Genomic DNA, 143,763 nt, shown 5'->3' with positions numbered 1-143,763 from the left:
ATATTAATTTTGACTCTTATTTAATGCATAGACTGAAGCTTTAAGACCTTAATTGGCTTACACCTGACCCATCCAAACTGGACTGAATGTATTAAACAAATAGGAAAGAATATAGATGCGTGGAGGAACCTGAGGGAGAAGCATGAAGTTGTTTTGCACGATCATTGCAGCTACCAAGTAATGCAGGAGGCAAACCTTCTTCTTTTTCAACTACCCGATCCTCCTCTTCAATTGCCTCAAACACACTTGCTCTGAGTTCGGCCTAGCAAAAATCCAACAACATGAATCAATTAGCGAAAGTTTTAACATTGATGGAATCGTTCAATTCCTCTTGGTAATAAAGCATAAAACTCAACCCAACTAATCCTCAATCCCAATTCATTGGAGTCACTTCACTAATTCTTCATCAACTGTAATCAGGGTCATTTATATTTATTATGTTTCGCAAAATCTACCCATCAAAGGTCATAATTTTCACCTCCCGGTTTTATTCACAATACCCAAATCAACATGTGAATCAAAAAAAAAAAAAAAATACACGCCATAGATAACAAAAACAACAAATATAACCAAGCCTTAGTCTCAAAATTTTGGGCACTCTTTTCCACCATTCTATCCTAAGCCATACTCTCCGTTTCTTCCTTAATTGACATGTCCTTTTTTAGTTCTTATACTAAAGCTATTTTATGGACTTTTGTTCGCCCTTCAAATCGAACCCCAATCTTTAAAAAAAAGCATTACTTTATAAGAAAAAACCAAGAAAGTTTCAACTGGTAGACAGACTAATACATATAAAAGCACACCGGGACAGATCAAACATCTTCCTTGATCTTTTTTAATACTGGAAAGTCACACACACCTGCGGGTCTTGGTGCCAGTTGAGCTAGAGCTTTATTAATCAACTGCTCGTGAAACTAAAATTCATAATCAAAACCTAATTTTTTTTTAAAAAAAAAACTAACATTCTCAAAAACCCAGTTCAGCTCCAAACTAAACACCATAAAAAACCCTAATAATTTTACACCAAAAATAAGCACATTTCCTAGAACCTAAATAAACGGAGGATCTTCCAATCCAAAAACCCAATCAACATCAACTAAGTGTTATCATTATCACACAATTAGCTCAAAAAAAGAAGAAGACAAATTTCGGTGCAAAATTACCAATTAGAAAAACGAACACGGAAATTGAACGAAAAAGTGAGAGAGAGAGAGAGAAAGAGGTTAAAGTGGGAAATTAAACCCGGATCTTGGCGAGGACGCCCTTCTTCTCGAGAGTCCGAGTGACGAGGGTCTTGAGGTCCATCATCTCCCTCGTATAGTCATCCATTTTTTTAGGGTTTCGCTTCTTTTTCTCTTTGGTTGGTTGTTTTGTTTTGCTCACTCGCTCTCACAGATTTGCTTTCAGGTGTGAGAGAGAGAGAGAGAGAGAGAGAGAGAGGTGAATGGAGGGAGAGAGATGAATCATGAATGGAGAGCGTGGGGGTTGGGTGTCATGATGGGTTTATTTTTGGTTAATGTGGGCTCTACACCTCCAATGCAAAGGTGGTGGGTGTAGCTGGATCTGGGCCCAGTCAGTGATTCTTAAGAGCCCAATGCTAATAAGGACTTTGACTGTTTGGCCCAATTAGATTACATATGTTTCAAACCATAGAGTTCTTTTTTTGAGAGTGGAACCCATTATATATATATATATATATATATACACACTATTATTTAAGGGGCTTTCCCTATTTGAATTTCTCATTTTTTTAGTTCAAAAATATCTCTACACCCTTATGTTTAAGTAGAGACAAAACTAAAGGATAATCTGATAAAAGTGCAACTCTAACTCCCACTAAAATATTGCCTAAAAAATATGACCACTTTCCTATTAATTTTCAAATTGATTTATTCACTTATAAATTAGATTTTCAAAATAAAAATTATATATAAAAAAAATAAAATAAAAACATAGTTTTCTTTAAATACAAAATAGGGCCATTAAAAAAAAAAAAACCTCATCACATGTGCGAAGCACGTGTGATGAGGCTAGTATATATATAACGTCACTGTGACATCATTGAATTAACGCATATAATATTTAATTTGAGTAATGATATTTTGTTTTTTGATAATTCGTTGGTTGGCTGAGGGAGGTTTGAATCTAGACGTTTTTGTTGTGTAGAGGATGAGGTGTCAACTGAGATATAAGACTCTTAACTTTTTTTTTTATTTTTTTTTTATTGAGAAAGAAGATAGTTAACTTTATATCGAGAAAGAGGCTAAATCAGTCTGAACAAAAGAGAAAACTAATGGTGGAACATTCTTCATTCATATTACACTATCTGAAAAATTAGCAACTAAGGGCATATCTAGCAGCTTCTTCAAATTTTTGTACTGTTTGAAGAATGAACAGTGAAATTTAGTTTTTACATACCCCTTTTTCAAATACACTTTCCAACAGATTCTTTATCTCATTCTCTATATCATTTAAATATTATTTATTCATTCATTATTTATTCTTTTTTTAATCATCATTTTTTTTTTTAGCAATTATATTTTTCAATGAGAAATGTTATGTTCACAACATTTTACGTAATACTTTCACAACAAAATTTATGTGAAAAGTTGTTACTAGTTCTAATTTGAACTCACCATTGAAATTATTTTTTTTACTCGTCAATATTAACTAATAACAATCTGTTATTTAAAATTTATTGTGAAAATATTATGGTAGTATTTTTCAATTATAATTTTTTATTTTTATATTATTTTTCTTTCTTTCATTTCATTTTCTTTCTTTCTTTTACATACCCCTTTTTCAAATGCATTTTCCAACAGTTTCTCTATCACATTCTCTGTCTCATTTAAATATTATTTCTTCATTCATTGATTATTCTTTTTTTAATCATCATTTTTTTTTAAACAATTATATTTTTCAATGAGAAGTGTTATGTTCACAACATTTTACGTAATACTTTCACAACAAAATTTATGTGAAAAGTTGTTATTAGTTCTAATTTGAACTCACCATTGAAATTATTTTTTTACTCGTCAATATTAACTAATAACAATCTGTTATTTAAAATTTATTGTAAAAATATTATAGTAGTATTTTTCAATTAAAATTTTTTATTTTTTATATTTGTGGGGCCCGATAGTTTATAGGCCAGGCCCACTTGCTCGTGGGGAGCCCGCAAGCCCAAACTGAAAAAAGTTATGGCCCAAGCTTAAAAGTATAAGACCAAGGATGGTCCAGATTTGCAGCCGAGGACGATTTAGTCCTCGGCAAGCCTAAAGCTCCCTTGACAAAAGGGGTAAAAGAGAACTATAAGAACAAATCCATAAGAAGATCTAAAATATCTCAGGAAAGTTGTCCTTAATACCCTTTACTGATAAGACTTTACACCTAACAGAACCTGATTTTTATGCTTTATTAACCATCCCCAACAATTCTGGGATTAGATTGACGGGACAAATATCAGTCTTGGAAAAACTGACCCTACACGTGGACGAGGGACAACAAACGTATGCTAGTATAAAAGGAAAGGTAAACTAATTAGGAAGGGATCCAGCTCATTTCCTGGGGAAAAACTCCAGGGATGAGAATGCCCGGATAATATATGTACACCACCATGAAAAACCCACCGCCGGGTAACCGGAGAAAAACATTAAGTGCTCCTCGGACCTGATCCGAGGAGTCCAATCCATCAAGTTATAAAGCTGTGGGGCTTGGAAATTCAGGCTGAAGCCTTTCCTTATCTAAGTTCCATAAAATCCGGTTTGGACCAACGCCCTGAGACCAAACGCTAGCCTTTCAAGCCCACTCTCTACAAATTTTATTATAAGGGATCCTTCACGCGCGAGCCCAACGTCATCGTTGGGCCGTTTGAGAATCGTGTCCCTACAATATTATTTTTCTTTCTATTAGCTAAACAATGCACAATTTTTTTACCTTCTCTCTTAGCACGTAGAGTAGGATAATTCATCAGGAAAAAAAAAAAAAGGGCGCATCTGTAATAAGTAGACCGTACAACGACAAACCTGTATCTTTAAGTCTTCAAGGCTTAGCAATTTAAATATTGAAATTGACCACTTTTTTCAAATGGTGATTTTATTTTTCTTGCTCCTTTTGGTTTTCATGGCTTATGGTGATGGAAGGTTCTCCTTCATTGTTATTTGTTATTACGCAATTAAGGGGTGTTATTATGTGTCATGACTCATGATGCATGCTCCCCGTTAATAATTAGGGAATTATGACCAAAGACCAAACATACCAATCAAGTCTATCAATGTAATGGATTAGTTCTTGAATAAAGAAAACGGTATTCAGCAAAAGTAAAAATAAAAAGAAACGTTGCATGCGATGTTCTTTTGAAAAACGAATCATGAGAGTATTCATACAATAATGATGGCAAGAAGAACACGGGAACCAAAGTTCCAAGGGTAGGAGAAAATGTAATTCCAACAAATTAATGAAGAAAACAATGATTTAAAGGTGGAATTTTTTCTTTTTCTTTATTAAAGAATAAAATCTTAAGGGAATTTTATAGAATGCGGAATGAAATGTATTTCTTTATTTATATTTTGTTATGAACAAATTAATTTTCTTATGATAGATGTAAAAATGTGATTGGAACATTTGTGTGCGTGAATAATGAGAATTTTATCAAAGAAGGTACGTTGGTAAAATTTGGAATCCAATACCTTAAAGTGGGAAGCAAGCGCTTTTTTTGTTTCTTTTGTAAAAGTGAGCAGTGGGACTGAGATATTCTCAAACTCGAGAGCTTTTACTTTGATACAATGTTAAATTTTCGATTATCCCAAAAGATTAAGTTATTAAGATATAATAAATTTAATTATTTAACCACATAATTCTAATAATATTGATACATAAGCAAATAATATTCAACACAACAATGATACAAAAAACAAATTTCACAATTTTATTCTGATAAAAAAACAAATTTCACAGTTTTGTTTATAACTTATTGATGTGATAAAATAAAAATAATGAAATATTAAATTTACTTGACACCTCAACTTATATCGCTTTTATTACATGATAATACCTACCAGTCACAGTCATCACCTCACCGTAACATTCTCTCCTTTTTGTTTTATTGTTTTTCCTTAAAAATAATACAATAAGTTGATCGGACCCTACTTTAATAGCTCAAGTGAGTAGTAAACTTCTAATAGAATATTAGAATAGATTTAATAGCTTAAGTGAGTAGTAAACTTTAGAATAGATACCACGCATGCCTGTAGATCCTCCATGGTGGGACTTTATTAGTGGAATGCACACTTATCAGTTATTATTCTTCCTACAAATCTTCTTTGTTGAAAAGAGAGTGAAAAAAGGTAGCCAAAAATAGCACTAATAAAACCCCTCCAGCTACTCTATCTCACTACTCACAAAAAGGTGGGAAAAAATACACACTGCCACACTCTCTCTCGCCAAACAAGATTAATACTGTAGGGTCTTGATTTACAGTCCAAGCCCAAAATGTATGGGATACTGACCCAATGAACCCAATACAATAAATTTGTAGAGAGTGGATCGAAGAATTAGGCCCTAATAAGTTGAACAACGACTAGTACTAAATTGAGTGGCAATCAAATATGAAATAAGAGATTCTGATATCAATAGACTTTCAGTCTGAGGAGGTCACACTTGTATATATTGATCTCAATTGAATACAAAGACAATTTAGATTGTTACAGTCTTGTTTTTCCCTTTGTCCCCTCTCTTTCTCTTTCCTTTTTAAGGAGAGTCTCTCCCATTATATAGCTCCTTTTGGAACATCTTGATTTTACACTTGTTGATCATTTGAGCCTCCACTTGAGTACCTGTCTCATCAGACACCCTCTCTGGCTTTCTGTGAGTTGTAGTAGACAAGGTAACACTGTTCAGAAGTTTTCTCCACATAAATGCGGCCAGAAAAGTAGCTGTCATGCATTTAATACAGTGACAACAGCTTTCTCCTATATATTTTTGGGCTTCCCTCATTCTCGTATGTTCATGAAGCATGTTTCTATCATTGCAGCTTCTTAGAGAGTCATTCTACTTGCTGGAATACATATTTGAGCTGCACACGCCACATTTGAGGAGTAATTCATCCTCAGACTACCTTTTATTCATTCCTTACTCATGAGACTTTAAATTAAGACTCTAAATGACTATTTGCCCCTCCTCGGACCATTCAGCTTCCTCGGACAAAAGCTCAAGGCCCAACATATTATCCTGGGCCTTTATCCCTACAAATACTATGATTTTTTTTTTTAATAGCAAGACAACTTATTTATGATATGATTGATGCATAATAAGTTCAAGTTCATGTAATATTGTACCAATCGGACCTTCTCATATAAATTACTAACAATAAAAAAGTAAACAAAAAAGAAATTATTACACTAAAGTGATAAATTATAACTAGTACATGATAATAAATCAATATAATTTAAAATATATATTTTGTTTTTCACAATATTATGATCTATTCATAATAAAAACAACGTCAATAATAGAATCAGGTTGAAATAATGCTTGTGGGGACTGGGTTTGAGCACTATTCCTAAGGGATAAGTGAATTCAAGGCCAGCAAGTCTAATACAATAAATTTGTAGAGAGTGGATAGAAGAACTGGACTTTAATGAGTGTAACAACAGTTGAAGATGATTTAAAGAATGAATAAGTAAAACAAATATGGACTTGAGCAAGCAATTCAATCCTTGACACTAGTTCGAGGAGCTTTAACTTATTATTTCTTGAGTGACAGTGACAATGGTTACAAAATTAGTTCAGATTGCTACAGTGTTTTCTCTGGTAAAATCTCTCCCCCCTCCTTTTTCTCAGCACTCCTTCATCCTTATATACTACTTTCTTCCTTCATCTCCACCATACACGTGCAGGTCAGATTTGCTGTTGTTGGTCTTTGTCACATCAACTTCCTCTCAAAGTTTTTAGGTAGTAGCTGTGAGTCTGAAAAGCCACTGCTCAGGTATCATTTCCACATTAATACGGTCAGAGTGTTAGTTGTGGAGCATTTAATGTGGAGGCAGTAGCTTTTCCTGGAATTGCTCTACCGTCATGCTCTAGTGTGCTTACTTGTTGTACTTATCTTTTTCCTTGGAGTGCTTTGGAAGATTGTCTTTGTCAGTAAATCACTTTTCTTCTACCTCGACTTTGGCTATCCAAGGACAGAGTTGTCCTCGGCACGGTTTCCTAGGTTGCCATGATCACCACTGTCTTCTTCATATGCAATTATGGGTTTCGTCATAGGCCTCGGGCCTAGTACAAAAGGTGGATGTATATCGCTGGGCTCTATGACCCCACAATGCTATTTTTGTTGCAATTTAGTCCTTGTAATAAGTTGTAAAATATAGGACTTGCTACCACGATTAAAAAGGCCATTTTTATGGGTAAAATTTTGTTCTTTAAGGAAGATAAACTTGTTCCATAAATTAATGCAAAAAAAGTAATATGTCATATGATATTAATTTTAAGGAAACAAAAAGTAGACAAAAAATTAGACGATTGTAGATGTAATAGATTGTTAATAGTAATTGTCGTTGAAAGATTGTGAAATTTGTTGTTTTATTTTATTTTTTATAACAAACGTGTCCAAATCTCTTAAATAATTAACCATTCTTTTAGTTATGTGCAATTCCTTCTACCCACACACGTCCGAGGTGAACTCTGATGATGTGATTTTCTAGGAACAAAATTTTGTGGATGTTGTTTTGGATATGGGAGGTGGATTATTGTTGTTTTGGAGATCGACTATTAATGTAATTGTGGAGGATTCTGGCACAAATTATATCGATACAATGTTTCAAGAAGAAGATAGGGCAGAGATTGGAGTGATCATTTGAGAATGCCAAGGAAAAGGCTTGGCACACATGGTCGGAATCATCCCTCTCCCCCTAACTGTCATAGAGCTTGAAACTTTGGCTATATCGAAGGCTTTACAGTTTGATGCTGATCTGAGTTTGGAAGATGTCACCCCAGAGTGAGTTTCAGAGATTGCAATGAACGCTTTGAATGCAGATTCGCAGTCTTTGGAATCCTTTGGTTTACTTAGTAGTGATGTTAAATGTTTTGTAGGTTTATTTCATTGTATTAAGTTTTCACATATTCCCAGAGAAGGATTGTTGTATTCTCACATTAAGAGAAACGACAATGGGGTTGCTCATAGTCTGACTAAAAATGCATTATGCATACCAGATTTTCAAGTATGGATGGAAGATGTCCCATCTCATATTGGTTATGTGGGTACCTAAGGCATGCTTGGCAACGTCCTAGGCATGCTTGCAACGTCCTCGGCCGTCCTCGGCATGCTTTGCAACGTCCTCGGCATGCTTGGCAACGTCTTTGGCCGACCTTGGCATGCTTACAACCTAGGCGTCCACATTTGATCAAAGGTTTGGTGGTACACTACTCCCTTTGCGGCCCTTTTATTGTGGGTACCTAGGGCATGCTTAGGCATGCTTGCAACGTCCTCGGCCGTCCTCGGCATGCTTACAACCTAGGCGTCCCACATCGAAGGAAACCCCCCCCCCCACTTTTAGCCTTATAAGCTGTGAAGCAAAGGGAATAGTGTACCACCAAACCTCTGAGCATGCCAAGGTCGGCTAAGGACGTTGCCAAGCATGCCGAGGACGTTGCAAAGTATGCCGAGGACGGCCGAGGACGTTGCCAAGCATGCCTTAAGTACCCACAGGTTCAATTTTACAATTAAATATAGTTGAATTTTATTAATAAAATCTATCAATTTTTTTCTTATAAAAAAAAAAAAAAAAAAAAACGTGGAGGTAATTACAAAAAGAAATCTCTTGAAACCTCAGCCTTAAAATCCACTGAGTCAACCCTTATTTTTTTTTTTTTTTCGTGAGAAAAACAACACTTGATGTTGTGAACCTCTCCAAAAGACTAAACCAACCCCACGGCATTAATGTCACGAGTGAAAATACAGTCATAGCTCATAGCTCATTTTCTCGAACTCCGCTTCAGTATTGACTCCACAAATCTTTCCTCTTCAGTCTTCAAATCTAAAACACAAACACACACACTCTCTCTCTCTCTCTCTCTCAAACCCAAAAAAATGGCACCCATAGACCCACACTCGTTCACGGACTCGACCCACCCTGTAACAACCCACATCTCCCTCTCTCTCTACCTCGACTTCCCATCCTCCACCATCCACGCCACCGCTCTCCTCTCTCTCTCCAACCCCCACACCGGCCCACTCTCTCTCGACACGCGCTCTCTCACCATCCACTCCGTCCTCGACCCACAGTCCCAAGCTCCCATCCCCTTCTCTCTCTCCTCCGACGAGGACCCAATCAGAGGCCGCCAACTCACCCTCTCCCTCTCCAACCACTCCTCCTTCCTCGTCGTCTACTCCACCTCGCCTTCCTCCTCCGCCCTCCAGTGGCTCTCTCCGCCTCAGACCTTCAACAAGACCCTGCCTTTCGTCTACACGCAATGCCAGTCCATCCACGCGCGCTCCGTTTTCCCCTGCCAGGACACCCCCGCCGCGCGCGTCACCTACACTTGCCTCCTCAACGTCCCCTCCTCGCTCTCCGCCGTCATGTCCGCCCGCCACGTCACTCGCCGGTCTCCCAACGAGTCTTCTCCGTCTCACGCGCCGCCGCCGCCTCACGCTACGTGGGGCGCGGAGGGGAGGGCGGTGGAGGAGTTCGTGATGGACCAGCCTATTCCGACGTACCTGTTCGCGTTCGCCGTCGGGGAGCTGGGGTTCAGGGAGGTGGGGCCCAGGACTAGGGTCTATGCGGAGGCGGCGGGGCCGGTGCTGGACGAGGCGGCGAGGGAGTTCGCCGGCACGGAGGAGATGGTGCTGCAAGGTGAGAGGCTGTTTGGACCGTACGATTGGGAGAGGTTCGATTTGTTGGTGTTGCCGCCGAGCTTTCCGTACGGTGGCATGGAGAATCCGAGGATGGTGTTCTTGACGCCGACGGTGATTAAAGGCGATGCTAGTGGAGCCCAGGTGGTGGCTCATGAGCTTGCTCATAGTTGGACTGGGAATTTGATCACTAACAAGACCAATGACCATTTTTGGTTGAATGAGGTATGGCTTGTAAATTGTGTTTTTGGAGTAATTGGATTTGTTCAAGTTTATCTTTTTGAGCAAATGCTAGAGATGTGGTGATGGAATGTCACTCTCATATAGCCAGCCACACCACTGTTTTTTATTTTTTTTAATAATTTTTTTACTACAAAATGCAAGCTTACAAATTGATGTTGTGCCCACAACGATAGTCCCGGTTCCGGTGGTATACGTGGTATTATTTTTACTGTCAAGTGGCGTGGGGTCGATGAGTACACATGGTTTACCTATTTTTTTAATTATTCCAAAAAAAAAAATGCTTATAAATTGATGTAACAATGTGATTGGCGAGACATGAGTGTGTATAGTGTCCTAGATTTCACTATTGTTTGTGGGTTGTTGGGGTTATTGACCCAATTGAGTGACAAATTGTCTATTGGTTTGCTATGTTCTGTTAGGGATGAGTAAATTCATATCTGACTTGGGTGATCCTTTTGTACATATGTATATTTTCTATGTATGATGTGTCTTGCTATGAGAATTGTTTACCCTGTTATTGGCTGTTTGGAAGTATGAGGCAATAAGAGGAAAATTGTTGAAAATGTTTGAAATGCTTAGCTGCTTAAGAAAACAGGTCACTTGAGTGTCTCTTTCTTTTTTGTCGACTTTGTTGATAGCCAAAGAGCAGTTTAAAGGTTTGGTTTTGTTTTTCTGTTGTTGTGGGGATCTGATTTCAACTAGAAGAAAAAAGATTTTGGGGCATTGAATATGAAATATACGGTAAAATCATAGATGATGAATAACTGGTTTACTGGGTTGAGATATATCATTATTACGTGTGTTTTGTTGCCTTTTGTTCTCTGCAAATGGGATTAGTTTTCTTATTTCTTGTCATAGGGTTTTACAACTTATGCGGAGAGAAGGATTGTTGAAGCCGTACAAGGGGAGGACAGAGCTGCATTGAATATTGGAATTGGTTGGAAGGGGTTAAATGAGGAAATGGAGCGTTTCAAGGACAACATGGAGTTCACAAAACTCAAAACCAATCAGGAAGGAGTGGACCCAGATGATGTATATTCTCAAGTTCCATATGAGAAAGGTTTCCAGTTTCTGTGGCGTATTGAACGTCAGGTGTGTTGAATCACTTTTTTACTGCATCTTAGTGTGTCTTTTATGCATGTGTTTCTTTTCCCCCTCCTGGAAACATATTAATATTGTCATATTGTTAGTGTCTTTACCAAATTAAAGTTGTTATCTGTGTGATGTAAATTTGTAATAGTTATAGGAGTCTTACCCATGAAGCAAAGAATCCCGAGAGTCTATATGAATTAATGTCCGCTAATACTTGAGTAACTGGGTGTTGTTTGTGTAAAGAATATCCTAACCAATTTTGTTTATCCTCTGGTATGTGTAGATTGGAAGGCCTGCATTTGATGAATTCCTCAAGAAGTATATTAACACCTTTAAATTCAAATCAATTGATACGGAGACATTTCTGGACTTCTTGAAAGCCAATGTCCCTGGAATAGAGAAAGACATTGATCTAGAATTATGGACTGAGGGCACTGGTATCCCTCCAGATGCTTATGAACCAGTTTCCAATATATACACGAAGATTGTATCTCTTGCCAATGAGTTTAAGCTTGGGCGGATGCCAAGGGAGGATGAAGTTGCAGATTGGCAAGGGCAGGAATGGGAACTTTACTTGGAGAACCTGCCCAAAGCTGTTGAAGCTTCACAGGTGGTGGTTCTGATCTTGTTAGAGTTTCCAAATTGTTTTTATTTCAGTTTATCTACTCTTTTCTTATCCTTTGAATATAGTAATTTTACCATCCAATACATCATTTTAAGGATGTCTTTGACTGGAAGAAATGGATTTTGAGTGATGTTGAGGCAATTTGTGTATGCTGGTTTAAGACTAGTGCTTTAGTAGTGTTTTTATGGAAAATTATCACTATTTTACTTGGTGTGATAGAACTAGCTGAATAATGCCTTATATTTCTTCTGAGAGGGGGAAAAAACAAAGAAAAAGGGGTTTTATTAGACTAGAAATAAACTTTGAAGATGAAATTTCTAGGCACCCTCCCCACATCAAGAGTTCTTGTTGGTGTTCAAAGGCGGTATCCATTTAACCTCCTACATGGAAGTAGCTAGATCCACTGGGTCACTATGCAAGCAGTGCACAGTTTCTTGTATTTTTTTTATTTATAAATATCTCGAATGTGTGCTATATTTATATTAAAAAAAAAAAAGTATCATCTGTTTTTTCAAGAATCAAAGATCCATTATTGCCAATTGTTGCTTGTAATGCTTTGGTTGATTTGTGCCCATATATTTCAAGCTTTTTGATGTATTTCTTATTGTTCCATATTTAATCCCATGGACCCAAAAATATCCAGGGTCAGAAAGTAAGCTGATGTTTTCTTACAGTTATCATTTATTGCATTTGACATGCAGATCTTGGCCTTGGATGAGCGCTATAGGCTGTCAGAATCGAAGGATTATGAAGTAAAGGTTGCCTTTCTCCAACTGGCCATTTCGGCTAAGTGCAGAGATTATTATGGTGAGGTGGAGAAAACACTGAAGTCAGTTGGAAGGATGAAGTACCTTCGCCCACTCTACACTGCTCTTGTACAAGGCACTGGAAAGGAAGAGGAGAAGATTTTGGCTAAAAGAGTGTTTGCAGAGGCTCGGGACTGTTATCATCCTATAGCTCAAGGTGTTGTCGAATCAATCTTTGCCAAGCACCTCTAGAGTGGTATTAACAATAATGTTTATATGAACTGAATTCCTGAAGCAAATCCTTGATGTATCTAAATCTGTAGGCTCATAACAACTGATTTTATTGAATATATGCATCTTGGATGATGCTGTATAGGCTTTATCAACTAACATTATGGAAATTTCATGAGATCAAGGATTAACTGCTTGTTCTAAACCTTTCGGACATAACTGCGTTGATTTTATAACCATTTTGCTTTTGTTGTCTTAGTCAACTAGAGTGAATAGTTTTTCACATTTCATCATTTAATTCTACACTGTTTATTCTAAACGAGCAATTCAGCTACCAAAAAGTAAAGCGACTCAACTCTCAAGACCATCTCTTTTTGGCATAGCATTATGAGAGCATCAGTATCCCGAAATTCCAATTCTATTCTGTTTTACCATCCAAAAAGCCACTTTATTATTATATCATGTCATTTTACAATACCTTCAGTATCTCAAACTTTTATTTTCCTATTCTACTCATTAAAATAATACATCTACATAATAATATATATATATATATATATTTTTTTTTTTCCAATTTTCTCCAACCTTCCCTCAACCTCTATCACCGTGCCTCCATTGCCCAGTCACCACCACTGTGCCTCCACCATGCCCACCACGCCACCATTGCCCACTGCCCACCAAAATCCCACCGAAACAAAAACCCATATTAAAAAAAAAAAAAAAAAACCCACGTCGACCAAAATGCAGAACCCAAACCTCGCCAACCAAGCACGACCCAGACCTCGCCGACCAAGCACGACACAGCAACCCATGGTCAAACACAACAACCCACCCTCTCCGATTCAAACCTTTGTCAAACCCATCGGAGCCATCTCCAGCAAACCCAACCCACCGACCCATGCCGATCCAAACTCACCATCAATTGATCCCAACCCACCACCATGCCTAGATCAAACCACGAACCCAACCCAACTCCGATGCAAGCCTTGAATGAGAAAGAGAGATGTGAGATGAGAGAAAGAGGGACTTTGCACGGAGTGGGAGACGGAGAGTGGGAGTGAGGGAGAGAGGACTGAAGGAGAGAGAACTGATGGAATAAAAAATTAATATTTAGTTTGGAATTGTGTTACAGTGCAATTCTACCTTTAGAATTGCACTGTAGCAGTATTGCAAAAAAATTTGCAATACTTGGGTTTAGCATTCCTTGATGCAGAGCATTTGAGGGCTTGAAATGCCAAATTTCCCTTACATTTGGCATTAGCATTTCCCTGTGCTGATGCTCTGAGAACCTAGCGTTAATTTAGCCTAAACTACCTTCCCGGTGATGTGCTCAGTATGTAAGTTCCATTCCCAATCTAGCCCAAATGCCAGCCACGTGGCCGTACACACATACTGATATACATCTTTCCAGTGTTGAGTGTAGGTCTCTCAAAAGCAATTCCATATCCAACGCAATCTTATGTTGAAAAGATTAATGCATTCAAAATATAACAAACACAATAAGTTAATAACCTCTCACTTGATCTAGGGGATTCATAAAAGGAAATCGTTCAGTACAAAATTTCGTTGCCAAATACTCAGTTTATAATATGTCAGAGAGTCTGATTTCGAGTTGTAGCACACAATTCCTCGAAGAACATTTAGTGAAGTTATCATCTGTTCTGCACTTCAGTTATGAAATGTTGCAGGACACTTTTGCTTCAATGTGTTTCAGCATGGAATGGAAGCAATTGAGATTGGTCTTGCTTGCTACAGAGAGCCCAGGGTGTTCTAACTTCTGCATATGCTTCTATTTATTTCATTTTCCTTTTTCCCTCTTTGTGGACACAGTGAATGCAGCTTTATCCAAAGTTCTGCATATTCCACACCCCCCCCCCCCCCCCTCCCCCTTCACTTTTCCATTTCTGAATTCTTCTCAAATCAAGAAAAACATGGAGACTCTGTCTCAAGCATCAGTTTTACAAAACACAAAGCACCTCCAACGTACTAGCTACTAAATGTTTATCCTATTGCCATCCTCTTGGGAAAAGCCCCTAGGCATTTCCTCCTCACACAATTAAGCCTTTTCCATATTCATAGTTGCACTCACTTTCAACTGAAAGAGTTAACTTACTAATTGAGATTTTAAGGACACCAACTACTTTATTGATTCTATTTTATCAGTTGAAACAAAATGTAGTATCACTATCAGTTATCACCCAAGAAAGGAACACAGTCAGAGTCTGCACTGATGTATAGTTTCAGTTTTCAAAAAGTGTACAAAGTGTCTCTATAAATAACAGTTTAATACCGATCCCATATTGATTCTTTATTCCTTGTACATGATGTGAACAAGTTGCACATATACCCTAGTAAATGTTCCTTGGCTATGAGAGCATCCCGCTAACACCTGACCTAAAGAACATCACTATACAACCCCAATTCAGTGACTCATTCCAAACTTAACTCTACTCTCTCACCAGAACTGATGACAGTATGCTCTCTCATGCCCCTATGGCTATGGTACCCATAAAACAAACTGCTATAGATATATCAGAACCTGCAGTCCTCTCCTCTCCCTCCCCGTCTTTCTCCCTTAAAGGCCTACTTTATGAATCCCAAGTCATAAACCATTTCCACAGATGGATGCCCCCAACTACACAGCTAAATATCATTCTATTGGTAGGAGAAAAAAAGTTGTACTAAGTGCGGTTCGGAAACACCTTAACAAATGGGCACTTTGTCTCTATGGCTACAATCACAATTTACAACAAAAACCATAGTTTAAATCTATTCCTCAAGTTGGTTCTGATAATTTACATATTAGGAGCCAGCAACAGGACCAATATAACCATAGTGCAACACATTCACTAATCAGTTTCGAAACAAACTAAGTTAACCTCCAATTTGACACAACTCTACAACTTGCATTCTTTTCAATTCAATTGCTCCCCCAATTTCAACCATAACAGCAACATTGCTACAAGTAAAAAAGAAAAACAAAAAAAGAGGAAGAGCTGTTTCCAAAATACACTTACAATTACAAGAATAGCAGAAACTCAAAAGTGCTGCTCCTTTTCTCCTCAGCCACTATTGCCCACCACCACCTTCCTCTTCCAACTTCTTCACATACGCCTGCAAAACCATCACCAACTCCCTCGCTGGCGCCTGTATTGTCCCGACTAAGCTCGAAGCGGGACTCTTTATAGACCCCAACATCTTAGCATAAATCTCAGCTCTCGTAGGCATATTCTCGAGCGTCTTAAAGTCACCAGGCGCATAAAACTTTCCCTCAAAAACTGCACCACTAAAGTCATTCTCTTCAAGCTTCTTCTCCTTCTGAAAATCCCTATAAGGCTTAAGTGCAGCTGGGATTTCCTCACTGTGAACAAAGAGCCAAGCATTCATCCCCGTCATACAAGGCTTAAGAGCCTCCCATGGAGTACCCTCAATGGCTTTGTAAACAAGGGTGTTTTTCGCAACTACAAGTGTTGTGGTTTCGGGTAAAGATCTCCGGAGATCTTGGAACTGTTTGACAGTGAAGCCTTTGTACTTTATTGCGGCGAGGAGCTGACAGTCGTCGAGCTGGGTTTTCACAGTCTCAACTGTTTCTTCTTTCTTGTTGCGGGAAATGGCGGAGCGGATTGAGAGCTTGCTGGGTCTTTTGGATTTGGAAGAGAGGAATGGAGGTGGGTTTGAAAGGAAATGGGTTTGAGTTTTGGTTTGGGTGAGAGAATGAGAGGGAAAGCTGAGCAGAGTGGCTTCCATTATTGGTGGATGACGGTGGTGAAGGAAAAGAGAGGATGTGAGTGTGTCTCTGTGTGTTTTGTTGGGCTTATCTTTTACATTTGAGGATATGGGTTTTGACTTTTGTCACTCCCTTAGCGACGTTGCATTCTCGTCGTTTTTTGTTCTTTTAGCAATCCACATGTCGTTTTCTCTTTTAGGTTTTAAGATGTTGCTTAATTCCATGTCACAAACATGGAGTCAAAATAGGTTTTAAAATTGATGCATTTGAGATTAGTTAAAAATTTGTTAAGCTGTTGATTGAAGATTTCAAGTTAACTATCTCGACAAAAAATTCACGAAACACTAGCTCAAGTGATAGTGTGAAATTTGCTAAACCTTAATGTACTTATATTAAACATTTCAATCAGAAGAGTATTTGTACAAAGTATATCTAATATCTTTCTCCTTGAACCTTAAAATTTTTTTTAAAAAAAAATCCATTTTTGTGATTAGGTGTCTAATCAAAACCAATTGTGACCTATTCACCTTAAGCTTAAATCATTCTTGAAGCCATATAGTTTATGTTGTTGTTGGGTTCTGGGTTACTAATGAGATTCATTCATGAGGGAAGTTTATCTAGAAAGATTCCAAAGATTTTGACTTTTGAAGCCACTGTACTGGGAAGGCAAGCAAAGCGTTTGCTAAGGTTACAATAGTCTAATTTGCCCGCAAAGGTTTTGCAAGTAAACTGTTATAATTATTTTTTTTAGTGAATTATATGGGATTGGGTTCTAATAGCGGCTTTTCCTTTGATTTTTTTACTTTGTTTCCAAATTTGTGTGACTTTCAATGGTTGACATATTTACTTTAGATTTGGTGATTGTTTAGTGTGGTTGAAATAATTGTTTGTGCTATCTATTTGGAAAAGGGATTTGACTTTTGAGTCAAAGCATCACAATTTTTACACTTCTAAACAATCTGATATTGGTAACAGTCAAAATATATATCCAAAATATAAGACCATATATTTTGGAGTCAGCAATTGCTGAATAACGTTTCTCAAAAAAAAAAGAAAAAAAAGAAAAAAAGAAGCAATTGCTGAATAACATGAGATTTTTTTTTTAAAGGGACAAAATTGACTTCATTGAGTTCCAAGAACTTGATTTAAAAAACTTGCCAAGCTTTCTGGATGTATTAAACTTTCTTTCTGCCATACAATGGTGCGAGAGACGAGAAACAGAGAGCAATACAAAAAGGGTTCCACTTTGCCTGGGACCTAAGAAGTACTCTCCTCTTTCAGAATATAGTCCACTGCCTCTTCAACTGTATCAACGACCTGCACAAGAATCAAGAAGAAAACATAGTAAAGTATTACAAAAACACATTTCAGATTCACAAAAATCCCCCATCTCTACAACACTTTTACCATGACAATAGTAGAAAATTATAGTTTTGCAAGCATAACCACTGACATGCATCTTAAAATTTCAGCATTGAACTTACCAGATCGGCTGGAAATTCTGCATGATTATCTTTTCCCCTGAAAACACCAGTCCTAGTCAAAATAGAAAACCAAGGATGTCCTGCCTGAGAATCAAAAGGTGTCCCCATAAATAAAATAACAATTGATTCATTTAATGATAATAATAATCTAGCATTCTTATGCAAAAAAACTGGATTTCAAAACATGTAGTAAGACAAACCTGTCGTGCACCCTTGATATCAACTAAAGGGTTATCACCAATCATATAAATAGTTTTGAAAGGATTTGATTCAACGTCTCCATTATCTATGGCATTATCATTACAGGATGACTGAAGTTGTCTTAATATGGCTTCAGCATTCTTGAATACAAATGGATTTGGTTTCCCAAAAGAAACATATTCCAGAGCATTACAGTGAATTCTGCAAACCAAAGCCAATCATAAGAATTCACATACTATTGGGAGTTGATGATGATCACAATTTATGTTTTTCCATATGGTGCTCTTGTAATGTGTTTCCCAATGCATAATAAAAATATTATTTTTCTGCGCTCTTGAAGGATGAGTCTTTCTCTCTTCCTCTATCTGCTAGCCTTGAACCTTTGACACTGCGTTTGGTCACAACTCACGGGAAGACACAACCACCAAGTCTACAAGGATGGCTAAATTTGAGGGGTGATTGATAACCCATAGATTATTCATATATAGGTGATGCTCAAGGCATATAATAATTTCACTGCACCATCAAGGAGTTGTTTCCTCCAAATAGGTTCTAAAAGCAACAAAGAAAAAGGATATTGTGTCTTGGATTTTAAAAATGTAGAGACTTTGATTTCTCTGATTATGACTTATGAGTTGTTATAGACATGTAAACCAAGAGGTGTGTCAATGAGTAAACATTCAATCTGATGTACATCTATTTGATGGAAACTGAGGACCTAATCAACCTGAGACACTAACGTTACCTATTGAAGACACTTTCTAGAGCAATTCTGAAAGCACCCATTCCAAGACGCTCAAAAGGAAAAGCAGCCTGTAGTGAGTAGGGAAACCAATCAATAACATTCTTAAGTTTTCTTCAAATATTAAGGTAAAATATACAAGTAAATAAATAAGCAATAGAATCAGGCTCTGCTTTCCATAGATAGACAAAAACAGCTGGAGCAAAAGCGCATCTAGAATCCAGGCCAACGAATTCGGCATATTGATGGGTTCCAACAAGTGAAGCCCATATTGAGTGCTGACTCCTATGTATGGTATGGACTTGACTCAGCAAGGCTATATAAGATCTGCCTGATGAGTTTTTGCTCTTATACTCCCTTTCAACCATTTGAGCTGACCAGTATCTATGTTTCTTGCTCTACTCAATACTGATGACAAAATTCCTCTTTCCAAAGCCTTCAAATTGGGGATTGATCAGAACATTTACGAGTTTTGTGTAGAAATGTTACATAATTAGCGAATTGCTCTTGGTTAAGTCATGAAATTGGATTCTAATGCAATTCTGGAGATCCTATTTCAAGTCTAAATGAAAATAATTTATGAATTACGCCCAAATTAACATTTTCTGAATCAGCTTAATAACCAACCTGATATTCAAGATCATCTGCAGCAAAATACAAAGGTGGTTGCTGTGTGTTCTTGTGTCCAGGAAGGCCTCCCGATCTTAAAATGTCACAGAGAACCTAATGCAAAATCAACAACTTCAGCGATTCTTCAGGGGTACAGATATTCAAAAGTATCTGGAATAAGATGATGACAAATACAGTGACAACTTATGTGCATTTTAATTAAAAGATCCACTACATAGAACTTCGACGGTATATTTTTGTTCTTGGGAACTCATGTAAAAACCAAGGCTGCTACTGCCAATCAAAAGCAAAATATATCCAAAATTTGATTGCATTCAAATTCGCCACCCTCCATTGCAGCAGTATTCTAAACCTTTCTCCCTATTTACTACATATATCTACATAGATTAGAATTTGCATGCCATTTGCCCAGTCAAATACAATACAATGCACCAACTGACTCATTGTGATTTCCAAACACTAAAGTTGGGATTACCTGAATGTCCCTGCCCCAATCTACAGGATCACTGACAACAAAAGCTGCCTTGACTCTGTCAGAGGTAGCATTATATTTTGGAACCAATTTCTTACGGTCACTCCCATTACCCGATTCTTGTTTAGTTGTCCACATCTTATATTGTGAAACAGGATCAATGTTCTCAAAGTAGGAAGCATACTCATCTAAAGAAAGGACTTTTCTGCCACCACAAACAATATGTGAATCTTACAAAACCTAGAAACCTCTGGCCTTCAAATCAGGAAATACTATGACCAAGGTATAAGGTGAGTGTCTTACTTGAAACCATATTCAGACATTACAACAGCAGGTTCCCCTTTTCCAGTGGCAATTATGAGCTCATTCTCAAATCTGAAGAGGGAACCAATAAACTTTGCATAAGATGATGAAGAAAACTAAGTATATTATTGCGAGAGACAATTTTTTAAGCTAGAAAAAAATTATACACATTGAAAATACATTGGCAATCATTGTAGAACAATTTGATATAAAAAGACAAATAACTTTGAGCTTTGAAAGGATATTTTAACGAACATTAGAAACAAAAACAAAAACAAAACAGAAACATTCTAAATATCCTCTTAGGTAACAGTAGTTCTAGACTTGTTTGACACTCTTTTAAGATGAGTCCCTTTCTTATGACAAGAAGTTCATAAACAAAATGCTGTGAGATCTATCCAAGCTCAGCTTTTGCACTTAATTCAGGGAATAGAAATAAGACTAGTACACAATTTATAATAGACAAGTAACTGGATGCATCCCCTAAAGATGCAGTCTTTTCTGATCGCAGACCATGCATTTGCTCAACCAGCTACAAAATCTCATATTACGGCATCATTTCCAAATCCAATGCAAGATTTCTCACAATTTCACTCCTGGCCAAGCAGGAGACTTATCAATGACATCAGTAATAATTACTCAATTGTAAGGTGTGGTCTCTTCGTTAACATAATGCCTAGTTGACAACAACAGCATTGGAAAAGAATATGATACGTTAATGTTGAAAAGATTCACACCGAACTGATACATATACCTTTTCAACAAAGTTTTGAAAGGTGAGTGACCCTGTACAACCTGCAGTAGGATACCATAAAAAGAACAGCTATGCTAAAGATTCCACCAGTCAAATGACAGCCACAACAATCATGAATAGATAAAATTCAATCTCCTATTTATACTAAAAAATAAAAATAAATAAAAGACAGCAAAAACAACAAAACCCTACCTGAGAAGGTAAAATGTGCACTCCCAAAAGTTCACTTAACTCAGTGGCACGTCTAGATTCAGGGACGCCACCTCCTATTCAAATCAAATAATAGTATTGTTCATTTTATTGCTGTATTGTATACATTACTCTTGAGAGGTAAAGACAATAAATAAAAATATAACATTTTCTTGCACAAAAATCATGTTGATAATTATGGAGCACAATGTTTTAGGCATATCTATTTTTGGTATCAAATAATTCAAAGAAATATCAACAGAAGGACGGACTAAAGAGTTTTTTACAATAAAAAAGAAACAAGCCTCAAATGTTCTAAGGTTCAATATACAGCATCGCATGTTTGTCAATATCAACCTCACAAACCATAACTAATAACCCCATAATCACATATATCTTTACAATAAGCCCATCATCCTCTTAGTAGCACCTAAAATTTCTATTAATGAACCACAAACTGAATCACTTAAATGACTTACCATTTGTCAAGAACAGAAAGGGAAGCTTCAAAGCACCTGCGGCGGAAATCAATCGAGTCAGATACAAAAACAGAATAAAAAGAAACATTATTCATTAAGACTGGCAACCATAATAGCATAATTACCATTCCCAAAACCAGAAACTAAAACATTCTTTGTATAACCATCCTTCCTTACTCTTTCACAGTTCTCATTTCACAACAATTTCAGCATAGTTAAGATGAATTTCCCAAATTTTCCAAATATAAAACACACATACACACACGCAAAACACTAAACACGTGTCATGAATTCTATTTTGCCCTCCTTCTCTACTCAATTTTCCCAGCAACCAAACAAAGTTAGTTGTACAGAAAATTCACAATTCGCTAAAACACACACATACAGAGAAATGAATAGGTTGTGACGTACCAGAATCTCCATACAATCTTCTCAAAGCTTGAGGAGAGCCTCCAATGGGAGCACGACCGCGAAGAACCACGCCATCTATGTCAAACGCAATTCCAAAAGAAGGCCTAAAAATTCACAAAAAATCAACTACTAGTAATCAAAATTTTGAGCTATTTCTCGCTTCTTTATGCTATGATAAGATTAAAAAAGTTTGAATCAAGATTCAAAATCACGGTATCTTTACAGTTTCGCAAAAAGTAAAGGCTTAGTCAAAATGATAGTTCACACAACATGAATAGAGAATAGAGAAGCGATACGAACCGTTGGGGGTTTAATGGAAGCTGAGAGAAGGAGCGCGAAGCTTGAGGTTGAAGCAGCAATGGCGCTCTGTTCCTGCTCTCGCAAACCCTAAATGCCGCGCGAAATCTCATCTCTCTCTCTCTTTTCTAAATTTGTGAATATAATCAACGGTAATTTTTATAAAATGAAAATAAAAAAGAAACATATATAGGTTTCCTATGATATTCTTTAGTCTTTAATTATTTTTCTAGCTCTCAAAAATTTTTTTTATTTTTTTCTCAAAATAGGCATGAAATCAATATTTTATATTCATAAATAGTTTTTTTTTTTCATGAGTCATAAATAGTTAAGATTAGGGATTGCAAAGTTTGACATGACCTCCGAATTGTGAGGATATGGGTTTTGTGTCATTACATGAAGGATATTGCATTCTCGTCGTCTGTTCTTTTAGTATTCTACATGTCGTTTACTCTTTTAGGTTTTTGAAAAATTACACTTTACCATTTTAAATTTTTCGAATGCACGTTCTGCACTCTAAATTATGACATTTATTACACTTTATACCTCATGTTAAGTATTCTGTTAAGTTGGATGGAAATTCAAATATTAGGGTACAAAGTGTAATCAAGAGTGTAGTCTAAAGTTGTAAGGTGTAATTAGGAGTATAATTTAGGGTGCTAATTCCATGTGACAAACATAGAGTCAAAAAGGTTTAAAATTGGAGAATGAAATGTTTGAGAAAGTGTAATAATAAGTTAAGAAAAATAGTTAAAAGAGAGAAAGAGAGAGTTGGAAGTAAGTAGATGATTTGCCCAGTTAAATACAATACAATGCAGTAATGCACCTACTGACTCAATGTGATTTTCAAAATAATATAGTTGGGATTACCTAAATGTTGCTGCCCAACCTATAGGATCACTGACAACAATATAAAGATAAGTGGATAAAATCAGGTGATGTGGAGGTACCACACCCCTCAAGTGGCCTATTTAAGAGGGGCAACTAAGGGGGTATGTCACCTCCTCAACCCCTAAACTTGTATAAATACCCCCTCGCTCCCTTTAGAAAATTTAAGTACAAAAATTCCCTTCTCTTTTTTTTTTTTTTTTAGGCTTTTCTCTAGATCTATTTTCTCTCTCTTTCCCCTTTTCCTCCATTTTTCCACCATCGAGAGCCCATAGGTGAGCTTCTAAAGCCCTTTTGTAAAAGTGAGATGGTGTAGCTTCTTTCATAGCTACACCATCCTCATTTTTATGTTGTAAACCAATACTTAAAGAATAGCTACCAATATAACTCATTGATGGAAGGAGTGTTAAAAAAAATCTAAAATTTAAATTGAAGGGTTCCTAGTCTAGCCTAAAAGAAGGTTAGGTTCTCCTTCAAAGGGTTTTCTATAACGAAACAAGAAATATTGTTATCCATGTTTGCGTTATAGCTCAAAAGAACTATTCCAGTCACAATATAAGAGCTTTTTATAGTTGTATATGAGGCCATACAACAATGGGATACTTGGTTGGCTTTGATACCATTAGTAACAACTCAAGAAAAGTACTAGCCAAATTTGCACTTACACCCATAAAAGATCTAGTCAATTTGCATTCCTTATAGTTATTTATAAAGTCAAGATCAACCCAATATATGCTTAAGTTGGATCTCATCATACACTCAACTAATTTAATATCAATCTTTGATAGATGTTGTTAGCGATTTTCCTTGAATTGTTACCTTATTAATGATAATATCCACTATTAATTTGAAAAAAATTAGAAAAAAATTATCAATTTATTTTAGCTTAGCGAACTTGCTGTGACAGGGAGGCCTATATGGTATAATAATTTTCCCTAATTAAGTAAGAGCTATACCTATGTTGGAATCAATTAAATGTCAAAGTGGTTCTCTGAGGCTAATGGTATTGAACTACAAGCCATGGGATAGGGTCTATCGGTGTGATGAAAAATAGGGCTCCAAAATTAAAGGTGATAATTGATGGTAATTATTGCAGGGTGCGTGCAATAGCCCTAACCATATTGATCCAATCCCTAAATCAAAACCTACCTTAGCAGTTTTCTCATAGTTTTTGTCAAGTTAGGGACAAGGCAGAGATTTAAGTTTTAGGCTAAAATAAAATCTTGTATAAATATATTAAAAAAAGAAAAAAAGAAAAACTTAACAAGAACTAGTATCAAATCAACTTGATGTGAAAATACTAAACCTCCCCTATGCTACTTCTCAAGCGATTGCAAAGCTGGCAGACTTGCTTGCTACTGTGAGCAAGCACAATACATAGGCTTCAGTTCTTCTAGAGCTTTTGGAGAGAATGAAAAAGAATTCTAATCCACTAGAAATATATGATATAAAAATTCCAATCATATTTAATTAAAACCAAACGCAAATGCCAGCACCATTAATCTAACAAATAAAGCCACCGCCATCATTCAAACAACAAACATAAAAGCTAAAAGAAATAACAAGAACAAAATAGTGGAAGCTGCAGAGCCTGCCATCTTCATTCAAATGGTCAACTGAATGCCGTTTTCGTTTGCAAATATCACTATCCTATCTATCTTGGTCTACTCCGCAAAGATTTTCACCCTTCCGTACCAGCCATACTCTTCACGGAGGAAGATCACAGCCTTAACATCCTTCCTGCTAGTCACCACCAATTTCCTCTTCTCCTTAAAAAACCGGGCAGCCTTGTTGAAATCTTCTCTTGCGGTGCCAATTACTGCAGGACGTAGGGGATCATCACTACAACAAAAAATGTTTATTACAACAAAAAAATTCGTTGCAATAACATCGAAGTCATTGCAATAGTTTATGTGAAGTGTTGCAATAAAATTTGAGGTAATAAGTTTGTGCTACAAAAAAACTTTGTTGCAATAAATTTTAAATATTTTAATGAAAATTTTGATGTAATAAAATATTTGCTATTGCAATAAACAATTTATTACTTCAAATATCTTGTAGCAATAGGCTATTATTTCATGAATTTTATTACAATAGATTGTAAAGAATTGACAAAAATAATTTTGTTTCAAATTATTGCAACGGTATATTTATTGTAATAGTTAAATTTTTCATTTTTTTTCTTACAGTAGATTGTAAAATAATTGGAATTAAATCATTGTAATAATATATTCATTGCAGCTTCATGTTTGTCATTGCAATAGATTGTAAAATAATTGATATTTTAGTTATTGCAATGTCAAATTTGTTGCAATAAGCCATCTCTTTGAAATTTTGATCTATTATAATATATCGCAAAATATATACTTGGTATCAAGTTATTACAATGGTTTCTTCAATTTAAGTTATTAAAAAAAATTGATTTCTTCAATTTAAGTTATTGCAAAAAAATTTCTAAATTCAATTTAGTATTAAAATCTCTATTGCAATTGAAAATTATAAATTATTACAACTAATTATTATTAATGTAATAATTTACTATTTTTAAGTTACTATTGCAACGACTTTTAATTTTTAGATGTGATATTATATCTAATACCACTATACTAATTTTGTTGTATTAACATTTGATGTAATAGACTTATTTTGGTGTAGTGCATTGACATCTAGTTCGTGCCCATTATCCCACCGAGCCTTGATTTCCGTAATGGATTGCAGTTTCGTGACGCATTCCATATCTTGTGGATTCATCTCTCTTCTTCTTCTCTTCTTTTCTCTGTATCGCTTCTTTCTTCTTCTTTTCCTTTCTCTCTCTGTGTTGCTTCTTTCTTTTTCTTTTTCTTTTGGTTTTCTCACTGGCATGCATGAAATAAGGCTTCTGTGATCGCAAGTCATTTTCCATCAAGTCACTTTCCAGATCCGTTGCAAGCAATAGCAGAGTGCCATTTCAGCTTGCAATCGGATCCCAATTAATGATGATATGCAAGGGGAAATTCTTACCTGGAAGGTGACCTTGTAGTCCCAACCAATAAGAACAACACAAGTCAGATAAAAATGTTGACATCATTTAAATTATGCAGCTCAGCAACCATAGCTAAATGACGTTAGTGTGCTGGTCTTCCATTAACATTAGGCGTTAGCAAAGCTGTTTTCAAAAATTTTCAGGACCACTTACTGGATAATACCAGAAATCCAACATTTTCTAATATATAAATTAACTAATGCCAAGAGGTTCCAATATACTACTGACTAAGAGCATAGTATTAGAAAAGAGAGAGAGAGACGAATGTGGAATTGATAAAATTCTGTATCTTTTTATTGAATTTGATGATGCCGTAATATCACCAGTGAGCAGCACAATCCACGCTCGCTCCAGCTAATAACCTGCAAGAAGAAAGAAGTGATCTCGCCGTGGGCACCGGTGTGGTGTTGACCAAATACCCTCCGACGGTCAAGTTAGAATTGTTCTCAACTCTAGAGTGCTAGAGAGGGTAAATTATGCGTACCTTGATTCGCGAGAGTATTGTAGCTTTTATAGTAGAAGAAAGTCGGCTTCTCTTCCTTGGACTAGAAGTCTTTTCCTTATGGGAATCCCCTTGAGTAATCCTAAACGTGATGGACAAGATATTTCCTTGTAGAGGGGATCAGCGCGCGTATTTTTCGGAATGTTCCTTGCGCTAGGTTTCTAGTTTCCTTGGAGACCACACGTGCGCACCCAGAGTATGGAACTGCTCTAGGCTACTGGGCTCCACCGTTGCCGGCCCATGGGCTCGAATCCGTCAGGCCCAATGTCGTGAAAGTCCATTGAGCTAAATTTTGCCCCTTCAGCTGCCCCCTTCACCCTATGGGTCCGTCAACTCTTATGTAGACGAACCCTTAGGGTGACAGTTAGATATTGTTTGGATTTCACGGACAGAGAAAATTTAGGACGGTGCCATATGATTACTAAAGTTGACGGTTTTCTAGGAGAAGACGGATTGCGACTATTTTTAAGGCAGATAGCCAAGCATTTATGAGCATGCCACGTGTCGCATTTTGATTGGGTTTTCTATCGGATCGAAGCGTCGCTTCGTCTTTCGTGCATTCCAGGTATATATATTACACCTCTCAATCCTCATTTCTTCATTTCATAGACAAAACACATTGTCAGAGCGCAACCGTCATCTTTGTCAGAACAGTCTGTCGCCCATACAAAACAGTTGATCATACAACCGTCAACTTCCAGTTACTTCAAAGAACGGTGAGTATTGCTATTATTATATGCAAGTTTTTTAATTTGGCAATTATATTTAGACAGACCTATACAACCGTCAATACTCTTAGATCCGTCAGTCTTAGGTTTTGCCGTCATTTGTAGGGAATGTCTAGTGCGTCAAGTAACCAGTCAATGGTTCGTGACGGGACGGAATACGAGGAAGTATACCCGTCCGGTCATAAAGACCAAGAGAGTCCTGGCGAAGAGAGGAGTCCGTCCGCCTCTTCCTCGTCCTCAATAAATGAGGATATGGAGATGGTCGAAGTAGAAGAATCGTCTGATGACGGCGAGGATCTACCATCGGAACCCGTCGTCTGTGCTGATGGACTTAGGGAGTTCATCATGCTACCAGAGTGGACGGTGCACAAATTTACTTCCGTCATTAAGGAAAAACACTTCAACACATTTAGGGTCAACTTTCAAATTCCGGACTACATTCCAATCCGTCTGCCCTACGTATCAGAAAAATGCCATTACGACGGGGCTTAGATTTCCGCTAAGTAGACTGCATAGAGAGCTTTTAAAGTATCTGGGTCTGTCCGTCAACCAGATATCCCCAAATGCTTGGAGGGTCTTCATTGCCATGGAGATACTCTATGGTGCAATGACTGACGATGCACGGAGGCTGACGATGCGTGAATTCCTTCATTGCAACCGTCCAGACGAGATTGACAAGTCAAGGGGAATTTATAGTTTTGCCAGTAGGAGCCCGTTGCTGAAGGTCATATTTGAAACACCAGAATCAAATAGAGACTGGAAGAGTCGCTATTTCTTCATGGAGGGTGACGGATGGATGAGCCATCCAGGGGAGACGGAGTATATGCCCGTCGACACAACTTGGGGTGTTTTACATTCATCTCGTACGAATCCGTCACATTTTGCTTGATATATTGCATTCGTCAGCTTTGGCTGTTTTATCTAACCGTCTACTTCATCTGCAAGTAGACGGCGCCCTCAAGTCAGCGTTGAAGAGTTTGGCTTCCTAGAAAGAATTTTCCAGAAGACGAAGCCGGAAGAACGGACTTGGGCAAAGTTGGTGAATCCGAAAACAATCCATTGGTATTGTGACGGTCCCGAACCTACCCGTGAAGCCATTAGATACGACGAAAGAGTCCACAGACGTAAGTCCGTCAACTTTTACATTTCGTAAGTAGCTTTTAATTTATGTAGATGGCTTCACCCGTCCTGTATTACAGAAATAGACGACGCAAAGAGGAGGGCACTGATAAAATCACAAGCCGTCAAACAAAAACAGACGGGTGATGTTGTGGTTCCCAAGGGGACGGTGTCGTCGGCGAAGAGGAAGCAGTCGTCCAAGTCTGACCGTCCACATAAGCAGCAGAAGGTTCCTCTGGAACCCGTTGTAGGCTTGATGGCTCAGGGAGCGAAGACCGTCACCCTAGCAAAACATGGGTCCGGCAAGGGCTTAATGAAGGCCCCGTCCACCAGCCAGGAGAAACCTCCTCCTCTTCTCCGTGATGACTCCAAATTTGCCTTGGAGAAACTTTCGTCAATAATTTCCACGGAGGATTACGAGGACCTAGGCAATCATTTGACGGAGGCAATGGGGGAGACATGTCTGTTTACTGTTGCCCAGGTAACTTTTATCTGTCGATGAAGGGCTTAACTTTTATCATAACATTTAGTGTCCGTCAACTTTTCTTAGCCTTCTGTTTAACACCCTTTTAACTTGTTTATTTCAGTCCTTGGTTATGATGAAGGGCCTAATGGACCGGTGCCTAAACCGTGAGGCGGCTCTGGAACGTGTACGGGCCAAAGCAGAGCAAACGGAGGTTGAACTCGGTCAACTTCATAAGTGGAAGTCTACAATGGAGAAGAAGTTCGACCTGTCAGAGAAGACGAGAAAAGAGCTTGAGCAGAGGACGGAGGAAGCTGGGAAGGCCTTGGAAGTCAAAGACGGGGAAATAAAGGACTTGAAGGAAAAGCCCCGTCAAGCCAAGGAGGATGCTGTCAGTGAATACCGAGAATCTGAGGCTTTGTTGAGAGAGCTGGGGGGATCGTTCCTTCAAGGCTTCGACGATGCACTCCGTTAGCTTAAAAAAGCCTACCTTGACTTGGATGTATCAATGATAAACATCAATGATCAAGATCAGACGTCTGCTCTGCCCGTCGCTTCAGAGAATACGGACGACCTATTTGGTGATGATGCGGTTCAGGGTGACGGAGAATCAGTCCCGTCGAAGGATGCCCAAGTTGCCGACTCAAAAAAGTAGACTGATATTACTTGTCTTTTTGTAATTTACTTTGAGAACAATCCATCCGTCCTTTTTTTGTATTAAACAGTTGCCCCCTGGGCTTTTTATCTGTTTATTAATGCTATACTTTATTTTATGCTTTCTATTACTGTTTGGAACTTTTTTAAAAGTCCATCCTCCTTATGAAGGAGAGATTAAGAAAATACTCGTCTATCCGAGTGTATTTCTAGCCAACGTTCAATCCGTCCACAGTGTGGAGTTCTATTATTTTTTGTATTGATTGGGGACAGGTATGACATCCCCTGGGTGGTCCGTAAACTTTGCACTATCTTGGTAATCCGTCCACTTTTGGACTTGTAATTTTGTTCACCGTTTTGATGATCCGTCCACTTTGTGGACAGTTTTTTCATCAACTTAGTGATCCGTCCACTTTGAGGACAGTTTTTCATCACCTTAGGGATCCGTCCACTTTGTGGACTTGTAATTTCACCGTTTTGGTGATCCGTCCACTTTGTGGACAGTTTTTTCATCACATTAGTGATCCGTCCACTTTGAGGACAGTTTTTCATCACCTTAGGGATCCGTCCACTTTGTGGACTTGTAATTTCACTGTTTTGGTAATCCGTCCACTTTGTGCACAATTTTTTCAACACATTAGTGATCCGTCCACTTTGAGGACAGTTTTTCATCACCTTAGTGATCCGTCCACTTTGAGGACAGTTTTTTATCACCTTAGTGATCCGTCCACTTTGTGGACTTGTAAATTAATTCACCATTTTGGTGATCTGTCCACTTTGTGGACAGTTTATTCACGGTATCTTTACAGTTTCGCAAAAAGTAAAGGTTTAGTCAAAATGATAGTTCACACAACATGAATAGAGAATAGAGAAGCGATACGAACCGTTGGGGGTTTAATGGAAGCTGAGAGAATGAGCGCGAAGCTTGAGGTTGAAGCAGCAATGGCGCTCTGTTCCTGCTCTCGCAAACCCTAAATGCCGCGCGAAATCTCATCTCTCTCTCTCTCTCTCTCTCTCTCTCTCTCTCTCTGTATTCTAAATTTGTGAATATAATCAACGGTAACTTTCGCACTACTTTTTTGGAGTTGGAAGAAATAATAGAATGCGGTGCAACGGAAATTTTTATAAAATGAAAATAAAAAAAGAAACATATATATAGGTTTTCTATGATATTCTTTAGTCTTTAATTATTTTTCTAGCTCTAAAAAAAAAAAACATATTTTTCTCAAAATAGGCATGAAATCAATATTTTATATTCATAAATAGTTAAGATTAGGGATTGCAATGTTTGACATGACCTCCGAATTTTGAGGATATAGGTTTTGTGTCACTATGTTAACCACGTTGCATTTTCATCGTTTGTTCTTTTAGTATTTTACATGTCGTTTACTCTTTTAGGTTTTTGAGAAATTACATTTTACCACCTTAAATTTTTTGAATACATGTTTTGCGCTTTAAACTATGACATTTGTTATATTTTACACATCAATGTTAAGTTTTCTGTTAACTTAGATAGCAATTCAAAAATCAAGGAGCAAATTGTAATCAAGAGTATATTTTAAGATGGTAAGATCTAATCATGAGTATAATTTAGGATGCTAATTCCATGTGACAAACATAGAGTCAAAAAAGTTTAAAATGGAGGATGAAACATTTGAGAAAGTGTAACAATAAGTTAAGAAAATTAATAAGAAAAAAAAAAGTTAAAAGAGAGAAAGATAGAGTTGGAAGTAAGTAGATGATTTGCCCAGTTAAATACAATACAATGCAGTAATGTACCAACTAACTCAATGTGATTTTCAAAATAATAAAGTTGGGATTACCTGAATGTCCCTGCCCCAATTTACAGGATCAGTGACAACAATAGAAAGACAAGTGGATAAGATCAAGTGACGTGGACGTACCACACCCCTCAAGCTGCCTATTTGCGAGGGGTAGCTAAGGGAGTATGTCACCTCCTCACACCCCCCCCCCCCCAAAAACTTGTATAAATACCCCCATTCCCTTTGGAAAATTCAAGTACAAAAATTCTTAAAAATTCCCTTCCCTTTTTTTAGGTTGTAGATCCTCTCTCTCTCTCTCTCTCTCTCTCTCTCTCTCTCTCTCTCTCTCTCTCTCTCTCTCTCTCTCTCCTTTACAAAACCCCTTTAAAACTGAAACTCCAACCCCTTTTCCTCCATTTTTCCACTATCAAGAGCCCGTAGGTGAGCTTTTAAAGCCCTTAGTAAATGTGAGATGGTGTAACTTCTTTCATAGCTACACCATCCTCCTTTTTATGTTGTACATGAATACTTAAACAATAGCTACCAATAAAACTCATTGATAGAAGGAGTGTTGAAAAAAAAAATCTAAAATTTAAATTGAAGGGGTCCCTAGTCTAGCCTAAAAGAAGGTTGGGTTCTCCTTCAAAGAGTTTTCTATAACAAAACAAGAAATATTGTTATCCATGTTTGCATTATAGCCCAAAAGAACTATTCCAATCACAATATAAGCTTTTTATAGTTGTCTATGAGGCCATACAAGAATGGGATACTTGGTTAGCTTTGATACCATTTGTAACAACTCGAGAAAAGTACTAGCCCAATTTGCGCTTACACCCTGTGAGGGTGCCTTTTTCGGGATACTCAGGCCCAAGGATCCCGGGCTTGAATGAAAAGGAAGGCTTTGGTGGACCGGGCCTTGACTCACCGCAGCTAACAAGCTGTTTAAGAATCAAGTGAATGCAGAGAATACTTCTGACAATATACAGAAAAAATGACAAACAAGGATATCGAAGAGTGCCAAAAATTAACAACGTAAGTTCAGAAGGAAAGAAAAACAGGATTAGCAAGACGATAAAAAAAAGAAGTGCTGTGGGGATCCTGGGAATTATGAAACAGTATTTCATTAATACATTATTTGTTTGATTACAGAAAGCTCACTAGGACGTGATACAAGGTCCAATCAAGCTCAAAAATTGCAGTCTTGAATGGCTATTTCAGCCTTCAAAACTTGCAAAGTTTGATTCTCGTTGAATCCGAGTATGTGCAATAGTGGCCTTTACAGGATATCGGGAAGCAGTATTTGTTTTTCTCTTAGTATTTTTCTTTCTGCACAGATTTTTCTGATAGTTTTTCCTAGAGAATTTCTTCTTTCTTGCGTTTCTTTCTTTTTTTCTCGCTGCCTTCTTCACAACCCATCCCCTCCTTTTATAATGGAGTTTTCTGGGCGTCCTGGGGAACCGTTGGTTCCCCTGTTTTGTTCTTTTGCAAACAGAGCATGTTCTGTCCCCATCGTCTCGGTAAGTCCCTTTTCCGTTTTCTCTCATTCTTTCTTTCTCTTGGTTCTGATTCCTTCGAAAGCTTCTGGTTGGCCATCCTCTTTGGAACGTGCTGAGGTATGCCCTTCTCGGCATCCCCACTTCTGGCGCCTTCTACTTTTCCGTTTCTTTCCTATTTGGGCGGAATCCTGTTCTGCCTTTTTAAAATCGTTTTGTTATCATTCTTCTTCCCTGTCTTGGTTCCCCGATGCCTCTTCTGTTTGTGTCATGAAGGGTCGCTTGCGTTCTTTTGTTTTCTTGTTTTCTTTTTTCTGTCTTCTTTCTATCGATCTGTCCCGGTCTTCTTTTTTTTATTTGTGCTTGAAGGGATCTGCGCTTATTGAGGATCCTTGCTTCTCTATACTTTGCTGTGGTCTCTTTTTTGGATGCTTCTTTCTTTTCTGGGCTTCAGGATCCTCTGGGCCTTCCTTTTATTCCCCCATGGGTCATCCGTATCTATTGCTTTGGGCTTAGCCTGAATTTTTCCTTTTGGGCTTGACTTGTTCTTCTGTTTTGGGCTTATTTTATTATGACCTTTTTTTAGACCTCAACACACCCATAAAAGAACTAGTCAATTTGCATTGATTGAGAATCCCTATAGTTATTTATAAAGTCAAGATCAACCCAATATATGCTTGAGTTGGATCTCATCACACACACAACTAATTTGATATCAATCTTTGATAGATGTTGTTAGCGATTTTCCTTGAGTTGTTACCTTATTAATGATAATATCCACTATTAATTTGAAAAAAATTAGAAGAAAATTATCAATTTATTTTAGCTTAGCGAACTTGTTGTGAGAGGGAGGCCTATATGGTATAATAATTTTCCCTAATTAAGTAAGAGCTATACCTATGTTGGAATCAATTAAATGTCAAAGTGGTTCTCTGAGGCTAATGGTACTGAACTATAGGCCATGGGATTTGGTCTAGCGGTGTGATGAAAAATAGGGCTTGGGCCTACTGCAAATTTCTTTTAGGCTTTGTTTGGTTGGAGGAAAGGAAAAGTGGGAGGATGGAAAATTAGGAGGATAAAAAAGTTTTGATTTTCCCTCATGTGTGTTTGGTTGGAGGAGTAGAAAAGTGGGAGGGTGGAAAACTCTTTTGTTTGGTTGGAGAGAAAAGTGGGAGGATGGAAAATGTAATTTATATGAATTGACTATTATATCTTTATTATAACAAAATACCAAAGGGTCTAATAAGTGTGAAAAAATGAGGGTATTTGTGTAATTTACTACCCACATCATCTTTTCTCCTTAGTTTTCTTCCCAAATTGGGAGGACAAAATTTTGTGGGCCCGGAGGGAAAATTTTCCACACCATTTTCTTTCCCTCTTGTTTTCTCTCCTGAACCAAACAAGAGAAAATTTCATTTTCCACTCTATTCTCCTCTCTTTCTTTTCTATCCTCCCTTTTTTCACCCCAACCAAATGGGGCCTTAAACTCCGAAATTAAAGGTGATATCTGATGGTAATTATTGCGTGGTGCTTGCAATAGCCCTAACCATATTGATCCAAACCCTAAATCAAAACCTACCTTAGTAGTTTTACCATAGTTTTTGTTGAGTTAAGGGATAAGGACCGAGATTTAAGTCTTAAGTTAAAATAGAATCTTGTATAAAAAAAAAAATAAATAAATAAAAAACTTAACAGGAACTAGTATTCTAACTTAATTATAAACAAAATATATACAGAATATTAAAAAAATAAAAAATTTGAAATCAACTTCCTATGTGAATAACTCATTATATATCTTTAATTGATGGTGCTACTTCTCATGAGATTGCAAAGGAGGCAGACTTGCTTTCTGCTGTGAGTAAGCACAATACATAGGCTCTAGTTCTTCTAGAGCTTTTGGAGAGAATGAAAAAGAATTCTAGTCCACTAGCAATATATGATATAAAAATTTCAATCATATTTAATTAAAACCAAACACAAATACCAACACCGTGAGAACAAGAGCTTTAAGTCGGTTCTTGTGTCTCTGATTAGCGTACTTCGTAAAGCATTAGCAACGTTAAGAGCCTGAGCATATTTCCACCGAGCACATATCTTTGCAACAACTTCCATATCTGTCGTTGTGTCTAGCTTCTTCTTCATTGTGTCTCTCTTCTTTATTGTTTTTGTTTTTGTTTTCGGCACTATGGTCAATAGGAAGAAATTGTGCTTTTATAGTTTTATACCAAACTACTTAACTTTACATTTTTGCCCTCCATGTCATTTTACATTTTACTCCAATTGCATAACCTAAGCCCTAGGGTGTGTATGGGTTGGGCTGAGGGAATTTTTTGATTTAACCCACCATGGCGGGTTAAAGAAAATCCAACCCAACCCACATGAATCGGGTTGAGTTGGATTGAACTCATGAGTTTGATAGTTTTATTTATTTATTACTATTACTATTAAATTAAGGAAAATATATATATATATATATATTTATATATATAAATATCTATCTCATTTGACTCCTAAATTGATAAACAAAATATACATGAACTAGTATTTCAACTTAATTTATAAACAAAATATACATGACGTTAATTGGATTTACAATCGTCACAAACTAACAAGGCAAGGGTATTACTTAAAAACTAGAGTTCCCGTGATCAAGCTCATATCATGTCTCCCTGAGTTCAACAAGGGTATGGATAAAGATTATCTAATCATCTCAGGGGAGTGGCATGATGAGCTTCACTGTCCGACATGAGAAAGGACACTAGGTGGGGTATTTTAGGTCTAGATCTATTATTCTAACAACATCCTTTTGTTTACTAACATTTCTTGTATTTGTCCTTTTTTATTGTTGTTTACAACTTGTTTCTTATTCTACCTGTGTTGTTTCCTAATAATGTTTTTTATTTTTGATGAATTTGCAAATAAATATTCTGCTATCCCGAACTTGAATCTTGTCAACGAGCCTGATTTGAAAAAAATATTTAAGGCCGAGATCTTTGTCCACAAAGACGGACAATTAAGAGCAGCCCACCTCATTCTCGGCTACGAACCCATATTGTCCAGCTTCCAGGCGTCCAAGTACGTGATTAAAGTGAAAGACATCCGTCTACCCTAGATCAACATCGCCGTACTGGGTATTCTTGATGCGGGCCTTGTTCCAGAAGGCGTACAACAAGTAGAACTACCCTTTCAGCACACGGCCGAGGAAGAAGCAACTCCTTTCCAACCAGCTATTAAGGAATAAGAACAAGTGGTTGAGGTTTCAGACTCCGAGGACGACTTTGAGGTTTTCAACCTGCCTCAATCCCCAGAAGCTCTAGTTGGTGATTTTAGCTATCTTCCCCTAACTCAAGTAAGCAACCTCCAGGGAACTTCAAGTGTTCCTGACGCGATGGTGCTACAACGCAAAACTAGAACAAGTCTTCTAAAGCTCTTAGAGTCCCATGTAGGGGGCAATGTGCCTGAGGTGGCCATCCAGGCTAAACCCCCCACTCCTCCACCTTCCCAAGCTTCTCAACCTGACCCTGCCGATAAGAAGATAAAGCGGGACCAGAAGGGCAAGAAGGTTGTGGAGGAAGGAAAAGGTCTTCCTGCTAGAGAAGTCGTGCCACAGAAGGGGGCCAAAGTGGCCAGGACTGTTCAGACGAGGTCCTCAATCGAAGGATCCGTTGCTGAGAGGGGGTGTGATCATCGCACCAAGGTTTAGGCTTGGAACCCCCCTTTGGTGTTGATCGGATCTCCCCTCCCTATGGATTATTTTATTAGGGATTTTCAACAAGGCAAGGCTGGGTACGTAGCTAATGCCTTGGAGCAGCCCCTCTTGCTGCTCGATGACATGGCCAACCTCCAGACCATGAAGAAACACGAGGTGTTTCTTACCTTGAAAAGAGACCTCGCGCTAGTAAGCGTTTTTACCTACTTTTAGTTTATTATTATTAGTATCATTTTTATTGTTTTCTGTCATTACTAATACATATTTATTTTTTAAAGGCTATTCAAGCTGCGCATATGGCCGAGGAGTTGGTGAACAACTTTCACAGACAAATGAAAGAGGAGGAAGGGAGGCGGATTACTGCTGTGGAAGCCTTCTCCTTAGCTGAGAAGAGAATCCAAAAGCTGAACACGAAGCTATCTGAGGCTGACTAGGAGAGGAAGAGTGCTGAGGCTGCCTTGTATGGGGCTGAAAAGCAGGCGCAGAATCAACGTAGGCAACTTTGTCAGATTGAAGACCAGCTATCTGCAACCAGGGAACATATAGAGGTTTTAAAGAAAAAACTGGAAGAGGTGGAAAAAGCTGCGAAGAAAGCCGAGCAGGATGGTTACGATATCAAGGTGGCAAAGACTGAGAAAACCCTTAGGGTTGAGGTCTCTGGGGTTTGTGGGACCTACTGCCTCCAAGTATGGAATGAGGCCCTCAACCAAGCTAGAGTGGAGGCCTCCTCTACCTTAAGGAGAGCAGAGAATGTCTACTACCCTCCAGCCATCTGAGCGTCAGACTCCTAGGGAAATTTTTTTAAATCCTAGTCACTCTTTTATGACTTAAGGGTCTAGATTATGTCATGTCAGCAAGTATTGTTAGTGGAATGCCGACATGGCAGAATCTAGACCCTTAAATCATAAAAAAGTGGTTAGGATTAAAAAAAATCTACTAATGGAGTACCCTAGGAAATCTAGAGACTCTAAATCCGAGAAGAACAGGTAAAAAAATAAGAGTTATGCTAGCATCACTGAATTGGCCACAATTTTCTGTCACAACTCGTCATGTGGCGAATTGTGATTCACAAAGGTGTGTTAGTAGGCCATATGGGGACACAACTTTGCCAATCACAACTCGCCATGTGGCTAGTTGTGGCACAAAATTGTGCCTAATTCGATAGTCTCATCATTACTCAAAAAATAAAGTGTAAAAGTTAGATAGCAAAAAGTTGAGGGTTAAAAACAAATTTATTTAAGGATTGAGATTAAAAGTGATTTTTACGATTTTTAATCTCAACCGTTGATGTACAATTGCATGGTACAATAGCTCTAATTATTACAGCAGATCTACCTTCTTGATAAATGAACATTTATTTATGAAGTTTTGTTATATTCATCATAGTAAGTTAGCAGTTCACTAGAATTTAAAATCCCTAGTATAATTATAGTTTATTGTTTCTTATTAATATAGATTTGTATTTTTTTTTTCTAAATAACATATGGATTAGTAGTTTCGTAGCCTTGTAGATTTTTAAATACTCTGGCTTTCTCGTAAACTTATACTTTTGTAGATCTCTCAAATCCTTAATATAATTGCAACTTGCTTCTATCCATTGATGTTTCTTACTTTGCATTTTTCTCGGTGATCAACGTAGCATAACTTAGTAATCTCAGCATCGATAAATCAAAAGTCCTCTTCATTGAGGTAGAATTGAACCACATGATCACGTAATCAAATGATGCGAACATAATCTTAACAAATTTGCTTGTAATTGTTACTCTTTAAAAAAATTATAAAAAAAAATGGTAAACTACAGAGTTGGTTTCTATCATTTATATCATATGTTAATTTGATCTCTAATCATTTGATTGTGTTAATTTGATCCCCTAACATATTCAGTATTGTGTCAATTTGGTATCTTATGTTAAGTTTTGGATGAAAAATATTGATATGGCTAACAGCTCAAATAAAATATTATATTTTTGCCACGTCAACTAACACCTATACTGCCATGTCATATCACATTAATTTTTTTTTTTTTTTTTAAAAACAATATTATTCAACACGTGATGATCAAAATGAAACACACAAATTCCTTCTTTTTTCTTTATTTTTTTGAGAAGTGGTAGCTGAATTTCATTAATCAAAGGAATAAGAGAACTTTACAAAGACTCTTAAGAATAATATCAAAAATACAGGCAGTTTCTTTTATTAGGACAAAGGACATTAAAATTACATTTCGAGCTAACAAACTAATAATGAATCTTCCATCAATTTCTTGAATTCAAATGGGTAATTATAAAACAAATCCAATCTTTATCCCATTTAGAGTTTCCAAAATTTTTAAACAAAAAAGATTTCCAGATCAGCTAACAATGAAGATTTGGATGAAGAACAAAGAAGGGAGTTTTTTCTTTTCTTTTATTATTATTATTATTATTATTTTTAAAGTTTCTTTTCAAGGTCCATCTTAGCCACTCCCTAGCCACCAAAACCAACCTTAGCCTTATTCTCAAGAAATGGTATTTTACATGGTGGAGTTTGATTCGCTTCAAACTGCCATAGAACTCAACCCACCATTGGATTCAAGAAGAAATGGCTGAGGAAACCACCAACTAAAAAGAGATTGGCTTGCCTTAACGGCAGAGATCTTTGTTGGGCTTGGATGACTCAAGGGGTGTGGAGATCGACATAGACCTAGTGAAATATGAGCTAAAGGGAGAATAGAGAGAGAGGGCTGGTTTCTTTTTATCAGATTTATTTATTTTTTTTAAATTGATGAATATTTTAACCATATCTGATGTGTAATTTTAAAAAAAATATTTTTTGAAGTTTATGCTAACATTGTAGTACACGTGAAATAAAAATAATATTTTATTTTGATCAATAACCACATTAATATTTTCCATTCATTAGACTATTTTGACACAATATCAAAATGGTAAGAACTAAATTGACACATTTGAGAGGTTGAGTACCAAATTGATACATACCTTTACAGGTTAGAGACCAAATAAGCAATTTACCCAAAAAAAAAAAAAAAAAAAAAAAACTAAATTGAGACGAAGGAGTCAAAAACTTCTCAAAATATACAATAAATAAGAAATGGACAAAATTTTCAAATTCAACTCCTCACCTTCCAAAAAATAGTCATCACTCCAACATGAGAATAACATAAAGTGATAACAAAGCTAGAACAAAGAGTTGCAAGCACCACTTTGTTCTAAGAAATAAAAATAGAACTTTGTTTCTTCAAAGATCCTATTCTTGAACATTTATAGAAGCATTTTCCTATGCACAATTCATGGCCCAGATTCATCATACTCCGCCTTTGCGATCCACAGCTGCACTCATAAAAGAAGCAAAATCCTCTCATCAATAACCATACAAAAGGAGCTGAACACGTTGAGATACAAGCATCAAAACATACCTACTGGAAGGTGCTAAGTGATGCCAAGATAGATCCTCCAATCCAGACACTATACTTCCTCCCGGGTGGAGCCACCACCTTGACCTTCATACTGCTTGGGGGCTAGTGCAGATCCCTTGCTCATTCTATCAGCAATGCCTGGGAACATGGTTGAACCACCTGAGAGGACAGTGTTTCCAAATGGGTCCTTCCTGATATCAACATCACACTTCATGATGGAGTTATATGTGGTCTCATGAATGCCTGTTGCTTCCATTCCTATCATGGATGGTTGGAACAGAACCTCAGGGCATCTGAATCGCTCAGCACCAATGGTGATGACCTGCCCATCTGGTAACTCATAGCTCTTCTCAACTGAAGAGAGGGTCTTGGAAGTCTCAATCTCCTGCTCGTAGTCAAGGGCAATGTAAGCCGGCTTTTCCTTCATGTCCCTCACAATTTCCCGCTAGGCTGTGGTGGTGAAAGAATTCCCACGCTCCGTAAGATTTTTCATCAAGTGATCTGTGAGGTCATGGCCAGCCAGGTCTAGACAAAGAATGGCATGTGGGAGGGCATACCCCTCATATATGGGAATTGTATGACTGACACCATCACCAGAGTCCAACACAATACCTGCAAGGCAAAGGTGGGGTTACTTTTTGGTTAGATCAACCAGTTGGTGGGGTTACTAAGAGCTCCCAAAGTTTTCTATCTTTGTAGAACTTGCACTTTGAGTAGAGTGCGAAGTACTACCACTGCTAGACTAGATATCATTGTCATCATCTTCTACCCTCAAGAGACTTTGAGTGTCTTCAACTCTTTGATCATGTTGTTAATTACCTCTTTCAGACTGGCTTTTCTTCCCTCATTGAAATTCCAAAGTTCAGGAACTACATACCTCCCACTTGAGTTGTAGTCATTCAATTCCAGCAATGAATCTGCTACAGCCTTGTACACTTTCTCCCCCCATACACTCCTCAACTCCTTTAGCTTACTATCACATTTATCTATTACTTCCTGCCTTTCAAAGAATTGGGACAGTCACAATGCTAATTCGTTGTTGTCTGGAATGTTCTGTAACTCTATTTTCAATTTTTCACAATAAGATTGCTGATGTATTGGTTATAAAACATCACTTGTGTTACAATATTTTGGAATTTAAAACCAACTTTATTTCATTTTTTGTGATTCGAAGAATTGAAAGCACCCTATAATAAAAGAAAAAATAGATAATAATTCCATTTATTGAAGCTGGTCTATATTCTTCAAGGAAAAATCTTCATACTGTCTATTGTCATAGACAAAACCAGTGTCCCTTTACTACCTCATTGACAACAACGCCCCAACATATTTTAATCCAAGAAACATCTGAAGTTTCTATGGGTCTCAGGTATCCATATTTGCCTTGTCAATATACATTAAAGCAAAGCATCAAAGAGAATTTTAAACTATATGAAAGAAATAAAAAAATAGAAAGTGAAGAAAAGTACCTGCAATTTTCCATCAACAAATTCTGCTTTGAAAGGATGCCACATTGGATTACTAACATTGGCTTGCCACAGTGAAATTAGCTCTGCTGATTTTAGATCCCAATCATTAGGGAATTTTTTGAAGCGCACACCTTTAAATGGTTTCTCATTAACCTCGCCCATTCTTTTGATTCCAAAAAGGTCTTGGTCATTCCAAATATCTTGCAAACCCTGTATGGAAAACACAAAGACATCACTTCTTTTTGTTTTTTTTTTTTTTTTTTTGGAGAGGACAGATGTTAGCAAAACAAAATGGCAGTTGATAATATACATAAAAAGTTGAGCATTTTCAGTAAACATTAACCATGTGTAGAAGAAAATAAGCAAAATCTTACATTTATCAATTCTTTGCGACCATGTTGCAGCTCAAGGTTACTCCTGTGCTCCTTAAGTATCAGAGTTTGGTTAAGGGTGTCCATGGATTGCAACTCATCCACTTTTTCCACCAGTTCTTTTCTCAAGGCATAAATTTGGATGGTTGATATATAGTTGTGTTTTGTAGAGCTTTGAGCTTTCAACCATAGCAGTTACGATGTTAGCTTAATGTAAAGCTATTGTTGGAGTTGGCTCACAACAACTATCATCAAGTAAATGGCAGACAAAGTTCTGGCAAGAACCACATGGAATTCAATCTAAACAAGTTCTAACTAGAACTACATGGATTCATGGAATTGAATCTAAACTGGGTAGCAGATAAAGGCAAAATATGCACATAAAACTGCAATTTGAATACCATTTTTTTGCTACAGAAACACATTTAAATTGTTCCATAGCAAATGAAGGAAAACAATACTTGTAGATGATAAACAATGAATATGATACAAAAGGTTGATATGCTATTCAAGTAAACCTATAGGCATAACAAAAAAGAGGAACAACTTTACACTATAAAAAAACAACCAATCTTGGATGATATTACCAGGACCATATATCTAGCACTGCAAATGCATGGAGCCCATATATGGCTACACTCATACATAAGGGATCATTTACAAAGTTTCATGCTCACCTTCTCCCTCTCAATGAGTAAAATTTTCCTCCAGATCAATTTGGGCCTCTTGCTTCTCCAATTCTTTAACTCTCTACTACAACTTTGCATTTTGTACGGTGACAAACTGTGCCTTCTTCATTTCTAAAGAACAGATTAAGTATGAGATAAGCACACATGTCTAGCACTTCAAAATGCCACAAAAGATAATGCTAATTCAGATTAGTCAGATCTCAGCTGCTTAAAATAGAATGAAAAGATGCAGAAGAATAGTAGAAGACAGGATCTAACAAAGTTTCAATGCAGGATATACGACTGAAGCAAAGGTAGTGCTAAATTGACTGAATTTCACAAGGCAGTGAGCAACAAAGCCGTAGATTAAAAGTGTAACACCAATCATAAGGCTAAAGAGGCAATGCTATTCAAAATGTTGCAATTCTCTCAAGTATTCAAATGGAGTTTACATGATGGACCATTTGATATTCAAACATGATTTATTCTCCCATTTCACATTTAAGTTCACTACAATTATTAAAATACTAGCAAAGAATGCATTCACAATCTTAATCAAAAGATTCAAAACTAGACTGCCATTATATACCAATCAACCAACCCTTCTGCAGATTCAGCAATTTTTAATACCATAGACACCATTAAGCACACTCTTTCTAGACAACTTTTCACAGGTATAGTTTGTGGGGGTATTGCTTGGCTGCTTGAGTATTGCCAGAATGCAAAGTTGTTATTATTATCCAGAGACATTTTGAACATACTATAAGCTTTACTCCCATCCCAATGTGTGAAAGATAATATGAATATGTCAGGGCAAGTTTGGAAGACATAGAAATATAGATTTCTGGAGTTTTGTGCCACGTTGTCTATTTCGTTGTTTATGGCGGGAACAGAATGCTAGATGCTTTGAGAACTCTGAACGGTCAATCCTTGATATAAAGTCCTTTTTCTTTCGTACTCTCCTTGAATGGAGCTTAGTTTTGCCTTCATGCTCTTTTTTGTCCCTCCCTATTCTGGTTGATCAATGTAATTTGGGTTCTTAATTTCTGCCACTGTAGTAGATTTTCAGTGTACTTGGGTTGGCTATTCTTTAATAAAAAGTGCTTATGTTATTCATCAAAACAAAAAAGAAACATTATCCATTAAGACTGCCACCCATAATAGCATGATTACCAATCTTTGGATAACAAACCTTCCTAATTTCAAAAATCAATTTACTAAATATCTAAATGTTATACTTATACCCTTTCAAAGTTCTCATTTCACAACAATTTCAGAATAGTTAAGATGAATTTCCAAAATTCCCCCCCCCCCCAAAAAAAAACACTAAACACATATCATGAATTCTATTTTCCTTTCCTCCTCTACTCAATTTTCCCAGCAAACAAACAGAGTGATAGTTAACAAAAAAAAAAAATATAAACAGAGAAGAGAGAAACGACACGAACCGTTGGGGGTTTAAATAATGGAAGCTGAGAGAAGGAACGCGAAGCTTGAGGTTGAAGCAGAAATGGTGCTCTGTCCCTGCTCTCACAAACCCTAAATGCCGCGCGAAATCTCATCTCTCTCTCTCCGTGTTTTCTAATTTGTGAATATAATCAACGGTAACTCTCACACTACTTTTGGGAGTTCACAGAAAAAATTGAATGCGGTGCAAGTGCAAAGGAAATTTATAAAATGAAAATAATATATATATATATATATATATTTCAAAATTCCAAATTAATGTCCCAGCCTTTACCAAAAACAAGAAAAGAAATTTCTTAAGAGTATTTTTTTTTTAATAAAATAGAAATTTTACTCTAATTTAATTTGTATACATGTATAAAACTTCATCTTAGAGACTTGAACCCAGTTCCTCACATTCACAAGCACTTATACTTATGGAGTGGTCATTGCGCCAATGATAAAAATAAGTTTGTGTTGTTTCTAACTCACTTAATAAATGGATTGCATTAGAATGAAGGATTTCAGCTAATTATTACATGGGTTAAGTTAGGGTTAAATTATTTGAAAACTTGACCCGTTAATATAAATGGTTACCCCTAACACTATGAAATTCTTATAAAGGTCTAGATTTTTTTTTTTTTTTTAATATGATGTTAGGAAATAATCTATAAATGGTCCGGATTGTAATCATGTTAAAGGATTAGTTTGGTTAAATATATGAATGTTTAGATTCCTTCATGTTTGTTTTTGCCTATGAATCTTTTAAAATTTTTCTTTTTAGAAAGCCTATGAATCTCATGTAAGAAGCATTTGTTCTTTCCTAAAATCTTTGTAACTTGAAATATGTCATATATTTTAATTATGCTTTATAACATTAATAATAATATGTCAAAAGTAAAATAAAATTGGATTGAATAAAAGAAAACAATAGTAATAGTATAAAAACTCAAATGAAAGAAAAATAAGTTAAGATATAGCATAAATACCTTATAATATATAGGTTTATAGAACCATAACATTAGAAATTAAAAAAAAAAAAAAATCTATCAAAAAGTTTCTTAAGAAACCAGTGCCACCTATTACAATAACCATATGTAAGAAGTCTATATATAATTAAAATTTATCTGATTTGATTGATTTTTGCTAATGAGAGAAATTTAATAATTTTTAAAACTTATAAAAAAAAATTGAACACTTATATTGATCATTTCAACATATATCATATACTTTGAAGCTAGGTCCTATAGTTAAATGAAAATCCAAGAAATTTATTTTCAAGACTATTGTGGCTAATGTAGATGGCTAAACCTTAACCTGACCTTTACGCATCAAGTTATTGTTTTAGTCAGTTGGTTCTTGTTTGATAGTTTTGTATTATCCGAAATCATTCCTTCAATGGTGTCTTTTACATAAGCTCGAAATAGTTGTGTATAGTGTTGAGGTTTTTTTGTTGTACAATAATATTCTCTCAGGCATCTAGAAAAAGAAAAAGAAAAAATCCAATGTGATATACATATAGATTCTAGAATTAAATTGTCATCTTTTGTGACTGAGAAACCCATTTCTTGAGAATAATTCAGATACATATTGGTAGATTTTTGCCTTCCCCATGCATGAAATTGAAAACCATAAAGCATGCTATGCCTACATATGTAACTGCTAACTGAGAGAGAAAACGGTGGGTGCTAGGTGGGATTTGTTAAGTAGAATATGCATTCCATTTAAGAAAACAACATAGAGTGGTTTCATTTGGAATCTTGGATCACCTAAAGCTTCTACCATGTTCCAAAAAGTGTTGCTGTTGAGCCTGTTGAGTGACGGGCTATTAGTTAATCAATGATTTTTAATGGTAGTTTAGTTGGTTATCTTATAGCCTGTAGGTTGGGGTATGGTGTTGCATCACCTAAAAATAATATTGTATTTTTCACAGTAGTGTGGAATATATATCAATGAATCGGTTTAAATGCAACTACAACTGTACTATCAGGCAGAGTTTAATGTTAAGAAGGGCTGCATCTTTGATGGTTCCTTTTGTCATGTATCAAATTTACCTCCTCCTTTATTGTAAGCCAATTATTGAAAAACTGTTGGGTGTAGTATAATCCATACTATTTTTTTACTTAACCCGTTTTAATTTAATGGACCTCTTGTAAAGAAACCAAAAAAAAGGGAGAGATCACATTGAATGCTTTTAAATGAACTTGTTACCCAAATGCATAAGGTAAACTAAACTTTGGCCACAGATTACATTTTTCACAAGGAAATAATCCGATATGCTTAGTATGCCTGAAGCATAATCATTACAAAGATGACCCCCATTGTGATATTAAAAAGAAAACTGCCTTGTTTGTGAGCTGATGAGGAAGGTGTTTCAGCTGAAGATCCAGTTGAAGAAGTTTGATGGGATTGATCAGATTCAGTTGGAGGAGTAAAAGAGGGTGATAATGAAGGATCCTCCGAAGACGAGTCAGATGGTGAAGGAGGCAGCACTGTGGGAGTGGATTCCGCAGGCGTTTGTGTTGGTGAGTCAGATGGCGAAGGAGTCAGCACTGTGGGAGTGGATTCTGCAGGAGTTTGTGTTGGTGAGGGAGCATCACTTTCTTCTGGAGCTGGAGTAGGAACTAAAGGAGTCACTTCTGAAGTTGGTGGTTGGATTGTAGGAGATGGGGTTGGTGGAGCTGAAGTTGCAAGAGTGTTTATTTGAAGCTTCATTCCTTGGCTGCAATGTCCTGCTGTTCCACAGATGAAGTATCTCTTGCCTGGTGAAGAGAGTGGGATGGTTGTGGTGCCACCACTGTAAGACTGAATTGGGTTACTTGCTTGGCAGGAGTCATAGTCTGTCTTGGGAACCTCCACCACATCATGGCTTGGTGCATACTGGAAAACTGTGTGAATAGAATTAGTCAGCTCTCACTTTCTTTCGTGTAAAATGAACTCCATTTCATGATTAAAATTTTATTTTCAGGAACTATGTAGAGAATGTCACGTCATTTTAAATAATATGACACTGAATTTATCACTAGATTTACAATATTTAATTTGAACTATAAAAGGTAATATTTCAAATCGAGAGAGCCAAATACGAACTATATGGATTTGTTATCATGCACAATATTGAAAGCAACATATAACATATACTCATATCATGAAGATGCAAGTTACTTACTCAAATTATCTCCAACTAAAAATGATTGAGATGATGCCCATGTTTGGACATTAGTCGATGTGTCCCACCCACCGTTTGGGCCTCCAACTGTGTAGTTTGCCGCCATAGCTAAGTTGATGAGCATGGCTGAAATAGCCAAGCTCATTAATGCTCTCAGCATTGCCATCAATTTCTGGCTTAGAAGTAAAAATTGGAGAATGATTGATATCGAAAGAAGGAAGTCAATCACAGAGAAATGATCGGATGGGTTTCAATTTGAGCTAGGAATTCTATATATACTGGTAGAAGGGCAAGGGTCTGAGTCTTTTCATAATGAAAATATTGCTATTTTACGGATTTGTCTTTGGAGTTGGTTTAACCAAGTATCTTGAAGTTAGATATGACAATATAGTATATTTCCTATTCTACCTGAAGTGGTTGTACTTGTATTTCTGGTAGATGATAACCTAAGAACTGATTATATGATTACATCACTTGCTTGGAACAATTGCCATTGGACCTTGAAGTTGTGAAGCATAATTTGAAAGACACCAAGACAAAATTTTAATATAAGGGCAAGCAAAAGCTATTCACATAGTGGTTGATGGCATCCATGTGAAAGACACCAAGACACTTCTTCATTAGACACGTACCTAGCTAACCCATGTATCCAACCCACTGACTGCAGGAAATATATAAAGAAGATTGTGGAGCTGAAACTAAAATGTTTGGCATCATCTGGCTCCATTTGCTATACGTATAATTGGTTAGAGCTATTATAGTATTATTATGTCCAACTTGAGGTGGCGCATTAAGTAAAATTGGATCTTCTATTAGTCAATAATTGACACTTATGGTAAATCCATATGCATATGGGGCTTCAAATTTGTTCATAGTATCAGCAGTTTGATTGAAAATTTTAGAATATCACTAGTAGTAAGACAAAAATGAAAACTTTACCTGCAAACAACCTGCTGTTTTCTCTCTCTCACACACCACCAAATCAAAATTTAGTCCTTTGGTTAAGCACTTAAGCTAGGTTGATTTTAGCATGACTTAAACAGCCAATTTATGAAGAGTTACATTACCAAACTTGGACAAAATAATCTAACAAAATGGTTTCTGTTGAGAGTTTAAGCTAAAATTAGGATGCATAACATTGACAAAAGCAAAGAGTATTGGACAATAATTTAGTTTTTAACATAGTACATTGTAGATTTGAAATAACTTTTTTTAGAGGAGGGGGAATAAGTTAAAGTTCATATCTAACATTACAACTCCCACCAACAACTCACCCACCTTGTATTTCATCACAATAGTTGGGAAGTTCAATAATTGCTCCATCATAAGGAGACAAATTAATGGAAAGAGAGAGCGGGGGAGAAAAAAATGAATCTGAGAAATTCCGTCAATGTTGCTAAGGTCATGGAGCTCAGCTTAGTTTTTTTTTTTTTTTTTTTTAATATATATATATATATATATTTTTTATTATTTTTTTAAATTGACTTGTGTTGGATTAATTAATCAAATCTCTTGATTTGTCAGCTACCCACAAGTGGTGTCTTAGGGGAGTGACACGTATAAACTATAAAGTGATCATATATTTAAAGCAAAATTTAAACATGTAAAGAAGGGGATAGATTTGGATCTAGTGCAATAATAAAAAGTATCATTGTGAGAAAGTAAAAAAGTTAAATTTAGAATATTTGGTCAAAGGGTTGAGATTAAAAATGAACTTTTCAAGTTTTAATCTCATCAATCCTTAAGAGTGGTATTGCATTGAATCTCAATCCGAGATCGACAACAAGACATGAAGAAACCATTGATGAAAGTATCAATAGACAACTTATTTCTCAAGAAAGACACATCTTACCATTCACTCAACACATAGTTGATAGTTCTCTCACTTGTTATTTTATTTTCTTTGTTTCGAGTTTTGGATCATTGTAAGCCGTTAATGCAAGGAATTTGCTTGTAATTATTACTCTTTTATTTATGAATAATTGTTATATTCATAGCAAGTTAGTAGTTCCCTCGTTTAATTGTAGTTTATTGTTTCGTATTAATATAGATTAGTAGTTTCGTAGCCTTGTAGATCTTTAAATACTTTGGCTTTCTCGTAAACTTATAGTTTTGTAGAACTTAAATCCTTAATTCAATAGCAACTTACTGCTTTCCATCGATGATTGTTACTTTGCATTTTTCTCAGTGATCAACTTAGCATAACTCAGTAATCTTAGCATTGATAAATCAAAAGTCCTCTTTATTGAGGCAATATTGAACCCCATCCTTTTGATCACAAAATCAAATGATAAGAACAAGATCTTAAGAAATGCAATCGTGATCGACACATGTGAATGGTCAACAACGCGCCCACAATCACAACAATACATGCATTAATATATGAAAATTAAAATGGTTACAAACAATGTGTCTATTTTTTATTGGATTGGTTGTATTGTATTACACGAATTGTATAATAATTTTTACATGCATTGATATATGAAAATTAAAATGGTTACAAACAATGTGTCTATTTTTTTATTGGATCGGTTGTATTATATTACACGAATTGTATAATAATAGAAAAATAATAAGTTTAGTGACACAACATTTTTCAACTATTTCACAAGTCACACTACTGATATGGTTGATTGATTGTGATTGGTGCATAATAAAACTTGTGTTTGTAGTAGGCTTAGGAAAAAATGATGTTCTTCCAATCATAACAGATCATATCAACAATTGTGAAAAAAATTATGTCTATGACGTTATTCATAACAGGCTGCAGGAGCCATAAGAAATAAGAATCAACACACCCAACTCAATATAAGTGTTATAATGTAATGCAGATGCATGATAATCTAGTATATATTTGGCTAATTCTAAAATTTAATCAGTTTTTTTCTTTTTTGTTATGTGTTGTCCATATGGACGTGTTACATGAAACTCCACTAAAGGTTTAAAGTTAACCACATGATGGTATATTTGAACAAGTGCCACAACAACCAAATTATCAAAAGTAACTTTTATTGAACAAACATTACAGCATATTGAAAAAACACAACACACACTATGGGTGCATGTGACCGTCCAGCTCCCATATATAGTTGGGAATTACAATAATAAATTCTTAAAACACTTTATTAAATATAGTATATAGGTGGTATCAGAACTTAGGATTAATTTTCCAGTTTCAAGCTTTGAAAAATTGGTAAAGATCATATCTCATGTTGCAACTCCCAGTTAATTATAACCCTCCCTCCATGTTTCCCATCACAGCAATCTGGTTGTTGCTTGGTTGCACCTTCAAGACACTTAGTACAATCATTTCCAGAAAGGTCTCCTGTGCATTGAACCAAACCATAGAGGTTCCTTGATTCGTCGAGCTTTAACACTCCAGCCTTGTACATCTTTGGGCTCTCTGAAGCTTGATGAGCTAGTTCTGTAAGTAAATATCTCACCTTTGGATTGAATGAATTGGGATCACTTACATTTTGAGTGTTCCAAGCATAGATCACAGTTTGATTGTCAATTTGGCCACAGAAATTTTTTATGTGATTCCCTTACCTCACAAATTCACAATTGTCATGATACCATGTAATTGCACCTTTGTTGTTGGGGCAATACTAGCGAATGTTGCTACTTGTCTTGCCTCAATAACACAGGCAGCACAATCAATTTCTGAGACATCACCACGACAAAGAGCAAGCCCGTATGTTTTGTTATGTTTGACACCCATTGAACTAAAATTAAAGCCATGAGCTTGTTCAAATTCGATTCATAAGGGTTATTGGTGGTGAAATCATCTGAGGTTTGGCAAATTTGAAAGATTGGATCGGCTCCAAAAACAGTATGTAGAAGAAGACCAAAGGTTAGTACATAGAGAGTCGAGGTGGATTTTAAGATATACATTGTTGAATATGAGATGGATGTGCTGAAGTTTGAGAATTTGTAGCATTTTATTTATAGTGTGTGTTGGAGAGTTCAAATAAAATATTATATACTATTTAGGAATTAGTTTATTTTTATTAAAAGTGTGTTTGGATACCGTTTATTTTGCTGAAAACTGAAAACACTATAGCAAAATAATTTTTAAATGTGTGAATAATGCTGTGGAACCCATTTTTATTGAAAGTTTTGTTGAAAAAAGAGGTTTGTGAATATCGTGAACAGTGCACGGGACCTACTAAAAAAGTCAACAGCCACAGAAACGTGTGGCTAAAAAAAAAAAAAAAAAACCGCAGACGCAATAAGCTGGCTTTTCATCAATACCCAAACGGGCACTTAATGTTAATTTTAGCAAGGATTTTATCTATGCCTAATTCTTGAGGCTACTTGGCAGTTTCTCCAAAAAAAAAAGGGGCCACTTGGGATGCATATATAGTCTTACAAAAAGTTATACCCCTTGCCTATTTGTAAGGTTAATAAAGTATAAAGATAGGAATTAATTTCAATTTATACAAGATTTCCGACCCAACCCAATGAACCCATAGGGTAAAATTCATAAATTTCCTCTTTCCATTATAAACAATATCCATGTGTTAAGATTTAAATCCTAACCACCTCTCTTCTCCAAATAAATAAATAAATAAAATAATAATAATAATCACCTCTAACTAAGAACATTGTAACTGAATTGATTGACATTTTCCAGTATATTTAATGGATACAATAATTAAAATTTAAATCTTTCCATCCCAACTATTGAATTATTAAAAAAAAAAAAAATCATTTTAACGTCCATGGAGAGACTTATGGCCTGTTTGGAAGTTTAAAAAAGGAGGGGGAGTAGAGTAAAGGGAGGGAGAGTAATTCAATTATTTTGTTTGGAAGTTTTATAAGGAAGGGGGAGGAGTTTGGAGGGGTTTCAAGCACCTCTAACCCCTCATTTTTAATTCCCCCAAATTGGAGAGATTTGGAGAGAGAGTAAAGTAGATAAATTATTGACCAAATGAATTCTCCAATTTACCCTTTCTAAATTAACAAAATTACAAACCGTTTCCTAAGAAAATTTAACACTACAAATGACAAATCTTCCCGGTGCTTTCTTACAAACCAAACACAATTTCTACTGAATTTAGTATATTTACAATTTCTATCCAATATTTTCTTAGCAACCAAACAGAAAAGAGAAACCCAAAACCGAGTACTACACAAAATTACAATGTTTTGTAACATAAAAAATAAAAATAAAAATAAAAAAATCTGCAACCCATAAAATTACAATGTTTTTCACGAACAAAGTCCACTTACTATGGCGGCGGAGCTTTGCCAATCGAATATGACGCCGGAACTGCTACATACAAGAACGTAGTTGGATCGACACTGATGGAGGGACGGCCACTCGCGGCGAGGTTAACGAAGTTGTACATTGTTGAACGTGACGATCTAGGGGAGTCTTAACCCCATACAAGTGGTCATGTCGCCAGAATCGACGGTCGGCGATCTCGTCGCCCCCGTAGTGAAGATTTACGCTAAAGAGTGTCATCGGCCAATCTTGCCGACCACTGATCCGGCCATGTTCGACCTCCACTACTCGCAATTTAGCTTCGAAAGTAAGAATCTTGTAATAATAGCCGTTGATTGTGTATTTTGGTGACACGTGTGCGGTTATGATTAATTAAAATTTTATGTGGTGGGGTCAAGTTTGGACAATGTTACAAGTCCATTTTCAAATAAGGGTAAATTTGTCTATTTAAATTATTTCCTCTAATTTTTATCCTAATTTTTAAAACATCCAAATAAGAAGAAGGGCTAATTACTTCCTTCTCCTTTACTAATTTTAAAAACATCCAAACAAGGTGAAGGATTTTGGTGACACGTGTGCGGTTATGATTAATTAAAATTTTATGTGGTGGGGTCAAGTTTGGACAATATTACAAGTCCATTCAAATAGGGGTAAATTTGTCTATTTAAATCATTTCCTCTTATTTTCATCCTAATTTTTAAAACATCCAAATAAGAGGAAGGGTTAATTACTTCCTTGTCCTTTACTAATTTTAAAAACATCCAAACAAAGTGACAGATAACTATTCTCCTCTACTCTCCTCTCCATTACTCTCCTTCCCTCTACTCCCCTCTACTCTCCTCCCTCTCTAAACATCCAAACAGGCTATTAAGAAATGTCATCATTAGAACCAAAGGCTGTTCATAATCTACATTTACATTTATGAAAAGACATTGATAAGCCCGACCAAAACGGTAATCGTCCATACAATGCAAGATAGGGACGATCTTACTAAAATCGTCCTGAGAAGTAAGGTCGTTGCTCAAAGATCCAAACACTCGTTCCCACTCTCCACGGAACGGTTACAAAATAGTAATCAAACCTTCAGACCGTTGGGAATGGCAGCTCATCATTAACACCCAGCAAAGACGTTACCGGGCTAGATTAAAGCCTCCATCAAGGCTCCACCAACGGCTAAAAGAGAAAACCTGCAAACACACATATATAAAGTCGGAACCCCGAAAGGGGGAGGGTAAGAAAACACTCTAGCAAATTACTTCCATTGTTCTCCTTTGTCAATCTTTCTAACTTTGGCATCGGAGACCTTTTTGTAGGCACAATGCCGGCAAACTACTTCCTTTCGTTCGTCCACGGGTTGCAGAAGATTGGTCTGGCGAGGAACAGCTTCATCTGGACGATCATAAATCAACTGACGATCAAATCATCATCAGTTTGGCGCCGTCTGTGGGAACGACGATTCAAAACGTACTCTGTCCCCAGTCCAAATGGAATCTAGTACAAACCCAGATCCTGCTGCGCTGGCCCTACAAATCCAGTCGCTGTCAGCAACCGTGGAAGAACTCACAAGACAGAACCAAGAAATGAAACAACGACTACTACAGGAAAGCAATCGTGCGGATAGGGGAGACGATGAAGACAGCAACAGAAGGCGGACAAGTACTCCGGAGGAAGCAAGTTCGGACCTATTGAGAGAAATGAGGAAAGAGATGGACGAACTAAGAAACGCCATAAAAGGAAAGACGGACCAAAGTTTGGAGAGAATCGTCCGGAAGACGGATTCGCCCTTTACCATAGCTGTCCAGGAGTGCCCTGTACCCTCCAAATTCCGTCTACCACAACTAGAACCTTTCGACGGGCTAAAGGACCCCTTGGATCACCTGAATACCTTCAGGACGGCCTTAGGCCTCCAACAGCCGCCTGACGAGATCTTCTGTCGCTCATTCCTTACGACCCTCAAAGGAGCAGCCAGGGAATGGTTCAACAAGTTGCCAACATCGTCCATCGACAATTTCGAACAGTTGAGCAACTCCTTTGTCCGTCACTTCGTGGGGGGGGTAGCGACCAAAGAGAACTGCCGACCACTTACTTACCATCAAACAAGGAGAGAAGGAACCACTGAGGTCCTACGTGACACGCTTCACCCGAGGAATGTTGGAAATAGATGAGACGGATGACAAGGTACATCTCACAACCTTCAAAGCAGGATTGAAGTCCAGGGATTTTGTAGCATCCTTGGCAAAGAACCCCCCAAAGACGATGGCCGAGGCACTGTTAAAGGCTCAGAAGTACATGAACGCGGAGGAAGCTCTAGCAGCTATTGATGGAGCAGATAAGAGTAGGGAAAAGAAGAAGGAAAAGGAGGACGATCGAAGAGGGCTAAAACGAGAGCGGACTGACAGGAGGAATGATGATGGGAATCGAAGGAGGGACGATAAAAACCCTCGTCCGTCAAAGTTCACCCCGCTGGTGATGCCTGTAGATCAAATTCTAACAGAAATAAGGGACGAACCATCCCTAAAGTGGCCAAAACCACTCCATTCAGCACCTGGATTTCGCGATAAGAGGAAATACTGCCGTTTCCATAAAGATCATGGGCACTACACGGAGGACTGCAGGGACCTGAAAGAGCAGATTGAAGAGCTCATCCGTAATGGGAAGCTACAACAGTATGTAAAAAGGGGGGATTTCGGCAGGTACGGACAGAAGAGCCAGCCAGTGAATGCACGAAGAGACGAAGATCGCCCCCAACCTCGTCCATAGAATGCGCTAGGGGAAATAAAAACCATCGCCGGGGGACCAACCGCTGGAGGATCATTCAAGTCTCTTAGGAAGTCATACCAAAGACAGGTAAACAGCGTCCACGGTGCACCTCCGTCAAAGCAAAGACGCACCAGTGAAGACTTGCATTTCTCTGAGGAAGATGCCAGAAGTGTGAAGCAGCCCCATGATGATCCGCTCGTCATTATGATCATGATCGAGGGGTTCAACACGCGAAGAGTCCTGGTCGACAGCGGAAGTTCAGCAGACATAATCTATCTTCCTGCTTTCCAACAATTAAAGCTGGACCCAAAAAGACTTCGTCCTTTTGAGTCTCCCCTAGTCAGCTTCAGCGGAGACAAAGTATACCCTAGAGGAATCACGACGTTAACAGTAACAGCCGGGTCATACCCCCTTCAGGTAACTAACCAGCACAATTTTCTAATAGTAGACTCACCCTTGTCCTACAATGTGATCATTGGCAGACCAATGCTTAATCGTTGGAAGGCTGCTATCTCCACCTACTGCTTAAAGGTGAAGTTCCCAACAGAACATGGAATCGGGGAGATTAAGGGTGATCAGGTGCTGGCCAGGGAATGCTATCATGCCGTCCTGGCCTCAAAGGAAAACCATACGTGGACAATTGAGGAGAAGACACCAGAGATTATGGAGAAACTTGAGACGGTAGATCTGGCTGAAGGGAACCCTCCAAGGACGACCCAAATAGGGACGAGTATGAGCCAAAAGACGAAAGACGAAATCGTCAGCTTCCTGAAGAGCAACCTCGGCATTTTTGCCTGGAGCCACAAGGATATGCCAGGAATCCCAGCAAGCCTCATCCAGCATCATCTGAATGTTGATCCCGAAAAGAAACCTGTCCAGCAGAAAAGGAGAGTCTTTGCTCCCGAGCGAAATAAGGTAGTGATGGACGAGGTAAATAAGTTGCTTGCAGCAAGATTTATCCGAGAAGTTCACTATCCAGAATGGTTGGCCAACGTAGTGATGGTCAAAAAGTCAAATGGGAAGTGGAGGATGTGTGTCGACTTCACAGACCTGAACCAAGCATGCCCAAAAGATAGCTTCCCGCTGCCCAGAATCGACCAGCTAGTAGACTCCACAGCAAGACACAAACTTCTCACATTTATGGACGCGTTTTCAGGATATAACCAGATACAAATGGCCGAAGAAGACCAAGAAAAGACCGCTTTTATCACCAGCCAGGGACTTTACTGCTATCGAGTCATGCCTTTTGGGCTCAAAAATGCAGGGGCCACCTATCAAAGATTGGTAAACCAGATGTTTGAGAAGCAAATCGAGAGAAATGTGGAGGTTTACGTTGACGATATGCTCGTCAAGAGCAAGGAAGAAGAAAACCATCTGGACGACCTCAGAGAGACGTTCAATACTCTCAGACGGTATAGCATGAAACTAAACCTGTCCAAATGTGCCTTTGGGGTTTCCTCGAGAAAGTTTCTCGGGTTTGTAGTGTCGCAGAGAGGGATTGAAGCAAATCCTGAAAAGGTCAGGGCCATCCTGGAAATGTCTTCACCCAGGACGGTCAAAGAAGTGCAGTCCCTAACAGGGAGAATTGCGGCCCTCAACCGGTTCGTCTCGAAGGCAACGGACAAATGCCTTCCATTCTTCAAGACTTTGAAGAAAGCGTTTTCATGGACGGAGGAATGCGAAGCGGCCTTCCATGAGTTAAAAAGTTATCTCAGCAACCCACCCCTCCTGAGCCCATCCAAAGAAGGTGAAGAGCTATTCCTGTACTTAGCCGTCTCAATCACGGCTGTCAGCGCGGCATTGATTAAAGAAGATGGTGGTTTGCAACTTCCTGTGTATTACGTTAGCCAGGCCTTCCAGGGCGCCGAGGCACGGTACCCACGTATGGAGAAGATCACCTTCGCCCTGATTATGGCCTCAAGGAAACTCCGTCCATATTTTCAAGCCAATCCCATCGTTGTGATGACGGATCAGCCCATTAAGAAGGCAATGAACAAACCCGAAGCAGCAGGAAGAATGGTGCAGTGGGCAGTCGAGCTCAGCCAGTTCGACATAAAATATCGTCCAAGGGTGGCTATAAAAGCGCAGGCACTGGCAGACTTTATAGCAGAGTTCACCGTCCCTGAAAACATAGAGAACGTGTGGACGGTTAATACTGACGGATCGTCCACTCAACACGGAGGTGGAGCTGGAATCGTCCTCACTTCTCCCGAAAAGAATGTCATCAAGTATGGAGTCCAACTTAAGTTCCCGGTGACCAATAATGAAGCAGAATATGAGGCACTACTGGCAGGATTAAGAGTGGCTCGAGCACTAGGAGCTGAGAATGTTGTGCTCAAGAGCGATTCCCAACTCGTCATTGGACAAGTAAGGGGGGAGTACGAGGCAAAGGAGGCGAGGATGCAGAAATACCTCAAGCTGACAAACCAGTTGATCAGTTCCTTCAATTATGCAGAGTTCGTCCAGATCCCCAGAGATCAGAACACAGAAGCTGATGAGGTGGCCCGAAGTGCCTCAACGGACAGCGGAGGTAAGAGGTCCGATTGGAAGATGGAAGAACAGAACCATCCCAGCATACTGGAACTTCAGATTTCCTCCGTCCACACAGACCATGGATGGACGAGCCCGATAGTCACATTCCTTCAAGAAGGACGACTACCGGACGACCCAGAGGAAGCCAAAAAGGTCAGGAGACGAGCAACCAGATTTACGATACTCAATGACGAACTCTACAAAAGAGGCTACTCCCAACCGTATTTGAGATGTGTTGAAAAGGAGGAAGCCAGGTACATCCTTGAAGAAGTGCATGGTGGGATCTGCGGAGATCACACGAGGGCAAAATCCCTCGCCAGAAATATCCTGAGAGCTGGCTACTTTTGGCCAACAATGCAACAAGACGCAGCTGACTTTGTGAGGACGTGTGACAGTTGCCAAAGATATGAGAATGTTCAAAGAATCCCCGGAGAGAAGATGACCACAATATCATTTCCCTGGCCATTCGCACAATGGGGGATCGACATCATGGGTCCCTTACCTCAGGGAAAGAGACAGGTGAAGTTTCTGCTCGTCGCCATCGACTACTTCACAAAATGGGTGGAGGCAGAAGCTCTGGCAACAATCACCGAAGCAAAGGTACAAAATTTTGTTTGGAAAAATATTGTTTGCAGGTTTGGTATACCAAGGACGATCATATCAGACAACGGTCGTCAGTTTGACAGCCAAAGCTTCAGGTCATTTTGCTCGAGCTTGTGTATCAAAAATAAGTATTCATCACCAGGGCATCCCCAGGCCAATGGACAGACGGAAGTAACCAACCGGACCCTGCTGAAGATCATCAAGTCCCGATTGGTGGGGGCAAAAGGAATGTGGCCTGAGGAACTGCCAAGCGCCCTATGGGCATACAGGACGACAGCGCGGACACCAACTGGAGAAACACCATTCAGTCTGACATATGGCACAGAAGCAGTCATACCAGTCGAAGTTGGTCTCACAAGCTTGAGGAGGGAATTTTTTGACGAACAAACCAATGAGAACCAATTGAAGGAAAACTTAGACAGCCTGGACGAGATCAAAGATCAGGCAGCTGAGAAAATGGCAAAGTACCAGCAGAAGATAGCAGAATACTATAATCAAAGAGTGAAGCTAAGAAGATTCAACATTGGTGACCTCGTCCTTAGAAAAGTCACCCCAGCCACAAAGGACCCAGCACATGGTAAGTTGGGACCGTCCTGGGAAGGACCCTACAGAGTCGTCCATTATTCGCGTCAGGGCAGCTACCACCTGGAGGATTCAGAAGGGAAAAGACTACCTCGTCCATGGAACGTTGAGCATCTAAAGAGGTATTACGAAAAGGAACCACAAACTTCATTGTAAAACCAATTTGATACTTCTATCTTATGTAAGCAATTGTTCGAGTTATAAGTATTATCCAGCATCCTTTGAATGTTATCGAGCAAATCATTCATCACTGTTTCCAAAGATAAGCACAAGCGATCGTCCCTAAAAAGCTGAATGACGATAAAATTCCTTAAATGGATTTACATCGTCCCTAAGAAGCTCAATGACGATAAAATTCCTTAAATGGATGTACATCGTCCCTAAAAAGCTCAATGACGATAAAATTCCTTAAATGGATGTACATCGTCCCTAAAAAGCTCAATGACGATAAAATTCCTTAAATGGATGTACATCGTCCCTAAAGAGCTTAATGACCATAAAACTCCTTAAATGGACGTACATCGTCCCTAAAAAGCTTAGTGACGATAAAATTCCTTAATGGATGTACGTCGTCCCTGAAAGCTAAATTACGTCCTTAATGGATACAAATCATGAACGGAATTACGTCGTCTCTAAAAAAAAAAAGAATAATGACGGCAAAATTCTTTGAACAAATTACATCGAAGCATCACGATGACAAAAGTTCCTTAAAGAGATGGACGTCGCCTCTAAGGCTAAATTCCCTAGATGTCCATGTACATCGCACAACATGATCTCATCTGTACAAAAGAGCAAAAGGGACAAACCCTTCAAATTGATCAACACAATCTCATCCATACAGGACGACCAAAAAGTTAGGTAATGGGAAACATTTCCAAAATCAAAAGAGCAAGCACAGACATTTATAAAATCAAACATAAAGTTAAATTGTTCTAGAAACAAAAAAAAAAAAGGGCCCCAAAAACAGGAGGGGCATCCAAACAACTGCTGTTCTTCACTTGGTGCATAAAAAAAAAAAAAAAAAAAATGGAATTTTTCTTAAGGCAAACTAAGCTGAAGGGGGAATGTCATCGTCCTGGGTGGCCTGAGGTGGTTCGACGCCGGTGGACGCTCCTGTTTGAGCTGCCTCGTCCTCCTCAATCTCCTTATCAACAGCTTCAAAGTCTAAATCGTTAAGGCTCACGGCAGGACCATGCTTGACGAGATACCTTCGCAGCAGCTCGAACCCTTTAAAGTACCACTGGAAGAGAATGGTGTTGTATTCCTCAATGGATTGAAAAGCAGTGACGGCCTTGGCCACTGCAACCTTCATCTTCTGAGCGGCCGCCGCTAGCAGTTCGTCTTTCTGCTTCACGGTTTGTCTCTCGGCATCCAGCTGCTCCGTCAGCACACGGACTTGCTCCTTAGATGCATTGAGAGAGTCCATAGACGCGATCAAATCCTTGCGCAAACCAGAAGCTTCAGCCTCCAAAGCGTCTACCTTCGAGTTGGCCACGACGGCCTTCTCCTCATTCGCCAGGTACTGAGTGGTGATGTGCATGGTCTCCCCCAACACCTATGGACGAATACAAAGTCAATCAAAATTAGCTCAATGAAAAACAACAAAGATGGTCAGGCAGATAAAAACGAAGAAAAGAACAAGATATATGGTGACTCACCTGCACGAGTTTATGGACGTGGCGGCTCACCATCTCATGTGAAGGAATGCTCGTGACTTCCCTCATCTCAGCAGGAGTAAAGAGCTCGGTAGCACGGTCCATGGCCGTCCCTGCATCTGACTAAACGCTGGCATCAGCTTTTCCTTTCCCCTTGCTAGCAGCTTTCTGCTTCTTCGAAGGACGAGCAACCTCCTTGATTGAAACACCAGGAGAGGCAACCAGACCTTCGTCCAGACCAAGGGTTGGTGTGGACGACCCTCTCGCCTCCACCTCTTTCTCCTTCTCCTTATCTGTGATTCTCAGCCTCTTCTGGCCTATGCTGGACAGGGGCTCATTCTTTTTGCCCTTAATTTTATCATACATCTCCTTGTTGAATTTCGAAGTCATTTCTACCCAAATGATATCAAGGACGAATAAAAGAGGTGTAAGGACGAATAAAAAAGACGTAAGGACGAACAAAAAGAGTGCAGATAAACACGAAGAAAAAGCGTGAAGTGCAACTTACGTTTTCTCTCTTCACGATCAAGGGTACTGAGAACGTAAAGTGAAGGTTCTGGTCCCAGGCAGTGACGAGCCAAGGTTCGCGGATCAATCAGCTCACCAAAATCTTCTATCGTCCTTGCGTATTCAAGAGCAGCCTGCACTCGCTTTGCAAACTTGGCCTCTAGCTCCGAACGGTCTTTCACTGCAAAGGACGACGTCAGAACACAGAAGCTGAAAAAAAAAAAAAAAGGGCCAACAACATTGGGGAACACGCACCAATCAACGGGGTCTCCCATCGTCGCAGCAATCTAGGTACATTCCCCCACAGATCGTCAGGCAACGTTTCCCAACCGTCCCCAGATACAAAGAAGTATCTTGATTTCCAGTAGCGAAAGGACGACGGAAGGTCAGCTACCAGACGGGCCTTCCTAGACCAAGGGACGAACTCGTAATACCCAAATTCTCTGGACTCTTTCAGACGATATAAGTAGACAAACTCATTAACTGAGATCATATCCCCGTCAGCAATGGTCGTCCAGATCACCATGCAACTAATCATTATTCTCCAAGAGTTAGGCATAAGTTGCCCCGGTGCAAGGTTAAAATGGTAAAGAAGCTCCATTATGAATGGATGGACGGGGAATCGGAGGCCACACGAAAAAGCAGCCTCATAAAAGCAAACTTCTCCGTGGGCAAAGGCACAAGCCTTTTCGCCCTTCCTGGGTAGACGAGCCTTAGTTCCCTCTGGAAATTGAAATCTATCCTTAAATTTACTAAAAACCTCAACTTTTAAGGAGCAATTTTCCTTCAGGGCATGAAAGCGACGGGCCGTCGCCTGAACAGGGGAATGGGAGGACGAAGGAGCACGGGAAGGAGTGGTGGTTATAGCAACGGTCCCGGCCTCTTCCTCGACCACATTTGAGGACGAACCCCTTTCTAAATCACCTAACCCTTCTTCTAAACCCATACTTTCCTCTCTTAATTGCCCTCTGATAGACCGGAACCAAGCTTGAGACTCCAACAGAAGGGGGTACAAAACACCCAACGCCGAACCTAGCCCAGAACCCCTGTTAACAAATTCCTCCACTATTGGGTACGAACCGGCAAGGGAAGGCGCACCCAATAGATCACCAGAAAACTCTATCAAGGAACCTAGGCGGGCAAGGAGAAAGGCTACGGAAGGGAAGCTACGCCTAACTTCGAAAGTGTCCACCATTAAAAAGAAAAAAAAAACTAACTCCACCACTCAGTGAGAAGAGAAACCAGTACAGAAAGGGAAAAGAATTTAAGTGACACAAATGCAAGGAAAAACTGAAAAGGAAAGAAAAGCGTAAATGGGGTGGGCGTACCTGGAAGTTAGGGAGGAAACTGAGGAGGTGAGGAGCAAAATATGCGTAAGGGAGATCAACTGCAATGAGGAAATGCAAAAAGGAAAAGCCAAAAGAAATCAAAGGTTTCTGCCTTGGAAAGTGCGGGAAAACTGAAAAGGCACTCACCGGAAACGAGGCACTCCCACCAGTAGAAATCTGACACGTGGCACTGAGAGGAGCCACAGCTGCCACTACGCAATCAATGCGGAGCAGAACTCGAAGCGCCATTTCTGAAAAATAAATAACAATCTTTTCATATTCCTATAATCGTCCAAATAATGGACGACCATGGAATAGGGGGCAGCTGATAAGCCCGACCAAAACGGTAATCGTCCATACAATGCAAGATAGGGACGATCTTACTAAAATCGTCCTGAGAAGTAAGGTCGTTGCTCAAAGATCCAAACACTCGTTCCCACTCTCCACGGAACGGTTACAAAACAGTAATCAAACCTTCAGACCGTTGGGAATGGCAGCTCATCATTAACACCCAGCAAAGACGTGACCGGGCTAGATTAAAGCCTCCATCAAGGCTCCACCAACGGCTAAAAGAGAAAACCTGCAAACACACATATATAAAGTCGGAACCCCGAAAGGGGGAGGGTAAGAAAACACTCTAGCAAATTACTTCCATTGTTCTCCTTTGTCAATCTTTCTAACTTTGGCATCGGAGACCTTTTTGCAGGCACAACGCCGGCAAACTACTTCCTTTCGTTCGTCCACGGGTTGCAGAAGATTGGTCTGGCGAGGAACAACTTCATCTGGACGATCATAAATCAACTGACGATCAAATCATCATCAGACACGATGCATATATAAATATATAAGTAACTACCATATGTTGCGTATTAAAAAACGAAACATATATCATTTTTTAAATGCTACATATACAAATATACAATAGGCGAAAAATGGATAAACATTGACGAAGGCAATTCTAAGCCAGTCATTCATTCTTTATTCATTTTCTGTTTTTTATATTAACTCCTAACTCTTTGCGTTGAGAAGCATCTAAGAGATTTCTTAGAATCATAATGTCCATTTACAAAGCCTTCTCATGTAAAACAATTTGATTCCATTTGAATTTTTCTGTGTATGTATGGTTGAACCTTCAAAATATTATGGAAGTTTACTAGTCTTATATATGTAGGATCGAGGAGTGCATGGGAAACAAATTGAAGTTAGAACTTAAAATTCAAAGATAACCATTTTCTTCTACTAGCGTAAATGAACTTGTTGAGTATACACATGTAAGTTTCACATTGAATAGGAATGAAATGAGTGAATATTTAATATAACATGCCTAAACTCATAGGCTTAACTTTTTGGGTTAAGTAATGTTCATATATGTTATATTAATTACCCATATAGTTAACAATTCTAAAGTTTTTGGTAAGGTGTGAGTGTACTTGGAGCCACAAAGCACACAAAAACAATCTTAGAAAAAGGCCTAACAAAAAGAGTATTGTCAATGGTGCCATAATCAATACACATAATTAGGCTCAAACTCATAGAGTTAAGCTTTCGAGTTAAGTGGTGCTCTAAGCCTCTAACCTCTATATATTATAAGATAAATGGAGCTCTATATATTATTTTATATATATATATATATATATATTTGGAGAAACTCTATATATTATATTAACTACTCAATTTGAGTCTCTCCAACAGAAGTATGGCAAAAAACATATTTGATATTTGCAACTAAGACTTTTAGGGTGCAAAGCATTATTTACATGATAAAAATTTTTGTAACAGATTTTTTATTTATGTCAAAATAAATAAACCCAGGAACAGTTGTCCTTGCTCGTGGAAATTTATGAGCGGTGACATTGAAGTTATAACTTGTAATGTCACATTATTAGCTTTTAATTAGATAAGAAAATGCTAAAATTATTATCAATTTTATTATTAAAAAAAAAACCAACATAAAAATGAATGTGATTGGTGTTATATTAACAACAGAATAAACAAAATTTTAAAATACTTTTATTATTATTTTTAGAAACAAAATAGAAATTGTAGGGATACGATTCTCAAACGGCCCAACGATTATGTTGGGCTCGCACGTGAAGGATCCCTCACAATAAAATTTGTAGAGAGTGGGCTTAAAAGGCTAGCGTTTGGTCATAGGGCGTTGGTCCAAACCGGATTTTAAGGAACTCAGATAAGAAAAGGCTTCGGCCTGGATATCCAAGCCCCACAGTTTTATAACTTGTGGGATTGGGCTTCTCGGATCAGGTCCGAGGAGCACTAATGTTTTTCTCCGGTTATCCGGCGATGACTTTTTCGTGGTGGTTTACATATATTATCCGGTCATTCTCATCCCTGGAGCTTTTTCGGCAGGAAGTGAGATGAGATCCCCGCTCTTTGTTACCTTATGTTTTCTTTTATACTAGCCTACGTTCGTTATCCTTCGTCCACGTGTAGGGTCGACTTTTCCAGGACAGATATTTATCCCGTCAGTCTAATCCCGAAATGGTTGGAGATGGTCAATAAAGCCTAAGAATCCGGTTCTGTCAGGTGCAATGTCATATCAATGAAGGGTATTAAGGACTATTTCCCCGAGATATTTTCTGATCTTTTAAGTTTGCTTGTATGCCACTTTCATTAATGAGACTTTGGGTCTGCCGAGAACTAAACTGTCCTCGGCTGTATCTTCGGGCCACTTTGGGCTTACTATTTTTGAGCTTGGGCCCTGGCTTCCTTCAGTTTGGGGCCTGTGGACTCCCCATAAGAGAGCGGGCCGAGCCCACAAACTATTGTGCCCCACATTAGCCCCTCAAAACCCTGCTGTCCAACGTCTTGGTTGGAAAGGTGGGTTTTGGTAATATCAAGCCTTTATTGCGGTTCATTCAATTCAGCCCTTGATCAACGTTGGCGACTCTTCACCTCCCCGAGGAATGCGCCGGTCTACAAGACGTTTCCCTCAATTTGCGCACGTCGCCATTATGCCGTTTGGTTATCTGAAGCGTGCCTTTAATATCTTCCCATTTACGAGACCTCCCAGATCTAACGGTTACTGATGGCGTGGGAGAACGAAACGGCGCGTTCTTCTTTATAGATTTCCCTGGGGATATGAACGTGGTATATACCCTTTTCTTCGTTCCCTATATAAAGAGAGAAGACAAAAGGCGATTTTCTCATATCTGAATCCCTCAGGCCCTTCTCAGAGTTCACTTCTTCCATCTGGTTATTCCCTATCCAATAATACATCCTCTATAGTAGTCAGCCATGAATAAACCCTTCCTCTCCCAGAAACGCCATGTCCTAACAAAACTTGAGATGACTCGGTCGGGGCAAGGATGGCGAAGACTCAAGATTTGCCTCCCCATTCTTTTAGCCAAAATCCGAAGCAGGGACTCGTCACATCCCACTTCCGGTGTGACTGAGTCGAAAACCTCCATCATCATCTCCACCCGCTCTCTCATGAGCATACCTAATATGGCTCCAGTGTGCTAAGAGTTAGGATTGAGGCAGGGACTAAATGCCTTTGCTTCTTCCTCTCTTTGTTCACTGGCGCCATCCTTTGATTCCACTTCTCCCTCTTTTGCTCCTTTCTTTTTCTTTTCATTTCTTCCCTCTTCTTCTCCTCCTTCCTGCTCATGTCCTCCATCTTCTTTTTCCTTTGCACTCCTCAGCGACAAGAGCTTGCTGAAGTGCTTCCATGTGTTCCAATTCTTCTTCCTTCTCCTTCATCTTTTCTATATAAGGTTCTTCTCCTGATATGAGCAGTACTGAGGCAGAGATTTTAGAGAGACTTTGAAGGCGAGTTTAAAGGACACCTGACTGTTTACTTATCTGTATTACGGATGTCATTACTGCTTCGGCAGTTCATTTTTTGTATAGGCTTGTTTAAGCCCTTCCTTGTACGTTGTAATAATTTTTCATATTAATAAAAGTTATTGTTATTCTATTTCGTATGTTCTGTTTATATGTTTTAATAAATTTGCAAGCACTGCTCGGTACAATAGTATAGCATTTGAATCAATGACAACTAAGGCCAAAATACTCGCTAATAAAAAGACGCCACAATAACTTTAACAAAATTATTATTCGACATAACGATCCAACCGGTGAGGAACGAGACTTACCTTAAAATTAGCCGAGATGGGGACTAAGTGCTTGATAAGGCGTAAGAAGTAGTTATCCGAGGACATGTCACCCTCCCGATGAACAGTTTCCTTAGGCTGACAATCATCAGGTCGTTTCGCCATTTTCTTAACACACTGGCCTTAACCTTTTCCAGTATTTAAGCCGAGAAGCTTCTCCATCCGAGTAGTTGATTTCCCAAAAGGCCTGAGTCCGAGGACTTCGCACAGCCTGGGTTTTGTTTAGGACTTATGCTTTTTCTTTTAGGTACTTGGTTTCCCCCATAGGCTTGAGTCCGAGGACCATGCAAGTCCTAAGTTCTGTCCAAGACTTATTTAGAGTACTTGGTTTCCCCATAGGCTTGAGTCCGAGGACCATGCAATGCCTTGGTTCTGTCCGAAACTTATTTAGAGTACTTGGTTTCCCCATAGGCTTGAGTCCGAGGACCATGCAATGCCTTGGTTCTGTCCGAAACTTATTTAGAGTACTTGGTTTCCCCATAGGCTTGAGTCCGAGGACCATGCAATGCCTTGGTTCTGTCCAAAACTTTTTGAATTCAATTTCTCCCTTTCTTCAGGTATATCACGAGGCGCCGAGCAGAGGTTGCCCTCGGCAGCGGCTATTCCTCTGCGTGGGCCATAGTCCCTGGGCCCTTATGCAGAACGGGCCTAGGCCGCGAATTCACTAGGCCCACGAATTAAGCTGCATTTATCCAATCTCTGGCCACGCGGCACTTTTTGATGTCCCAGTGTTCCAGGTGCGTCTCTGCGAGGCTCCTTTAATCTTGTGGTTGCAGTTGACGTTGGAAGTTGGGCCAAAGCCATTTTGTCTGTAGCATTCCTTGGGACACTGCGTGAGTTGACTGCCACCACCTTGTCTTTTCAAATAAATATGAGGGAGAAAGAGTTGTTTTATATACACACAGCTCCTTCAGTTTCCTCCCAAATCACAATTCCTACATTCAGTGCTATCCTCTCTCAACATAACGTGTTTGAGGCGAAGGTTGGGAAGGAAGAAATCTCTCCGTCACAGAAGCGTCGTGTCCTCATGAGACTCAAAATAGTAAGGTATGGGCACAGGAAGCATAAATTCAGGGGAATACTCCATTTCGACCGAGGGAAAAGGGGTGTCTCTCCCTCTTTTAGTCAAAATCCGAAGCAGGTTCTGTTCATGCCAGAATTTTGGTGTGTCAGAAGAAAGATTCTCCGCCATCAGCGCCTTTGCCTTGTGGCAGGCAAATATTTAGAGAAAGCCCCTCAACTTCCAACTCCCTGCACCTTTCCTTCAGCGGTGTCAGGCTCAAGTTGGGTCTCTTTTGCTGTTTGAGTTGTGGGCATGTGAAAGCATTGAGGAAGAACAAGGTCTTGGAGCTGTAGCCAACCTCTCCTCTGATCTACTTCCTCAGCTTTATTTTATTCTCTTATATCTTCCTTTCTTTTTGGTTATGTAGTGAGCTTTGACACAAACTGATTCCAGCTTTTCATTGTACGCGGGACAACAGTTGAATATTCTGTGATAAGCGCGTGAATACCGTCCAAGGCTGATAATCTCTAAATAATCCATCCGAGCAATCGACTGGGAAGTAGGGAACTCCGATGGTGCTTTTGTGTACTTGGTTTCCCCATAGGCTTGAGTCCGAGGACCATACAAGGCCTAGGTTCCGTCCAAAACTTATGGTTTTTATTTTGTGTACTTGGTTTCCCCATAGGCTTGGGTCTGAGGACCATACAAGGCCTTGGTTGTCCAAAACTTGTAAGATTTCTTTTTTGTACTTGGTTTCCCCATAGGCTTGGGTCCGAGGACCATGCAAGGCCTTGGTTCTGTCCAAAACTTGTAAGACTTCTTTTTTGTACTTGGTTTCCCCATAGGCTTGGGTCCGAGGACCATGCAAGGCCTTGGTTCTGTCCAAAACTTGTAAGACTTCTTTTTTGTACTTGGTTTCCCCATAGGCTTGGGTCCGAGGACCATGCAAGGCCTTGGTTCTGTCCAAAACTTGTAAGACTTCTTTTTTGTACTTGGTTTCCCCATAGGCTTGGGTCCGAGGACCATGCAAGGCCTTGGTTCTGTCCAAAACTTGTAAGACTTCTTTTTTGTACTTGGTTTCCCCATAGGCTTGGGTCCGAGGACCTTGCAAGGCCTTAGTTCTGTCCAAAACTTGTAAGACTTCTTTTTTGTACTTGGTTTCCCCATAGGCTTGGGTCCGAGGACCATGCAAGGCCTTGGTTCTGTCCAAAACTTGTAAGACTTCTTTTTTGTACTTGGTTTCCCCATAGGCTTGGGTCCGAGGACCATGCAAGGCCTTGGTTCTGTCCAAAACTTGTAAGACTTCTTTTTAAGTAATTTTTCTCTATACTCATTTATTTTTCAAAGGTTAACCCCTAGGCCAGGGAGGAATGAGTTGGCTTGAGGCCGGAAGCCCCTAGAGCTGCCCGCGTCGTTAGCAGTGCAAGGCGTAGCCCCTAGCAGAAGCTTATGGCGGAGCAACAACTGTACGTCGCCGGAGATGGGAAAAACTCGTGAATCTCTGCTTGCTAGAGAGCTGGCTCATGCGCCACCTGTGCCAACGCGCAAGCCTTCCCACAGACGGCGCCAATTGTAGGGACACGATTCTCAAACGGCCCAACGATTACGTTGGGCTCGCACGTGAAGGATCCCTCACAATAAAATTTGTAGAGAGTGGGCTTAAAAGGCTAGCATTTGGTCACAGGGCGTTGGTCCAAACCGGATTTTAAGGAACTCAGATAAGAAAAGGCTTCGGCCTGGATATCCAAGCCCCACAGTTTTATAACTTGTGGGATTGGGCTTCTCGGATCAGGTCCGAGGAGCACTAATGTTTTTCTCCGGTTATCCGGCGATGACTTTTTCGTGGTGGTTTACATATATTATCCGGTCATTCTCATCCCTGGAGCTTTTTCCGCAGGAAGTGAGATGGGATCCCCGCTCTTTGTTACCTTATGTTTTCTTTTATACTAGCCTACGTTCGTTATCCTTCGTCCACGTGTAGGGTCGACTTTTCCAGGACAGATATTTGTCCCGTCAGTCTAATCCCGAAATGGTTGGAGATGGTCAATAAAGCCTAAGAATCCGGTTCTGTCAGGTGCAATGTCATATCAATGAAGGGTATTAAGGACTATTTCCCCGAGATATTTTCTGATCTTTTAAGTTTGCTTGTATGCCACTTTCATCAATGAGACTTTGGGTCTGCCGAGGACTAAACTGTCCTCGGCTGTATCTTCGGGCCACTTTGGGCTTACTATTTTTGAGCTTGGGCCCTGGCTTCCTTCAGTTTGGGGCCTGTGGACTCCCCATAAGCGAGCGGGCTGAGCCCACAAACTATTGTGCCCCACAGAAATACTTTATTAATTTGTGTTTAAAAGTTGACACATCAATTAAAAATAATCATATACTAAAATCTGCAGCAGTCTGCTATCACTATTATCTAATCATCATTTATCTAAAAGCTTTAATGGCTACCTATGATGCCTGCTCCTGATAATAACAAATCAAGACACCAATTAGTTTTTGGTGTAGGCGGAGATTGAACCACAAATCTCTTATCCAACCATCAGAGATTTTACCAGTTGAACTAACTGAAACCCACTATTAAGATTATAATAATAAACAGTTATATGGTGAGTAAAAATTTAAAAGAATTTAAAAGAATACTAATGATCCAAAGGACCCTAGCCTAGCCATTGAACAAAAATTTCCACCAAAATGGTTTATGAAAATAAATATAGGTAAGAAGAAATCGTTCTCAAATTCCAATTAGTTCAATTAGTAAAGTCTTTTGTCATTAGATAAAGGACCTGCGTTCAAATGGAAAAAGTTTAACTTAGAACTAGTTTGGAGCTATTTTTTCTAACCTATTATGTGACAATTGAAGAGACCACTAGTCTTGTAATTTTTTTAATGAATCTTGTGACTTATTTAAATAAAACACATAGATAATTTTATAATTTTTCATGTAATAGATTGGAAAAGAATGGTTGAGTGGCGACAACAACATAATACTTAACCTCCTAAGGTTTTTGAGTGTAATACAAAGCCCCTATGATATTGTTTGATCTAAAAAAATATAACACTAAATTTTTAGATTAAACAAAATCACTTGAGGGTTGGATGTTAAAGTTTAAAAGTTCAAGGGATCAGTGTTTTAACAATATACCATTAGATACATATGCTTTGTTTGTATTTGCTATAAAATATTTTCAAAATGTAAAATTTCTAAACATTTTACATTTGAAATTTTTTTTAAATGTTTAGTATGACAAAAAATTTCAAGTACAAACCAGCAAAACAATGCCTCTGCAACCTTAGCCCGCTAGATTAGTAGCCTAGCCCACTGAAACTAGTGGGCTAGGCATGGAATAGGGGGAGGAGAACCATTGTCTATTTTTTTGTAAAATGTTTTACCAAGTTTTTTAATTTTTAACTTTATAAAATGTTTTACAAAATTTTACAATGGTTAATGAAAAACGTTTTAAGGTAGGACCAAATTTTACAATGAAAGAAAGAGAAATACTATTTCCAAACATTTTCACAATGGTCTTAATTTGGGTCATCATTAAAATTACTTATTTGTCCACAAGTAACAACTAATAACAATTTACTACTTATGATCCGTAGCGAAATTGCTAGAGTCATAATCATCATGAAACAAATGGAGCAGCTATGTACACTTTGTTCACTACAAATAATTGGATTTACTTTTATACCCCAATGATTTCACTCAAGTTTATAATACTCGAGTTCTTCTGTTTTTCAGTTCTCCATGTTTTCTAGTTTTGCATTCTTAACTCCTCTGTTCAGATCGATTGCGTTCTTCGGATCAACGTTTTCCAGTTTAGATCGTTCTGCGTTCTCCACTCCAAATCTCTGTTTCTCTTCTTCAAATTTGCATTTTTCAGATCTTATTTTCCAGATCTTGTCTTCTTCTTCCTTCGGATCTGTGTCCTTAATTCTTCAAATCGTCTTCATCTTCATCTTCATCTTCATCTTCATTCTTCGTTCTTTAGATACTTCTCGAGTCTAAGAAACTCGAGTTTCACATGGATAAATTCCTCCATCTCAACACTAAAACTCGAGTCTTTGAGACTTGATTTTATCACCGAACTTGAGTTTCAAAGACTCGAGATACTAATTTCCTAAATAGTTTCAAAACCTTCTAACTAACTATATTCTATCCCCTCCCTATTCTAGTCTCCAAATATCCCCCAATTTGCCATCCCACCCATCCCAAAAACGTTGGGCTCTTATTTCACAACTCACAGGCCCAGCAGGGACATATCGGGCATTTAAACCCAAAAACAAAACAATCATCACGAAAATAATTGGATTTACTTTTATACCCCAATGATTTCACTCAATTTGCCATCTCACCCATCTCACAAAAACGTCGGGCTCTTATTTCACAACTCACAGGCCCAGCAGGGGCATATCGGGCATTTAAGCCCAAAAACAAAACAATCATCACGAAACAAATGGAGCAGCTATGTACAGCTTTGTTAACTGCAAATAATTGGATTTACTTTTATACCCCAATGATTTCACTCAATTTGCCATCCCACCCATCTCACAAAAACGTCGGGCTCTTATATCACAACTCACAGGCCCAGCAGGGACATATCGGGCATTTAGACCCATAAACAAAACAACAAAAAATCTTGCATACCCTTCTCCCTCATCTTCGTCCTCAGATAGCAATAACATTATTGGCCTCTGTTAAATTCACTTAAAACCCTAATCACACTCTCCGACCAAATCTCCCCCCAATTTTTTTGAAAAATCAATTCCTATTTTCTCATTTCCCAAACAAAATCTCACAGATTTTTTGCTTTTGCTTTTGCTTTTGATTTTTTTTGTTTCTTTCAATCACACAAATATGCCGCCGAAGCAGCAGCAATCCAAATCGGACGTAGCGAAGAAGCAGAAAGTCGTGGAGGACAAGACCTTCGGGCTCAAGAACAAGAACAAGAGCAAGAATGTCCAGAAATACGTCCAAAATCTCAAACAATCGGTCCAGCCCAAACCCGAAGCCGCCAAAGCCGCCCTTAAGGTTCGCCTTTTTTTTTTTTTTTCCTTTTACTTTAATCGATTGCAGGTTCTGTTTGGTTCTGAGTGAGAATTTTGATTTGGATTGAGCAGAAAAAGAAGGAGGAAGAGAAAGCTAAAGAGAAGGAATTGAATGATTTGTTCAAAGTTGCTGTTAGTCAGCCCAAAGTTCCAGTTGGTATGTATGTTTGAGCTATTAACTTTTTTGATTTTTTTGGGGTCTATGTATGGAATTGTGTTTTTGTGATAGAGTGATTTGGTAAATTTGGATAGGTGTTGATCCAAAGTCTATATTATGCGAATTTTTCAAGGTGGGGCAGTGCGCCAAGGGTTTCAAATGCAAGTTCTCTCATGATTTGAATGTGCAGAGAAAGGGCGAGAAAATTGATATTTACAGTGATAAGCGTGATGAAGGTGATTTTTAATTGAATACACAATTTTGTTTTTTTGTGTGTTAAGTGTATATTTCAGCTCTTACATGATTTTGATTTGGTGGGTGTTTGTTTATTTAAGACACTATGGAGGATTGGGATCAAGAGACACTTGAGAAGGTGGTGGAGTCGAAGAAGAACGAGTATAACCAGAATAAACCAACTGAGATTGTGAGTTCAATTATTATCTTTCTTTCAATACAATGTTAACGGTAGTAAGGTAGTTCTTGGTATTTTAGATTTTATGCACGGGTATGTATGAACGTATGTGCGTGTTTGTGTGTACTGTGTAGACTGTAGGCAAATCTAGCAGCTACATTGTGGGGGTGTAGACTTGGCATGTTCCCTGCTTTAGGTGGGATGTTAAGTCACTATGTCGCACTAGATAGCCGAGTGCAGATAGGTGTAATGAGATTTATTGTGGAAAATTGTCTATGCCCCTTCCAGAAGGAGAAGGTTTTTGAAGTAGCATTGAAAAATTCTAAGTTCTTTGTAGTTGTTTAATAATGCTGGAGTAATGTGAATTGTTGAAGCCTATGTGAAAAATGCTGAGAGCTCAATTGTGGCAAATAGGGAGACTAACTATCTTGTCTTTGTGTGGGTTGCTGCTGCATTACAAGTTGAAGGTGACATATTGGCTCTTAGTCAGAGAGATGGGGCTTTTGAGCGAGTGGAAACTGCCCCATGTTGGTAGAATCATTAAATTATACATATATTGTTTAAATGGTTATCTAAATTTGTATTTTCATAGGAAGAATTACTTCTTAATAATAATAACATTAAAGTTCTTAGTATATTGGCTCTTTTATGCCTTCTGTCTTGGAGCTGTTGGCTTGTTGGGAGGGATCTTTTGGTAAACAGGTTAATGGGAAGATTTGGAAGGCATTATCTGGTGAATAACAAGACTTCGTTAAGTTGAAGTTCTTATTGCTAAAGACCCTTTTACAAATGGACTTCTTTTATGCATTATCTGGTGTCTTTGGAGGGAGATAAATGATTGTTGCTTTGATGGTGAAGAACAAGACTTGGTTAAGTTGAAATTCTAATTGCTAAATACCCTTTTACAATTGGACTTCAGCCTTCAGGCGAAAGTTTTTGGATTCTTCACACTTTATTTATTTATTTTTTTGAGAAAAGGTTAGGAAGACTAGATAGCTGGGTTTTGGTGTTCTTTATTTTTTTAAAGCTATTTTCTTTTTAATTTCCCCTCATTTCCTTTTATTCGAGTATACTTCCTGTATTCTTATTACTTAAAAATAAAAAATAAAACTTATATACAGGTTTGCAAATACTTTTTGGATGCTGTGGAAAAGAAACAATACGGATGGTTCTGGTCTTGCCCAAATGGTGGCAAAGAATGTCACTACAGACATGCTCTACCTTCAGGATATATTTTAAAATCTCAAATGAAGGCACTTTTGGAGGAAGAGAGTGATAAGATTCCCATCGAGGAAGAGATTGAGAATCAGGTAACGATCATTTTTGATTTGTTGGCTTTAACTTTTCCTTTTAATCTTGTTATTGTGGTGGGAACATGTTTGTTTGATTTCAGCTCCATTTGTTCTATTGTTTCCTTTGCTCTGTTATCTATACTCAGTTCTTATAATTGTTCATCTGCAAAAATTTTAGCGTGCAAAAGTAACAACCACTACTCCAATGACTCCTGACCTGTTCTTCCAATGGAAGAACAAAAAGACAGAGGAAAGAGAGGCTGGCTTAGCTGCACAGAGAGCAGACAGGGCTAAGAATGACCGCATGAGGTATCATTCTCTATATGTTGAATTCAGTTAAATATCCACATTAAACATGCTATTAATTTATTTTTCTGCCTGTCTTAGTGGTCGGGAGTTGTTTCTTGCGGATGCTAGCTTGTTTGTGGATGATGCTGAGGCATATGAAAAATACCAAAGAGAAGAACAACTTGTGGCTGCTGAAGAGAAGGTAATTCTGCTTCTTTTTAATTATATAAAATAAGAAGTGGTCTGAACCTATTGGACTTGAATTGATTTCCAAGGTTGATTAACGTTTTCTTTTCCTTTTCCCCTTTCACGAACTTTTAAGTTCTGGAATTTTTATGGTGCATGGTAAAAAAAAAAAATTCATACAAATCTATTATTATTATTATTTTATTACTACCTATCAAAAAAAAAAAAAAAAACTGATTTGTATAAAATGTATCTTTTACAGATGATTTGCCTTAATATGTTAGGTGACCATATTAACATGCTATGATAGGCTGGACAATGTGTTCTGTTTTAGGCACAGCTGATTTGTATGAAATCTTCTGTTTAATAAATTATCATTTTCTATTAGATATTTGTCACATAATCTGTGATATGCTGATTGAGAATTGAGTCATAATACATTATTGTCTTACTAGCTGTTTCATCCTGTGGTATAAGCAATGCAGAAAGTTATGTAGTTGAATCTGAATTTTGATGTCACCACATCTGGCTAGGGACCTTTATGCCTTATATCTTTGGAATATGGTTTAATGAAATGTGGAGTGTTCCTACTGTTTGTTATTTACTTATTCTGTACATAGTAATTAGAGTAGCTATTACTGCTTCTCGACTAATATAAAAGTTTTCACTTGTACTGGAGGGGTTTGTCAATGGATCTTCTCTTTTTAGGTATCATGTTTTCTTGCTTGGTGGCTTCTCTTTATTGAGTCTGAAGAATATCCTAGGTTTTGTAAAATTTATAAATCAAATATCATATCTTATCTATCGCAGATCAGTAGGAGATATTTTCAAAAGCTTAAAACAAGATTGTTAAGCAGTCCAAGAACCTAATCTTTTTAAGCAGTTTGAATGGCCCCTCCTTTTCTTGTACGTACTAGGTGGTGGGTGAGGTTTTAAGTTACCTAATGAAGTGTGAATAACTTACTATTTTTCTTTTTTGGGAAAAGAAGAAGAAGAAGAAGTTCTGCTTTTAGGGTTTGTTTTGGCTTAAAAAAGGCCAATGAGCTTTAGCTCAAATGGCATCTCCTTCCTTTGCTAGAGCAAGGTAATTACCAATGAGGTTGTGGTTCAATAGCCACCAGGTGCATATGTAATTACCAATTAAAAAAAAACGAAGGCTTTCAGGTTGTAGAACAAACAAGGGTTTTGGAAAGTGAGGGAATAAAAGGTAAGAGGGGCTGCTTCTTGAAAAAATAGGTTGGAGGAAAATTCTGATTAGTGGCTGTGATTGGGACTTTAGGCCTAATTTGATAGGGGCTATTTGACTAAAAAATTATGGAAAACTCGGGGTTTTAGGGGTTCAAATGTACGAGGGAAAAAGTATGCTTTGGGTTTGAAAATAGAGTAGAGATGAGAAATTTGGGGATGTTCAGGCACTGTAAACAGTAAGCTGCAAAGTGTGCCATAATTTTTAATTTAGTTAACTCAAGATACTTGGTGTTTACTCAAATCTGAAATGTCTTTAGTACATCGAGCTTGTATGTAAGGGTTAGTTCAGTGATGCTGTAGCTTTATAAAGGCCATATGAAGAAATTTTTGTGAAGAAGCTGCTGTCACGGTTTTGCTAAAATAATTTTCACTTACTATTTTATAGAAGTGGCTATATGCAGTTGAAACACTTTGCTGATTGTCTGGTAATGCTACACAGAAAAAGTGAAGTGAATGTTTGAAATGACCTGAACAAGGACGATTGGAGAATAATATGAAGTGTGATCTTGGGAATTTTGGAAAATTGCTAGGATAATTTTGACTTTTCAATAAACAAGGAATCTTAAAGTTGATATTTATGAGCAATTCTTCTAAGAGGATAAGAGGGTAAGGTGATTTTTAATGAAGAAATTCTTTTAAGAAATCTTACAGATGATTTTCTTAAGCAGCTCTGTACACTATACTCTTGAGTAAGGTGATTTGCATGTAATTGATAATGCAAGAAAATATAAGGCATTATTTATTAAGTTTGGTAGTAGAAAGTGCATGTATGACTATTGTTCAATCAAAAGTAGGCTGAGATATGAAATTAAGAAGGAAATGCCTCATTTAAATTTGAAAGATGTTGAAGATGCTATAGAAACAACAATTTGGTTTGAGTTTGTAGAATTTTAAGGAGAAATCTACAATTTTCAAGCATAAACATAATGCTTAATTTCCAAGACTGCATGCAAGGAGGACTACAGAGTAGAAGCAGCCAGCAGAAACTTCAAAACAAAGAGCTAAAGTTCCATAAACGGAAGCTGGAAAGCTAGAATAGGATGCCAACAATCTGAACGGCTTGCTGGAAAGCTAGAATGGCGTCATGTATCCATGGTTTACTCCCTTAGGGTGGGTCCAAAGGACCTTGCTTTGGTGAGGTTCCATGTCATCAAAAAAGAAAAAGAAAAAGAAAAAAAGAAGAAGCTAGAACAACTAGAGGAGTGAGTGGTAGACCGTAAACAACAAGCTTAAGGGTCAGTGCAGCATGCAACAAAGTCCAAACACCCAGAAAATTAAAATAAATAACTAAAGCAAAAGAGCCTAATCAGCACCTGAAGATGAGTCAAAACAGCAACATGAAAGGTTAATGTAGGAAACTTCTGCAAAAAAGAAACTCTTGAATCTCATGAGGAGGCGAATTTTGAGTAATAACATGACAGCCAATAAAAAGGGGTTGAATCTGCTATTGTCAGGGAAAAGAAATTGACAAATTAGCAATTATTTAGCCTACTATTATGCTAAGTACATCTCATCCAGCTACACATTATTCCACAACATGCCTTAGTTGAAACAAAAGAAGATAGTATGAAAAAAAGAGATTAAAGAGCTGGAGGGCGGTATCATTGGAACTTGGAAATTGGAATGTGAAAGATGAGATTGGCGCGTATGGGAATCACAATTCAAGTTTTAAATAATTTTGATTACGCATGGAAAAATAACAGATTTGGTTTGTCATTTCTGATGACTTCAATAACATGGTTTAGCAGACCTTCCAATATCATCAATGCTATCTCTGACAAAAGAGTTAAGAAAATGAAATTGTCCATTTTTTGGGGTCTCTAAGGGGTGTGGAAACACATAAGAATTTTTGAATGGAAATTAAAAAGGGATGTAAGTACAGTTCCTTCGAAAATGGTAAAATCCTTGATCTGTATCTCTTGACTTGGCTATAATTCCTCTATTTTTTATTTTTATTTTTATTTTTTTATGAATACCAAGTTGAGTTCTTCTCCTACCCATATCGAGTTGAGCCTGTTGAGCCAAATCTTTTTCATGTAAAACCTGCTCTATTTAGATTGAGAAAATGTCTTGCAATGTTGTTCTTAGTATCTTGCTTAATAAATTGTTCTTAGTATACTTCCTGTATACTCGGATGACTCATTATTAAGTTCTTGAATGAAATTTCCTTTACTTATCATAAAATAAAAAATAAAATAAAATAATAATAAAAATTTTAAAACTTGAGGTTGTGTTTTGTCCAGCCATCGGGAGATTGATGTAGCCATCAAAGAGTTTGAGGGAAAACAAGATTAAAAACCAAAAGATTCGAGAATTGTGGCTTAGTTTCAATATGGGGTCTTGTTGAAGCCTGTCATAGGCTACTCTAGTTGTTATTGAGTCTTAATATTAAGTTTGATTAGGTTAGAAATTCGTTGGTTCATCTTAATTAAGTTTTACTAGGGTAAGGATAATCTGGTATTTTCTAGAATGGGCTGTAATAGGTTGTACCAGAGGTCCATAAGTTTGATTTTATGTTTTGTGTTGTGTTTCTATTTGGTTTAGAAGTTATTAATTACTTCTGTTTGTTAACAGGAGTCCTACTCTTTCTAGGAATGGATTGGCAATAGCTTATATATAAAAACTTCCATGTAGTCAATAAAATGGATAGAGGTTTAATAAAATTCTAGCATCTTATTCCAGGTTTTGAGGGTGTGATTGTCTTCTTCTTCCCAAGTGTGATTGCTTAGAGAATCTAGTTGTGATCATCTTCAGTTTATCTTTCTTTGTTTCTACTTCAATTCACTGTTTTGATGTTGAACAAGCATCAAATCCCTCAAGATTCATTCAAAATCTAATCTTTTATTTTCTAACCTTTCTCAAAACCTTAAATTCTAAACCTCACTCAAGAACCCTTAAAAAGAATTTTATTTAGTGCTGAATTTCTAAAAATCCTACATCAAAATTGATATAGGAGCCTACTAAAGCTTCTATTTTGTGCCACCTAACTCTTGTGGGAAGCAATGGTAGCTGTTGCTTCCAGAGAAGCATCCTTGTGGTTTTTGACTGAACGCATTAGTAGCTGCTTTTGCCCCAGCAAAACAGTTGTAAAGGTGCCAAAAGTTTTTCTAAAGGAAAATTCCTGAATTGATTAATAAATAAATTCCTAACAAAACCCAATAAGAGTCCTAATACTGCCAGAAGTTTTAGAAAACTATAGAGTAAATATAAGAAAGAAAATAACCCTATAAGAAAAATTATGCTCAGGAATTTTATGAAATTCTAGATTCCCCTGCACATTAAAACGCCCATTACTTATAAACCAATGACTTAATTTAAGAAACCTTTTCTAACCCTGAGACACTTCTAATGACTCAAATGAAAAAACTGTTTTAACCTTAAGACACTTATAATATAATAAGCTTGACACCATATTGACTTTGCTTCAATTGGATGTAACATGTTGGCTCCCTTGTAAAAGCAAGATGCAGGAGGATGAGGCCACAAATGCAAGTTCTTTTGGGCTTGTGTATAACTTAAAAAACCTCCCAGTTACACATTGGAGTTATTTTGCATTGTTTAGTGTTTACTGAAAAATGGACTCATACATCACTGATTGCAAAAATGCTGCTTTAGTTAATTGTTTGATATCTCATGATTACATTGCATATATACATATATATATTTTTTTGAGCTTCTGTAACTGCTTAAGTTGCTGACTATACGAACCTTTTATAATTTGATTTCCAAGATCTTTGCTAAGACATTTGGATGTGTTTTAGTTCGAAAAGGAACTAAACGTGCAAAATGCAATTGTTCAGGTGTGCTGTACATGTGACTTTATTAGTCTTAATGGACTGTTTATTGTGTTCAAATTTTAGGTTAAAGATGACTCAACAGCAGGGGAACCAAGCACCTCAACCAACACAGTTAATGATTCTGAAGAGGACCCTCTTGATGATGATGACGATGATGAGCTGGACCTAGATGAGTTGAATGAGCTTGAAGCAAGTTTGTCAAAAACATCAATTCAAATACGTGAGCCAGGTATTGAGGCCTCTTCTTGAGAGGTAGATCATCATTGGCAACTTGCCACCATGGTTTTACCAAGGGATTGTGAGATTATGAATCGGCTGTCTGATTAACTGTTGTATGGGAAATAAACTATTTTTATAAATAGGGATAATGCGTCATATGTGCACAATTTATTCCTTGGAATGTGAGATTCTGTGGTATGGGTGGAATCCAAATTTTGGTTTAGTTTGCCTTTTTGATCAAGTTCAGATGTCAGTTACTTTCTTGAAATCTCTCAATGCAATACTTACCAAAAAAAAAAAATCTCTCAATGCAACCTTTCTGACTTGGCCCCAACACACAAAAGACACTGCTGTTAAATATGATTTATTGTGAAGTGTGAACAAGAGCATTCTTATCAAGGGTTTTATAAATGCTAAATGCTATTTTTAGCAACAAAACCACTAAAAACCCATCTTCATCAAGGATGCTAATCTTAAAAAAAATACAAGCTGAGCTACAGTGAGCTTTTATCTTTGAAAGCTCACTGTAGCTCCCATCTTAAAAAAAAAAAAAAAAAAAAAAAAAATCATATGGTTCTCTCTCCTCTTTTCTTTAAAAAATAAAGAAATAATAAAGAAAGTATATTTTAATGAAGTGGTAAAAAAATATAAAACCTTTGATGTTGGTTGTATTGTAAAATAAGTTGTTAAAATAGATAAAATAGATTTTTGAAATGTTAAATGCTAAATTTTTTGAAATCTTTGATGAGGATGCTCTAAGTATTTTTATTTTTTGATGGGACCACTATAAGTATGAGGATATTATATATTTATTTTTTAAATAAAGAATGATTATTCTAAGGACTCATTTGTGTTATAAATTGAAAGGTATACAAGATGTTTGCACCAATCAATTCTCATTGTTTATCAGATAAATACTTTAAATGGTCCAATCTCTATTTGTTGATTCTTTTCTTCTTCATCCTATGGCGATCGACTTAGCTAGATTATAGTTATACCACCCCGTTTGCCTAATTTGTCTTCATTTAACTAACCATATCGATGTGCATTGCTGCAATTGAAAATGTTCATTGGTTACTTTTGAAAATAAAAAAGGATCTTTAATTCTATATTCTTTGCAACCCCATTATTTGCTATGGATTTCTATTCTTTATATATAAAACCAATAGCCAATGAGTTTCATCATTCATGATTCATGAATCCAACTCCATAAATTGCAATACGTCAATTCGACAATAGTGTGAATGGAAGTATGAAGTCTGATGCATTGACTATTGATGTTAACATACCCCACCCTCACGCATGGGCATGCAAATATGCCCTGTTTTTTGGGGCCAAAGTTACTGATATTGTCCACTTGAGCTTAGCTTCATTGACCTAATGCTAAGGTCTATGGTCAAATTAGACGCCATGAGAGAATGACAGGAAGTTGGGTAGCTTTTCAGTATCCCTGACTGTTACATGCCACATGTGCTAAGGACAAAAAATCAAATTGAAAAATATGTGAATGATTCTGATAGATTTCGACTTGGGACTCTTTCATTACAGAAAATATTGATAACATAATACTTTTCCTTCTTATTAAAGCTCCATTTGGTACTCGACGACGTGGCATTCATTTTGGACCACTGCACGTGAAATTACATGATATAAAGTAGATCAATTAACAATAATAATCTATAAGATTAAGAATTTAATTCATGATCAATGATGATGTATGTGTAGAATAAAATCCTTGAAAATATATATTTTTTTGGGCATATGAACTTAATAAAGAAACTTGGCTTGCACTCGAAGGCACTTTTAAAAGAGTGGCATGCGCTTCTTATATTATCTTTGAAGATCTAGATTCTAGATTATTTGGATAAACAGGACTAATGAAACAAGCTTGCAGGCCCTTTCAAAAATCAGAAGCAGTTAAATGTCGTTGTACTAACTACTAAGTACTGCCTAATCTACATTGCCCTGTCAATTCTCAGTTTTATTCTGTGGTCTAATTAATTGATTAGAGTAATAGTCAACTATAAAATCACGTTTTGACAATGTGTGTATTTTTTTTCCTACTGCGTTCACATACAGAGAATGTAATTCACTGATCCCACATTTTGATGTGAAGTGTGAACACCCTAATTCTTTCGATCCAAACCCTACGGTCCAAGCTTGACTTTGGGAAAAAGGACAACAGTCCAAGGCTTGTAAAATAAATACATGCATTAATTTTCAGGCTGTTTGTGTTTGATGGTTTTTTATTTCCCATGGCACACAATATCTTACAATGGAGCAAAAACCACAAGAGTCTTCCTCTTAACGTTTGAAAAAGTTGAAAGTTTCCCACATTATGAGAGGTCATAAAAATCATAAAAAGAAAAAGAGAAAGTAGAACATTTGTTGTCCATATGTTAAGTAATATTATATTTCATCAAAGAATTTGATCTTGACCAACCTCTATCCATTTCGGTTTAAATAGCCAAAGACTTAAGAGTCTTAAGTTAAGAGTTAAGACTCGTGTTAGAAATTGATGACAGTGGAAGAACCTAGAAACACGTAACCTCTAATTATTATGGTTCAACCGTTCAAGTATTTGAATAAAAAACCTAAATTTAAAGACAATTCTTCATGCATATGGCCAACTCATTTAGAAAATCCTTTGATGAGAAACATACAGGTTTATATATATATATATATATATAGATTAGGGTAAGAATCCTTAATGATTAAGGTTGATTTCCTTTTATACTCCTTCCATATTTTTTTTTTAAAGTTATTACCAGATGTTACATTACTGTCACTTTTTGTTGTTGATATAAAATAGAAATTTTACTCTAACCTAATTTAAGTGTATATATGTATGAATTTTCTTCTTGAAGACTTTAATCCTGACTTTTGCCCACCCTATATCACACAAGAATTTTATATTTGTAAAATGACTATCACATCAAATATACACAGTAAGTACTGTCACCTTTCAAAACAAAGTCTTTTACGAGTTGAATCTCAATACACATGGTTTCTTCTATTTTTTATACCTAAGAAGGTCCATCACCCATAGTTTTGCTTAATGTCAATTTGGTAGAGCATATAAAAATGGATATGTGGGGCCTAGTTTACCATAATTATATGTGTGCGTTGGTGGATATATACAACCCAGTTAAGGAACCTTATTCCCTTCATGCAAGTGATGGAAGGCAAATCAAGTGGGGACTCGCTCACTCAATTCAAATCTTGATCAGACTTTCACTTTCTTTCTTACATCACAGGCTTTATGTCATGCATGATGCATATGTAATATGTTAGCAATCCATTATCCAACTTGCTGGCAAGGCTTCATTGTCAAAAGTGTTTGATTTTATCTAGTATGCTCTCCAGTCTCCAACCCTTAAGGATTGAAGTGTCGCAATTGTTGAATTTTACATGCCTATGTTTTATGGCTTGGTTGTGTGTGGAGTCGGTGGCCCCCATAAAATGCTCGTTTTCTAGAACGTAAAATCAAATTCTTTCTCAAAATCAAATTCTAATATAGTTATATACTAGTAATTAAAAATAGTTTTTTTTTTTTTGGGAGAACCTAGTAAAAATAGTTTAATATAGAATAACTGAATAATTCTCGTATGATATACCACATTGATAATTAAAAATGAGTTGGCCACAGCTTTCAAGGCCACAAAACTTAATGTTTTTGATTATTTTTCTTTAGTTGTTTTGGTTTTGGATACTTTAACATAAAAGTCCTGAGATTAAATTATTATAGAAGTCAAACAATCTTCATAAAGAAGATGCTTTAATTTTCTTTTGAAAAAAATTTGTACTAGGATAGAAATGAAGCAAACCCAACAAGAAAGAGAGGATAAGATTGGCTGGCTTTATTTGTTCTTGGTTGTCCAGCTAGCTCTACACACAGTTGTTATTCTTGAAAGAACAACAACAACGATAATGAGATACAGTTGTTTCTTACAAGCACGTTTAATTGCATTGTCCATGTCATTTCTATTTATTCAACTTTGTCATACTTGACGTTTAGCCCTATCTGTGAGCTCAAAAAGTAAGGTTTGAAGTAGTTGTCCTCTAGTTTGGTTGGACTTAGAGGAGTGCTCTCCAAGTTTCCAAAAGTCCAAACTATTGTATGCGATGGTTTTTATTTTTCACTATGAATAGAACATTCTGCCGTTTACATAATTATGAAAACAACAACAACAAACATAACTAGTTGTCAAAAGGATAAAAAGTTAAAAGTAACCACATAAAAAATTGTTTATTTGACCAAGTGTAACTTCATGTTAATCAATTATGATAATCAGATTATTATAATTTTATGATATATATATATATATATATATATACACATTTTGGATGCTTAATTTGTCACAAATGCATATTAGTTATCAAGTTTCAAAAGTTATTTATTTTTAATTGGGGAGGATGGTGTTAAGAATGAGATTTTAGTAAAATATAATTATAGAAAAGACAAAATATATACTTTAAAAAAAAATCTTTGTGGTGTTGCGGCTTTGACTTTTTCACTAACCAATCATCAAGTGTTCTTGAATTCTCCGGTATTGCAAAATTGAGGGAAAATTGGTTACACAACCCTAAACACACAAATGTATATTTTCTCTCTTTTTAAAACCTTTATTGGGGAATGATTTATAATTCCTCTGTTATAAGTCAACAAGTAGGGCTTGGATTGAGTTTGAAATAAACAAGTTATTAAGCTTTTCGTGTTGTTGATTTCTTCAATCTTGATCTATTGAGACAGTGTAGAGGTTGCTATCGAGGAAATGTAAACTTCACCTTCAAGACTCGACCGATCGAGTAGAATTGAGGTTGTAATCAAGCTTGCTATTGACTACTATTGAGGTTGGATTAAAGAATGCATAAACTCCACTTTTATTGAGCACATACTTCTTAAGCCGTTTTTATATCTTTAACTTGATCTTAAATAACTACTTTAAAACACAACAAACTCAGAACTTTTTTTTTCTTGAGAGATAATTACAACATATATTACTAACCCCATAACTCGAACTCTTTCCCCCCTAGACCCTCAAGCACTTTGTGCATGAGGAGGTGTCAATTTAACTACAAGGTCTTTGGCAACAGACTCATAACTTGATACACATCAATACTAAATACTTTTGTTTTTTTTTTTTGAGAATCCTTCTTCATCATATAAAAAACTAATTCTTTAGGACCTAACAAATATAAAAACTAATTTAAAAGTGAAATAATTCTGTTCCATAGTTGTCTAGATTAGAATCAATTTTAGAGGGAATATGTATAGAAGATGCCAAATTTGATTCAAGAGACAATGCCAGTTAAGGCAGAGAGAGAGTTGTATTATAAAGAAACAAAATTTGCGAATTAGAACGACATTTTTCCAAATTTAGAACGACATTTTTCCAAATATGCTTTTAAAAGTGAAAACCCTAGTTTTTTTGTTTTTATTTTAGGTAGAGCTTTTTTCCACAATTTTTTTTTATTAAAAAAAAAAACACAATAAGCTATAATGGCATGTGTTATTTTCTTATTTATTAAAAGTTGGCAATAATATAGACGTAATTAGAAAGAATAAGACTTTAAAGAACTATACATGCTAATAATCTAATAAACTATTACCGTAAAGCTACTTAAAGTTTCTAAAAAAAAAAAAAAAAAGCTAATTAAAAAACTCAAATTAAGCTTTTCTCTTTTTTTTTTTTCTCTTCTCTTGTCCTACGGATGCAATGTTAGTTCCAATTACCCTCCTCTCTCCACAAAAAAATTGAAGTGCAATGATAAAAAATAAGAACAAAGTCCATGGTGAAATCAGTAAAAGTCACATATAAAAATAAATAAATAAATAAAAAAGAAAAGAAAAGATTACATTAAAAGAACATCATAATAAACTTGTTATCATGTTGCAAAGCAAGTACCTACGAGAACATTCAGGGAAAGATGAAGGGAATCTTACATACATGCATGAATAATGTAATACTAATACAAACCCTCCATCATTTTCATGAAAATTTAAACTCAACACCTCCTATTTTCAAAACCCAAAATCCTTAAATCTCACTATCTAGATTAAAAGAGCCAAAGTATACTTGGCTTGTTCTCAAACCTTGCTTTCCTTACTAGAAGAGTGGTTGCTTTTGCTACTGTCTTGTTCACTCTTTTTTCCTGTTCCTCCTGTTGTTATGCTGACCACACTTTCAACCAGTTCCTCAAATATTTTTGCTTTGATCTGACCTCTCTTTGGTGGAAGAAGGGTGGCATTTGCTTTCTTCATCAATGACTTAGTATCTTTATTTTCCATGATATTGGTGTGTGGTTTCTGTGGTATGGATGAGACCAAGTGGGGTCTATGTATATATAGAAATAGATAGATGGGAGCACATGTGTGTGTGTGTGTAGTGTGAACGCATTTTCTTAAGTAATAAACAATTGTACTATTTTGTGGGATTGTATCCATAAACAAACAAAGGGACTAGTGCGAGAAATCCAAGAAAGACATCAAAATATTTATTCTTAAACCCTCCTCCAGTTGTCCAAACCAAACCCGTCTACTATTACTCTCTCTGTCATTTTAGGATTTTCTTGTGAAATAAGGAATGGTTGAGAATGGACAAACATGAGGACTGGCCGGTTGGAAATGGATTGAGTTACAGATTTATGATGATGACCTTTAAAGCAATCCATATTGAAATAAAGATCTCTTTGATTTTTCAATTTAGGCCAAGGAAAATAGTTTTTCCTTGCACAAGTAGCTTTAACTTTTCATTTTTAAGAGTAGTGTTCAAGATAACATTTTTCACAACGACTGACATGACCTGTTTTAATTCAAGCAATATCAATTTTCCATGCACCAATGACAACAACCATATCAACTTTTAAGAAAAGTTTTAACTTCACAGTGAGATAGGGTTAGGGTCCAAACATCACATGCTCTTGCACAAAGAAACTCAGGCTCAGCAAATGCTTATCTAGTACACTACTTTTGCCTGCTAAAACTTCCAATTAACAACACAAAATTAGATAATGACAACATATATATCCTACTACTCATGCTAAGATGTCGTTTTGTACACAGATTAAAAAAGTTTGAGCACAGGTCCAGCTGAAGCAAACAAAATCCTGAGGATATTGTCTGCTTATGACTACATCAGTACACTTCCATACTAATTTTTAATGGGGCATTTGTTCAGAACGTGCTCCTTCCCTTGAACTACATGCATTTTAATTATGTTTTATAATGGCAAGGTTGTTCTTATTGATGTATCTTAGTATAGTAATGATCTCTCAAATCTTTCTGTGTCATATTTTTTTCCTCTTTCTCATTGTTTCATCTACAGACAAAAGGAATCCTTGAGCAGATGTGGGAATCTCAAAAGTTGGCCAAAAAAAAAAAAAAAAATTATAGTATTTCAATCATATTATTTATAAGGGAATATTACTAGGATTTGGAAACAATTTTGTTTGAAGAAGCAGATTTGCTCAACAAATACTACCTGAGAAAGAGCCGGTCCTAACTGGCCTCAAAGTGCAGAAAGCCAATATTTTTTTAATAGTATTAAATTATTTCCATAACCCTTATCTCCTACCCCTTTTGTAAGGCTTTTCCATAAGTTTTATACCTATCACTGAAACCTTAATAGAATTGATACTACTTAAAATATATTCCCACATCAAAAGACCATTTGCACTAATCACTATATTCAATGAAGATAAAAGAGAGTAATTTCTAATGAGTTTTAAGAAAGAGAAGGGGTGTCTACCAGTAATTTATATTCAATAACAATGCTTTCCAATTGCCAGTCGAATTCCAGATTTACAAATTGTGTTTACCAACCATAAAGTAGAGACAGGAGAGCTAATTAGGTGCTGTTAACTTTTGATTAGGCAATAATTGTCGACACCCAAAACAGAAGCATTAAACAAAAACTTGGCCAAAGAATTTTCTTAAACTCAAAGAAAACAAAAATCCAGAATCCAACAACAATTTATCGGCTTCATTCAGAACCCAAGAAAGAAAAAGAAAAAGAAAAAAGAAGAAGAAGAAGATAACACCCTATGACTTTTTCTTTTTCAATAATCAGTACATTGAAGAAACAGGGGAATCTGTAATAACATATGTACCCCAACTCCAAACACTTCTAAAACTTAAGGAAATGGAGAAGAAAACTGCAAGATGTTATTACCCATATAGAAAATTAACATCTGAAAAACCAAAAGTATTACCTATAATTTACAAACCATATCTGTCATAAACTATAATGACATTTTTTTTTTTTTTGCTAAACATAAACTATAATGACATAATACATATAACATCCCAATAAACCAAACCCCTCTTCTCTCTACTTCTAATTGTCTGAGAATAATACATTGCCATATCTGTGCCAGACATACCCCACTTTTTTATTTCTTCAACTTTCTAATCTGTCTTCCTATAAATGCAACCTAGAAATTGTGATCAGTAACTCTGCTCTAGACCAATACCAGGGGAAAAGAAGAAGGGGGAACCTGAAGAGACTCAGTCCAATGCTAAAGAAATCGTGCGAAGGACAAAAATGGATGATTCTATCATCTGGGTCAGGTTTATGAATCCCCCTCTGAACCATAGGAGCCTAGAACCCGGGAACTCGAAGCCGAGCCTCCACTGCAGCCGAGTTTCTTTCCGACCGCCGATATGGCACTCTTCACACCCTCTGCCAATTCTTTGAATATCCTCTCCTTAACCTGGCCTCTCCGTGGAGGAAGTCTCACTAGCTTTGGGCTCTTCTTCTCTGCATCCATTGTTTCTACAGAGTAAGAAATTCTGTTTAGAAGAAGATTAAGAAACAGAGGAATACAGAGTCTTTCAAGGAACTGGAGAGTGCAGACTCTGATTTCTGACAAAAGGATAGAAGGAAAAGGAAAATTTCAAGGTCAGTTAGAAAAAACAAAGAGGAAAGAGAACAATCAGTGGGGGAAGGTCTGGTGGTGGGGATATATATAATATAGGGCTTATGAGAGTTTAAAGTCAGAAGGTTTCACACACACACACACACAAAGTGTGAACACTGACACAAAAAAATTGGAAGTTTGAATTCCAAGAAAGAAAGGAAAATTCTAATGTGGGGCCGGGTATAGTTTACAAGTGAGGTGATCAGCCACACAGCTGTTTGTTTAATTTAGTTCAAAGTTTTTTAGTACATCTGACACTGATGGGTATTGGGTATAGGGTCATTTCATATTTTTATGATTCATGATAATCTTTTTGGGTGTCAGTAGTGCCCACAAGTTTGTGGTCAACAGCCAATAAGAAATTTACTTTTGAAGACATGATGACATTGATGGAAACAAACCAAACAAAAAAAAAAAAAAAAAATTGAAGCAGCCTCTTCTCAAAATACAATATCTAAATCTAAATCCACCTACATATCTATATTCACCTAATCATGAAACACGACATTGTAAATTTAGTATAAAAAAGAAGAAGCATTATTTTGTATAACTAGGAAGGCTGAAAATTTGAACCTCCTTCTCCAAAGGCATTTTTAATTACAAAGAAGGCACCCCTTATAAGGCAGTGACTATGCAACAAATACTAACTTTGATTTTTCAAAGCCATGTTTAATTTGGGGGTAACCATTTTATCCAAAGCATGAGTACCTATGAGCCTATCAATGATCTATAAAGCACAAAGTTGTAGATTTTTGAAAGGATATTCTTAAAACTTTATCTAGAAGAGAAACTATTTTTGCCTGTCAACATCACTTCTTTCTCTGCACTTAGTAATTACTACTTTCATGCAAGCAGAACAGATTCCTTTGCCATGTCAAAAGCACAACCACTCCATTGCAAAACCCCACTTAGCTTTAAAAAAATTGTTTAGAAAATACAGAACATGAAAGCTCCTCCATCCCTTTGACAAATATGGGAGGACAAATAGGCAGTTTGTCCCTAGATAGGTGATGAGAACAAGAAAAATCAGATGTGTTATTATGGGAAATAATTGCTGCTTTCTAAAATCTTATTGTTGATAGATTGCAAGACCCTTAGAAAAATGTGATGAAGGCGCACCAATCAGCGTGAGTATCTTAACCATCTATAACACAGAGCTTAAAGCTTGTAGCAAATAAAGAATATGAAAGCCTTTGACAAATAGGCCACTCTAATTATGTCCCTTGCTAGTGATGAGAACAAGAAAATTAGAAGTGTTCTTAAGGGATATGGTCATTGCTTTTTACTATCTGATTTTGATAGATTGCAATGTGGAAAATGTGATAAAGCACACCAATCAGCTTTAGGATTTTAAGTTTAACCAACCTTTTAAGACTTAATAAAACTGATACTAAGGTAAGAAAATTCCAACTTTCAAATAGAAACAAATTGGACTGACCTGCTGACTCACTTTGAATGTCATTAGTCCTCTAAACAAGCCAAGTCAATTTTTTTGTGTATTTTTTCCAGCCTAATTTGAGCCTATAATGCTTTTAATATTTGCCCCCATCAAACCAAGGTGTTCACAAGGTTAAATGAGTGATGCTAGATAATACTATCAATTTTATTACATAACATTTACAAATTGAGGTGTTACCAATCACCCCCAAAAAAAAAAAAGGTAATTCAAATAAGTTAATCGTTAATCATCAACATTTCATCCACCACACTATTAGTCTATGAGGTTTCTTGAATGTCTCATAGGCAGTGAATGGAATAGTTTGGTCAAAAGGCTGGGATGTATATAAAATGGTAATTATTTACATAAACAAATGTGAACAAACCATTTAAATTAAGTCTGTGCTTTCGCCGCATTGGAGAATAGACAGTTCAAAAGCCCAGGATTACAATTTATGCCATTCCATTGATGTCATTCTGCTAATTGAGGGACTTCCCTTGATTTCTAGAGCTAGAAGAATCCTTGAACTAGTTTATTAAGAATTCATGGCCTGATTGGCTAATGGCTATCACAGATATTCCAAGCAACAATTAGTTGAACACATAAATCTTCATAAAGAAAAAACCAAATTGAGTACTGCAATAAAAGTCAAAATCACTATTGATGATTACATAATGATGTTTTTAATGAAAGCTAATGTTAACATAATACTTTTTTTCTAAAAGAGGTGTTCAGTTCTAATTAACCATTATACATGTTTGCATTACTAATAGAATAAGTTAGCAAAGTGAACATTTTCAGGCATGTTTTACAATCTACATAGAATCAAATGACACTACATTGTCCTCTAAACAAGCTAAGTCAATGTTTTGTATACATGTTCTGTTCTGGCCTAATTTGAGCATATAATGCACTTAAAATTTGCTCACATCAAACCAGGGTGTTCCCTTGATTAAATGAGTAATGATAGAGATATTACAAATTTTACTCAATAACTTTTACAAACTGGATGTGTCATCAATCCCCCCCCCCCAAAAAAAAAAGTAATTCAAATATTTATTTATTACATTGATAAAATTCACCAATCACGTTTATTCTCATGCTACTTGGTAAATTTTATATAATAAAATTTGTAGTATTTTTTAACATTTTCCTTGATTAAATAGTAAACTTTGGTTATAAGGAGTGCAATATGTTAATCATCAACTTTCCATCTACCGCATTATCAGTCTACCAGGTTTTCAAAGTGTCTTGTGGATAGAGAGTAAAATATTTAAGTTTACGCTTTCACCTTATTGGTCAAAGGACAGTTCAAAAGCCCAGGTAAATAGTTTATGCCATTCAATTGATGTCACTCTGTTTGTTGAGAACCCATGGCTGGATTGGCCATCTCAGATGTACCATGAGTTGAACAACCAAATCTCATAAAGAAAAACCAAACTAGTACTGCAATAAAAGTTATGATCATCACTATTGATGTGAAGTACATAATGTTGATTTTAATGAAAGGTAATGTTAACCTAGTACTTCAGTACTTTTTCTAAAAGAGGTGTCTAGTGTCCAACAAATCGTTATGCATGAATGCTTGCAATAATAATAGAATAAGGAAGCAAAGTGAACAAGTTCGGTCATGTTTTACAATCTACATAGAATCAAATGGGTATAAAAAAAAAGAAAAGAAAAGAGAGTAGGCCATAGCAAAAGCAAAATATTAGCATGTACTGAATAATATGAAATTCAAAAGCTATTCAGGAATAAAATCTATTTGAATTCTGTTCCTCCTCAGAAGCCAGCTAATCTTTGCATTTTGTATTTCTTCTTCAATGATAAAACCTCTCAATTAATTCTCAGTGCATTAAACTTTTAATGAATTTTGTGTGTTGTTTGGTGCAAGTTCGGCGACAAATTGCATCATAAGAAAAATAAGTTTCATTTTTTAGATTCTTCTTGACTTCATGAGTGTTTTTGACAGAAAATCCCTGGTTTGTGGCAAATACCTATGACTATGTGAAAACAACTTGCCTATTTATGAAGCAATTTAGTCTAATCTTCAGCAATATAAGTCATATCTCACGTGTATAGCTTAATTATGCAAAGACATTGACATGTTCCCCAGAGCAGCACTAATTGAAGAATAACTAGGTACAAGGCCACATCATTACCAAGTCCCATGTTTCATAATTTCTTATCTTCTACATGCAATTTGGATAGATTTCTTTCCGACCTAAAAAAAAAAAACACCACGTGCACTCATTTTGTATAGAAGCACTAGAACAGATCATGGGATTTGTCAAATTTGGTTCCATTTTTTTATTATTTCTGGTGGTTCCCTTAGGAGCATCACAATTTTCTCCTTAGCACATCAATATTTTAATTGGACAGCAATCTTGTCTTCTTCTTTTTTGTGTAATGGAAAAGGGTGGGATTACCGGATTGGACGCGGCTTGTGTCCAATGTATAGTGCACTAGACACGTTAGGATATGAACATTTATTCACATCCTAATGTGTCCTAGTGCATTAATGCACTGGACACAATCCCAACCCTACCGGATTATTCGTGGCTATCCAACCTTAACGTGACCATAATAATTTCTCTACTAACTACTAGTTGAATAATCAATGCCAATGAGCGGTCTAAACGGGATAGCGACTGTAGGCACTCTTTCAAGTGAGTTGAGCCAAAGCTTGACCTCAACACCACCCAAAAGTACTAGTGATTTCAAGTAATTGGATGCAATATCCTTAAGCCAATCTAGACTCACCATCATCCCTTAAAGGTTCAAATTCAGGACCTACCATACCAACGTCATAACTAAAGGAGCATGTATCTGGGTGATCATAGTTATTCCTTTAACCATCGAATAATCAAATGCCTTAAGGGGCAGCCTGTATGGGATAGTGAGTTGTGACAGCAATCATTATTTGCTGCAATAAGATCTAACTTTTCCCTGCTAAAATGCACCTTTACTTTCCCAAACACAAAGAATATAATCAGCTATCCCTTTCCAAGGACAAGCTTTTTACAGAACTCTTCATATTGGTGTGAATGAGATCTTTAATCTTTATATAGTCTTGGTAACTTTCTCTCTTTTTCTTTTTTTGAGGAAAAAGAGATTCACTTGAAAATTACACTTGGAATGATCTTAGCAATGCGAGAATTATCGATATGTTCTACTAAATTGACATACACGATATATGTGACTTTAGTTAACTATTAATTACACCAATTATTCTTTATCTTTATATTCCATTTCGCTTAAATACTTGGTATAATTCAATTCAAAAGTGTTACTATCAATATATAAAATGAAGAAAAAAAAAAGTGTCACTATATCATAAGAATGATGAAAGTAAACAGAAAGAAAAGCAAATAACACCCATGGAGCACCTTAGTCCAAAGCAACCATGTACTTGCTCAAGTCACGAATGATGAAGATCAGTGCAAAACTAAAATGTACACTGAAAATTAACACGTCCTGACATGGATATCCTAATGATTTGTTTAGATTGAGGGGAAGTAGAGGGGAGTCAGCCGAAAATTATTTATTAAGCATTGATTCTAAGTTCTAACCAATAATGGTCCATATAATGTGCTTCCTCTGTGTATCTTTATAATGGATTTGGGGTTTTGAAGTTACAACTTGTATATTTTGAGATGGCAGGGGGGTGGGGTAGGATCAGTTTAAGGATACATGTCCCTATCCTGTCTTTGGGGCGGGAAAAACCTGTATGGAACAGGTTCATAATGGGGCAAGTTTGAGGTAATTTATAGGTGGTTTTGACATTTATAAGGTAGAGATGAAAGAGAAAGGGAACATGCAATCATGTGAGTGCTAAAAAGAAAAAAAGAAAAAATTGTTTTAGGATGGTATTGCAATATATATAAAAAATAAATTATAAATAAGACTTAATAAGATTAAATTATATATATAGAATTTAATAATATATTAAATAAAAAATTATATACACCCTTGGGGTGAGACTTGTGCCAATAATCTCTTTGGAACAGAAAAAATTTATCTAGGTAAAACTTGAAGGCCATAATTTGATCATTGTACTAATTTCCAACCTGACAATATGGTTCTAATTTTTCCAAGTCATTATGCCACACTTTTCATTACCCAAATATACACAAAGCAAAACTTCAATTCAAATATATCTAATATATAGCATTGCATATAGTCCTTACATTTTTTTCCACCCGGGAATTCCTTCTTGTGTCAAACCCAATTCCAAATTTCAAACATAAAAAACATTGATTACACATGACTGGAACTGCACTAGCACCATGCTGTTGCATAATTTCATGGTGAATCTGCTTTCTTATTATGTGACACTGAGTCAATCTCAAAGGCAGGTATCAGCACATTGGGCTTGTCCTTGAACCTATAAAGTGGTATTCCAACCAAGAACTCTCTATTCTCGTCCTGGACTTTAAACTCCTCCTCTGCATTTGTGAAGCTAGAGCTTACAATTAGGGTCGCCAGCAACATAACAAGGAACCTGACCGAGACCTTCTTCATAGAAGTTGCCATCATAAGTTTGTTTTGAGAAATTCTCCAATGAAGTTCTAAGTGAAGAAGGAATTGAAACATGGTGGGAAAGATTTTATAAGGAGAAATGCATGTAGTTCCATTTATTTTAAGGAAGTCTAAATATAGCTCAAATTTCAATGGTTCAGTTTGCCTTTCCTTTTTATCATTAAGAGGTGCTGGTACATTTTACTTATCAAAATGGATGGTAGAAAGCAATTGATAAATAGGGTATTATTTTTTTATACATGAAAATCAGGAAGATTTTATTTAAACAGCAGAAACTGTACAAACTACACTAAATTTCCATCTAACGCATGCTCAGTTATAACTATATCAAAGAAAACTTGAGGGGCAGAGCCTAAAACAAACTGACCAGCTGCCCCTTGAAGTTATTTTTTTTGGCTAATAATGTTTAATTTGAATGATATCTTTTCTTTTTCCTTTTTTTTTTTTTTTTTTTGGGTAAACAAAAAATGGGTAGAGCGGGGCGACCAGTGTAGCTTCCCTACCTGGGTGTGACTATAATAGCATTCTACTCATTTCCGGGCAAGACCCCATACTCCCGGTCTTTGAATGATATCTCTTCTCCTCATAAAAAAAAGAAGGAATGTGAAGTCATGGGTCCATAATGTAATGGGTGCATGTGTAATTACTAATTAACAAAAAAAACAAAAGTTTCTTTGGAAATTTGTGGAATTTGGTTCAGTACGGTTAGAGGTTGTTGATTATCAAGAATTGGTCAGTGTGAGTTCCTGCAATAGTGGAAGAAACATGACAGAAATTAGGATGCTTTAGGTTGTTGAAATTATGTTAGCTTTGATTCTTCCTATTGACCAAAGCTATTTGGTAAAATGTTGGCCGTGATTTTGGACTTCCTGTTTGTTTGTCTTTCTTCTTTTTTTCCACAATAAAATAGAGAAAAGTATCTTTGAATCCAAATTCTCCTTTTTAAGAGAATAAGTAAAAAACACTAATAAACCATAACCTTTTTGAAATATCTACTTAAATGTTGAACTTCTAGTATTCTCCTTAAAGGTGTAACAAATTAAACCATATAGTTTTAAAAGTATTAAATTAAATCTCGATGTTTCAATAAGTAACAAATTTAATATAAAACTATTTTAAGCCAACATTGTATTTGGGGCTTAATATAGGTCTAGAGTTTGATTTGTTACTTTTTGAAATCTCAAAGTTTAATTTGTAAATTCTGAAACTACAGAGTTTAATTTGAAATTGTTTGAAACTTCTAAGTTTATTTTGAAACTACATGGTTTTATTTGTTACACCTCTTTAATTATAGGATTCAAAAGGTAATTTTCTCAAAAAACTCTACGTTGAAGTCTTTTTGAAAAAAAAAAAAAAAACCTTAAAAAGGAAAAAAAGAAAAACAAAACCAAGAAGAAATTTCAAGAATGCTTTATAAAAATAATTTAGCTTAACACTATTTTCCTCATCTTTCATGTGATTTAAAATAGCTTATTTGCTTAGTTTTTTTTATTTATTTCAACAATAAGTTTTTTTGTGAGATTTAAAAAATAAGCTAAGTAAAAGTATAAATGAAGCTTTAGCAAAAAAAAAAAAAAAAAAAAAAATTATAACTTAGCACCGAGCAGCCCAAGCCCATTCAAATAAGACTGTCTTACCTTCTCCTTAAAAAAAAAAATATATATATATATATATATATATTGTCTATTAGTGTTGTTACCATTCACAAAAACCGGTGCACGTGATGATATTGATTTTATTTGCTCCAAGTTGGGTTATGATGGAAAATATTTGAAAACGGCTTTGATAATGTGCTGAGAACTTACTGTTTTCTTCTTTGTGCTCATTTTGGATGGTGGAAAGCAATTGATTAATAGGGTATTTTTTTATACATGAAAATCAAGAAGATTTTATTGAAACAGCAGAAACGGTACAAACTACACTAAATTTTCATCTAACGCATGCTTAGTTATAACTATATCAAAGAAAACTTGAGGGGCAGAGCCTAAAACAAACTGACCAGCTGTCCCTCGAAGTTTTTTTTTGGTAAACAAAAAATGGGTAGAGGGAGGCGACTAGTTTAGCTTCCCTACCTGGGTGTGATTATAACAGCACCCTAGTCACTTCCGGACAAAATCTCCATACTCCCAGTATCTCTTCTCCTTATAAAAACAAGAAGGAATGTGAAGTTCATGGGTCCATAATGTAATGGGTGCATTTGTAATTACCAATTAACAAAAAAACAAAAGTTTCTTTGGAAATTTGTGGAATTTGGTTCTGTACAATTGGAGGTTGTTGATTATCAAGAATTGGTCAATGTGAATTCTTGCAATGGTGGAAGAAACGTGACAGAAATTAGGTTTGCTATAGTTGTGATTTGATGTTATGTTAGTTAGCTTCGATTCTTCATATTGATGAAAGCTATTTAGTAAAATGTTGGCCGTGATTTTGGACTTCCTGTTTGTTTGTCTTTCTTTTCTTTTTTTAACAATAAAATAGAGAAAAAGATCTTTGAATCCAAATTCTCCTTTATAAGAGAATAAGTTAAAAACACTAATAAACCATAACCTTTTTGAAATATCTACTTAAATGTTGACCTTTTGGTATTCTCCTTATGGGTGTAACAAATTAAACCATATAGTTTTAAAAGTATTAAATTAAATTTCGATGTTTTGATTTGTTACTTTTTGAAATCTCAAAGTATAATTTTGTTTATTTTGAAACTATAGAGTTTAATTTGAAATTGTTTGGAATTTCTAAATTTATTTTTTTACTTTTAAAACTACATGGTTTTATTTGTTACATCTCTTTAATTATAGGATTCAAAAGGTAATTTTTCAAAAAACTCTACGTCGAAATCTTTTTGGAAAAAAAAAAAGGAAAAAAAGAAAAACAAAATCAAAAAGAAATTTCAAGAATGCCTTATAAAAATAATTTAGCTTAAAACTATTTTCCTCATTTGTCATGTGATTTAAAATAGCTTATTTGCTTAGTTTTTTTATTTCAAAAATAAATTTTTTTTGTGAAATTTAAAAAATAAGCGTGTATGTTTATAAATGAAGCTTTAGCAAAAAAAAAAATTATACCTTAGCAGCGAGCAGCCCAAGCCCATTCAAATAAGACGAACCACATCTGATTCATCCCAATGCCCTTACTGGGCCCTATATATATACTTTCAATCTTTTTTGGGCTAAGTAGATGGGCCTGATTTTACAATTACATCCAAATGGGTTAACCCGTTCTCGGACCCTAAACACACAAACTTCAAATCGGTTACCGATTTTGGGTTTTTTTTCCCCATATTCCATTTCGCCAAAACTCACTCTCAATCTCGGCCTCGGCCCTCTCTCTCTCTCTCTCTCTAAGTTATTTACTCCATTCCTCACTTTTCCGGCGACTCTCTCCGACGAAATCTCACACAAGGTAAACCCTAACTTCGTCTTCTTCACGTGTACTTATGCGTATTCTCACTCTGTAGGAGCGAGATCTCGGTAGCAAGTGCCATAACCTCACATAGGTTTCTTTCTTCTATGTGAAATTGATATCATCTAACCTAATTCATACTCTTTTTTTTTTTTTTTTCCTGGTTTGGAAGTTTGTAACCGTATAAAGCAAATTGCTAAGCGCTGTTTATTTAGGCTTTGTAGAGTTTGGTCCTATTTTGACTATGCATTATGCGATTTATAAAAAAAAAAAAAAAAATTTGAATGATTAAGCTCAAGTATGTGGATGTTAAAACTGATTTTGGTTATATCTGAAGTCATAGGATTTGTTTAAAGCGGAAATTTTGATATGATGAGAGTGGAGTGGAATTTCTTGCACAATTTTTAGCTTAATTTTGAGTGATATGTTGAGGTGGTTTTGCTTCGGTGGACGTTGTTTTAGTTTGTAGATTGAACGCGTTGGATTCAATCACATGCTTTGCCTTCGCGTTAATTCTTGAAGCTTTGCGGATTAATTCTTTAATGGCTTGTTATGTAGGTATATACATATAATTATTAATATATACAAATAGGACAATGGATCACCATGAGGACGAATGCCGTGTTGGAGCTGAAAATCATGGCAAGCAAGATGAGGAGGTGAGATTGGTGTATCTGGTTCTGAAAATTGATTCACGATGACTCGTTCTTTTAGTTGCTTGGTTTGCACTTTGGTTTAGTTATGCAGATTATTAATATTTTTTGTCTGTTAGTGTTGTTTCAATTCACAAAAACTGGTGCACGTGATGATATTGATTTTATTTGCTCCAAGTTGGGTTATGATGGAAAATATTTGAAAACGGCTTTGATAATGTGCTGAGAACTTACTGTTTTCATCTTTATGCTCATTTTGGACGGGTATTTCTTTATGGAAATGACTTTTCAAGTCTGTTATTTTCTTTTTGCAGGAAGCTGCTGCTCGTCTTGAGGAAATGAAGAAATCAGTTGAGTCAAAAATGGCTCTTCGTCAAAGCAATATGAATCCTGAAAGGCCTGGTTAGTGAATGTTGCAAGAATTGCAGGGTTTACTTTGTATGTCAATGTTTGAATGGTCATTTAAAAGGATGTAAATCTCTATACAGAAGCTAAAAATTTGATATGAACTTCATAATTTATGCTTAATTAGACAGCATATAATAAAAGGAGCAAGGCTAATAAATTATTTTGATAAAACAATGCTGATAAGAGTTATTTTCAGAACAGTCACTCTTAGGTGTTTGTGTTTAATGGAGTGATTTTAGAAAGAGGAGGTTGGAACTTCTGGAAGAATCTATAGTGTTCTTCTGGAGGTATATGCAAAGATACCATGTCTTTTCGCCAATGACCTTTAGGTTAAATGGTATTTCCCGGTGTTTCCAACGGAGTTGTCCAAGGTTCAAATCCTCCCTCCCCAACTTACAATGTATCAGAAGATTTACCATGTCTTTTCAGTTCAGATCATCTCTCATGCATTTGACCTGCAGCTTTAATTTATTATAATTACTTTCAATTTACCTATGTGATTTTTAGTTTTTTTTTTTTTTTTTTCAGGTGAAAATCCTGTTTTCCTGTCTTTACCTCCCACAATTACCTTGTTAATTAAGACTTATAAAAAAAAAAATTCCTTGTTATAAGAGCTAACCACATCTTTCGTAATAGTATGCTGCTCATAATTTTACTGGGTCTCACTTAAAAAAAAAAAAACAAATTATACTAGGTCACTAGCTCAAGTTTTGTGAAACTATGCTCAATTAGCAAGCCCAGATTTGGTACATCAAATCTGCGTTGTTGGGAAGGAGCTTGAATCAGTGTTGGGACTAGAGAGAGAAAAGAGGATTTGCTTTAAAAGGTTCTGCTAGGATTGAGAATGCAAATATTAAGGTTTTAATAGAATGGGACATGTGGCATCGTTTTCAATTCCAAGATTAGAAATGTGCATATAACTTTAGCCTCATGGAAGTCGAGTATTAAGGAGTAGACTGGCTGGTGGGGATCAATTGGTTCAAGAGTATACCTCAGAGTGTGAGTTTTTACTTTTAAGTTGCCATGTTCAAGGTAAATTTCATTTAGTGGGTTGGAATAAGGTGTGCTCTCCTATTGTAAATTGGAGATTAGGATTTTGGAGAATCGCCACTTTCAATAAAGCTTTGTTGGGTAAATGGTTATGGAGATATGGGGTTGAACAAGGGCAGCCTTGGTGTGGTATCATTAAGGCTAAAAATAGAGAGCAATTGGGTGATTGGTATACGGTGATTGTGACCTCATGGTTGTAGTCTGTGGAGAGGAATTTGAGCTAATTGGGATAGATTCTCTGATTTTGTATCCATTAGGGTGGGGAATGGCAAGATAATTAGATTTTGGCATGATGTATGGTGTGGAGATCAGTCTTTGTAGACCTTGTTTCCAGACTTATACTCCATTGCAGTGGACACAGATGCTTCAGTACATTCTTTGATTATGTTTGGTGAGAATGGTCGAAGTAGGTGTTGGAATCTTCAATTCATTAGGGATTTCCATGACTGGGAGCTAGAAGGAGTGAATGACTTAATGGGATTACTTTACTCTAGACAGATTGTTGAAAGCAATAAGGACTGTTTGTTTTGGAAATTGGAATCCAAATGGGAAAGGCCAACAATTATTATATATACGGATGGTGTTGATCTTTTTTGAAGTTATTACAGGCTTAAAAGTAAATGTTGGCAAGAGAGAAATTGTGCCAGTTGGTGAGGTTGGGAATTTGGATGCTTTGGCTCGTATTTTATGTTGTAAGGTTAGCTGATTGCCTATGTCTTATTTGGGAATACCTCTTGGGGCTCATTTTAAGGATGCTTCGATTTGGAATCCTATTTTAGAAAGGGTGGAGAAAAAGCTCTCTGGTTGGAAGCGGTTGTATTTGTCAAAAGGAGGTAGGCTTACTTTATTGAAGAGTACTTTGTCGAGTCTCCCAACTTATTATCTATTGTTGTTTACAATTCCGCAACATATAGCAGATAGACTAGAGAGGATTCAGAGGAATTTCCTTTGGGGGAGTTCTAATGAAGTTTTCAGATATCTGCTTGTTGCTTGGGATAAGGTTGTTTGGCCGGTGGAGGGTAGGGGGTTTGGGGCTTTGGAAGATTGGGCTTTTTAACCAAGCTCTACTTGGGAAGTGACTTTGGCGGTTTGGGAAGGAAGCTACCCATTTATGGCGTCAGGTAATAGCCACCAAATATGGAGAGGGTAGTGGAGGTTGGTGCACTAGAGTTGTGAGAGGGACTCATGGTTGTGGGTTATGGAAGAATATTAGGAAAGGTGCAGACAATTTTTTCGGTCATGTGGTGTATGCAGCGGGAGAGGGCAATCGTATTCGGTTCTAGCACGACCCTTGGAGTGGTCCTATTTCTTTGAAAGAATTATACCCGGAATTGCTTGCCTGTGTTGTGGTTCAAGAAGCTCTGATTTTTGACATGGTTATTTTTGCACCAGATGAGGGAGGTAGGAGTTGGAACTTCCTTTTCCGTCGCAACTTTAATGAATGGGAGTTGCGGAGATTTTATTCTTTCTATGAGCATATCTCTACCAGGATACCTAGTGGGTAGGGTGAGGATATCTTGATTTGGCAGTTGAATTGTAGTGGCGTTTTTGATGTGCGATCCTGTTATATTGCTTTATTGAAAGCCCCTTCTGTTTCTCTCCCTTGGCAGAGCATTTGGTGTGTAAAGGTACCTAAAAGGGTATCTTTCATTTTATGGACTGTTTCTAGGGGTGGGATTTTTACAATAGATAACCTTGTTAAGAAGAACTTGCCCCTTGTTAATTGGTGTTGTCTATGTAGGTGTGATGAGGAAACTGTGGATCACCTTTTGCTTCATTGTAAGTTTGCATATGCTTTGTGGAGTGAGGTCCTTATTATGTTTTGGGTTCAGTGGGTGATGCCGGATACTATTGTTTCTCTTCTTTTTGCTTGGAGGAATTGGTTGGGAACTTACTCTTCAAATGTTTGGAATATGGTACCAGCATGCCTTATGTGGTTAGTATGAAAGGAACGCAATACCTGAACTTTTGAGGACGTTGAGACCTATAGATATGTTGAATAACTTGCTTGCTAGGACTTTGTTTGAGTGGTCTCATATTTGGGGTCTTACGCATTGTAGTTCCTTGTCTGATTTCCTTATCTCTATTAGACTTTCCTTATGATTTGATTGTATTTGTTTCAAGGGCAGTGAGTTTACAATTGTAAACACGTTGTTCTTTTTCATCAATAAAACTCTTATTATCAATCAAAAAAAATGTTTGGTCCTGTTATGCATATGTTTGTGACGAGCCCCTCAATCTGGGTTCGTCTAGAAAGACATATGGGGTAGTAAGGTACCCCTTAGGTAGCTTTGAATTCCTAATTAGACCATAAATAGCCTTGCAAAGCGGAAGCTAGTGGTGGTTGACAAATGTATAACATGCAAGGGCAGTATTGAAATTGTTGACTGCTTGTTGGCTGTTGCTTCACTGCCCTATTGTTAGGAAGTTGTGGTCTTTTGCATTTATGGCTTTTAGGGGTTCTTTGCGTTATGTTAGGCCAGGTAATCGATTTGTTGGCTATTTGGAGAGGAGTGTTTTGGTATCATCATAATAGCATTGTGGCAAGCTACACAGCATTGTATTATGTGGACTATTTGGAGAGAGAGGAATTGAGAGACTTTTTACAATGAACAGCATTCTAGAAAAGGATTAAGAATAGATTTTTGAGATCTCTTTTCGAATATTTACTTTGATTTATTTTTATTTTTTTTGGGGGGGGGGGGGGGGTGTCTTGTGGTACTATTGTTGATTTTTGGACCTCATGAGGGTCCGCTTGTAATTCTTTAAGGGCACTTTCTTTAGAGCTCTCCTTCATGTTCTTTTCTGCAGGAACTTGCTTTAGTGTTTTTGAGTGAACCAACTTGTTTAGTGCCCCATTTGAATCAATTTGTGTTTCTTGTAAACATTTCTTGCTATCACAATCTCTGCATATCATTGGTTACACTTACATTGCTTTGAATTTTCTTCTAATTGGGTTTTCGAGAATATCTTAGTGAGGGTTTCAGGGTCTTTATACTTCCCCAGGCTTAGTTGGCAGAATCTCTTTTGCTTTTGAAAATGACTACTGCATTTTATTTTGTTTGACAATATTATGTGTTTTTAAAATATTGACACTGTCAACATAACCAGATTCAGGATTTCTTAGGACATTGGACTCCAGCATTAAACGCAATACAGCAGTTATAAAAAAACTAAAGCAGATAAATGAAGAGCAGCGTGAAGGCCTGATGGAAGATTTGCGAGGTGTCAACCTTAGCAAATTTGTTAGTGAAGCCGTCACAGCTATTTGCGATGCCAAGCTTAGAAGTTCAGATATACAAGCAGCGGTTCAGGTACTCTTTTGCACTAAATATTTTGAGACTTAGTTTTTCGTGCAATATTTTTACTTCTACATATTAGAGTGGGTTTGTTTCATGCATTCCTATGAGTGAAAGCTTTGTTTTCTTTTTTTTAGTGCATACATGAACTCATTTAATTGATGCTTAGTGACAAACATATGGATACCGTTTATGTGTTTTAACTGTTCTCCTGCACAGTGTCTGACACTTGTCTATTTTTTCAAAGATCTGCTCTTTGCTTCATCAAAGGTATAAAGATTTCTCGCCAAGCCTGACTCAAGGGCTCTTGAAGGTCTTTTTTCCTGGAAAGTCTGGGGATGACTTGGATGCAGATAAGAACTTGAAGGCCATGAAAAAGCGCAGCACTCTGAAACTCCTTTTGGAACTTTACTTTGTTGGAGTTATAGAAGACAGTGGCATTTTCATGAATATCATTAAGGATCTTACAAACTTAGAACATTTAAAGGACAGAGATACTACTCAGACAAATATGACCCTTCTTGCTAGTTTTGCTCGACAAGGAAGAATTTTCCTAGGATTTACATTCTCTGGACAAGAAATTCATGAAGAGGTACAATTTCTCTTTGGTCCTTTACTTGACTTAGTGTATCTTATTAGCCTTGTTATCCCTGTTCTGTTTATGGCTTTTCATCATTTAAATCAGAAGTGGAGCTGTTTGTGATTTCCATTTAAATTTATTCTTGTTTTAAAGGGTTTTATTTTTCAATGAAAATCTTTAACACGCTTATCTTTTTCTTTTTTCATTCTTTTGGCCTTTTTTGGTATTAAGGATTACTTTTCCAGTGTTATTTTATTCTATTTACTCTACTGACATTGTGCTACAGTTTTTTAAGGGCCTTAATATCACAACAGATCAAAAGAAGTTTTTCAAGAAGGCATTCCATACATACTATGATGCTGCAGCTGAGCTACTTCAGTCCGAGCATGCTGTAAGACTCTTTAAGTTACTCCTATTTTTTTAAAAATTAGGTGCTGTTTTTTAACTTTTCCTACTTCCATTTTTTTTAGATCCTGGTGTTCTATATTTATTTGAATAAAGAATTATTTTTATATTATTTTGCATTATTCCCTCTTTATATTTTTTTCATAATGGTTGTAGTTGATGGACTTTTATGTTTGTATGTCTGTATAGTCACTTCGTCAAATGGAGCTTGAAAATGCTAAGATTCTAAATGCTAGAGGAGAGCTCAGTGATGAAAATGTCTCTTCATATGAAAAGCTGCGGAAATCTTATGACCATTTGTACCGCAATATCTCTTCGTAAGTTATTTATGATTTTATACTCTTTGTTGCATCTGTTTCGCTAGTGACTCGAACAATGGGGGTTGGTAATTCCTCGATGGGATTTTATTTATGTTGTAAGATTTACAACCTACAATATTTCATTGCTTTGACATTTTGCATGCTTTTAGCATGTGATGTCTCACTAGATAATTTCTTATTCTTTATGCTCTATACTAATGATTGCTTATATCATAGCTGATCTCGGGTTTATATGAAGGACTTTAAATTCAGTTAATTTACTTCTGTGACTTTGCATTGATACCATCAATATTTCTAAAAGGCAGTTTAGGTTACTAGTCACATGATCCAGACATGATGATTTATGTGGTTTCTACTTATTGGTGAATTAATGGCTTATGTCATGAAATTAGTATGATCTGAAGATCTATATCACATAGATGCTAATGCAATAAAGGTGGCATAACTCTGGAAATTTTTGTTGAAATTTGAAAGATACAAACTCACTTGTGGAAATTATTTCAATCTTTGACATTTTTGGCAACAATACTTTGACTGGAAGTTTTGGAATCCCTGAGCTGCAGACACTCAATCAAGGAGCTCTGGTCATAAAATCTTTGAATTCTTCAGGTATATTTCAAGATGAGAATTGCTGTTGGGGAGGTGTAAAAGCTGAACTGCCGAAGCCGTCCTGTATAAGGATAATTGGCTTTCTGTAGATCTTCATGATTTTTGGTTTAACATGGGGAAAGATGCAGCAATTAAAGTATATGTCAAGTCTCTTGCTAATTTTCTTGATCTGTAAATGCTTCTTGAAGGTTCTGGCTTGCATGATTGCTTAAGTTTTTTTATTTATTTTCCCCCTTAGTCTTCACTTCGATCACAATTCAACAAGACTCCTGAGCTGTAGGGTGGTCAGCCTAGAAAGTTCCATCAGTTCTTAAGATAAGAATTCTTGTTTCTGGGGACTGTAATATTCTTTTACCGTTGCTGAGGATGATGGCATAATAGCTGTTTGCTGTAGCTGGTGCATATAAATAAATAAATAAAAGAAACTCAATGGGGGGAATAAAAATCTAAGAAGCAGGGAAATGGACACAGACACGGACATGGAGACTTGGCAATTCTTGTAAAATTAGGACATGACATGTTGGGGATACTACTGTTAATTAATTAATATGTTTCTTTTAGGAATATTTATGTATTTATAAGCATATTTTATGTTTATTCTAAATTTTCAAAATAAATAATAACTTTCAAACCTTTTAAAATATATTTTATATCAGAGGAATTTTTTTTTTCTCCAAACACAATGAGGATGGAGTGTTCGTGTAGAACACAGACATACTGGGGGGTTTTGAAGTGTCCGTGCTCCTTAAATAGAAACTAGATCTCCCTTCAGCTTCCACTCAACTGACATGTGTTCTTCATAAAAATTCCAGTTTAATAACTTAATTTTTTTTTATCTGATTGTATGAATTCCTCTTTTTGCAGTTTAGCAGAAGCACTTGATATGCAGCCCCCAGTGATGCCAGAGGATGGTCACACAACTAGGGTTACTACTGGGGAGGATGCTTCAGCTCCTGCTTCTGGGAAAGATTCTTCTGTTCTAGAAGCTTTGTGGGATGATGAAGATACCAGGGCTTTCTATGAAGGTTTACCTGATCTCAGGTTTGTCTTGGTCAGATTATTATGCCAATTGAAAGTCTCCTTTAAATAAATTTGCCACTTTTGTAGTGTTGTTTGTTGACAATTATGAATGCTTTTTTTGTTGCTTGTTCCCTAGATGGTGGTTCCCTTAAAAGTAAATTTGCTTGCTTGACATGTTATTAAGATTTGATGAATCTATTTTTTCTCAGAGCATTTGTACCAGCAGTATTATTGGGAGAAGCAGAACCCAAAGTGAATGAACAATCTGCAAAGACGCAAGAACAACAGACTGTAAGAAGCTTAAATTCTGAATTATTATCTAATGCTCTGGTTATGTTTTGAGCTAGCCAAAACATTGTGGTGAAAATTGATCTTTTCTTATATCCAATCATTGGAAAATGTTTGGGAATTTTTCAGTTGTTTGTGTTATGATTTTATAAAAGGCGCTGTTTTAATTAATTTTTTTTTAATCATCAATTTTTAGAATTTAGCTATTGAAATTCATGTTCATAGGGTTTGGTATCTACCTTTTGAAGATGCTATAAAATTGAAATTTTGGTTTGTTTGTAAGGAACTGGCACCTGAATCAGACCAACGTCAGCAGGCTACCCAAGATACAACAGAGGTTTCTGCAGACTCTGGCACTTTGCAGGAGGGGAAAAACTTAGATAGAGGGAAAGATAAGGAAGAAAAAGATAAAGAAAAGACTAAAGATATGGACAAAGAGAAAGGGAAAGATAAAGATGCAGATAGAAAGGGGGAAAATGAAAAGGAGAAACTAAAAGGTCTTGAAAAGACTAAAGATATGGACAAAGAGAAAGGGAAAGAGAAAGATTCAGATAAAAAGGGGGAAAATGAAAAGGAGAAATTAAAAGGTCTTGAAGGCACAAATTTGGATGCTTTATTACAGAGGCTTCCGGGTTGTGTGAGCCGTGATCTTATCGATCAACTGACTGTAATCATCTCTGTATCTTTAAGCTTTATTGTCTACTACCAATTTTCGTATTTTGGTATCAAAGCCCTCACAATGAAGAGCTTATCATTGTATTTTCACTTCCAGGTAGAATTCTGTTATTTAAATTCAAAGTCCAATCGGAAAAAGCTTGTAAGGGCACTGTTTACTGTCCCAAGGACATCTCTAGAACTACTACCATACTACTCACGCATGGTTGCCACACTTTCAACTTGTATGAAGGATGTCTCTTCCATGCTGTTGCAGATGTTGGAGGAAGAGTTTAACTTCTTAATTAATAAAAAGGTAAAATTTCACATATCAAATAGGTGTTCTATTATAAATAGGAGTTGATGGTTATTTCTTATGTCCTGCTGCCTTTTCATTTCATTAATTATTCATGATTTTCCTTTTGAACTGTAATTTGCTGCAGGATCAAATGAACATTGAAACAAAGATAAGGAATATTAGGTTTATTGGAGAACTCTGCAAGTTTAAAATTGCAACATCTGGCCTTGTTTTTAGTTGTTTGAAGGTAATTATGTGCGTGTGTGTGTTATTGACAATTACTTTGTGTTATTGACAATATGGGTCCTTAAGCCTAGCACCATGCCTTGTGAAGTGGAGGTCACTAGTTCAAATTTCCTGTCCTGTCCCCCCTCTCCTTGGGGCCAAAACTTACTCATTAAAAAAAAAAAAAAAACTTAGCATGGGTAGGATGTTATCCTCTTCAATTTCTTTTTCTATGATGCTTGATGTTCTCTGTGGCTTGTATACCTTTTGGTTGCAAAAGAGTAACAAGCGTGGAGATATCTTGCCATGAAATCAGCTTTATTGTTATCATATCCATTACTTTCATTTTCTTATTTAACTTCCATCTCTTGATCTATTGAATTTTAGTTGAAAGATGAATTAAGAAACTGTGTATGCTATTTGTTGAGATTTGAGATAAATATTTTTCATTAAGGTTAATACTTTAGTTCATATTGGATACATATATATTGATGCTCTCTCTTCTTACCAGGCTCATTAATAAGATTTCTCATCATAAATTGATGTTTCTTGTATTGATGCTTTATATTCTCACCAGGCTTGTTTAGATGATTTCACTCATCACAACATTGATGTTGCTTGCAATCTTCTCGAGACATGTGGTCGTTTTCTGTATCGATCTCCTGAAACTACCATTCGGATGGCTAACATGTTGGAAATTTTGATGCGCTTGAAAAATGTCAAAAATCTGGATCCTCGCCACAGCACCCTTGTAGAAAATGCTTACTACCTGTGCAAACCACCTGAAAGATCTGCACGAGTCTCTAAAGTCCGTCCTCCATTGCATCAGGTGTGACAAATTTCTCAGGTTCATTGGTTCCCCCCAACCCCCATCTGACTCTAACTTTTTGTTTGATTATCTTTTGGCAGTATATTAGGAAATTGCTATTTTCAGATCTTGATAAGAACACCATTGAGCATGTCCTGAGGCAACTTCGCAAATTGCCATGGAGTGAATGTGAGCCATATCTTTTAAAATGCTTTATGAAGGTTCACAAAGGGAAGTATGGTCAGATTCACTTAATTGCTTCTCTCACTGCTGGTTTGAGTCGCTATCATGATGAGTTTGCCATTGCTGTTGTTGATGAGGTTTGTTAAAGTTCAATTCAGATAACCCTTTCTTCAGTTGATTGAAGTTTTCCATAAGAAACATGATCTTGATTTTGAGAGAGAATCTAGATTATCCACTTTTTTTTTTTTTTCTTGATATACGTTTCCTCCATTTTATATTTCTTTTGCTGGTGCAAGCTTCTGAATTTTGGATTTTTCAATTTACATCACGTGGAATGGTTAATGTTAGAAAATGCGTCTAGGGAAGTTACGTTCTATTGGAATAAGCTGAGTGTTTTGAAAAGAAAATTTTATTTTTTAAAAAATCCCAATTGGTGTTTACAACTATTTGAAGTCAAAGGCCAAAAACTTAAAAATAGATGGAACCTTTTGACGTAAGTGGATCTTTGGATATAAACACTGAAATGATACAAAATGATCCTTTAGTAACAATTATTTGTTTTTCATCATAAAAGCTTGTCCCTTTTCCTTGCTATATTGAGATGTAAGAGCAAAATCTGAAGTGTTGTTGGTTCCAGTGGGCAACTCGGGCTGACAGTTTCAGAGAAGCTTTTTTTATTCATGTTCAAGAGCTTTTATTCTTTGTCCTTGGGATAGTGATATAAAATGAAAGTGGCTGTGTCTATAAGGCTGTTTGGTTGGTGAATTTTGGGGAAAATCGAAGAGGGGGAGCAATATCCAGTGGTTAGCTTTTCTACCATATCAACCATTGAAGTTGATGTTTGATCAGTAGGAGCAAGATCATTGACTTTTTAATTCTTGATTAAGTGGTTAGCATCTTTAACACTATTAATTAATCCATCATTGAGTAATATGTTGTAACTTTTAACTTCCTTCATCCCATTTTAAACATCTCACTTGATGATGTAGGACAAATTAGGGATTTGTCTACATTTAGTCGTGGTGGGTTTAGGGTTAGGAAAGAAGAAGAATTAGATAGATTTTAGGGCTGTTTAGGGGCTTTGTGAATAGTACCCGTGAACCATAACCTTAGAAAGAAAGAAGAGAAAATAAAGAGAAGAGAGAAGGAGAAAGAAACAACAAAGGCCAATGTGCCTATTGCTCAAAACACTATTTTATTAATGGCAAAAATGCAAAACTGATCCTCTAACTTTCACTGTTTTTCATTTTAGTCCTCTAACTTTCAATTTTTGTCAATTTAAAGCTCTGTTACAACCCAGTTACTGCTACCGTTAATTAGGTCTGCGGAAAAGGACAAAATGGTAAATTGAAGAATGGAGGTGGAGTTGAGAATTTTCTCGTGATTTTTGATCACACTGATCATGCCTTTATCAATGAAGATCCAGCCGATCGATTTTAACACGCCGGAAGAGACGATGAGGATCAACTCTGTGAAGCTGATGGCGAAGTCTCAGCTGAAGAGGTTTTTTGATTTCCGGTTCCTGAGCATTCTAAGGAATTCCACGACAGCACCGGAGAAGGTCGTGGACGAGGAGCCGCATTTTCAGAAGGACATCTTTAATGGCTCGGTTGTGGTGGTGCCGGTGGTGGCCACTGAGTTTGAGCCGAGTTCTGTGTGCTTGGACAGTATGGTACAGAACTTCATCAAAGAGAACAATAACAACAACAACAACAACAACAACGAGAAGCAATTCGGTGCAGTCAGGTGTGGCCGTAACCGCTGCAACTGTTTTAACCGGAACTGTATTGATTGCAGTTCGGAAGATGAATGGGACTCTTTTGGCGATTCTAACTTTTCTTCCACGGCATCGTCTCAACTCCACATCCAATCTTCAATTTACCATTTTGTCCTTTTCCACAGAGCCTATCTAACGGCAGTAGTAACTGAGTTGTAACGAAGCATTGAATTGACAAAAATTGAAAGTTAGAGGACTGAATTGACAAAACTGAAGATTAAAGGACTGAAATAAAAAACAATGAAAGTTAGAGGGTTAGTTTTGCATTTTTGCCTTTATTAATCAACTCATTCTCTCTATTTTATTTTTTTTAATACATTGAGTACAATATATATAAAGACTCTTACTTGTACTAGTAGTAATAGGAATCCTACTAGTATTAGGACTACTAATAAAACCTAATAAATACTAACTTGGATCCAAAGTAAATAAACCTAAGATACTTAGAATACCTTAGAAGATTCTAGACTCAACTAAATTACCAAAATACCCTTAATTCACAGGAATTGCAGAAATTACAGATTTTCCCCTCAATATAACAACTAGTAAAATAAAAACCCAAATTAAAAACTGTTTTAACCCTAAAAGACTCATACTTAGACCATTAAAAGGGCATGAATTTCACTTCTTTTATTTGATAAGTAAGAAGAGAATATTATTAATAAAAGAAAAGCAAGAGAAACACAGAGTTCACGGTAGTGAACAAAGGAAAAAAGGAACAAAAAAACAAAGGCAGCCCCTAATCTATTCTAATAGAAGAAAGAAAATCCAAAAGGGTAGAACAATCCAAGAAACCCCAACATCGAGACCAATCAAAGAGGGTCCGCTGGCACAACTCTAATAACTGAACCACAATTTTCCCCTCATCCTCAAAAGACCGCCGATTCCGTTTAGTCCAAATAATCCACATTAAGCAGCTTGGAATGTTATTGCTATCTTGGAATGTTAGGGGATTAAATAATCCTCAGAAGCGAGAGGTATGTAAAAATCTTCTCAAGGAGTGGAAGTGTGATATAGTTTGCTTTCAAGAAACTAAGCTGTCTTCTTTAAACTCTTTTGTCGTTTGAAGCCTTTGGGATAGTTCGTTCCTAGATTGGGTTGTTCTAGATGCAGTCAATACTGCAGGGGGGGTGTTACTGGTTTGGGACAAGAGAGTTTTTGAAAAAGTTGACTGTGCTGTTGGTATGTTTTCTGTTAATGTTTTATTGAAGGGGGTTGTCGATGATTTTGTATGGGCTTGTTCAGGAGTGTATGGGCCTAATGAGGATTATCAGCGGGGTGCTCTGTGGGAAGAACTTTCAAGGATGCACTCTAGGTGGAATACGGCATGGTGTGTTTTTGGGGATTTCAATACCATCCAATATTCGAGTGAGAGATTTGGTTGTGAGGCTTTTAGTCCGGCTATGTTTGCTCTTTTAGACTTCGTTGAAGCTAATTACCTTGTGGACTTACCCCTTGAAGGGGCTTTGTTTACTTGGTTTAGAGATTCGGGGACAGATTGTATGTCAAGACTTGATAGAACTTTGGCATCGGTGGATTAGGTAGATCACTTTGGTAACGTGTCCCAGAGGATTCTCCCTCGTGTAGTTTCTGATCGTTGCCCTCTTTTGGTGGTGGCGGGTAGTGTTATTAAAGGCTGGAGTGCCTTTAAGTTCGAGAATATGTGGTTGAAAGAAGAGGGTTTTGTAAAGAGGGTTCGGCAATGATGGAATGGGTATTACTTTTCGGGTTCTCCTAGCTTTATTCTGGCTCGTAAATTAAAAGCTCTTAAAGAGGACTTGAAAAACTGGAATAAGGAGGAATTTGGGGATCTGGCCTTTAGGAAGAAATGTCTTTTATCTGAATTGTTGGGTTTGGATGCTAGGGAGGACTTGTCAGGTCTTTCTCAGGAAGATCAAACTCCTCGTATTCAAATTAAAGGAGAGATTGCATATCTTGCCTCTTTGGAGGAGATTTCTTGGAGACAAAAGTCCCGGATTTTATTTGTGAAGGAGGGGGACAATAATACTCGCTTTTTTCATCAGGTTGCAAACTCCCATAGAAGAACTAATTATATTCGGGGTATAGAGGTGGATGGTGTCCTCTATGAGGATGAGGAGGAGGTACGGTCTAAGGTGGTAAATTTTTATCAGAGTTTGTACACTTGAGTCAGATACTTGGCGCCCTTCTATGGATGGATTAGAGTTTGCTAGTATTGAGGAGGATGAGCGGCTTGATTTAGAGAGGGATTTTTATAAGGAGGAAGTGGTAAAGGTTCTTCAAGAGATGGAGGGTGAATTTGCACGAGGACCAAATTGAATTTGCACTTCAATTGGACTTCACACGAGGACCCAATAAAATAATTCTTGAATAGGCGAATTTGCTAAGCAATAGCATATTAATCTTCCATAACTCCACTTTTCTTTTTGGGATGTCCCAAAACATGTCCACTTTCTAAAAGTTGAATTTCTTATTCTAATGGAAGAAAAAACCCATGAACAAGGTAATGCTGTAACCCAATGGATCTTCTGATAGATGCTCAACAGTTTTTCATTGCTCTTGAGCTTAATGCACTGGCTTAAAACTCCCTCTAAACTCTCCACTGTTAGAATATGATGGAAGGCTGCTGTCTAAAGGAAAGAAGATACTCTAATTAGAATCACAACTTGCCAAATGCTCTTTTGGGGGAAAGAATGCCTTCTAATAAGATCAACCCTCAAAATTTTCGTTCCTGTTTTTGCTCAACACTTTTGATTCTGTTACTGTCAACTCAAAGTAGCCTCCCTTCATCAGTGCTGTGACTGGCTCTGAAGAAAATACCCTAGAATGAAGGGGAAAATATTGGAAATATTGTAAAATTCTACATACATATGAAGTGTATATTATTGTAGGCATTCCTGTGTTTTTTTTTTTTTTTGGAGTTTTTGTTGACAGTTCATTGATGATGACTTTACATTCAGGTTTTGGAGGAGATTAGGCTTGGGCTAGAATTAAATGATTATGGGATGCAACAAAGACGCATTGCCCATATGCGGTTCTTAGGGGAGCTGTATAATTATGAGCATGTAGACTCATCCGTTATTTTTGAGACACTTTATTTGATTCTTGTCTTTGGCCATGGCACTCCAGAGGTATGGAATTGTATCTTTTTATTTTTATTTTTTTGAATGTCTATCAAAAGAATTCTTTTATTTATTTTTTTTTAATTTCTTTTTTGTTTGATGTGCTAGTTGACAAACATTTTCATTAAGAGCTTTAGTGTTAACATGTTTAGTGAGTGAAGGGGAAGTACTCGATTACCTACTTACAAGAATAAGGGAAATATTCAAAACTGTACAAATTATCGTGGAATAAAGCTTGAGTCACACTATGAAACTTTCACACTTTGAAATTTTGGGAGGGAGTGATTGAATATAGGTTAAAACATGAAACTGCAATATTGAAAAATCAATTTGGTTTTATGCCAGAAGCTATTTTCTTATATGTTTAATGGAAAAATATAGAGAAGTCAGTGAGCATCTATATATATATATTTTTTTTACTAACGAGGGTTTCCAAAGCTCTTGAGAGCCTGACTATTCCCCTAGGTATGTTTAGTCCTCTTGTCCCACACACACCGGGTCAATAAAGGGGCGAATCCCTTGGGGTAGCTCCAAGATGCTAGCTAGAGGTCTCCATATGGTTTTTATGTAGGGGCTTGTCCCTAGAGAAAACATATCATAGGATAGATAGATAGGTTATGTAGTGGCTTTAGAAAAGAAAGGAGTTCTCATAAAGTATATTAAGTTGATCAAGGATATAAATGACAAGGTTGGAATTAGTGTGAGAACAAGTGGAGGCATCACAAGTGAATTTCCTATTATTATAGGTTTGCATTAGCGTTAAGTCCATCTCTTCTTGTACTATTGATGGATGAGCTCGCTAGATCGATTCAAGATGAAGTCTTTTGTGTATACTTTTTGTAGATGATATAGTTTTAGTGAATGAAACGAGACATGAAATTAATGTTCAATTAGTAATTTGGAGAGTTGCTTTAGAGTCTTAAGGCTTTTGGCTAAGTAGGACTAAAACAGAGTAGTACATGGAATGTAAATTGTAAGTTTAGTAAAAGTGGAATCAAAGATGAACAGGCTGTAAGTCTGGATGGTCAGGAGATACCAAAGAGTGGGTTTTCGATATCTTGGATCAACTATTCATGAGAATAGATGAGAATAGATTGAAGAGGATGTGAATCATAGGGTAAGATCATAGTGGATGAAGTGGAGAAGCATATCAGGTGAATTGTGTACTGTGTGTTTGTAGAATATGTATTACATCAAATGCAAAATTTTATAAGACTACCATAAGACCAACTGTGCTTTATAGTACTGAATGTTGGGCTATTAAGAAGTTTATAAAATGGGTGTAGTTGAAATGAGAATGTTAAAATGGATAAGTGGAAATACAAGGAAAGATATTCAAAATGATGAAATTTGCTTAAAGATTGTGGTGGAGCCTTTGAGCTCTAGCACAATTGGCATCTCATCCCCCTTTAAGTTATAGGGGAAGGGTGAGGTTGTGGATTCAAACCCCATTGGGTATGTGTGTAACTTACCAATAAAAAAAAATGGAGTGGCCTTTCTTGATGAAAAGGTCTGGGGGAGTTGCATGGTTTGGTCATGTTCATAGGAAAGTAATTTATGCACCAATGAGGAAGAGTGAGTTGATTCAAGTGTAGGGAACAAAAAAATGATAGAGGAAGGCCTAGAATAACATTAGTAGAAATAGTATAAAAGTACATGTCAATTAAGGAGGTAAGACAATATGATTTTGGATAGAATAGAATGGTGGATACATGACAACTAAGGATCCATAGTTGACCCAACATTTTTGGGACAAAGGCTTGGTTGTGATGGTTCTATTTGTATAATGTGTGAGTTTGTCCATGACAACAGAATTAATGACTCTGAAAGACAAAGGCTTGGTTGTGATGGTTCTATTTGTATAATGTGTGAGTTTGTCCATGACAACAGAATTAATGACTCTGAAAATAGGTGTTGCTTGCTTTACATTGCTTTCATTAATATTAATTTGGATTTTCTACGCTTGTAGAAGACTGAAGGTCAAAATATGCATTCACAAGAATTCTGGTGTGTAGAATTTTTTTTTTTTTAATTTTCAACTTCTACGTGGCGAGGGAAGTGGAAGACGAATTATGTGAATGCACAAGTTTTCTTAAATGGGTATTTTTCTTTGAATAGATGTGGGAAGTCTGTATCGACTGACATGCTTTAAGAATGAATAATTGTCTATAATGTCATGATTAGCAGATATGGAAATGAGTCTTGGACTAAGCAACTCCTGATCATCTAGATATGAGAACATGGATTTGTATTTAGTTTTTGATATATATTACTAGAAACATTTTGTTTGCATACATGAAATTTCTGGGTAGTAAATTAAGTTAAATTCTTTAATGTTTCTCAAAATGAGTGTTGGATTAGGATAGAGATGTCCTGTCCTATGTGTCTGACTTGCCTTCCCAGTAGGCAAGTGTCTTACTAATAATAATTATATTGATTTCTATTCAAGAAGTTGCTTACTAGGAAAGTCACTCAATTTATATTTTATCATGCGTGTGTGTTTGTATGCATTCACAGGCCCCATATGTGTGTATAACACTTGGATAAGAAGCCACTCTGATCTACAATGCATAAGAATGTTTCTGATTATATGTATAACGCATGGATAACGCATCTTCCTTTTTTTTCTTTTTCTTTTTAATGCTATTAGCAAGATGCACTAGACCCACCAGAAGATAGTTTCCGCATCAGGATGGTTTGTACTCTTCTTGACACCTGTGGGCACTACTTTGATCGAGGCTCTTCCAAGAGGAAGCTTGATAGATTCTTAGTACATTTTCAGAGGTATATTCTCAGCAAAGGTGCACTACCTCTAGATATTGAATTTGACTTACAGGTCAGTCATACATCTCTTTCTTTATTCCCTTCCTTTTTCTATTCTTGATATTATGGGAAACTAGGCAATCACAATTTGATATGAATTATTAATTTATTAAGCTTGCTAAGCAGTAAATTTAAAATATTATGCAATAAGGCTGTGGGGGGAGAGTTATTAATGAATGGTGTAGATTATATACAAATATGATGGACCAATATTAGCACAGAACCGGAATGGAAAGGCTGTAAGATTTTGACAATCTTATATGTAGAAATGACAGCTGAACTCTAGCCATTTGCTGTCAAGTCAGCTTTTTAGCTGGGAGTAAGGGGTGTTCTGCTAGGATCTGGTTCTCAAGGCACATTCAATAAGGTAGGACCAAACCCTGCCTTATTTGAGGGCTAGGAATCATTGAAATCTACAATGCAGCAAGATAATTTTTCTTTCTTTTGATTCATTAAAGAACTGCTGCACCAAAATTGGATCAGCAACTTTGGCATGTCTGTAGGGAAGTAAATCCTCATGCTGATTGGCTGGAAACTTGCTTCCAAAAACTTCCCCTTGGCTTAATCAGATTTTGCTCTTTCTTGCAAGGGAAGAGGAAGTTTATGCCTAATTTTTGTGTGGGAATTGCCTCGCCCCAGTCTTGTCAATCTCAGGTCCTAGAGTTTGAGCATGACAAACAGCTATCAAATTTAAGACTGATTTCTGTTTAATTGATTATTTTTTAATGAAATAAAACACAAAACCATTTATTTATTTATTTCTGACTATTCTGTGAAGAGTTAGGAAGATGCAATTTTTGGATTACTAAATTTAGTGTTTTGAACAAGTTTTATATTATTTGGATTCTACTGTCTTTATACGCTAAATCATTAGCACAATAGCATTCTCCCATATTTGCTGCAAATTTAATCACTAACATATTAGCAATCAATTGTAGTAAGAATATCCAGTAATTTTAGAACCTGGTTAGCACCTAGAAAGCACCGACGCGGCTACAGGGGTCCTGCACTGGCGTCTGATATGGGGTGCGGTGGGCGACGCCCGCTGCCTGTGCATCGGTGCCGCATCAGATTTTTTTCTTTTTTTTCCGTTTCTGGATACACGCCAACTTGGGCTGATTCGGGTCGAATCAGATCGTATCGGCCAGCCGAAACCGACCGATTCAGGCCAATACCGGCTTTGAATCAGGCCGAAATTCAAGTAATTTTTTTTTTTTTTTTTAAAAGAGTGCAAAAACATCTTTAAAAAAAAAAAAAAACCGTCACTGCCTCCCTGCCTCTCTGCCTCTCTGCTCTCTGCCTCCCTCCCTGTATTCTAATTTCAATGTTTTAGTTTCAAACTTGTGGATTGTATTTAATTTATGAACATCATGTTTTAGTTATTATCTACTATTGCTCTTAAATTTGGTATATGTTTATATAATGTGAAAAAAGTATGCTTAGCAATATATAGAAAATATAAATAAAAATATTTTTAATAATTTTTTAATTGCGGCACCCCGCCACACCCGCACCCTACTTTTTCAAAAATTTCCTAGTCCCGCACCCGCACCCACACCTGAATCTAGAAACACACTTTTGCTTCATAGGTTAGCACTACTCTGAATCAGAGGAGTAACTGCATCATGCAACAAGTAGCATTCTTGGAGTTCCTCTCTGCCCTCTGACGTTAATCTTTTAAGAATCTTTGTTGGGTTTTGAGGAATTTTAAACTTGGATTTTGGAAAGTTAATTCCCTTCTGTACTGAATTTATTAGATAATACCAACTTCATTTCTATTATGGTAAGGTCCTAAAAATTGAAGCATTTTCAGGACTTATTTGCTGAATTACGGCCCAATATGACTCGATACTCTACCATTGAAGAGGTGAATGCAGCTATAATAGAACTTGAGGAGCATGAACATACTGTTTCAACTGACAAGGTTAGTAATGAGAAGCACTCTGACACAGAAAAGCGTTCAAGGAGGAGTACTTCTGATGCCACCTCAGCAAATGGACAGAGCATTAATGGCACTGACGAAAACGGGGTGCATGAAGTCATTGGGGACAGTGATAGTGAATCGGGGAGTGGCAGCGAGCCTGAGGGACATGATGATGAAGAGTTGGATGAAGAGAATCATGATGATGGATGTGATAGTGAGGATGAGGATGATGATGATGGGGGTGGACCTGCTTCTGATGAGGATGATGAAGTCCGTGTCAGGCAGAGGGCCCCTGAGGTGGACCCTCTGGAAGAAGCTAATTTTGAACAGGAGCTTAAGGCTGTAATGCAGGTACGATTGAGATTGTTATTTACTCAATATTTTTGTTATACTTTCAGGTTGAATTAGGTCATCTTTACAATTTCTTGAAATATATTGTACGGGACTTAATTAGTATGCTCTATGGTTTTTTGGTTTCTATTCCAAATTTCTTTATCCATGGGGGGCCTAAATTTTCTGTATAGTTTGAAGTGATTTTGAAACATAGTTAGGAGGGTGAGGTTGTGGGCTCAAGATCCATGAGGTGTGTGTGACCAATGATGCTATCCATGCTATTGTTTGACACCAATATTTGGTTTACATGGAATGGAATTGTTGCCTCAACGATCACATTCTTCTGGCTCTGCTGATGTTTGCATTTTATGTTTTCTCAAATTAATAGTGTCTTTATTTTCTCTAGAATGATATACTGAAGGGATACATTTGGTAACTTTTATGCCCTGACTGCAGGAGAGCATGGAGCAGCGCCGTCTAGAGCTGCGGGGTCGACCTACATTAAATATGATGATACCAATGAATGTGTTTGAGGGGCCCACAAAGGATCATCATGGAAGGGGAGGGGAGAGTGGAGACGAGACATTAGATGAGGAAGCTGGAGGAAGCAAGGAGGTTCCGGTGAAAGTTCTTGTGAAGCGTGGGAACAAGCAACAAACAAAGCAGATGTTGATCCCTCGGGATTGCTCACTTGTGCAGAGCACAAAACAGAAAGAAGCAGCTGAGCTTGAAGAGAAACAAGACATTAAGAGGTTGGTATTGGAGTATAATGATCGAGAAGAGGAGGAGCTTAATGGATTGGGTACCCAAACAATTAACTGGTCACAAGGTGGGGGCAGCAGAGTTGCCAGTCGTGGCAACACTTGGGAAGGAACTGGTAGTAGGGCTAGTGGATCACGTCATCGGCATCATAATTACTCAGGTGGTGGAGTCTATTACAGCAGAAAGAGGTGAAAAGTAATTGTCTTGCAATGCTAAATTGTTGACAATATTTACCTTGAGCTTCTGGAATTCTGCAACTGTGGTACATCAACCATAAATCCAATTTGATGTTCCTATGCAATGGTGAAGAACCCCAAGCATTTTGGCACTACCCTCTGCCATTTTTTTTCGAAATGTGGTGAGGTTAAATTTGGACTATATCAGAAGGTAGTGGCATATGGACTATATGGAGTGAAGATAAACAAAAGGATCCCTGACCAAAAAAAAACACTGGATATACGAAGGTTATTAGGTACGATTACATCCGATATGATTACATCCGATGGCAACTGGAAAATTCCTTTGGAGTTACGCCGTAATTATATCCAATTCATCATGACAGAAAAATCGATGCATGTCTCTATGATTGTATATTTGTCGATATGGGAAAAAAGGGACTCTGATTAATATTCTGTGCTTTTTTTCCTTGGAAATTAATGTATGTGTGGTTTTTATGTGCTGCACTACTTTTGTCTTCATTACTTTGTTATTTTGGAGTCCTCAATGGTGTTCCATAGAAAGTATCAACAAACGATCAAATCAGCGTGAGAACCTAAAGAATGAAATTATAGTGTAACCATTTTCATCTGTTTGTGTTGCTAATATTTTCACAATGTTTTTTCATATTGGCTTTGGTTTGAATCTAAGCACAATTGTCATGGTAGGTAAAGAATGCACAGTGTGAAGTGTGCACTTTGATTTTTCATATAGTCCCACGTTTTTCATTTTTCAGTTTGAGTAAGAACAGGCATCAGAACTCAAAGGACGCTGACTGGTTTGGTTTGGATATTTAATAAATTATTTCCTTGTGGTCACGATATTACCACCGAGTCACCGATCAAGACATCGCTGCTAAAATAAGAAGCGGTCCATCTTGCAATTCAGAATTTTTCTGATCATGTCTAGCATTACAAGATAAATATAAGGAAACTATTTATATCACTTTTCTCTTTGCGAATATCACGTAGAAAAAAAAAAGAAAAAAAAAAAAGAGCAAGAAACAATTAATAGATCCCACTATTATTATTCCTTTCTTCTATTCTTGCTGGATTAACTTATTGATCACCGATACCACTCTCTAATTTTTCTACTTTGGAGCAAAACCTCGATACCTTCTTCTTATATTTTTTGAGTCTGAGTGAGATAAAGATGAAGATAAACCCAACAGTCCCAATGAATGTTATTTGGTTTTCTAGAGTAACAAATAATTTCTCCTCAAACGATTCCTAACAAAAATGAAGCATTAATTTTGCCATACATATTGCCACTTTCAACCTTAAAGAGTTCATGCTTGAGTGTCCAATCCAAGCAGTGGTTGCTTTTCCTTGGTTTTTCCTTAGCTTGGAAAGGCTTTATCTAGTACAGCCTTTTTCACTAGTGTTATTAAATCATTGCTGATGATAGCTTCTAAAGACAAAAGTTTTTAATAATAATATAATAAAATCCAAAGCATCCACCTTAGAATGGCTTTAATCTTTGGTTATTGATGATGAGGGCATGTAAAGTTGGAGGTGTTACTGAGGCAAAGCTTTTCTTTAAAAAAGGTAAGGCAAGAAACATAACTTATTGTAAGGAATTTGGTTCTCCGAAGTCTTGTCTTGTGGCCATAAAACATATACTTAAGTGCCATTGGAGCATTGTTCTAGTTTTACAGCTCAGAATTGTGTGCCATAGCTGTAACATGTGGGACCTGTACTTCCATTTATGTTAGAAATTTGTGACACCTTAAACTAGGGTAAACTTCTTAAAATGACCATTGTCATGTGATGTGATCCATGGTGAGTGAAGTATTATTGTGTCACATATTCTTTTCTAGACAGAGACACAAGGTTTACCGACATAAGTCATCATAATAAACTAAAAAAAAAACAAAAACAAAAATTATACGAATCATGTCTTATGTTGTTGTCATTTATTTTCAGCCAAAATTTATATGATAGCCAAAACAGGCAAGTGTACTTCATGGCTAGTTCTAAAATCTTCTACTAAAGTTTTAATTGATGAGAGAGAGACAGAGAGAGCAAGAAGTCAAAGATTTTGTTTATAACTTTTGAGCTTATATATAATTTTATGTTCTAAACCAGTGCTTTGATTAGACGATTCCATGCGCAAACCATGCCCCTTACATTTTGTAACACTCAAGACAACACTTTGAAGGTGAAGGAAAAGGAAAAGCTCCAAATTGCTAGCCAATGAACTATTAGGTTTGTTGTGAAACGAGGAATCTCGGATCTTGGGTTTGTGTAGCCCAATTAATGAAGGGGTTTAAGTTTTATACAAAACTAAGTTTTGGTTTAAGACAAATCCAAATATACAAAAGGTTAAGGGTCCAATTAACGGATTTATTAAGGAGTTTGCTAATAAATCATTTTAGGAAAGTTCTAATACAAAAAGAAAGTAACATGCGTTTAAAAGTCTACTTGATCATGTGCATTACACGTGACCCTTGAACACATATTACTTTCTTTTTAGTGCCACATAATCCATTATGCAATAATTGCATACATTTTTACCTAAAAAAAATTTGTGGTAACAAAAATTGAAACAAGTAAATGTTATCAAGGACACTCTTACCAGTAAAAATTCAGTAGACTGACTGTGGTAACACTAACTAATTAAAGAACAATAATATATGTGAGATTAATTCATCCAATTTTTATGTTTGGTATGTGGCACATCTAAATGATTCTAAAACTGGACTTTGTGGGAACAGTGGGATATGAATATCATAGAACCTTTCCCCACATACTAACGACAACAATTACCATTCCCACTGGTCAATTTATATCTCCAACAAGAACAAAGAAAACTAGTGTAAAATAATAAAAATGAAAAAAATTACGTATTGTTTATAAAAAAAAAACAAAGACTATTCGTCTTTTTCTAACTCCTAAGCCACAAAACAAACAGTTGTGCATAATTTGTCAACACTGGATTGTTCACTAATATCACGTGCATAAGAAAAAGGAGAGGATGGTTTGGTAAATTAAGGCAAAATGTGACTCAAATGGCATGAAATATGAGAGAGAGAGAGAGAGAGAGGCCTTAATTTGAATGGAGAGGAAGGGGCCCCGTCACTCAATAGCTTTAAAACCTCGTATCGTTGCCGACAAGTACACAAAAAACATAAATTTCTTATCTTTGTGAATATTTAAATTAAATTAATACTCTTTGTTTTTATTATATTCCCACTTGCGGTTGCAGAGGGGAACCTTTATAGGTCCCTATGTCTTTAATCCAATTATTGTTCCTTTACTTAAAAGAAAAGTTTCAATTAATTATATTATTATGCTAATTTATTTCAAATTGTTAAATGTGGAAAACGACTGGTGTCTCCTTGATAAATAAAGATTTATTTAAGGATGAGTTAAAACTTAAGAAAACTTCTTCAAAAGTGGAAAATGACAAGTGTTTCTTTAGAAAGTAAGGTTTTAATTAAGGATGAGTTAAAACTTAAAAAGGCTTCTTAGCCGAGTAAAACCTCGGCTCTTTGTCAAAGGTAAAATTATTCGGTACATTAGATGTGACGTGCCTTCTTTTATAAAAATTGACCACACATAGATTTCATACATAGAACTTAATTATAATTACGTAAAAGGAAGGCATAGTATACCAAGAACATTAGAATAGTTGTTTTTATCAAAAGAATGAGCTTGAATTTGATTTATTAATGACACCTCCTTTAAGGATGAGCTTTTAAAGTTCTCTAAAAAAAAAAAGGAAAAAAAAAAAATATTTTATTAAAGAAGTCTCACAAGCATCATTACATACGTAAGCAATACTAGTAGCATATACATTAAGCATGTTTGATACACGATAGGGCCTGTTTAATAAAACAAACCAACAAGCTCATTTAGTTCTCTACCAAGTTTTGTCAAATGATCTGAGCAGCAATTTGCTCATTTAATCTAAAAAAAACTTTAGTAACTCGTTGAAACATGTATAACATGTACTTTTCCTCAAAAAAAAAAAAAAAAAAAAAAAAATTGTTTAACATATACTTTAAACATTACCAATATATTCATGATTGTATGTCATCATTGAAGGGCTTTCAGCCAATGCAAAGATTAAATAACCAAATTCTACTCGGATCATTTGACAAAAACAATAAATAACACTTCTCTTAAATTCAGAATGTAAAACAATGTTTATTTTGAGAAGCATAGTCCTCAATGGAATAGAATTGTTAACATTTCTAGAATAAATCCACCATGAAAATTCTAAAATATAATTCATCCCTCTCTTTTATTTAAAAAAAAAAGACTAATCCATCCAATTTGATATGAGTGAATTAAATTTTATTGCATTTATTAATAATTTAAATAAGTATTGTGGGGACCGGCCCAAAATAACAGGCTGGCTGGGCTCTAGGCTCGTCCGAGGACTCAGCCCGTCCGAGGAGTCAGCGTGGCCCAAGCAATCCTTATTCAGGCCCACTGGGGCAAAGAGAACATGTCCGAGGAGTAATTTCTCCTCGGATACTGTAAAATCCGGAGCAAAAGTACATCCAAGCCACTTTAGTCCATCTTCCAAATATGTAAAAAGGAAGGAAACTCGAAATATCTTAGCAAGGGCTGCCACCACCACATTAAATGCCTTACAACTACTCTCCTGGCCGCATTAATGAGAAGAAGACCCCTGAACAGTGTTACCTTGGCTACCGCAACTCACAGAGAATTGAGAGGGGTGTCTGATGGAATAGGTGCTCAAGTGGGGGTTTGGATGATCAACAAGTGTAAAGCCCAGATGATTGGAAAGGGCCTATATAATATGTAAAGGTCCCCCAAGAGAGGGGACGGAGAAAAAGGAGGAAAGAATACTATAGAGAAGTCTTACTGCATTAATCTGTGTCCATTAATCAAGTTTCGAGCCTTATTATTTGTGAGAGACCTCTCTTCACGAGAGCATTTTCGTTCTTGTTTTTGTATTCCCTTATCCCATGCAACAAACCATTTAAACTAACTGATACAGAGTTTTTTAGCCCATACTCTATAAAAAAAATTCATTGTGTGGGACTTTTTGGGCCAAGACTTGACCGACAAGGATTGGGCCACTAAAATTGTGCCCCTACAAGTATCAAAATGATAATTATCAACATTTATTTATATGTTGTTGACATAGCAAAATACAATCCACCCACTTCTTTTTCTTTTCTTTTTTTTGAGAAACTCAATCCACTAATTTCAATATGAATGGAAATTAATAATTGCATGTCTCTCCTCTAGCATTTTGAGGAAGCTCACATTAGCCATATCCACCGCAAAGGGAAACATTGCACAAATCTTTTAGCCAAGGAAGGAAATTCTTCCTCTAATCCTTTTATATCATTTTATATTACATTCTTATCTTCCCTCCTTTATTTTGTAGTAGTTTATTGTAGGGTCACGTTCCGGAACGAACCATAATGGTAGTTGGGTCAGGACGTGAATGGGCCCATACAATATCATTTGTAGAGAGTGGGTTCGAAAGGCTAAGTCGTGGTTACCCGGCGATGGTTTTGTTAAGGTATTTATGCATGGTTCAGGTGTATTCACCTCTGGAGCCCTTTTTTCTTTCAGTGGGACTGGGGAGCCTCCCCTTTAGGTTACATATTTTTTCTTTTATACTCGCATGCGTTCAATTTCCTTCGTCCACGTGTAGGGTCGACATTTCCAAGACTGATACTTGTCCCATCAGTCCCAAACCCAAGTCGTTGGGAGTAGTTGATAAAGCTAAAGGACATGGCTCTGTTAGGTGCAAAGTTCTGTCTGGGAAAGGTAGTAAGGGCAGCCTTTCCCAGATATTTCAAATTTTCTTTCAAGATTGTCCCTATGCCGCTTTTGCCCCTTTTCTTGGTGGAGCTTTGGGCCAGCCGAGGGCTGCACCGTCCTCGGCTGCTTCTCTGGGCCCATTTGTGCTTTGCGCTAATGAGCTTGGACTACCACCTTCTTCGGTTTGGGCCTTAAAGCTTCCCGCGAACAAGTGGGCCTGGCCCATATATTGTTGGGCCCCACAATAGCCCCTCAAAACCCTGCTGTCCGACCTCTTGGTTGGAGAGGGGGGTTTTGGTAACTCCGAGCCTTTATTATGGCTCATTTAATTCGACCCTTCCCTGGCATTGGCAATTCTCCGAATGCCCAGGAAACGCTCCGATCTACGAGATATCCTTCTTGATTTAGCCTTGATACGTTCTGTCCGTTTGGCTACCCGAAGTAGGTCTTTAATGTTTTCCCTTCACGAGACCTCTCAAATTCAATGGCTACTGATAACGTGGGGGAGCGGAACAGGCGCATTCTTGCTGGCAGATTTCCTTGAAGATCTGAACACATTTAATGCCATCCTCTTCGTCCCTTATATAAAGAGGGTGGACATGAGTTGTTTCTTCCATATGTGAATCCCTTAATCCCCCAGAAAACTGAAGTCTTTAGATTCCTCCCAGAATTTACATTTACCCTCTGATTATACCTCGACTCGTAATACGTTCGCCACAGTCATAGGTGATGAAGAAACTTTCTCCCTCCCAAAAACACCTTGTTCTGACCAAGCTCGAGATGGCTCGGTCGGGGCAAGGATGGCGGAGACTCAAGATTTATCTCGCCTACCTTTCAGCCAAAATCCGAAGCAGGAACTCGTCACGTCGCACCTTCGACGTGACTGAGCCGAGGACACACAGCATCATCACCACCCGCTCTCTCATGAGCATATCTAATGTGGTACCGGTGTGCTAGGAGTCAGGACTGGGGCAGGGACTAAATGCCCCTGCTTCTTCCTCTCTTCGTTCACTGGCGCCACCCTTTACTTTTCTTTCTTCTTCTTTCCACCACCAGCCCCATCCTGGTGCTTTTCCTTCTCCCTCTTTTGCTCCTTTCTGCTTCTTTTCATTTCTTCCCTCTTCTTCTCCTCCTTCTCTTACTCATGTCCTCCATCTTCCTCATTCATCTCCTCCATCTTCCAATTCTTCTTCCTTCTCCTTCAAATTCTTCTTCCTTGTCCTTCATCTTTTTCTAAAGAAAGTTCTTCTCTCAATATGAGTAATACTGAGGCAGAGATCGGAGAGACTTTGAAGATGAGTCCACAAGACCCCTGACTGTTTACTTATCTGTATTGCAGTTGTTATTGCTGCTTCGGCAGTTCACCTTTTGTATAGGCTTGTTTAAGCCCTTCTTTGTACGTTGTAACAATTTTCCATATTAATAAAAGTTGCTGTTTATTTATTTCGCATGTTCTGTTTTTATGTTTTTATAAGTTTACGAACGCTGCTCGGCACAATAATATAGCATTTGAATCAATGACAACTAAGGCTGAAATATTTGTTAATAAAAAGATGCCACCATAACTTTAATAAAATTATTATTCGACATAACAATCCGACCAGTGAGGAACGAGACTTACCTTAAAATTAGCCAAGATGGGGACTAAGTGCTCGATAAGGTGTAAGAAGTAGTTATCCGAGGACATATCACCCTCTCAATGAACAGCTTCCTTAGGCTAACGATCATCAGGTCGTTTCGTCATCTTCTTAACATACTGGCCTTAACCTTTTCCAGTATTTGAGCCGAGAAACTTCTCCATCCGAGTAGCTGATTTCCCAAAAGGCCTGAGTCCGAGGACTTCGCAAAGCCTGGATCCCGTTTAAGACTTATGCTTTTCTTTTATGTACTTGGTCTCCCCATAGGCTTGAGTCCGAGGACCATGCAAGTCCTAGGTTCGGTCCAAGACTTATGTTTTCCTCAGTACTTGGTTTCCCCATAGGTTTGAGTCCGAGGACCATACAAGGCCTTGGTTCAGATTCTCCCTTTCATCAGACATTTCCCGAGGCGCCGAGTTGGGGTTGTCCTCGACCACGGCTATTTCTCGGCGTGGGCCACAGTCCCTGGGCCCTCATGCAGAGCGGGCCTGGGCCGCAAATTCACTTAGCCCACGAATTAAGAGATATTTCTGTAACCTCTGGCCACGCGGTACGCTCTGACGTCCCAATGATCGAGGTGCGTCTTTACGAGACTTCTTTAATCTTGTGGTTGCAGTTGACGTTGGAAGTTGAGCCAGAACCATTTTGTCTGTAGCGTTCCTTGGGATGCTGCGTGAGTTGACTGCCACCACCTTATCTTTTCAAATGAATAGGAGGGAGAAAGAGTTGCTTTATATACGCGCAAATCCTTCAGTTTTCTTCCACATCATAAATCTCGTATCTGGTGCTATCCTTCCTTAGCATAACATGTTTGAGGTGAGAGTTGGGAAGAAAGAACTCTCTCCGCCACGGAAGCGCCATGCCTCCATGAGACTCAAAATAGTGAGGTATGGGCACAGGAAGTATAAGTTCAAGAGAATACTCCATTTCGACCGAGGGGAAAGGATGTCTCTCCCTCTTTTAGTCAAAATCCGAAGCAGGTTCTGTTCATGCTAGAGTTTTGGTGTGTCAGAAGAAAGATTCTCCGCCGTCAGCGCCTTTGCCTTGTGGCGGGCGAATATTTAGAGAAAGCCCCTCAACTTCCAACTCCCTGCACCTTTCCTTCGGCGGTGTCTGGCTCAAGTTGGGTCTCTTTCGCTGTTTGAGTTGTGGGCATGTGGAATCGTTGAGGAAGAACAAGGTCTTGGAGCTGTAGCCAACCTCTCCTCTGATCTACTTCCTCGGCTTTATCTTATTCTCTTGTATCTTCCTCTCTTTTTGGTTATGTAATGAGCTTTGACACAAACTGATTCCAGCTTTTCATTGTACGCTGTACTATTTCTTTGTTTTAGTAAAATAAATGGAAACTTCTTTGCTTGTCTTAAATACTATACCTTTGACAACACTACTTTGTGAATGGGTGTGCTCCATGTGTATGTTTCTCCTCGGCGGCATTTAAAGCAAGAACTCGAGATAACGGTTGAACGTTCTGTAATAAGTGTGAGAGTACTGTCTGAGAACGACAAATTCCAAATAATTCATCCGAGGGAGTGACTGAGCATTGCGTGATTTCGATTGTGCTTTTGGACACTCGTTACCCCATTCTGTACTGGTCCCTTTAGTGTTAAGGGTCCGAGGGCAAACTAGAGAATCCATGTAACGTAGTTTTTCCCTTTAAGCAGTTGGTTTTTCCAGAGGCTTGGGTCCAAGGACCATACAAGGCCTTAGGTCTATCCAAAACTTGTATTTTCTTTGTAAGTAGTTGGTTCCCCAGAGGCTTGGGTCCGAGGACTATACAAGGCCTTGGTTCTGTCCAAAACTTGTATTTTCTTTGTAAGTAGTTGGTTTCCCCAGAGGCTTGGGTCCGAGGACCATACAAGGCCTTGGTTCTGTCCATAACTTGTATTTTCCTTTGTAAGTAGTTGGTTTCCCCAGAGGCTTGGGTTCGAGGACCATACAAGGCCTTGGTTCTATCCAAAACTTGTATTTTCCTTTGTAAGTAGTTGGTTTCCCCAGAGGCTTGGGTCCGAGGACCATACAAGGCCTTGGTTCTGTCCAAAACTTATATTTTCTTTGTAAGTAGTTGGTTTCCCCAGAGGCTTGGGTCCGAGGACCATACAAGGCCTTGGTTCTGTCCAAAACTTGTAATTTTCCTTTGTAAGTAGTTGGTTTCCCCAGAGGCTTGGGTCCGAGGACCATACAAGGCCTTGATTCTGTCCAAAACTTGTATTTTCCTTTGTAAGTAGTTGGTTTCCCCAGAGGCTTGGGTCCGAGGACCATACAAGGCCTTGGTTCTGTCCAAAACTTGTATTTTCCTTTGTAAGTAGTTGGTTTCCCCAGAGGCTTGGGTCCGAGGACCATACAAGGCCTTGGTTCTGTCCAAAACTTGTATTTTCTTTTATTTATTTATTTTCTGAAGGTTAGCTCCTCGAACAAGGTGGGGGGAAGCTAGCCTAATGTTTGGAGCCCCTAGACTTGTCCATGCCACTGGCACTGCGAGGCGTAGCCCCTGGTGGGAACTTGTGTCGGAACAACGACAAGGTGTCGCCGGCCATAAAGGCGTCCTCGTAGACCCCTGTTTAACAGAAACTCAACTCCATCGCCGCTCGAGTTCACGCGTAAGCCTTCCCACAGACGGCGCCAATTGTAGGGTCACGTTCCGGAACGAACCATAATGGTAGTTGGGTCAGGACGTGAATGGGCCCATACAATATCATTTGTAGAGAGTGGGTTCGAAAGGCTAAGTCGTGGTTACCCGGCGGTGGTTTTGTTAAGGTATTTATGCATGGTTCAGGTGTATTCACCTCTAGAGCCCTTTTTTCTTTCAGTGGGACTGGGGAGCCTCCCCTTTAGGTTACATATTTTTTCTTTTATACTCGCATGCGTTCAATTTCCTTCGTCCACGTGTAGGGTCGACCTTTCCAAGACTGATACTTGTCCCATCAATCCCAAACCCAAGTCGTTGGGAGTAGTTGATAAAGCTAAAGGACATGGCTCTGTTAGGTGCAAAGTTCTGTCTGGGAAAGGTAGTAAGGGCAGCCTTTCCCAGATATTTCAGATTTTCTTTCAAGATTGTCCCTATGTCGCTTTTGCCCCTTTTCTTGGTGGAGCTTTGGGCCAGCTGAGGGCTGCACCGTCCTCGGCTGCTTCTCTGGGCCCATTTGTGCTTTGCGCTAATGAGCTTGGACTACCACCTTCTTCGGCTTGGGCCTTAAAGCTTCCCACGAACAAGTGGGCCTGGCCCATATATTGATGGGCCCCACATTTACAGTTAACGGTTAAGGTGTTGTATATGGACTTTGTACTTCTTAATTTTCTTAATTAAATTTCCAATTTCACCCCCAAAAAAAATATATATGATTTATAAACTTTATAATAAAGTTACCCTGATAACTCTAAAGACCTTAATCTAATTATAAACATTCTTGGTGGCTTCCTCAATTAAACTTCAAAATTTTCAACTTAAATGCATTTGTGCAATTAAGTGGGCAGCCTAATCACAATAAGTTCCAAAAGAGTTCATGCATTATTTTTATGAGTAATGCTACATGTACTATAATATTTACTATATTAATCTTACAAACTGATGTGTTACTAATTAGAAAGAGGCACTTCAAAATTCAATTTATGAAATGGTTGAAACCCACTGATCAATTTCATTGTCACATTAGTTTATAAGTTTTATGTAGTAATACTTATTTAGCATTTTCTTATTTTTATATGGAAAGATAATCTGAGACTTAATCAACATTTAGTCTTTCTACTCTAATATGATTTCTTTTGGAATATTAAGATAGGTACAATATGCATTCTATTTGAGATTTTTTTGGTCTCAATCAAGTATCTAGTCAATTTTTGAATGAAACTTCATCTCTCAAATGATCAAATTATTCAACAACTAACTCATGATTTAAACTTAATGCTTAAAATTGGTAGTGGTTACCATGATTGTAACATTATTGACTTTGCATTCAACACTACAAGTTGAAGCCCACTTATGCAGTGAATCAAACCTTGTTCTCTTTCTTTCTTTTTTTAAGGGTTGGGGGGAATGCAGTGCTAAGAACTTATCTAACTAGTCTCAAATTGAATGTAGTTTCCCATTCTACACATTAGGCAATTATCAAAACTAATTCCAAATTGTTGTTTAGATACTAGTGGAGATTGTGGAATTTGAAACCATATAGTGATGAGATTTCATGAATTTGAGGAGGCACTACACCAACCCTTGATTGAATTTTGATGGGACAAACTTAAAAGTCAATGATAATTGGAACAATCATCCTTTTTTTTTCCAATATATGTATTAGAAATTACTATCTCAAATTCTTATTTTAACTTGATTCAGGCTTTTTGAGAATGAAGGAAAAGTTTATTCTTTATTAGATAAGTAATTTGATATTTCTTTATCGACTTAAAAAGTTCTCATAACTCAAGGAATATGTATCAAAATCTTATACATAGAATCATAGATAGTATTGCAAAAAAAAAAAAAAAAAATGGCATCTTTAGCCCTAGGGATCAATTGATCATCCCATTGGGGGAAAGATAAAATTCAAAAAAATAAAATAAAATTTGATGAATGAGTTTATTTGAAAAGTGTTTATCTATGAGTGAGAGAGTAACATTAGATATAATTAATAGTAAATTTGTGAGTTTGGGTAGGTGAGGTTTGCGAGTAATTTTAGTTGTGAGAGATTTTGAGAGTAATTATGTTAGTAAGATTTGCTTAAACGAATTTGTAATCCATATCATTAATGGTAAATTTTGATTGTCACAACCCATAAGCACTGTAAAGCTTAAAGTCAGCCCATCTATATTAAATATTATCTTGTTTATTGGGTTTTTATTCCTTTTTTTCATGTGAATCACTTCGCTAGTTTCAAAAATTAATAATATGTGATTGGCATTTTTTGAATGTGTAATACGTTGAACAACATCAATGTAAATCCATTGTTTTTAAATCTTGACAATGCTCTCATGTTCTTATTCATGTAAATCACTTCCGACAAAAATTAATAATATGTGATTGGCATTTTTCCAATGTGTTAAACGATGAACAGAATCAATGACACTTTTCTTGTTTCTCCCTTTGTCTATTACCTAGTCGAGTCATTTTTTTTTTTTTTTCCTCGTTGAAATTTCTCAACACTTTACCATTATTGCTATTTTAGTAATGAAAAGTATTTATTTGTTCCTTCCCATGTTAGGACTTGTATATAAAATACTCTCGCATGTTTCATTATAAAATTGATAGATAATGACCACCACAACATAAAATATTTAAATCTTATTATAAAAATTATCTTCAATCCTAATCTTACCCAATTCATTAAATAATAAAAAAATAGTACCCATTTCTATATTTTTTTCCATTTTTTTTATTTACTTGAATATTTTATTAATTATTTTTTTTTTTTGGTGAAAAATATTTTATTAATTATTTTCAGTTCACAAAGAATGCTATGATTTAAGCAATGACGTATCCACAAAACTGAGTGGCACTCATCGTGTGTGTTCTGCTCTCTTTTTTTGCTTAATCGTACGGTCACATCCCACAATCTCCAAAAAAATGTGACTTTTTTTACAACACACGCGCCGATTGGCGCGTGTTAAATCTTGAACAGTTGGGTTTTTGAAACGTTCTTTTTCAACGGCCCACCGTACCTTATCATTTTGTGTAATAGAAGGTTTGTGTTGCGTACGTGGCAACCAATGATTGGTTATGTTGGGTCGTTGTTGATGAGGCACAAATTTATTGCAACCGGCTACATGAACAGCCGGTTTGGCCTGGTCATGATTTTTTTTGGGTTACTATCAATGAGTTTTTAACTTGTGCAAAGTTCATCATCACATTGGTTTTCAATTTGGACAATTTTTTGGTAGATTCATGGTATAAGAAACTAAAATAATCACATGGAGGGTCATGATCATTATTATAAAACATCATTCACAACCTTTGAGATAGGTTTTTCTAGTTTTCTTTTCATCCAATGTTTTGATAAAAACCTTGTAACTAAAGGATTTTCCTACAATGATTTTATATTCGAATAGTCCATCCTTTTTTTGTTGTTAGCAATAAATATCAATAGAGTTTCTTGTGATGCACAAAATTTGAATTTTGCGAGTGGTTAACTTATGAGTATCAACTCCAAATAATGCATTTATAAACAATTTGGTCACTTTACAAGTATGAAGTCAAAAGTCAAAACTCCTCTCATTACTCGACAACAACTTCTAATTTATTGATTAATTTTACTCTATTTTGCTAATCTTATGTAAGTTATATAAAGAGAGAAAAACTAAATTATAAATTGCATCCTCTAAATTTTGATCATTCATTATTGCTCTCTTATGTTAAAAAAATGGATGCTTGGTCCTAACATTATGTAGCACTTTTATTTGTGTCATTTCATCCATGCCCAACCTTATTTATGAGGTGGCCATGCCCATTATATGCCATATAAACTCAAACTGATATGATTTTTTTTATCAATCATTTGAAGCTATGTCACCCCACAAGTGACACTTCCTTCCATTTGTGTTGCATCAATACTTGATTGAAGTTGAATGTGTCATGCTTGTTTTGTCAAAACTTGTCACTTCCGACCCCACTATATATTATACCAGCGTATTACATTGAGGAGCATTAGCATATGCTATCTCCAGATTATTCTATTTTATCATCTCAAAAGCTACTTTATCTATTATACCATACCATTTTACAACACACCCAACATCCCAACTTTTATATTCCTATACAACATATTAAAACAAAATATCTATACAATAAAATAATATAACTCAAAACCATCTCTATTCTCTCCCATTTATCTCCTCTCTCTAATTTTTGTCTCTCTTCATCTGTCTCTCTCTTTCTTTCTCTCGACCACCTATCACTGCCGAGCAGCCCAATAGCACCACCCACGGGCACAACTGCCAATTTAAACCATAACAGAAACTCAAAACCAAATAAATCCCAAAACAGAAACACAATTACCCAAACAAATCTCAAAACCCAAATTACCACTACTACCACCATGAACAAACCCAAAAAAAGTTACCAAAACTCAAACAAGTTACCACTAAATTAAACATTTAAACAAAAAGCCATCAATCCATTAAGCAAAAACTCAATATTAAAATAATAAAAAAAAACTCCAACAAATAAATTAAACACTTAAAAAAAAAAACCCATTAAAAGCAAAGCAAAAAAAATCATAAACTTCAAATAAATACCCCAAAATCCAATAATCGGCGAGGTTGAGCCTAGGGGTGTGCATAGGTTGGGTTGGGTCGAGTTGAGGGGATTTTTTGACCCAACCCACCATGGTGGGTCAAAAAAAATTCAACCCAATCCAACCCATCACATAAGTCCAACTCGACCCACATGGGTCGGGTTGAACCCATGGGTCTGACAAATTTTTTTATTATTATTATTAAATTGAGTAAAAAAAATATAAATATTAATATATTAAAAAAACCTAAAGATTAGTATCAATGTAACTCCTTAAAGGCAAACAACACTAATGACTAAATAACAATAGTAATTTATTAGGATTTGTGTGAACTAATTAGCTTTTATATAGGATAGGAAGAACTGGTTATTTAAAATTTTTTATTAATTATATAATATAATATTATATATATATATATATATATATTAAATTAGTATTAGTAGGAGGAATCAAGGAAATGCTGCTCTACAGCTGGTTTTTTTTTTTAATTATTAAATATATAATATATATTTAAATATATATATATATATAAGTGCCCTACAACTGATTTTAAAATTTTTTTTATTAAATATATAATATATTTTAAATATATATTAAATATAGGTGGGTCGGGTCGGGTCGGGTTTGGCGGGTTTGTAATTTTATGACCCAAACCCAACCCGACCTACTATAAAAAAAAAATTTTGTAACCCAACCCAACCCAACCCACCAAGCCTTAAAAACCGACCCAATCAGACGGGTCGGGTCGGGTCGGGTTAGGCAGGTCGGTGGGTTTTTTGCATACCCCTAGTTGAGCCCATCATCGATTGGCGAGGTTGAGAAGCCCATCATCAGTAGACAAGGTTGAGCAGCCCATCATCGAAGGAGAGGTTGAGCAGCCCATCATCGGAGGTGAGCTTGAGCGCCTCCATCATAGGATCATGCTGCTGAAACCACTAGACCCATACTAGAAAAAATGACTATCGTGAGAGAGATGTGAGAGAGAGAAGCCATGTTCTGTCAAAAGAGAAAGAGAGAGACGATGAGACAATGAAGAGAGAGAGAAAGAGGCAGATATTTGTAGGTTGGAATAAAAAAAATATTATTAGGTTTTAGAACGTTGTTATAGTACCATCATAAATTTATGATGGTACTGTAGTACGATTGCAATTTTTTTTTTTTTAATAAATTAGAAGATCGAGTAATGGCCTTTTTTGTGCTTTGATGATAAAATATACCAACATATGGCATATGGCATATGGCATGCTGGGTACTAATACTTAGAGGCAAATGAGTTTTCGTTTTTAGAGAAAGTTTCAACCTAAGACGTCCGCTTCTGATGATTATCTTTATCATCAGACTAAGACACCAATCGGTTTTTGATATAGGTGGGAATTGAACCCCAGATCTCTTATTCAACCATCAGACACTTTACCAGTTGAGCTAACTAGAACTCACTAAGGCAAATGAGTTTCAAGAGTATTCTCTTATTGTCTTTTTAAATTTAGGTATTAGGGTGATTTTAGGGTTTTGCTTGGTGTGTGTGGTCGGTTGCTTGTGGAAAAATGTATATTTTTTAGGTAGGTAAGGGTGTTGTGTTTTTTATAAAGATTTCTATTTTAACTGAATTATTATGATTTTTAGTGATATTCTAGTAGAAAAATGCACACTTTCTAAACACGTGACTATCTTATCTTATGCAATAGTGGGTGCTAGCCTTTTGCATTCATTGGTGATCTAGAATTTTAAAAGGTCACACTTAACCATCTCAAGAACTAGTATGAATGGAAAAACTTGAAACCAAAGCCTCATTTGACATTAAGGATGAAAATTCAAATTCTCAAACAAAATGTCCCAAATTTAAAAAAGTGTGATTTTTTAATCTAAGAAAAAAAAATTTTGATTCAATCACCTAGCAAAAGTTGATGGTGTAAATTTGGTTAACTTTTTATTAGCCCCAAATAATTTCAAATATTGGGTTTTTCTTTTTTTGGATATTAAAATATTGGTATTATTATTATTATTATTATTATTTTGGTTGAGAATCTTAAAATATTGGAATCCGGAGCAGGCTACCTAATTCTTACCTAAAATATCTTGATATTTACAATTTATTTATTATTATTTTAATCAATCAAACATGATATTTTGGGTATATATTTACCAAAGTGTCCTCATTGTCATTACAAATAAGATGGGGGGTCTTTACAGCTTGAAGATTACCTAGTAATGCCGGTATAATTAATGGTCAAATCAAGTAAGGAGTGGCCGGTGGGGACTGTTTACTTTAACCAGAAAAGGAATCTTAAAAAAGGAAGATTTTTATTTTTTAAGGTAGAGGGGTTACCATAAGAGGAAAGGTTCCTGCGCGAGTCGTGACAGTGTATGAAAGATTCTCGTGCCCAATGTCTTCTTTATCTCTGACCAGTGACCAATCAACACCATTGCCCCTTTCCATTTCTGTTTACAAATAAGGAAAATTTGGACGGCTCAGATTTGTCCGGCGATATTCATTGCTTTTTTTTGGCGTGGGAGAATTGAATTGATTGGGGTTGGTTTGTTGTTGTCAGTGACAACTGACAAGACGTCCTGTCCCAATTGGCATTGAGGTTTCTCTCTCTCTCTCTCTCTCTCTCCATTGATGATTTTTTTTTCTCTCAACTTAATAATTGGGTGGTTCTCTCACTTTGTCTTAGATTACCATCACGCCCTTCTTCCTCTACAATGTTCTCAAGTCTCAACGATATAATACTTTTTTATACCAAAAAAAAAAAAAGATATAATACTTTTTGAATTCAAAAAATCTACTCCCACTACCAAAAGAAAAAAAAAATCACAAATTTTTTCGGATTATGAATGATGAATATAAAAACGGTGAGTTGTGTGAAAATGATAGACAATTAACCATAATTTGTCTGAAAAAATAGTTGTGATTTTTTTATATAGTAGTAGAATTTCTCTTTAAAGTTTGTCAACAAACAGTGAAATGCATTAGGTAAGATTAGATTTGTTATTACAATCAATCAGTTTTTATTTTTATTTGTAAAGAGTCATCTAACACTACATTCAGTGAAAGGAGTATTTATTCATTAGTTTTTGTTACCTTTTAATATAATGAGACCTATTCAATTTTTTTTTTTTTTGTAAACAGTGCAATCTAGCATCCATTAACATATTTCATACTTTTTAAATTCTATTATAGTATTGTTAAATTGCTGTTATCCTTATAACTCAACTTATATTTCTTAGTACTTTCAACAAAGACTCCATTTGAATCCCCCTCCCTCAAATATCGAATCATAAAATATAAAAAATAAAAAGAATACAAAAGTCTTGTAACTTAACCGGTATATCTTCAAGTTTCCAACAGATACATCTAATATTCTAATCTCCCTCCCCCAACTATCAAATTATACAATAAAATAAGAATGTCAATTAATACAACAAGTTGTCCTTACAAATATTTATCTAAAAAAATAGGAAAAGAATATTAGAGTATTTCTAGAATACAATGATGTGGTATTCTCTCATTTTACATGAATGATGGGTAAAAATTCAAGTTTGAGAATAGAGGATTGATCCATAAAATATTTTAGATTTGAAGTTGCTTCTTTATTTAGCAAGGAAAAAGAACTTTCATTTTCTCCTTTTTATAGATGTTATTATTGTATTAGGATTCTTTTTATTTGAAATATAAATATTTCATTGTGAAAATTAAATATTAGAATTCAAATACTAAAGTACACTCTTGGTTCTTAAAGTTTGGAGTTAATTTCATTTTGACCTTCATGTTTTGAGTTCATCTTCATATTTACTCTATTGTCAATTATCATTAATAACTTGACCAATAAACATCCTTCATGTTTAACTATTTCATCAAGTTTCTCAAAAAAAAAAAAAAAAAAAACTATTTCATCAAATACTTATTAGATCGATTGCAGAACCTCCATTATTAGGTAGAAAAACATATTAGGGATGATTAAATCACTAACAGAAATAGGTAACATGACCAATATGACAACCAAACAAAATATAAGATATCAAAATAAAAATTTTAAAGCGTAAAATATCCAAAACAAAAATAATCTCAAACTTTAGGGCTGAAAGTGTATTTGAGCCAATCTGAAAGCAATTTTTACTGTGGTATCATTAAAAGTTTTTTGTTTTTTAAGTAAACATCACATTGTGCTTATAATTGGTATGATTTAAGGTCTAATCATGACAACTATTTATGGTGCGGATACTAGTCATTCTCTTAAAAGTGCAATGACTTCCTTACCATCATCTTCATGCCATGAATTATAATGCATATACAAAAACGTCAACTACTTATTGTGGAAGAGAAAAATTGTGGGAAGCCTCATCATATCTGTTCACTAAATATATATTATATTTATTTTTTACATGAAAAATATATATTATATTTAAGAAGAACTAGTCTGACACGGAAAATAATTATAATACAAAAACAGAGATTTGTGATTATCAAATAGGGATTGAGATGATTCTCAAAAAAAAAAAAAAAAAATAGGGATTGAGATCAGGTGCAATACCTATGGTATTGCACCTGATGCAACTGGTATGGATGGTTGAGATTTAAAGTCGCAAAATGCGACTTTAAATCTCAACCATTAAGTATAAAAAATAAAAAATAAAAAAGTAAAAAGATGAAGGTAAAAAAGTAAAATAAAATTGTGAAGGACTTGGGTGAATTGCACGGAGCACCAAATCCCAATCCATCAAATAGTATTTGATAAAATCGAGCTACTTTGTGTTCCATTTTTTTTCTCAGACGTTATCTTGTACTATTTTGGGTTTGACAATAACCAATTCATGCAAATAATATATACAATTAATTATTAGTTGCTACTTGCTAAGCACAACTTGTAATTTACGTTTTTCTTCTCAGTTTTTTACATTGTTTATGTGTTAATATGTTTTTGGAAAGAAATTCAACTTATGAGTTTTAGGTAACTCAACAAGTAAAGTTTTAATAGTTAAATAAGAGACATGATATTTATTCTCACTTGTACTAAAAATCAATTAATATCTTGCTCTTATAATAAAAAGTAAAAATGTGCAATTATCATAAGCTAGCGAACCTTAAATTTTATAATATATGTATATATATATATGTGTGTGTGTGTGTGTGTGTGTGTGTGTGTGTGTGTGTGTGTGTGTGGGGGGGGGGGGGGGGGGGGGGGGGGGGCAAAGTGTAAAACAGAAAAATTAAGCAAGTTTGCCAAAGGCTTTATAGCTGAATTGACACCTCCCCATGCACAAAGTGTTTGGGGGTCTAGGGGGGAAAGGGTTCGAGTTGCGGGGTTAGCAGCATGTTGTAGTTATTTCTCAAAAAAAAAAAAAAAAAAAGCAGGTTTTAATCGTATTACTATTTGATCACATAATTAATTTTTAGAAATGGAATGTAAGGTCAACCTTTAAGTTCCCATTATGTAACAAAAATTAATAGTCAAATCAATCTCTAGCGTGAAGTGAATATATTCAATTGGAAAAATCCTTAGAATGGCTAAGTGCTCATCCTCTGGTTTAGTTGAGTCTGAGGAAGATGCTACAATTGGTCCATTTCTCTCTCTCTCTTCTCAAAAAGAATCCCTCACCTTGGTCTAGGTGCTTCTTGACTTTATATAGTTAGCCAAAATGCATCTAGACTCTACATTTGGAGGGTTAAGATCAGATTTTCTTGATATTTGTCCCATCAAGGCCTTGCTATAAGGTTTTACATTAAGGTGTGAGCTGTGTGAGACTATTCATATTCATTTCCCCATTAATACGGTTAGCTAAGTGGTTGCAGTGCATTTAATGCAGAGGGGATGACTGCTTTTTCCTTCCTTTTTCTTCTCTTTCTTGTTCAGTGCCAAGTTACCATTTTTCTCCTCCAGGTTGTGTCGTGCTCCCCTTACCCCTGACTTTTGACTTTCCGAGGTTAGGTAGGAGTCCTTGGTGCCCTTGCCAATTATAGTAGTTCAACCTCTTCACAGGTCAGGTGAGTACTTTCCAAGGGTATACCGCCAATATTCCATGAAGTTTACCTCTTCGGAAATGTCCTTACCTATCCTATTAGCTGTTTTGGACCCCCCCCCCCTCCCACAATATATATATATATATATATAAATTATAATAGTAATATAATATGTAGCCTCAAACCTAAAGCAGAAGTGTGAAAGACGTAATTTCATAGGTACGACATTGTGGTCCACGAAAGGCAAACATTTGCCTTTTGAAACAAGGGAAGAGGCACTTCACTATGCAAATCAAACACGTGATTCTCTTCCAGTCAAGCAAGCATAATCTACAGCACAGTCACTCACATATAATAATAATAATAATAATAATAATACATTACATATTTACATTAAAACAATGCATTATGTTAATAAAATCAAGAGCTAAAACACATCTAGTAGATCTCTATATATATCTCTACTCGAGAAAATAGATCTTTGACTCTCTTTGAAGCAATTAATTTTAAGAACTAAATTCAGGCTGCAATGCCAGAGTAGAATATAATCATGTTAGGCACTTTTGTTTGCATTAATGTAACTGCACCTACTTTTGTGTTTTGTGTAATATAATATATAATTTACAATATTTTTACATGAGGAAATTAAACTTTTTTTTCTTCTCATGTTATGTTTTTTCATGTATCTTTATGATGTCATATTATTTGGTAAAATGATTTTAGTATAAATATTCTAATAAAACTGCTCATAAAAATATGGTTGAGTTTATGTTATGTCTCGTGTTATTTTAGCTTATCCAAAAAAATTATTTTAGTTAACGTTACATCACTCAATAAATTGTTATTGATTTTTTTTTTTTTTTTTACAATTATATAATTAGATTACATGATCTAATTATATTTTATACACTTACAAAATATCAAGATGATTAGAAACCAATAATTAAAAAATGAGTAAATTTTAAGGTTTTTGAATTTTACATTTATATATTTGAGCATGCGGATGAAATAGAAAATAATATTTGATTGACATGATATTTGATATATAAATATTAAATAAATAATATATAATTCAAACAATGAAAATTCTGAAATATTAATTCAAAATCAAGTGGTGTAAAGAGCTACTAGATATCATTTTTCATGTCTTTACGATATTTTTACTGATTTTGACACTATTAAAGGGACAATTAGGGTTTGTTTGGATTCATTTATTACTGAAAACTAAAAACTGAAAACAAAAAACACTGTAGCAAAATAATTTTTAACTGTGTGAATAGTGCCGTGGGACCTAATTTTAAAGTTAGATTTGCATTTTTCCGTATTTGCGGGTCCCATGAACGGTGCCCATGAACCCACTAAAAAAAACACAGCCGCACTAAAACGCGCTATCCAAACTCACACTTAGGTCATCTAAGCAAGATTCCTAGTAAAATGAAAGTCTCTCTATAAAAAAAAAAAAAAAAAACAGTGATAACAATGAAAATCTAATGGCCTTGTTTTTCATGTGAATAAAGATAAAGTAAAGTACACAAATGAATCTGTATTTTGTTAAAATTTGGATTTGGGTCCCTGAAAAATCCAAAATTATGGTCTGAGAATGGTACACAAGAGGCCCTCCTTATTTTTTCTTTTTTACTTTCGCCAAGACCAAGAGGCCCTCCCTTTTTGAAATGTCAAAGACACGACATTCACATTTTTAAGGAAAGGACAAATCCGTATAAATTACAGTTCCTCGTCATTTCCTTCGTCTTTTTCCACTTGGTAAAAATAACTTTTATATATATATATATATATATATTTTTTTTTTTTTGTGTGGTTATTTTAACTTTTAAGAAGTGATAGTTAAAAAGTATGGCTACGAGAGAGATGAGCATCAATTCTTTAAAATAAAATCATTATAATAGGTAGATGTAATATTAATGGTGGGGAGATGGTACATTCATGGTTCATATATTATTTATTGTTTCTACCAAAAAAAAAAATATTTATTGTGTACACCGTACAATACTAGAGCTTTTAATATTTTAATAATTTTTTTAAGAATAATTTTTTTTAAATAAATTATTTGATAAATGAGGAATGAAAATTTTGAATCTTGAAAATATTTTTTGAAAATTTCAAAAAGTATTAGCTGAGCTTTTGAAAAGAATAATTATTGATTAATTTGATTTAAGTTATTAATGATTAATGAATGTGTCAAAAATGCTATCATATGTGAATTTTTTTATTGTTTATTAAAAAAAAATGTGTGTTAACATGTGATGTTTGCAAAAACTTGGATTTAATGTATACATTTTCTAATTTGATCATATTACAATTTAATTTGAAAAAATATAATAAAAAATACTAAACTATTTTTTTTAGGAAGAAAACTATTCACTGTGACCATTAGTTTTCAATAAATGTAACGAAATTATTATAATGCGTAACTAGGGGTGTCAATTCGGGTTAGCGTGTTGGGTTCGTGTCGTGTCAAGGTAAGGGTATTCAACTAAATGGCTCAACCCTAACCCAACCCATTTAATAATCGTGTCATGATCCTTCAATCCTAACTCGACCTGTTAATAAGGCGGGTTGACCTGATCTAACCCATTTGTCACGCTTAATAAACAAGTTGTGTTGGGTTGACACGAATGTAACACAACTCATTTTAACCTACATAATATTAAATATAACATCCATCTAGAAATATTTTTTTTTACATCCCAAAAGCAGTGCATACACTTCAAGTCTTCAACCCACATTCAAAATAATATAGTTCAACAAAAATATAATATTCATCTAGAAATAAGTTCTTTACACTCTAAAAGAAGTG

General features: G+C 36.5%; 9 protein-coding genes, 1 long non-coding RNA gene and 1 pseudogene across 11 annotated transcripts in view; 3 read left to right on the top strand and 8 right to left on the bottom strand.

Annotated features, from left to right (window-relative positions):
- LOC126697351 (protein TONNEAU 1a-like) overlaps positions 1–1,459 on the bottom strand; it is a 4,214-nt gene extending 2,755 nt beyond the window's left edge. The window contains exons 1-2 of the mRNA XM_050394312.1: positions 1,243–1,459; positions 130–262 (exon numbers count right to left, since the gene is read on the bottom strand). Of these exons, the coding sequence (XP_050250269.1) occupies positions 130–262; positions 1,243–1,329 (220 nt within the window). The 5' untranslated portion in view covers positions 1,330–1,459. The remainder of the gene's footprint in view (positions 1–129; positions 263–1,242) is intronic.
- A 7,457-nt stretch (positions 1,460–8,916) lies between these two features.
- Positions 8,917–13,045, top strand: LOC126697348 (leucine aminopeptidase). Its single transcript, XM_050394309.1, has 4 exons — positions 8,917–10,075; positions 10,952–11,185; positions 11,469–11,795; positions 12,512–13,045. Exons 1-4 carry the CDS (start codon positions 9,089–9,091, stop codon positions 12,806–12,808), a joined length of 1,845 nt encoding a protein of 614 aa, XP_050250266.1. The 5' UTR covers positions 8,917–9,088; the 3' UTR covers positions 12,809–13,045.
- Positions 13,046–15,661: 2,616 nt separating this feature from the next.
- Positions 15,662–16,611, bottom strand: LOC126697349 (50S ribosomal protein L10, chloroplastic). The gene has a single exon (XM_050394310.1). It carries the CDS (start codon positions 16,532–16,534, stop codon positions 15,857–15,859), a length of 678 nt encoding a protein of 225 aa, XP_050250267.1. The 5' UTR covers positions 16,535–16,611; the 3' UTR covers positions 15,662–15,856.
- Positions 16,612–17,590: 979 nt separating this feature from the next.
- LOC126697347 (uncharacterized protein YKR070W-like) lies at positions 17,591–30,878 on the bottom strand. Of its 2 annotated transcripts, none has more exons than XM_050394308.1 (12): positions 30,737–30,878; positions 22,180–22,283; positions 21,769–21,804; positions 21,293–21,366; positions 21,101–21,141; positions 20,347–20,418; positions 20,047–20,248; positions 19,569–19,664; positions 18,945–19,012; positions 18,199–18,400; positions 17,999–18,082; positions 17,591–17,831 (listed from the first exon to the last, which is right to left on the bottom strand). In XM_050394308.1, the coding sequence occupies exons 1-12, from the start codon at positions 30,844–30,846 to the stop codon at positions 17,772–17,774; spliced, it is 1,149 nt and encodes a 382-aa protein (XP_050250265.1). In that variant the 5' UTR covers positions 30,847–30,878; the 3' UTR covers positions 17,591–17,771. The 2 variants fall into 2 exon arrangements, with proteins under 2 accessions (XP_050250265.1, XP_050250264.1); XM_050394307.1 differs by lacking the exon at positions 30,737–30,878 and adding an exon at positions 22,480–22,670.
- An 8,993-nt stretch (positions 30,879–39,871) lies between these two features.
- LOC126696554 (uncharacterized) lies at positions 39,872–42,159 on the bottom strand (annotated as a pseudogene).
- A 4,184-nt stretch (positions 42,160–46,343) lies between these two features.
- Positions 46,344–47,616, bottom strand: LOC126697346 (uclacyanin 1-like). Its single transcript, XM_050394306.1, has 2 exons — positions 47,356–47,616; positions 46,344–47,074 (listed from the first exon to the last, which is right to left on the bottom strand). Exons 1-2 carry the CDS (start codon positions 47,519–47,521, stop codon positions 46,467–46,469), a joined length of 774 nt encoding a protein of 257 aa, XP_050250263.1. The 5' UTR covers positions 47,522–47,616; the 3' UTR covers positions 46,344–46,466.
- Positions 47,617–50,555: 2,939 nt separating this feature from the next.
- Positions 50,556–51,076, bottom strand: LOC126696553 (cysteine-rich repeat secretory protein 38-like). The gene is made up of 2 exons (XM_050393272.1): positions 50,965–51,076; positions 50,556–50,899 (listed from the first exon to the last, which is right to left on the bottom strand). Exons 1-2 carry the CDS (start codon positions 51,074–51,076, stop codon positions 50,556–50,558), a joined length of 456 nt encoding a protein of 151 aa, XP_050249229.1.
- A 9,034-nt stretch (positions 51,077–60,110) lies between these two features.
- On the bottom strand, positions 60,111–60,888 carry LOC126696552 (uncharacterized). Its single transcript, XM_050393271.1, has 2 exons — positions 60,721–60,888; positions 60,111–60,617 (listed from the first exon to the last, which is right to left on the bottom strand). The coding sequence occupies exons 1-2, from the start codon at positions 60,820–60,822 to the stop codon at positions 60,111–60,113; spliced, it is 609 nt and encodes a 202-aa protein (XP_050249228.1). The 5' UTR covers positions 60,823–60,888.
- Positions 60,889–72,281: 11,393 nt separating this feature from the next.
- Positions 72,282–80,580, top strand: LOC126697345 (zinc finger CCCH domain-containing protein 21-like). The gene is made up of 8 exons (XM_050394305.1): positions 72,282–72,723; positions 72,813–72,897; positions 72,993–73,133; positions 73,233–73,321; positions 74,431–74,619; positions 74,780–74,910; positions 74,989–75,091; positions 80,184–80,580. The coding sequence occupies exons 1-8, from the start codon at positions 72,550–72,552 to the stop codon at positions 80,367–80,369; spliced, it is 1,098 nt and encodes a 365-aa protein (XP_050250262.1). The 5' UTR covers positions 72,282–72,549; the 3' UTR covers positions 80,370–80,580.
- A 17,899-nt stretch (positions 80,581–98,479) lies between these two features.
- Positions 98,480–120,970, top strand: LOC126697344 (regulator of nonsense transcripts UPF2). The gene is made up of 18 exons (XM_050394304.1): positions 98,480–98,643; positions 99,202–99,302; positions 99,611–99,698; positions 103,866–104,068; positions 104,301–104,645; positions 104,920–105,024; positions 105,228–105,355; positions 106,832–107,008; positions 107,197–107,278; positions 107,559–107,942; positions 108,048–108,245; positions 108,373–108,474; positions 109,030–109,281; positions 109,362–109,580; positions 114,160–114,330; positions 116,972–117,157; positions 118,958–119,419; positions 119,858–120,970. The coding sequence occupies exons 2-18, from the start codon at positions 99,240–99,242 to the stop codon at positions 120,353–120,355; spliced, it is 3,663 nt and encodes a 1,220-aa protein (XP_050250261.1). The 5' UTR covers positions 98,480–98,643; positions 99,202–99,239; the 3' UTR covers positions 120,356–120,970.
- A 13,448-nt stretch (positions 120,971–134,418) lies between these two features.
- LOC126694131 (uncharacterized) lies at positions 134,419–135,018 on the bottom strand. Its single transcript, XR_007645602.1, has 2 exons — positions 134,988–135,018; positions 134,419–134,684 (listed from the first exon to the last, which is right to left on the bottom strand). It is a non-coding gene; the product is annotated as an uncharacterized LOC126694131 (long non-coding RNA).
- Positions 135,019–143,763: the final 8,745 nt, after the last annotated feature.

Source organism: Quercus robur, chromosome 8 (genome assembly GCF_932294415.1).
Source record: "Quercus robur chromosome 8, dhQueRobu3.1, whole genome shotgun sequence".
NCBI classification, from domain to species: Eukaryota; Viridiplantae; Streptophyta; class Magnoliopsida; order Fagales; family Fagaceae; genus Quercus; species Quercus robur.
Note: the sequence above shows the minus strand (reverse complement) of the source record. Positions and strands in the feature narration are given on the sequence as shown.

What these genes read in the sequence shown, in the direction of transcription:
- LOC126697349 (XM_050394310.1), bottom strand. Translation starts at nt 16,534, where the DNA reads ATGGAAGCCACTCTGCTCAGCTTTCCCTCTCATTCTCTCACCCAAACC.
- LOC126697348 (XM_050394309.1), top strand. Translation starts at nt 9,089, where the DNA reads ATGGCACCCATAGACCCACACTCGTTCACGGACTCGACCCACCCTGTA. An exon ending in TGTGGCGTATTGAACGTCAG is followed by an intron (nt 11,186 to 11,468) that starts GTGTGTTGAATC and finishes TGGTATGTGTAG; the next exon opens with ATTGGAAGGCCTGCATTTGA. An exon ending in AAGCTGTTGAAGCTTCACAG is followed by an intron (nt 11,796 to 12,511) that starts GTGGTGGTTCTG and finishes TTTGACATGCAG; the next exon opens with ATCTTGGCCTTGGATGAGCG.
- LOC126697344 (XM_050394304.1), top strand. Translation starts at nt 99,240, where the DNA reads ATGGATCACCATGAGGACGAATGCCGTGTTGGAGCTGAAAATCATGGC. An exon ending in TATGAATCCTGAAAGGCCTG is followed by an intron (nt 99,699 to 103,865) that starts GTTAGTGAATGT and finishes CAACATAACCAG; the next exon opens with ATTCAGGATTTCTTAGGACA. An exon ending in ATCTTATCGATCAACTGACT is followed by an intron (nt 107,943 to 108,047) that starts GTAATCATCTCT and finishes TTTCACTTCCAG; the next exon opens with GTAGAATTCTGTTATTTAAA.
- LOC126697346 (XM_050394306.1), bottom strand. Translation starts at nt 47,521, where the DNA reads ATGGCAATGCTGAGAGCATTAATGAGCTTGGCTATTTCAGCCATGCTC. An exon ending in TTTAGTTGGAGATAATTTGA is followed by an intron (nt 47,075 to 47,355) that starts GTAAGTAACTTG and finishes CTATTCACACAG; the next exon opens with TTTTCCAGTATGCACCAAGC.
- LOC126696552 (XM_050393271.1), bottom strand. Translation starts at nt 60,822, where the DNA reads ATGGACCGTGCTACCGAGCTCTTTACTCCTGCTGAGATGAGGGAAGTC. An exon ending in ACGTCCATAAACTCGTGCAG is followed by an intron (nt 60,618 to 60,720) that starts GTGAGTCACCAT and finishes ATTCGTCCATAG; the next exon opens with GTGTTGGGGGAGACCATGCA.
- LOC126697345 (XM_050394305.1), top strand. Translation starts at nt 72,550, where the DNA reads ATGCCGCCGAAGCAGCAGCAATCCAAATCGGACGTAGCGAAGAAGCAG. An exon ending in AGAATAAACCAACTGAGATT is followed by an intron (nt 73,322 to 74,430) that starts GTGAGTTCAATT and finishes ACTTATATACAG; the next exon opens with GTTTGCAAATACTTTTTGGA. An exon ending in AGGAAGAGATTGAGAATCAG is followed by an intron (nt 74,620 to 74,779) that starts GTAACGATCATT and finishes CAAAAATTTTAG; the next exon opens with CGTGCAAAAGTAACAACCAC.
- LOC126697347 (XM_050394308.1), bottom strand. Translation starts at nt 30,846, where the DNA reads ATGAGATTTCGCGCGGCATTTAGGGTTTGCGAGAGCAGGAACAGAGCG. An exon ending in CTTCCATTAAACCCCCAACG is followed by an intron (nt 22,284 to 30,736) that starts GTTCGTATCGCT and finishes GTGAATTTTTAG; the next exon opens with GCCTTCTTTTGGAATTGCGT. An exon ending in TGCACATTTTACCTTCTCAG is followed by an intron (nt 21,142 to 21,292) that starts GTAGGGTTTTGT and finishes ATCCTACTGCAG; the next exon opens with GTTGTACAGGGTCACTCACC.
- LOC126696553 (XM_050393272.1), bottom strand. Translation starts at nt 51,076, where the DNA reads ATGGGTGTCAAACATAACAAAACATACGGGCTTGCTCTTTGTCGTGGT. An exon ending in ACAAGTAGCAACATTCGCTA is followed by an intron (nt 50,900 to 50,964) that starts GTATTGCCCCAA and finishes TTGTGAGGTAAG; the next exon opens with GGAATCACATAAAAAATTTC.